Raw genomic sequence first — 141,669 nt, 5'->3', positions numbered from 1 at the left:
TGTGGGATCATGTGAGGCTGCACAACTTAGAAACAGAGTGTGCCTGGTATAGGACTATTTCACGGGTCTCTTGTGCAGGCTGGAGGATTCGTCCGCACCCCTGCAGGGCTTGAGGCTCCCACTGTCAGTCATTTTAAGAAGAGGTTGGTCCAGGAAATGAAGACTCAGGAGAGGAGGCTTAGACACAGCTGAAAAAGGGAAGTGAAAACCAACTTTTCATCTCCATCAATCCAGGGAATGTCTGGAGCTTCCAGGTGGCTGGGAGCCTGGGTATGCCCTGCAGAGGCAGGCTGGGTGACTAGTTATTCTCTGTGCTATATTTCTCTTTCATTTTCCCCCAACCTTCAGTGATGTCACTTGCCTGGTTGAACTGAGGAGTTTAGCTGTGAGGGAGAACAGGAAACAGTTTTTCACAGGAACAAAGTAGGAGAAGTATAGAAAAGAATAAATACAGAGTATAATTATCACCATAGTAATGACTATTATATTGATTTTCATATTTTTCTGACTGTGTAGATAAAAGTTTTAATTCAGTCTAGCAATTTGAAAGGTTAGACAGTACACATCGGTGATGGATAGGAAAGAGTGCAGGTACATAAGGTCATTTAACTACTAAAGATTGTTTAATTTCAAGACATCTATTGTTTAGAGTGGAATAATTGCTTTGCTCTCCCTTCTTTGTCTTTTCATCTCAATTCTCATGATAAGCGCTTCAGTGAGCGTCATCGAACTCTGTCAGCAGATCCTCTGAGATGCTGCAAGACGATGGTGTTTGTTCAGAGATAGCAGCAAACAGTTATAATCTCATTTCATTCAAATGATGTTATTATTGCAAGACGTAGCACCAGCAACCCAAACTGTCTCTGACAGTCTCATATTTCTACTGTTTAAGAAACAGCTGTCAAAAAGATCTGGGTGAGCTGAGCAACTGCCAAATTATGGGGAGATTATATTTTTAATCAATCACTTGCCTAAATTCGTGAAAGCTAATATTTGGTATTATTAGCTTATGTCTGGATAATAATGGTATTATTATCCAGACATAATACCATTTAGAAACCCTTCTTTCTTCACAAGTCATCTAGTAATTTTTATGATTTTTCTTCCTATGCTATGGCAAAACAAATGTATTAAAAAAAAAAGATGCACTTTAAATATAAAGATTCAGATAGGCCAAAAGATGGAGGATGGAAAAAGACATATCATGCAAAACATGAGCACAGAAAAGCTGGTGTGGCTATATTAAGACCAGTCAAAATAAATTTCAAGGCAAGGACCATGAGCAGAGATAAAGAGGAGCATTTCATAGTGATAAGAGGGTCAACTCATCAGGACACATGATATATATGGAAATATCTAGATATCTAGGTATCTAGAAAATCTTCCAATACCTGGAAATTAAACAACATACCTCTATATGGTGTATAGGTAAAGAAGAAATCATAAGCAATAAGAAAATATTTGCACTGAAAGCTGATAATAAAAACACGACATATCAAAAATTCAACGATTCCAGTGAAGCACTGACTTAAAAGAATGTATAGTTTTAAATCTCAGATGATTGATTTAAAATCTTCTTCTTTTTGAACATAAGTTTCCACATTATGGGACTAGAAAAATGTGAGTGAATTAAACTCAAATACATAGAAAGGAGGAAAGAAATAAAGATAAGAGCAGCAATTGAAGAAATAGAAAATAGATCAATAAGAGAGAATATTAACAAGGACAATAGTCAATTCTTTGAAGAAATTGGTAACATTGATTATCCCTTAGCAACACTGATTTTCTCAGTTGGGGGTTGATCGGAGAATCTGAGCCAATATGAGCCATATAGAATGCGGGATGTAGGAATTTGACCTTATGTAACTGGGGGAGTTGGTTAAACAGTCCATGTGAAGTAATGCTTCAGTGACTGAAGCCTACAGGGGCCTCGGTCAGGAATGAAAAGGGGACATTAAGTGGGAGAAACCAGGACAAGCAAGGAGGACCAGCTGGAATGCAGGAGCGCAAACTAGAACCTGCATTCATCTTCACCATTGCTAAGCATCCACCTTCAATGTCTCAAGTGACCGACCCGCTGGTGCACTTGGACCAGGATTTGAAGAAGCTGAAGGAGGAGATCCAGCAGGATCTGGAGGACCTGCAGGCTTGTCTGCTGTCCCCACCCATCAGGTGAGCCTACAGAGAAGCAACAACGAGCAGGAGCTGAACCGTGCCTGCCTGCCCACGAGCTGGGTGCCGCTTCCTTCTGCCTTCCAAATCTCATGTTAATTTCTCCTGGGCCCAACCGTGACCCGGAAAAAAAGCAGAGAAGGAAATCCTGGGAAACGTAGTTTTGCTTGGGCAGTTTGACACAGTCCATACCCTCAATGACTGAGAAAACAAAGAGAGAAAATACAGATTACCAATATCAAGATTGAAAGAGGGGACATCACTACAGAATTTATAGACACTTAAAAAAACAAGCTCAGCCTATTTGTTGCTCACCCTCGATGTTTCCTAATTGTGTGTGCTCTCTGGAGAAAGGTTTACATTAAAAAAGAAAAAGACATCAAATTATCTATCCTACTCACTTCCTTGCTGAGTAAAATATTTCAGTGTATTAAAGCAAAAACAGATACAACAGATCAATTAGAGCATCAGGATTTACTTTGCAAAAGAATTCTTCAGGTTGCAGAACTTGGACATGTTTCGTGGAAGATCATTATTTCATTGACAAGCTCAAGGGCAAGAACAATGAAAGTTAAAATCATTAGCCACTGCACATTAAAGATCGGTGAGAAAGAGGATAACATTTCTGAAATGAAAATTGATATGCCCCTAATACTTTCAAGAAGAATTGCATACAACCTTAAGACCCGTTTATTGCCCCAAATGGGCATCTCTGTATGCACTCCAGCTCCTTTGTTTCCTTATAGTATCGGTTCTTTGCCCTTCCTAGTCAGGAATGTATGACTCGACATTTTTCACTATGCAGAGCTTTCTGTGAACAGTGATCTTGAGAAAGGGGCCCATGAATTAGGTTTCTGCTTTCTCTGCCTTTCCAGAGAGAAGAGAGGCTGCAGAGAATGGCTTTCCCAGAAATATAGCAGAGATTATAATATTATAATATACCATTATAATATTATTTGTTGTACAACTTAGCACATGCTGGAAGGTCATAATGAGAAGGGTAAACAAAGGCTTGGTCAATGAGCTACCACTCAAAACTCAATGACCTACCCATTTGCCTGTATCTCTACAGCCAGAGAGGAAATGCATCTGATCAACTAATTCACACTGGGAAATAGAGATGCCTTCTCAGAGTCTTTACCTTTTTCAAAAGATAACTGGCGAAATCAACCACAGTACGAATTTGTGATGAGGAGATTTCAGGCACTGGGGAGCCTAGGTTGAGAGAGATTTGGGGGCTGTGGGGAGAATTTTCAGACTCTGTTTGAATCCTTACTGTCTCCTTCCAGATTTCCTTCACTGTTTAGTGAGTCTATCGAGTGTCAACTATCTCATAGGTGGGTGGGTTAAAGCCTGTCCTGACTGGAAGCTTGATATCCTTAGCACCCTGACTGACTGTGTTTTAGTCATTTCCAACAAAACCATTGTTTCTGACCTCAGATAGACCTGGGATGCTAGTTAGTAGCGTGACTGTGTCGGCTGCCACATTTCACGTCTTTGGGCAGAACTTAAGATGTGGCCTTGTTCAAACAGAAAGTGCCCAAAACCTCTCCAGAGGAAAGAGCTTCCCTGTAAGTCAATGAGTTGTAAAGTCATCACCCGGAGAAGAATATTTAACACGGATCAGAAGATGCCCGAGAGAGGACCTTGAAGGAGGGGAGAGTTAAATGAGAAAGGAGGTTGTGCAAACACTCTACCGAAGATGCAGCCAGCGTGATTTGATGAGCCTTCTCTTCCTCCTAGAGTTAATTACAACTTTAAAGCCTGGCAGCTGGATTTTATATTGCAACTTTCCTCAATTAAATCTACATTTTTTTGGTCTTACTTCACATCATCCCACTAATTGGTTTCAGCATCTACTTGTGCCAATTGCCGCCACGATCGCGTTTTAAAAAATAAAAAGGCTATTCTCCTAAAAGAAAATTAAAAATGTAAATGTATCTTATCTCATATTTTGTCTTCATTTTCTCAGGAGATGGGAGCCAGAAGAGAGGGGGAAATAATTAGTCAGCAAAATCCAGCAATTCTCACGCTGGAATTAAACGTTAGCAGTGTGATAGAGAGCATGATCCAGCCGGGACACTTCCAGGGCCCTGCCCTCCTTCCTATTCAGCCAGTGCCTGTTGAGCACCTACCATGTGCCAGACCCTGTTCTAGACACTTCGGAATCTAAGCAAGTTCAGCAGAGTGTCCAGGAGAGCAGCCCCCAACTTCCACTTCCCAAAGATGGAAGAACCATCATTCACACTCAAGACTCTGTACTTCTGGCAACATTTTCCCAGACACTTGAAATCATGGCAACATCGAGTGAACAGGTGTTTGCTGCTGTGCTTTTTCAGTAAATGCTGGTGTAGCTACTGTACTACCTACTGACGTTAGAAAGGCCTGTAAGCCCACTGTGCGCAAAGGAGTGCAGCCAAAGGCTCTTAAGAAAGGGATTTGAAATGGCCGAGACCGCCGGTTTTCGACCGGGATTGCAGGAGCCCTAGAGGCTCAAGGGGATGCCTCCAGGCCACTAGGGGGAGCCGTGCAGCAGGAGGTGGACAGACTGCAAAGCTCCAGTTCCCACCCCTCCCTCAGCCAGAGGGCGTCCGTTTCGTTTGTCTTACAGGTCAGTCTCCTCTGGGAGGTTCGATGTATGGAGACGGGCCCGTATCTTTGAAAGTAATTGAAAACCACTAGCCTGCACCCTGCTCCAGCACTCAAGAGCCTTGCTGATGAAGTATTCTCTTTGGAACCAAAAGAGTTTGAAATAGTAAACGTTTTGATGAATGACAAAGTAAGACCTAGATTGTGGTCGACACAGGTATGTTGGTTTCTTTTGTTCCGGGCCTGGTGGCCCTTCTCAGGTCCGGAGGGCTGTGCAGACGGAAAGCTTTCCAGCAATAGGAGAAGGGCATTCTCTCCTTGCCTGTGGTTCTTCACCCCCCTGCCCCCTCACCCCGCCCCCCCACCCGAGCATCTCATGCCAGGAAGCCGGGCCAGCGTAACCTACCCCAAGACGCTTCCAGACACTGAAGTCCACATTTCCATGCAGGTCTGCATAGTGTAAGCTAAGCTTAACTTACTTAAAAATAGACGCTATGGTTGGATAACGCACTGTTTTTATTGCTGCCATAAACCAGGATTCAGTGAATGGAGCACTTAACCATTATTCTTCTTGCTCGTTCTTTTTCTCAACCCATGAAACAGTCAAGGATACTTTCAGGGAAAAGTTAACAACAATATGCATCTAATGGGTACTGCAAAATGTTTGCTTTATGGTGATGGATAAAGCCATTTTGGAGCAGTTCCTGCGTAGCCACGATTCCTGGGTGTCTGTCAGGGTAGAGTCTAGAGGTGAAGCCACCCAACCCTCCAGCAGAAGCATGGGCCTATACAGAAATTAGAAACAAAGCTGCCCTTTATTGAATATCTAGCCTAAGTCAGGACTTCTGTAAATGGCATCTCTCATTCTCAAAACAACCTTTTATGTTAGGTAGTCTCATTTTACAGATAGGAAACTGAGGCTCAGTGAAGTTATAGCCAAGCCACTGAGCTTTCAAATCAAGATCCGCCTGACCTAATCTCTTCCCATTTCCTATGCTACAACTCAGTTTGCACACCTCCAGTGACAGGGAACTCACTGCCTTACCTGCAACACAGCCCTGTGCTGGACGGCACTGACAAATAAGAAGCACTTTGCGTTGAAATGAATTGCTTTATTCTCCCTTTCCTATTTATGCCTCTTTACCCAGAGCCTTACCTCCTTTTTTTTTTTTTTAAAGGATATTTATTTTACTTTTTTTTTTTTTAAAGGAATTCCTTTATTTTTATTATTTATTTATTTATTTATTTATTTATTTATTTATTTTTGGCTGTGTTGGGTCTTCGTTTCTGTGCGAGGGCTTTCTCTAGTTGCGGCAAGCGGGGGCCACTCTTCATCGCGGTGCGCGGGCCTCTCATTATCGCGGCCTCTCTTGTTGCGGCGCACAGGCTCCAGACGCGCAGGCTCAGTAGTTGTGGCTCACGGGCCTAGTTGCTCCGCGGCACGTGGGGTCTTCCCAGACCAGGGCTCGAACCCGTGTCCCCTGCATTGGCAGACAGACTCTCAACCACTGCGCCACCAGGGAAGCCCCCCTTACCTCCTTTTTTCCCAATCATAAATGATTGTTGTGTTTCCAATTATAAAGGAAAATTGGTAGAGTGATCAAATTTGCAGAGTAATCAGATTGATGTTTGTCAAACACATTTATTTATTATGCAACCAAAGATGCCATCCCTGGCTTGTTTTCTCCATCCTTAGTCCTAAGATCTCTAACAGGAACATCACTAGAAGAAAACATGGTCTATAGCTAAGATGGATGAAACTGCAATTGGTATTGATTTTGGTAAGACAACCAGTTAATTACATCTTTAATTACCTGGTCCCAGGGGTTATGTTTGTATTAACTGGATTTTTGTTTTTCTTTCTTCTGGGACACTTTCTCAACTGATTTCTATTGATTATACAAGGATCAGTAGATAAATGTGCTTCTAACTAACTTTCATTGCGTATATCATTGACAGCAGTGGTTCTCAACCAAGGATGACTTTGTCCCAGGGGATATTTGGCAATGCCTAGGGACATTTTTGGTTGTCACAACTGGGGAGGGGGGGAGGGTACACTGTTAGTGTCTAGTGGGTAGAGACCAGGGATGCTGCTAAATATCCTACAGTGCTCAGGAAAGCCTTCCCCTCCCGCCACAGAGAAAGATTTCCCTCCATGTCAGTAGTGCTGAGGTTGAGAAACCCCAATCTACAGCAATACCAAAAGAATACAAATAGTAAAGGGGAAAAAAGGGTTATTGATTTCACAGTAGAGAAAATAATTTAGAATTATGACTTAACGTTGGTGCCCACCATAATATCAAGAATCAGTTGGAATGAATAATAATGCGTCATGACTTAGTTAAAGACCACAACTTGAAACAGAGTTATCAATATCCAATGGAAACATTCCTAGCCCTCCTCCTTCAATTTTAGAAATGTTGAACAAAAACCAGTCATACCATGTTTCTGGGAGGCAGATAGCTTAATCCTCGGATGTCTTGAAGACAAGTGGAACAACAAATTCAAGGATAAGATGGAGTCCTGGAATTCACAGGACAACAATGGAAGGAGACTTGACTTTTAAACCTGAAGACAAGTGAAGGAGCCACCCACCACCAATGAGCTTTGGCAGGTCATTTAAGCCTCAGGCTTCTTCCCCAAACTTAAAATGAAAATAATGGAAGAACATCTGAGGTGAGACATTAAAGTGATTATATCCAATAAAACAGGCCAGCCCCCTGTTAAGTATAAAATGCTATCTGTGGAAAGTTTTCCAAGGAGATCTATTATTATAAGTGAAAATAGACACTTCAAACAGCCCAAAGAAATTGACCAATAATGTTTAAATTCTTAATAACAAGCCCTGAAATAGTTATGCCCCAGTCAATTCAATCCAAGATTTAGTCATTTTTTCCAAGTCAAACACAATTATGTGAATTAAATGCTTTTAATAATATCCTGAAATTAGGTTACAGCATTGCACCTGGAGCTTTCTCTATTACCAACAGAATAGCATTGCTTTGAGAAGCAGAAATGGCTGAATGAGTTCTGAAATGAGACTAGAAAGAATGAAAATAGATATGAGGGAAAAAGAAAAATGTATGAAACAGTCTTTCAATTAAGTAAAGCCAAACAGAAGAAAAGAATCATATAGGTCAAAATCTAGGGTAGAGAGTACTCTTCATTTATGGTCTGACAGTAGACAACTTTTTCATGTTTCAAAAGGACAGCAACGTGCCTTTACTAGATTGAAGCCTGTATTGAATAATTAGAGTAGACATAGAAGGACAATTAAAAAAAAAAAAGATAAGCACAATGTCCTAAAGAATAGGTTTGATAAATAATTTGATTTATTTTTCTGATTTACATGGAAACAAGATCACCTAGAACTGCATCCCTCTGTAAAACTATGTTAAAAACATATATATATATATATATATATATATATATATATGTTTTAGGAGCAAAGGACCTCTTTGCATTTGTAAGGAGATGCACTTGAAGAATTGAATACAGTGCTGGTCCAAGACTGATTTTCTATATTGAGTAAAATGAAATTCAGGGGGAAATTACACCAAAGTAATCTCAAAAGCACAAATCTGATTTACTCACTTCCTGCATCACAACACACGCAAAAGCACAGCTTCCCCCCAAAGCAAAAGTCCACCCCCTGCCCCATTCTGGCCTAACCCCGCTCCCCACCTGCTTTCTGCTGGTCTATAGGTGCTCTTATACAAAACTCTTTCACTGAACTGAGCTTGTTGTGGTTCTGTGCTTTCCTCTCTCTTGACGGCTGCCCTTGCATCTTTCCTCTAGATGCCCAGCAAGGCCAGTTGCTTTAAGCATCCCTGAAACACCACTTGAAGCCACTGGCTGAACCCCAGGCTGGACAACAGCCACTGCTCCAGCCCCCAACCCGCCTGAGTCCCCTCTCAGAAATGGACTTGCTCAAACTGAACACAGGTCCTGGGCCACCCACGTGCTGCCACGCGGTGTCTTCCACCAAAACTAAACAGATAACGTTTTGCCATGTATGTTTGGCCTCCAAACTCTCTCAGAAATAAAACATTGCAAACACAGCTAAATCCTAACTGCACCTCTCATTCCCCCCCCACATTATTCCTTAAAGGTATCCACCATTCTAAAGCTGATATGAATTATTGCCATTAATGTATTTTACCATCCATGCAATAGCATATACACTACTAGATTGCATATTTTTAAACATTTAGACAAATAGTATAACACTGTTCCTTTAGTTTGCTGTTTGCTTTTTTTCATTCAACATCATGTCTTAGAAATGTACTCACTTTGATTCCATGTAGATCTAGCTCAAACTTCCATTTAACTAACAGACCTCAGATTATTTATCAGTTCCTATACTGTTGGGTGGTTTCCACTTATATCCTATGAAACAACAGAGCTGCAGTGACCAAAGTGTGCATATCAGTTGTGTGCAAATGTGAGTTTCTCTGGAGGAGAACGTACTAGAGGTGCCATATTGCTCTCTGGAGTGGTCACTTCACCGATCAGCACACCCACCACCTTTGGGACAGAGCACCCATTTCTATACATCTTTGACAACACTTGGTTTGAACGGGCTTATTAATTGTCCTAAACTGATGCACGTCATGGTATCTCATTGCTGTTTCATGTTTAAATTTGATTATTTATGTGAGAGGGTGAGAATATTTTCATATATTTATTGACCATGAAGGTTTTCTCCTCTGGGAAAACTTGCCTTTTCATTTTATTTTCCCTGTCTTTCTATTGGGTTTGCCTTTTAAATTATTTATTTATTTATTTTTAAATAAACGTATTTATTTATTTATTATTTATATATTTATTTATTTTTGGCTGCGTTGGGTCTTTGTTGCTGTGCGTGGGCTTTCTCTAGTTGCGGCAAGCAGGGGCTACTCTTCGTTGTAGTGTGCGGGCTTCTCATTGCTGTGGTTTCTCTTGTTGCAGAGCATGGGCTCTAGGTGCTTGGGCTCCAGTAGGTGTGGCTTGCGGGCTCAGTAGTTGTGGCTCACGGGCTCTAGAGCGCAGGCTCAGCAGTTGTGGTGCACAGGCTTAGTTGCTCCGCGGCATGTGGGATCTTCCTGGACCAGGGATTGAACCCGGGTCCCCTGCATTGGCAGGTGGATTCTTAACCACTGCACCACCAGGGAAATCCCTGGGTTTGTCTTTTTTAAATAAGAATTCCTTATATATTCTAATAACTGACATTTTGTCAATTACTTGGATTACAAAATCTGTTCTTATCTTTACATGCTTTTTCCTGCTTCTTGTCATGAAAGTTTATTGTCTTAATTAAACGGCTTGATGAAATTTTTTATTTGTGACTCATGCATTTTTTCTGTCATTAAAAAAAATCTGTCCCTTCTCCACTGTCATAATGATATTTGCTTGTGTTTTCTCCCAAAAGTTTTATAGTTTTGTTTTTGACATGTGTGTCTTTTACACAATGGAAATTAATTTTTAATATGGTAGGAAATGACCTAATGTTATCTTTTTCCAAAATAAAGACATCTCATTATCCCAGGATCACTATGTATGGCTGTTAGCATAACCAGTGCCTTCTCGGGCTGTCGCAGTTTCTCCTCTTTCTGCTGACCCTACCCAGGACTTCATGGTGCGTTAAACCACTTCTCTGTCGTCAAGGGCTTTGTAGTTAATAGATATTGTTTAATAATCATTAGGACCAGGTGGCCTTTATGCTCTGTTGGTCCCCAAACAATGATGGAAACCTTTGCTGATGTACTCCTGGCACCCATGAGACTAGTTACCATTTATAAATCTTGACTTAGGAATGCACTTCATGTTTCCAAGCACCTACCCCCATACCCTAGGATAACAGTAAAATTGTCCCAGTAGCCGCTCGGCAGTGCAGAGTGCAGGTGTTAATGCTTCCAGACAGCTGAACGCCCTATCCCACCCTGTAATTTACCCTCTAATGAACTGATCCATTGATTATATGGAGCCACCTGTCTCATTTTTCAGTCTCAAGACGCCTTCTCAGTTCGGTGGGCACTTTTGGTTCCCTCCAATCTCCAACACACTAGTTGTTTGAACTACTCTTGCCCTACCGATTTTAAAGCCACCTGTCATGTACCAGCTCAAACACATATATGTGGTTCTGTTTCCAGGCTGCCTGACACGGTTCTTTGGACTCCCTGTCCAATGCTGAACCCATTTATTTACAGTGCCTGCTTTACTAGCAGATAAGTTATATTCCCCCAACTTTCTCCGTTTCCACACACATGGCCACATTCTTCAAATTTGTCTTAGCATTTTGTCAAATTCTGTGAGAAACAATGTTAAGACTTGTATTAGATAGGCAGTGAAATAATAAAGGTAATATGTCTTCTTTATAATATCAAATCTTCCCACCTACAAACTGGTATTTAGATCTTCTACATCTTCCAATAAAGTTTTTCTGTTTACCTTTTTTCTTTTATCTGCAAAGGCCTGTTACAAATATGAAGTTTAGGTTTCTTTTAAAATTGCGCGTTCTATGTAATAGTTTCTGGGATATAGGGATGATATTGATTTTTTATATTACACTTCTGTCCAGCAACTATATAGAACTGTCTTATTTGTTCTTGTAGCTTCTCTGTAGATCCACTTAAAAATTTTGTGTCAACAGAAATTTTGTCTGCAAATAATGGCAATTTTGTTTCTGCCTTTGTAATTCTCATACATTTTGTTTCTTTTTCTTATTTTATTATACTGACTTAAAACTAATGCAAAGTTGAATAGAAGCAGTGGTTGAAGCAGTGCAGGTTTTATTGAATTCAAAAGGAATATGTATAGTGTTCTACTCTTTAGGTATGATATCTCCATATATTTTAGGCAAACTCTTTATCAAGTAATGATGTTCCCTCCTATTCCTTAATTTCTATTTTTTTCTTTACAAATGGATGTTAAATTTTGATTTTTTTTTTTTTTTTTTTAACATTTGAGAAGCAAGGCAGTCACATATGTAGAGAACGGACTCTGGAGTCAATATCTGGAATATAATAAACATTGGGTGACACGTTCTTTTCACGGGCACATGGTTCTCAATCTTGTTGGCGTCAGCATCTCTTTGCACTCTCTTTTTTTTAAATTTAGAGACATATTTTGGTTATTTTTTATTTTATTTTATATTTTGGCCGTGCTGCACAGCTTGTGGAATATTAGTTCCCCAACCAGGGATCAAACCCCGGGCCCACGGCAGTGAAAGCGCTGAGTCTTAACCACTGGACTGCCAGGGAATTCCCTCTTTGTACTCTTAAAAAGATTGAAGACCGAAAAGAGCTTTTGTTTTTGTGGGTTATGTATCAATACTTATCATGTTAGAAATTAAAACTGAGAGGTTTTTAAAATATTGATTGATTCATTTTAAAATGATAAGCCCAAACAACAAAAATAAGCCCAATGCATATTAAGTAACATAATTTTTTATTTAAAACAACATATTCTCCAAAACAGAACCAAGGGGGATAGGGGTATATACTATACCTATTAAATTTACTCCAGTCTATTTTCAAGTATTATTACAGCTCTGCACGATTACATATAGCATCGCCCAGCCTTTGTGCTATTGTAGTCATACATTTTCTTTCTACCTATGTTATAATCTACATAATATCTTGTGATTATTTTTGCTGTAAACAGTTCATTTTATTTGAAGAAAAATTGAAAATAACAACCACAGAAAAGGCTTTTAAACTGACTCACGTGTACACAACCCTGGGATCTGATGGCAAGCTTTGATTTCCAAAGCAGTGTTTTCAGCTGCATGTGTATTAGTTGTGACAGCTGCATCATGCAAGAACCTGCACAAAAACAACGTGCTAAGTGGTGAAAGGCTTAGGAGGGCTTCTCTTGCTGGACCATATGCACTCTTCATGTCTTAGTTATTCTGATTTAGAGGAAGCAAAGAAGAAAGCCTTACTCTGCAGTGTTTTCTTAATTTTCTTCCAGTTGCTTCCTTGACCTACCCTTCGAAATGTAGGTAAACAGGGGAAAGAGTTGCCCTGCTCCAACAGTGGGTCACAGCCACCACTTCCACAATGGCCACGGGACCCCTAGCTCCTCGTGACTTATTGCTATTATCCAAATTCTCTCCCTGCCCCGTGTCCTGCACCCCAAGCCTGGCCTAACCTAAAAGGAGTTTGATGAGAGGAGAGATGAGATGGTCAAAAGAATCACAGAGGCGCCCTGCCACCACCCTCCCCAACATGTCCCTCCCTGGGACCGGGGGCTCTTCCAAATAGCCTGCCTTTCCCGGAGCCCTCTCCTCAATCATCAGAAAAATCAGTGGATCAGAGAGTCTCGGAGGGAAACACTATGCTTTGTCTTCATCTTTTCTTCTTTCTCCTCTCTTACCTTCCTTCCTTCTTTCCTTTATCTCTCTCATGAACATACATTGAGTACCACGGAAGACGGAATAGTGGTCCCCCGACGTGTCCATGTCCTAATACCTGGAACTGTGACTAGGTTACCTTCCATGGCAAAAGTGATTAAGGGGGAGCACAGCAAGAGTCAGAGTCAGAGAAGGAAGCGATGTGACAACAAAGCAGAGAGAGATTTGAAGATGCTGCCCTGCAGGCTTTGAAGATAGAGAGAAAGGGGCCAGGAGCCAAAGGATGTGAGGGACACAGCTCTAGAAACTGGAGGAAGCGAGGAACTGATTCTCCCCTAGAGCCTCTGGAGGGAGTGCAGCCTTGTCAATACCTTTCAGTCCAATGACACGAGTCTGAACTTCTGACTTCCCAGAACATTAAGAGAATAAATTCGTGTTTTTAGACCACTAAGTTTGTGGTCATTTGTTACAGCAGCAATAGGAAATTAATTCAAACACCCAGCCGTGTATCTGGTAAAAATCAAAGCTCAGAAGGAGGGCCTGGGCTCGGATGGACCGGTGATGCAGCCACTGCTACAAGGGATGGTCAAAGCCACAGGAGTGGACAGAGTGGATGACAGGGAGGGAGGGAGCTCCACACACCGCACCCCGATGCCCCGAACAGGGCTGAACCCTGGACAGCACCGTGGAATGTAGGCATTGGATGCAAAAGAAAGACATGACTTGCAGCTAGAGAAGAGAGAGTGGGGTGCTGCTACTTTTCAGAAGTCAAGAAGTGTCATGAAAATGGTTTTCCATCTTTTATCCTGGGCCTTAAGTTTTCCTTTTCTTGGCTGTTAATGGGTAGGTCTTTAACTGCAAAATGTCCAAATCCATGGAGACAGAAAGTAAGTTAATGGCTGCCAGGGACTGGGGAGGGTAGCGCAGAGTGACTGCTAATGGGCACGGAGTTTCCTTTTTGGGTGATTAAAATGTACTGGAATTAGTGGGAGTAGTTGCACAGAACCCAAGAGGAACCTGATGCCTCCACGTTGTATGTGTTCCTTCTCACACGGAGGCTCTTGGCCGTCCCTGCTCCTGGCTTTTCTCAGGGTTCCCTCTGTGACCCTCTCCCGCATGGAGGAGAGACAAGTGAAGGGTAGGCAGGGTGAGGTGTGTCACCTGGAGAACTCTTAGCACGGGGGAGGTGTTTCTTTCAGGCAAGGTGACAGATTGCCATGGGACACCAGCCAGATCCTTTGGGTTGACTTCCAACAGCAGGTGGTGGTTGCTAATCAGAAAGGAAAGCGTGCTGCAGTGATTCCAAAACTAAAGAACAGATGGCACATGGTGAACCCCTCTAAAACCCAGGACCCACGGAAATTGTCCAATCAGACACCCCTTCCAACATGTGGAGTGGCATGTGGAGTCCCCAGAACTCTGAAGATCGGTTCAGAGATGACTCTGCTTCTGGCTGGTTCTCTAAGGCACAAAGTACCTCAGTGTTTCCATCTGTAAAATAGGTTCGGGGTTGCCATGGAGCAATTCTGAAGATGTTTTCATTAAAACCAGGGAGATGCCGACTTCTAGGACTGGGTCATTAACAATATGGACAGTGGCAAAAATTTCATAAATTTCTGGTAGTGGAGGGAAACCCTATTCTGGGCAAAATATTTGGAATCCCTAAAAATTTTGCTCTATACCTAATAGTTGCTCAATAATAGTATTATTGATAGACTATAAACAAGAAAATATGTTTCTCTAATTAACTGTGCCTCACTTGAGCTGTGACTTATTTCTGGTCTTATGAAAAGAGAATGATTATTTAACAAGAGCAGTTGCTGATTTGTCAAAATCACACCTTTTTCTGAAATTATTTGCCTGCCCAGGACACCTTTATAAATCCATAGTAGTGGCTTTCACAAAAGGGAGTTTATTTTGATTTCTCTATCAGCTGGATCAGTAATCAGAAAAATTATTTTGAGGGGATTATTTCAAGATCATGTCAAATAACACAGGGATCCTTCGGGAGGCATTTGCATAAGTTTCCTGAAACCTAACTTGTAAACAGCAGCAACAGCTGACCACAGTGGGGACAGGGGAACCCTTCTCTTACCACCCAGCTTCCGCCCTCCTAAAATGGGTTTCCTCCTCAACATTTAATTCTCCCTGTCCTCACTGTAATCAATCCTGGATGGAGACTTGCAAAACACACGTGTTCTAAGCATGATTAGAACCTTCTAAGAGGTGACCTTCATCATCTTCAATTTATGGGAGAATTAAAGGGTTGTTTGTTCCCTCTCTCTGCAGTGGTAGCAACAAGAAAACATGGCAGAGATTAGAATCACTGGATGCTGGGCTTCCTCTGCATGATGATGGCTCACTCTCAACAGGTGAGGCAGGGGGCTCAGGTGTAACGCCCCACAGGCCCTCCTCTCTGCACCCCAGCATCTCAGACAGACACCTCACCTACGCAGGCTCTTCCTTCCCAAGAGTAATCTCTCCACCATACTCCAGTGCCCAACCCCTCCTTCCTCCCCTCACATTTGGCCCTTAGCCCAACCCTCTCCGCATCTCTCCTTCACATTTCATCAACACTTAGTGACTCTCTGCTACGTGTCAACAGTTAAAGAAGTGACAGTCACCCAAGGAATCTGGGAATACCCAAATTTATCTGCCCCTAGCCAGTCTTTTTTTGAGGTTCCCAGGAAATAGATATGGCGGGAAATGACCAAGTATTGGACACTTTTTGTTACTTCTTCGGGATTGTCTTCAAATAAGGTGACCAGCTGTTCTGGTTTGCCTGGGACTGAGGAAGTTTCCAGGACATGGAACTTTAAAACCAGGACAACCTCAGGAAAAACTGAGGCAAATTGCTCACTGTTATGGATTCAATGTGTCTCCCCCAAAATTCATATATCAAAGCTTTAACTCCTGGTACCTCAGAATGTGACCTTTTTTGGAAATAGGGTCATTGCAGTTGTAATTAATTAGTAATTAGATGAGGTGATCTTTGAGTAGGTTGGGCCCCCTAGTCCAATATGGCTAGTGTCCTTATAAAAAGGGGATATTGGGAGACAGGAATGCACGCAGGGAGAGCGCCATGTGAAGGTGAAAGCCAAGACCGGGTGATTCAGCAGATGCCAAGAAAGCCAAAGCTAGCTAGCTACCCACCAGAAGCTGGGAGAGAGTCCTGGAGCAGATTCTCCATCCCAGCCCTCAGAAGAAACCAACCCTGTCAACAGCTCGGTCTTTGACAGAAGTCTGGGCTCATTTTGCAAATATGGTGGATGGTTGCAGACAAAGGGAAGTGGTAAGGCAGACTTTGAGGAGTCAGGATGGTGAAGACACAGACAGGGAGCAAGGTAACTTAGAGCTTCCTTAGGCTCTGAGAGGGGCTGGAGCTTTTGAGGATTGACTGGGTAGTAGGAACCCGAGGCCTGTTCCCATGTGGCACACTGGGACTGGGGCTGTGGGTGGGGCTTAGGCAGGACTTCCCATGGGAATGAGTCAGGAGTGAGCCTCCCGGTCCCAGCAAAGATCTCCTGACAAGGAAGCTCTGGAGCCACCTGCCCTCAAGGGCACCTCGATGCATTCCTTAAATAAGGAATGTGACCCAAAGGCCAGAGGAGCCTTCGATGAATGTTCCGGACTCTGCCATACCTTCCAAGCCTGGGTACAATCCAGAGGAGGGGAAGGAGGACCCCTGTTCCATGAGCAAGGCTGAATTTCCTGCCAGTCAGGTTGGTGGGAGCGCAGAGCCAATTGAAGTTGATTTAGGAGAATAAGAGCACTGTGACATTTCTTATGTGCACAGATGTAGGGTAACATTCAAATCCACTGCGTTCAGTGATTGAAACAAGATGTATCAATACTTTCAACTCTTGCACTCTTAAGGTCCAACAGGCCGATGTCCCCAGGCCCATTCTTCTCCCAGCTACCTTGCCTCAGCTGACCCCACAGGTCCTATGGAGAGAGACACTTCTTCCCATAAACCCCAAACAGAAGTTAGTTTAGGGGATTCCTGCAGTGCTACAGCTGTGCTCTGAATCACAGGGAGAGTGTAGCCTGGGGAGGTGGGGATGGGAGATGAAAAAAAGATGGAGAAGCCCCAAAGAATGGGAGACAAGAAGGAGAAAGCTGATTTGTAAAGCCGCCCTCCAGAGCTCTCCAGGGCCTCTCTAGTACTCCAGGAGGCCACCTCAACTCCATGGCTTGCCTTTCTGCCTACTATTTCTGGCTTCCACTCACAGGCCAGGGTGCCTATCAGGCTGGATTATAGCCCATAGCTCACTGCACTGTCACATTTGCCATCTGCAAACAGAAGGGAGTGTATTTCAGCTGGGGACAGGGAGAACTCAGGATCCATGACAAGGAAAAATGGAATGCAGCAGAGGAGAAAACTCCAATGCAAACTCTCGGAGGAGCTGGGGGCATCCATCTTCCTCTTCTGGTTGTCAGTGAGCAACCTGACAGCTTCTGCCTACAGCTTCCACCATCTCTCTAAAGGAGAAAGAAACACGGCACACTTATTTCCCTCTTTTAATTGCAGAATTAAAAGGATGTGTGATAAAGCCTTACATGAACCTCACAACCTAATATTTTACCTTATCAGCATCACGTCCTCCAGATTGGGTCGGGGGAGCTCATTTCTTTTCACAAGACCTCACCCCTAATTATAGCCTACTTACCTTTCATGACTATTTTCTAGCCACCAGCCCATTTTTCCATGATTAGTCTTAACACAGCCAGACACTTTGTGCCTCAAAATATCTACTGGTATCTTCCCAAAACCCACAAGCTTTAACCAGGGGATTTGATCTTGAGTTCAAAAGAGAAATCAAGAACAAAACAATTCTAAGATAAGAACTAAACTAATGACAGTGTTTTATTGCTTGCTACTTGTGTTCGTTTCCCCAGAGACAGAGCACGGTGGAGGGGAGCCCCACGCTGGAGCACGGTGCCCAAAGCACCGGTGAGTCATGGCCAACAGCAAGATGGGTCACAGGCAATTACTGCTACACATTAAAGCTTGTGACTAAATCTTTTTTCTAATAAAACAGAATGCAGCCAAGGTTATCCTTACAAGGAAATAACTTTCACTCACATTCTGATATGCCCTCCTGAGTGGAAGAAAAAAGGGTCAAGTGCAGACAGCACATCCCGAACCCTTCGACCACCTCGGCTCTTCCTTGGCTCAGGACACACCTTTACTGATGCCTGTTAACAATGATGGTAGTTAGATATGGTTGTAGTAAAAAAAAATTTTCAGGTTTTTCTTGAAGTCTAGATATACCCCTGGGGGTGTATTTATGTGACGCCATCTGTCTCCTGTCTTATGACAGAGTCATTGGGCTTGGACTCGCTTTGCTCCCCAGAGGCACCAGCCTCTCTGTGTCTCACTTTACACTTCTTAAAAGTGACCATATCACATGGCCTCCCTCACAGGGTGCTTGCCAAGATGAAATGAACTGTAGAAGATCCTCGATTGCCAAAGTTCAAGTGACGGGCTTTCAAAACCGGCTGCAGAGCAAAAGCTTTTCAGCTGTGTCTGAAAACCAACAGATGGTGCTAGATGTCACTTGTGTGGATGACGGAGGGACCCAGAACAGCCTCTGGGAATCTAAAGTGTTCGGGAGTTCTTGGAAAAAAATGCACCTTTAAGTTGGGAGGGTTTGAAGTCATTGCCAAGACACACGAGGCAGCATTTCATCTTTACTGCTGCACTGGCCTCTGCCACGAGCATGCTTTAACAGTGAACTCAATAGTAGGGGGCCATTTGTCCACGTATATGCCCGGTGTCGTGAAGTAATTGTAAATAGCATCTCCTTTCAGAGTCAGTGTCCTAATTTGCAGGATAACATATCTAGTCACCCTACCGAGTAGGACCCTTGAGAAGCCATTCATTTCAGAGCCAGTATTTTATGGCTGCTTCCAAAGCTGTACTTTGCATCCTTGACAAATGACACACTGCATCAAGAGGGGCAAGATAGGATGATTTTTCTATTTTGACTTAGAATCCAAGTGCTAGTTTATGTAGTACAGGAGTTCTCAACCTCAGCACTGTTGACATTTGAGGCTGGATAAAATTCTTTGCTGTGGGCGCTGTCTCGTGAGCTGTAAAGTGTTTAGGGGCATCCCTGGCCTCTTCCTGCTAGATGCCAGTAGCACCCTCTGCCCCTGCCCTGTTTGTGACAGCCAAAAATATCTCCAGACATTGTCAAGTGTCATTTGGGAGGTAAAATCATCCCTGTTGGAAAACCATGGACGTGAAACTTCTGACAATAGGATTTAGTGTGCAAATCTGAGTAGCTTCAGCCTCAGACAGTCATGGTTCCTGAAATAGCACTTGACTTCAGAGGATGAGAAACACTTACGTTTAAGGTTTGGAAGAATATACTGGTGGTCATGAGCTCCAGATTTAGAATCAGACAGATTTGGATTTGACGTGGCTCTACCACTTACTATGTAGCCTTGTACAAGTTACTCAACCTTTCTGAGCCTCAGTTTTCTCATCTGTAAAATAGATTTAGGGACTTCCCTGATGGTCCAGTGGCTAAGACTCCGTGCTCCCAAGGCAGGGGGCTCAGGTTCAATCCCTGGTCAGGGGACAAGATCCCACGTGCCGCAACGAAGATCCCGTGGGACACAACTAAGACCCGGCACAGCCAAATAAATAAATAAATATTTTTTTAAAAATAGATTTAAAAAAATTTTCTATCTCCCAAGGTAGTTAGGAGGATTAAAAGAGACATGACATATAAAGTATTTTAAGTGTTTCAGGAACACAATAAGCACCCAATAATATTGTAACCACGATGATGGTTGCTATTAGCTGTTATTGTTATTAGACACTGGGCAGACTCACATGACGGTTGAATGGGCTGCTATGTTCTGAAAGGTACTATGGGCAAGGCAAGTTTCTTAGGAACAGGCCCTTTAAAAGAAAAATAATTGTACATTAAATAATTGGACCTGTCATATCCTTCTACTAGAAACCTGCTTCCCAGGTGTCTGATTTGGTAAACAAGTGGGTACGTGTTTATTGTACTAAAGGATTCTTGAGACCCATGGTGTATGAGTCTCAATATCGCCTGGTCTCTACGGCACAACCCCACCTCTCCCAAAGTCTAACCTAAGCCCCAGCTGAGGAGGTAGTCACTGAGCCCCTGAGCCCAGGACTAAACTGTCAACCCTTTGTCACACACAGTGGCCCATGCTTCAGGTGACAGTCCTTTTGTGTCAAAGTCTACGCCAGACTGTGCTATGCCAAGAGGGCACGAGTCATTTGTGGTCCTAGGATAGTCCCTGAAACTCAGCTTATAGTAATGGCCAATCCTGCACTTTGCCTCTATCCCTGGCTGTGTTCATAAATCTTTACTTAACCCTCTCTGAACATCGACATCTTCACCTGTAAAATAAAGACAAATAATACCTACTTCTCAGGTGACTATGAATATTAAATAAGCTCATTAGAATGTTCGGCATGGCACCTGGACATAGTAAAGGCCTTACGCGTACTTGTTGTCTGACCGCCTCTCAGATGTTCATGGATATGAAACGAAGCAGTGCTGGCACAGTGCCCGCCGTGGCCCAATAGCTCATGGGTCCCCTTCCGCCCCTTCCCTCACCCCTTGGTCCTTGGTCTTTTAACACCCTCGGTGAGGAATTTGCTGGGGAACCCAAGGTGCCTGGACTGAGCTTCCTCGTCATCTCCCCGGTGAGTGCAGGGGAGCAAAGAGAAAAGGGGGCGCAGAGTGAGATTCGCCACGGCCTCAGCCTGACCACCAAGAAGCCCACTCTGTGAGGGAGGCCTCAGAGGTAGAAGACTCTCTCTCCACTGCCCGAAAATCCCACCTCACTCCGATAGAAAGCAGGACGGAGAATGTATTATCTTAACAGCAGGGCCAACTTAGCCAATAGGAATGGTAGGCTGGTGTCCAGGGCCCACGGAACTTTTAAGGACCCATGAGCAAGTTTTAATTTCTCTTAAAATCAGAATTAAAAAAAAATACAATCCAGCTAAAATTACATTTTTCTTATACCAACACAGTCATGAATATGATTTTATATATATATAAATATATAATATATAAATAAATATTGATAGATAGATAGATGAAAGAAGTGGCCCATGAAGGCAAAAATTCTTTAGGCCCACTAAAGTTGTAACGTGTCCCTGCCTCACAGCTAAGTGTTCAATTGGTCTTAGGAAGACCTTGATGTTTGGCTTGAAGGCTGGATATTAATTTGGGATTTGTGGGGCTCCAAAATCACCTTCCTTATCTCCCCCTCAACTTATCATAAAGTAAATTTTGTGCAAGTGGAGTTTAAGTGAAAAAGAAATCGAACAGAAGCCAAGTTCCAAATTGACACAAGTGACGCAGAGTCAGCAGCACCGGGGCGGCAGCCTGGGGACCCTGCTCCATCAGTGATTTGCAGTAATGGTGGGAAAGGCTTTGAATCTGGGGTTTCAATGACAATCTTATCCAGAACGCAAGGGGCGGCAGGTTCCTACCCACCATCAGAGTCACGTGCTACAACCACCCCATCACCTTACACTTCTTACTGTCACTTTCACAGTTGATTCTCTAATTCCTAATTTGTACATGTATGTTTAGATACAACAGAGAAGGCACCCCTGATGTGAATTATCCTCAGTGGATGTCCTCAACGATCCTCATGAGGACCAGCGCTCTCCCAGGGCAGGGATGGAAGCCAGGGAGAGGAAGACCTGAACCCTGAGTGAGCAATGCTTCTACCTGAAACCTGTGGGGACTGGAGCACTGGTTTGTGGTTGCAAACGGCTAGTAGGAGCGGGGGATGGGGAGTGACTGCTAATGAGTTTCTTTTGGGAGTGATGAAACTTTCTGGAGTTAGATAGTAGTGATGGTTGCACAATCTTGCAAATATTAAAGGAAAGAAAAGAAAAGAAAAGAAAAAGGAAAACAGCTGAATAAAAAAAAAAAGTAAAAGTGGGGCAAGACCAGTGCAGACTTTGGGAACAGCTGGATGTGTGGCCTCCACAATATCCTCAGGCCCCATCTCTTTCCATCTGCAGCTCTGCTCTGCTTTGGGTGGCTCCGCTCTCAGACTGACCGCTGTCTCCACTCGGGGGCTCCTGCACCTCTAGGCTTACATCCTCCCGTCTCTGAGTGGAGCCCAGAGAGGAGTTCTCTTAACATTGCAGAAATTGTTGTTTTCAGCTTGATTGTGCCCATGGCCTTGTCCCTGAGTCAGACATCGTGGAGGTGGAATTTGCTGATTGGCTTAAGCCTGAGTCACATACCCACCCATCTCAGTCGCAGGGGGTGGGTTGGGGAGGGAGTTGACAACCTCAAGCAAACCACAGACAGTGAGAGTGGGGGAAGGGTGAGTGGCTCCCAAAGGGTAAATGGAGTGTTGTTACCAAAAGCAGGAATGGAGATTAACTAGGCAAAAACAACGGAGATGGAGTAAGTAGCTGGGTGACCTTGAATTAGTCTCTATGCCTTAGTTTCCCCACCTGTAAAATGAGAATAATAGTAATACCTGCCTCCCCAGGTAGTGATAAGGATTACATGAGTTAAATGATATATACCACTTAGATAGAACATAGCAAGCACAGTGCAGTGTTAACTAACATTATTTTTATCTGTAATATCATCTGTTCGTAAATTTCTATAATGAGCTCCAGTTATTTACTTCCTCACCAGAGTGGCTCTTTCTTTAGTTGTCAGCAATTTTTGAATGCTCTTTAGCAAGAGTCCCTCAGCTCTTGATTTTTGGTATAAAATGACTAGAAAGCAGTTTGTCAATTTCTACAGAAGACTGAAGTAATCGTAACAGCCCCGGTAATTGCTATAAGATTACTAGGATGGTGCGATAATCCTGGCCAGCCTTTCTCCTAAGTCTAAATTCCAGGCATTCTTGGTTTTAAAGGGTTCCTACAATGAGAATCCAGAACCACACAGAAGGGAATGTTCTAGATCAGGAATCTACATGCCTTGACAATGAGAATGCATAGTCTGACTATTCTTGCAGTTCCTTGGAGATTCACAGTATCTCCAAGAGAAAAGCAGCCTTTTGTGATTTTCATTGCTACCAGAGCCTTTCTTTCCCCCACTGGCTGCTCAAGCCAGAGAAAAATGGCAGGACTCTGGGTCTATACGTGTCACACTGCATTAGTGCTTATTTCTAGAGACAAATGGCTCCATTAAACCCTGGGAAAGCCTTCTTATACCTGGACAACCAGCTGAAAATATTTAAATTGAATTTCACTCTCATAGCAGAAATCCATCTTTATAATACAGTCCCCAAAACTACTTCAAATGATTTTGTGTGAATAGTTTCTGAGATGTGATAAGAAATGACTGCTTTGAGGGAGGGGGGCAATGGATGATTATTTCATTAGCTTTGTTAGCCTTGGCACACCATGACATTATGAAAGGAATTAGCAGCCCTGTGGACTACTCAGGGTACAAATAAATATTTTAATATAATTTGGAAGGTACTGCAATAAGGTCCAGCCTGGAAAATCCACTGCTTTCATTATGATGTGCTTATGGTTGAAAGTCAAATATCTGAAAATCAAAAATTAGTCCTACTCATTTTAGAGAGAAAATACAGTATATGACAACTTTCCAAACAAGGGTTTATACAGGTGCTGCTGACCTCAAGGCCCAGGCAACATGGGGGGGCTTGGCTAGAGCCCTCTCAGGCAGATTCTGGGGGCTGGGGCTGAAGGCGGCTTCCAGCTACCTGGGCAACAAAGGGGGAAGCACAAGTATTTATCCTGCGTCTAGACCTGCTGTATTACCTAGTGGGCCAGGGAGGATAGGGGGCAAGTAATTCCTAATCTGTAAATATCCCCCAGAGATTCATTAAGAATCCTTCACAAGGGTGGCAGAAAGAAGTATGTTTTCGCCGTATCAGGGCTGAGCAGATTCTCAGCCAGCTGCCGACATCCCCACCCCTCCTACACACGGTGGGTCCATGGAGAGGGTCTTTAACCGGCTGCCTGCCAGCAAGCTCCAACCCTTATTTACTGGGAGAACTTAGGCAAGTTATGTTGTTACACTGAGCCTCAGTTTTCTCATCTGTAAAATGCGTATGCTTACTCGGGATGTGCTGTGAGGATTAAATGAAATGAGGAACGTGAAACACTGAGCACAGCGTCTGCCCCATGAGGGTTGTCCCCCACCCCTTTCCTCTTTTCTAACATAGAGGAAGGAAGGGATTCTCAATTCCTCTTTAAAAAGCAGCAACAAACTATCATAGGCTACACATTCCTGTTTGTTGTGAGTTTATAAGAAGCTGAGAAGTACAATTCTTTTCAAGAGAATGACACTCAGTTTTTCTGACCTCAAATTTTCTGTGTGACCTTTGATTGAGCCCCCTGGTCAGTCTGATTCCTGGTTACCTGGACCAGTTGGTCCCCATAGTGACTCCCAGCCCTGTCATTTGCTGCCTTGATTCTCCCACATAGCTGAGGCTCTGCAGAGTGAACCTCTCAGGGACTGTTTGCAAGAACCTCTTTTTTTTCCAGAAGCATCTCCGCCATGCACACAACTATATGGGGGTCCTTTACGTTATTACAGAGCCTGGCTTCCTCTGGCCAGAGGGGGTTCTTCCAGGCACCCAGCCTGAACAGGTGAATCAAAATTCATCTCCATGAGTTGTTCCGGAATTGGGAAAGAGCTACGGGAAGCAGTGAAATCTAGCTCAAAGCTGCTGACAGCCACGTTGCCAGCAATTTGGTGGAAAACAGGCTGCAATGAGAGAGAAAAAAGCCAACACAGAGAGAGAAGCAGAGAGCAAAGGTGTAGAGAGGGTCCAGACTCTAGTCAGTACTTGACTTTCTAATTTTAATTCCTCCAGATGCCTGCTGCACCCCTCTCCTTCCTGAAGTTTAGATGTTTCCTTCCTTAGTTTCCACGAGCCAAATTATTCTCTTTTTGCCAAAGCTAGTTTGAGTTGGATTTCTGTCCCTTGCAACCAAAATTCCTGACTTGGAGCACCATTTTTATTTGATGCAAATGTTCCTCATGTTTATTTGGGATGTCATGGTTGTTTGTTTGTTTGTTTGTGTGGGGTTTTTTTACACTTTATTTTATTATGGTGAGGACACTTAACATAATATCTAACTCTTAACAAATGTCTAAGTATACAATAGTGTTATTAACTACAGGTACATTTTTTAAAAAAATAAATTTATTTATTTTTGGCTGCATTGGGTCTTTGTCGCTGTGTGTGGGCTTTCTCTAGTTGTGGCGAGCGGGGGCTACTCTTCGTTGCGGTGCGCGGGCTTCTCATTGCGGTGGCTTCTCTTGTTGCCAAGCATGGGCTCTAGGCACGCGGGCTTCAGTAGTTGTGGCAAACGGGCTCAGTAGTTGTGGCTCGTGGGCTCTAGAGCGCAGACTCAGTAGTTGTGACGCACGGGCTTAGTTGCTCCGCGGCATGTGGGATCTTCCCGGACCAGGGATCAAACCCGTGTTCCCTGTGTTGGCAGGCGGATTCTTAACCACTGCGCCACCAGGGAAGCCCCAGGTACATTTTTGTACAACAGATCTCTAGAACTCTTTCATCTTTCATAACTGAAACTTTATGCCCAATGATTGACAACTCTACAGTTTTCCCAACTTCTGGCAATCACTATTTCATTCTTTGATGCTATGAATTTGACTATTTTAGATACCTCATATAAGTGGAATGATGCAGTATTTGTCCTTCTGTGAATTCAGTAAAGTTGCAGGATACAAAATCAACATACAAAAATCAGTTGTGTTTTTATACACTAACAACAAACTATCTGAAAAGAAAATTAGGAAAACAATCCAATTTACAATAGCACCAAAAGAATAAAATATTCAGGAATAAACTTAACTAAGGAAGTGAAAGACATGTACACCACAAATGACAAAACACTGCTGAAAGAAATTAAAGAAGACACAAACAAATGGAAAGACATCTGTATTCATGGATTGGAAGAAATATTGTTTGAATGTCCATACTAGCCAAAGTGATCTACAGATACAATGCAATTCCTATCAAAATCCCGATGGTGCTTTTTACAGAAACAAAAAAAATTTCTAAAATTCATATGGAATCACAAAGGACCCTGAATAGTCCAATCAATCTGGAAAAAGAAAAACAAAGCTGGAGGCATCACACTTCCTTATTTCAAAATGTATTACAAAGCTAGTAATCAAAACAGTATAGTACTGACAAAAAGACAGACATATATACCAGGGGAACAGAATAGAGAGGCCAGAAATAAGTCCAAAAATATACGGTCAACTGATATTTGACAGGGGTGCCAAGAATACACAAGGGAGAAAGGATAGTCTCTTCAATAAATGATATTGGGAAAACTGTATATCTCTTTGCAAAAGAATGAAATTGAGCCCTTATCTTATACCATACATAAAATGGAATTCAAAATGAATTAAAGAGTTAAACGTAAGACCCAAAATTGTAAAACTCCTAGAAGAAAACATAGGGGAAAACTCCTTGAAATTGATCTGGACAATGATTTCTTGGATATAACACCAAAAACACAGATTTAAAAAAAGCAAAAATAAAGTGAGACTACATCAAACTAAAAAGATTCTACACAGCAAAGGAAACAATCAATAGAGTGGAAAAGGCCACCTATGGAATGGGATAAAATAGTTGCAAACCAAATAAGGGCTTAATTTCTAAAATATATAAGGAACTCCTATAACTCAAGGAAAAAAAGCCCTAATAACTCTTTTTTAAAATGGACAAAAGACTTGAATAGATATTTCTCCAAAGAAGACATACAAATGGCCAAGTATATGAAAAGATGCTCAAGATCACTATAATCATCATCAGGGAAGTGCAAATCGAAACCACAGTGAGATATCATCTCACACCTATTAGGATGGCTATTGTTAAAAAAAAAAAGTAAATGTTGGCAAGGGTGTGGAGAAAGTGGAACACTTGTACACCTTGGTGGGATGGCATGGCTTTTAATATTTTATTAAACCTGCTAGCATGCTACCCTTGAAATTCAGCTTCTGTTGCAACGTGCTATTACTTCAAGGGAAAACTGGGAGTTCCTCAGTGGTGTACAATCCTCCATCTCCAGGCCCAAAAGATATCTTTTCCATGAGGGTCTGATAAAGAAGAACATGCTACCACCAAGCCCAGCAGGTAGAAGACAGAACAGTCTGGAGTCCCTCAGAATTTGTTATCTTCAGTTATGCCTATAAGTGTGGAGTTTATTACAGAGTAGATTTAACTTTCTGAGTAGGAAATACAAAGTGTTCCTCTAGCAGTTTGGACACACTCAGGCAGAGTAAAAAAGTCAACCATGACTTCAGGCTCTGGAGTTCTGCATTCTAGAACAGTTGGGCAGGGTTACCTTGGTGGTTCAGTTCTTAGATGGAGTGTTTTGTGAAGCATCAAAGACCCCACATTTTTCAAAAAGTTCCAGGAAGAATCTTGTTTCCCAGGCAACAGCTTTTCTATTGCTGCCTCTCAGCTGACTCCCCACAAATTAATCATGAATATAAATGAAAGTGCTTCTCAAGGTAAGTGACAGCTGCCCTCCTTGGCCTGTTAGGATAGCAGTGGAGAAATCGAGAGTTGATTAAGGTCTTAAGAAAATCAATGGCACAACTCAAGGCTAAGCGTCCAGACTATAGCTGAGTGGCTGAAATGCTGGTCAGAATAGGGTCTGCCAAAGTCAAATGCTACAGGAGCAGGAATTGCCTTCATGGGAGCCTGATGCTTCCTGATAGGAGGCAGTGTGTACCTTCTGCATTTAATGACATCCCTGATGGGGAGTGTGGACTGCTCATTGGTTCTTATCAAAGACTGTCTTCAGACACTGCTGGCACCAATATTTCATGCTATGATTTAACTTTTGGAGTGTGTATTATTTCCCGTGTCAAAAGATGCCAATCTGGGTACCTTAGGCTGCAGTAACAGAAAACCAACTCAAACTGGATTAAACTGAAAATCCACTTACATAAGAGGAAGTCCAAAGATAGGGTGGGCTTTGGGGTAGTTGATATCAGGCTCATGATGTAATTGAGACCCAGGCTCTTTGCATGACTCTGCTCTGATGTCCAGAGTCAACGGCATCCTAAATCTGGTTTTCCTCCTGGTCATAGGGTGGCTTTAGCAGCAACCAGGACTACATTCCCCCTTGTTCATATCCAACAGGACAAAGGGAGAATCGTTTCTGAAAGCCTTTCAGAGGAGCAAGGAAGAAGGTTCACAGAAATTTCCAACAAAACACTTCTCATATTTCATTAGCCAGAATATTTCATGCCAATTCCTGAACGAACCCCTGATAAAGAGGAAGGGAACTCACTTGAACCAATCAGGCCCAAGCCTAGAGCCAAGGGTAGTGAAGTCAGCTTCTCCTGAGGTTTATGGATTATTTGGGAAGGGGTACAGAGCTGAATCAAGTCTGAGTTCTATTAGATAAGACACAAGGGAAATGCATGATATTTAGCCAATGTTAACTAGCTAAAAGTTTAGCTAATGGTATTTAGCCAATGTTAACTAGCTAAAAGTTTGTACAGCTCACTTTCCTTTCCAGGTTGCACTGTCAACACAGATACTCTTTTTAGTTTAATTCTTAAACTCCTACCTCTATATTTGTTATGGATGGAATGTTTGTGTCCACTCAAAATTCATATGTGGGAATCCTAATTCCCAATGTGATGGGGCCTTTGGGAGGTAATTAGGTCATAAGGGTGGCACCCTCATGAATGGGATTAGCGTCCTTAAAAGAAGAGACAGGAGAGTTTGCAGTCTCTCCCTTTGCTCTCATCTTTGTGAGTATATGGTGAGAAGGTGGCTGTTCTACAAGCCAGAAAGCAGACTTCACCAAACACTGGATCTATCAGTACCTTGATCTTGTACTTCCCAGCCTCAGAACTGTGAGAAATAAATGTTTGCTGTTTAAGCCACCCAATTTATGATATTTTTGGCATAGCAATGCAAACTGACTAAGATAACATCCTTCACTCCACAATAAGCAGTAGGAACTCTCATCAGGAGAGGCAGGATGGGCAAATTGCTCATAGTGTCCTGAGAGCTCTTGCTGGGTTTGCCCTGTGGACCCCTGGTGTGGGATGGCAAAGTCCCAACTGGACAAAGGCATTGGCAACATCCCAGCACAATATACTGACCAGAGCAATGCTGCTCACACTCCAGTGTGCAAAAGAATCGAGGTGGGGGAATGACCTGCTTCAAAATGCAGATCTCTGAGCCTTGAACCATGGGGCATCGCAATAGGAGCGAGTTGCAAGGGGGCTTCTTATAGGATTTGGGCTTGTGCTGGATGGTTCTGAAGAGAGCACAAGGAAGCAGAGGCTAGTTCTGGATTGGATGTTGCCAAGAAGCCGGGTCAGTTCACCCATCCAGTATGTCAGCAAGCTTTGTTCTGGAGGCAGGAGGAATGAAGGTAGGGGGGACAGCACTGATGAGAAAGCAGCCATCCCCTGGAAGGGATCCTTAGTCATTTCGGCTGCCGAGGTTCGGCCTCATATAGAAGCATTGTTTGCCTGGCCTTGTCCCTGTTGCGTTGGAAACAGTGTTTATGTTCTGTTAAAAACATGACTATCTGATGACCAGAAGGGCTATTTTCACTTTCTCAAGGGTCATTATGTGCCAAGCACTGTCAGAAAAACATCCAATCCCTATGACAACACTGTTAGTAGGTATTTTTCTCACCATAACAGATTAATAAATTCAGGTTCGAAAAGATGATGTGATTTCCTCAAGGCCACATAATTAGTGGTCGAGCAGAACATCAAACATAGGTCTACTTGGCTCCAAAACCCACATTCTCAATCACTCCACCTTAATCCTGCTTATAGCAAAGTGTAGAGCAGATTGTGGTATCAATTTCTATTTTTCATAAAAATCAAGTATGATACTATAAAAAATTTTTTAATGTTTCCATTCCTATAACTCCTTCATGGTTCTAATATTATTTCTGGGTTTTTTTCTTGCTTTTTTTTTTAAGGATTGAAAGAGGGTTATCCATTTATTGTTCTTGTTTTCAAAAGAAGACTGCTTTGATTTATTAATCCCACTCTCTTTTACTACTCTATTTCTTTTTTGCCTTCATTCTATACCTCTATTTGGCAGGAGGAATTTATGTCTCTTTTCTAACACCCTAAATAAAATGCTTAATTTGGTCATTTTTTTTTGTATCAATAAAAGCATTTAAGTGAATTAATCTGGTTGAGTTCAACAAATATGTATTGAAGGTCTACTCTGTGACAGGCATAGAACTAGGCAGAGGAAGGCACAGGATGACTGAGACATGAATATATGTCCCCAAGAGGCCTAGAGAAGGGAACAGGCATATTAAAAGATACCTTTTAAAATATATAAATGTCATGGTTATCTTCAGAGGGGATTAATACTGACTTTTTCTCTTTTGTACATTTTTTAAAAATCTCATTTCTTGTAGTTTCTTTTATTTTGCCTTGTTTTATTTATGTATTTATTTTTGGCCGCACTGCATGGCTTGTGGGATCTTAGTTCCCTGACCAGGGAGCGAATGTGCGCCGCCTGCATTGGAAGCGTGGAGTCTTAACCACTGGACTGCCAGGGAAGTCCCCTCTTTTGTACATTTTTGTATTTACCAATATTTCTGTGATCATTTCTTTAATTTAGCAATATTTCATTCATGAACATATGCTACTTACATAATCAGAAGAATACAGGAAACATATTTTTTTTAAAGAAAAGCTATTTTGGCATAAAAGCAATGATATTTAGCCTTGAATCTGGAGAGTCTATAAAGACCTGGCAGAGAAGAGGACACCAGATCTGAGTTTTAAAAGAGGAGGAAGAAACAATCAAAGAAAGACAAAGGTTATTTCATGAAGAGGAATCGGCATAAACAAAGGCCCAGAAGCAGGAGAAAAGAGGCATTACCCCAGGTGATGGTGAGGTCCCCAAAGCCTGCCTTGGGGTCTGCCTGTTTCACTGCTGTGTCCCCCGCAATCGAGGATGGACAGATGGACTCCAGCTGGGCCTGCAGCACTAGCTCTAACAGGCGCTCCGTGAACATGTGTGACGTGGAAGGAGGATGGGTGAGTAGCAGCAGGAGGGGTAGGGCAGTAGTCAGGGAAGAACATGGTTTTCCAGGAGGATAGATTTGATCCCGAGGGCTATTGGGAACCCCTGTGCAGTTTTCAGAGAATAAAGGAAATTTTTACTGCACTTGGCACACTCCATTTTAGGAATAGCTACTGTTCAGGGATGGACAATTTCGCCACAATTTAAAAATTGATGTGTTATTATCACTTCCTTGAATCACTAAAGTTCATATTAAGGAACCTCCTACCTCCTGCTGTAGATTAATTAGCCCTAATGCAAAGCCTGCAATACCAATGTAGCCCTGACATGAATATATTACCATGTAAAGACTGTTCTTATGGGCTGAATAAAGCAGAGAGCCAATGGATTCCTCAATCATAGACACCATAAATGTCTTCGATAATGGCTGCTCTATTGGCCCTTTCTGTTCCGGCCTCAGCAGTAACTCACATCCTCTACCTCCTGAGCCCCCAGAGAGCACTCAGCTAGGAAAGGCAAGCCTCAGAAGGAGAGCATTTTAATATCACTGCCGCTTTACCAGATGGCAAGTTACGGTAGGAAAGAAAACATTTCTCATATATGTGTGTGTGTGTGTGTGTGTATATATATAGTATTCGTATTTGTAATTATGCACATATACATAATCAGAAATACAAATTTTCTTTTAGTGTACTGCTTCTCAATAAGTAGCACTGTTATTCAGTTCATCAGGATTTATAAAATGCCCCTTTATATAATTATGCAAGAATCCTAGTGGTTTTCCCTTTAAAATATATTAAGTGAAATTTAAGCCTGTATCCTACAGAGAATTAACTTTTACAACCACTACATTCTGCCACAAGGAAGATTAATGACTTTTCCTTGTCTACTTTCTATTGAAACCCTTCATGCAAATGAGACAGATGTGAGAGACTTGGCACATAGCAAAGTCAGATATGACTTTCCTAATGAATTTGGCTGGAAACCCCTAGGCATTAACTTCACCCTCAAAACAGCATCCTTCAGAGGTAGGAGCTGAATTCTCAGTAATCGATTTGTTTGGCGACCACCTACTAGGTCTGTCTTGAGGCAGACGAGTGGGTCTGGACCAGCCTCCCAGGTGTTGAGCTCAATGACACACAAAGGACCAGGAAAGGCAAGGTGAGACTGGGAATCCCAGGCTCCCCACAGGGGTCATGTAGACAGTGAGTACAGATTTTGGGAGACAGTTCCTGCTGTACCCAATGTCCCCTTGGGAACAACATCAGGCCAGTGAGAGGAGCAGGATAAGCAGGAAGGAGGGATGACACCTCCCAGTCCTGGCACCTGGCCCAGCTCCAGATTTGGAATCACCTGGGGACTTCAGACAGGGCTCCTTTTCTTTGGCTTCTGACATCAGGCCTAGAGTCAGGTGTGTTATGACAAATACAGAACATCGTGTTGTCAAATGGTAATCTGGCAGTCAAGCAATGAAAGACATGCTTTCATTGTATGAAAAGGGCATACGATGGGCAGTGCATTTTATTCCATTAGAAAATGTTAAATTTCTGTATTTCCAAAAAATTCACAAAATAAAGGGCAGATTACATTAGGGAAATATTTGCAAATGATTACATCTGATTATTGAGTGGAAAAGAGGAGAGTAAAAATAGTTCTTATAGTATGACCTCAATTTTATACAAAATAAAACATATATGCATTTTTTAAAGGAAGAAATATTTAGTCACTTAAAAGAAGCCAATATTACCAGGGATCATATATTTTTTGTATTTATGCTCTTCTGAAGCTTCCATATTTTCTACAATAAGTACTATTTATTTTGTAATTTAGAAAAAATTTAATAGTAAAAAAGAGACAGTTATACTCACTCCTGTGAATTATTTTAGGGAAATAACATAAAATTAAAACCAACTATAAGCATGAAGATATTTACTGTAGCTTTATCTTTGTTATTAAAAATGGAAATAACTTAAATATCAGGCAATAGTGGAACAGCTAAATAAGTTATTGTATATATATTCTGTGAAATATTGTGAAATCATTCAAATGATAATTATGAGACTATATAAGTATTACAATTATGATAGAAGTTTCAAAGAAAAAGATTAAGGGCTTCTCTGGTGGCGCAGTGGTTAGGAGTCCGCCTACCAATGCAGGGGACACGGGTTTGAGCCCTGGTCCAGGAAGATCCCACATGCCGCAGAGCAACTAAGCCCGTGCGCCACAACTACTGAGCCTGCGCTCTAGAGCCCGCGTGTCATAACTATGGAGCCCACGTGCCACAACTACTGAAGCCCACGCACCTAGAGCCCGTGATCCACGACAAAGAGAAGCCACCACAATGAGAAGCCGCGCACCGCAATGAAGAGTAGCCCCCACTCGCCGCAACTACAGAAAGCCTGCGAGCAGCAACGAGGACCCAACGCAGCCAAAAATAAATAAATAAATTAATTAATTAAAAAAAAAAGAAAAGAAAAAGATTAATAAAATGTATGTGTATTATGAAATTGTGTAAAATATGTCTTCATTTGGACAGGATTGGGAGAAAAACATGTGAATATAAAAAATTACATTAGCAAATAAAGATTGTGGATACATTTTTCTCTTTTAAAAAAATTGTGATATTGTTCTTTATATTTCAAAGGAGTAAAACTAGATGCTCTTAGATAAACACTTTCAGTATATGTCAGGGGGCTACGAGTGCCCTGCTTTGTCTTATGCTGGCTTCTAGGCCTCTTGATTTAGTCTGTCCACACCCAAGGCTTATTACAGGGCAGACTTTGAATTACAAATCAGTCATCTACCCTGAGTAGAAATACAAGTATGACACTTAGAGATTCGACGTATCAGTGGCAAGTTGGCATTTGTTTTTAATTGCAACAATCGGAGGATTCTGTGAAAGACCAGACAATGTTGTGAAAGCCTGTTAGAGTGTCTCACAATCTATTTCCACCAAGGTCCAAGCTCGTTAAGAATGTGAAAATCAATAGAATCATTTCTTCCCAGGAAATCATAATTGCCTACCACATACAACCTCGTGGGCTTAATCTAATTTATGAAATGCTATTCCATGAGCACAATATTAAGACATTGTTTATTTGGACTAACAAAATTCTGATGAATAAACCAAATAAGGAAGTCCTCTAGTTTATTCTTCCCTTAAAAACAGCCAATAACTGGATAAACACACACTGACAGAACCTAAGTGGCCCCAGGAATGAGATTTGCTGGCAGGTCCATTATGTGGACCCTCCCTGGAAAGAGGGAAAGGGTGAGAACAGGTGCTGACCTGGCTTCTCGTCCTTAATACCCAGGACAACTGTCACACTGGAGAATCTTACACGCAATATTTTTAACCCCTAAATTTGTCCAAAGTCACAGAGCTAGGAGGCGGCGGGACCAGAGCAGGACTCCTGTCTGCCTGTCTGGCTGTCTGTCTAACCGCAAAGCCCTCGCGGTCTCCAGCAACTCCTAACTGCCTCTCCTTGTGTGCAGGATGTAAGAGAAACACATCCCTCACACAGCTTCCTCGGGAGAAATCCATTTCATCATGACTGCTTTTCTCAGAAACATCCTTTAGTCTAATAAACCTCAATTACCATGTCAGAAGGTGCGGTGACTGATCCATTATACTGTAATAATTATCTATAATATGTAGAGACATAAAAAGAGATCAATAACGAGAGTAACCAGATAATAAATCAGACTGATGATTATCCATGAGGAAGTAAGGAGTGGGCGGAAGGTGTTTAAGGAAAAACTCAAGGAAAGATAGGCAGATGCCAAGTCTAGGCTGTCAATCTAGTACCCCTCCCCTTCAGCCAATCCCCCGCTCAGTTGCCAACTGTGCCTCCCACGTTACTGGGTGCCTTTCCTTTAAAATGTACTGCCTGCACAAAGTGCGCACTCCTGGTCCCCATTTCATCCCCTTTGACAATGTCACAACCACTCCTAAACCTCACATGAAAGCAGCTCTGTATCCTGGACTGAGTCCTAACCAGGTAGAGGTTCGCCTCTGTCACTGGCCAGAAATGTGATCTTGGGTAAGTCCCTTCCCCTTTCTGAGGTTGAGTTTCTTTATCTAGAACAGGGGGTTGGCAATAGCTACCACTGACGAAACAAGGTTGGTTTGGAATTCAAATGCTTTCGTTTAAATAAGACAGGATTGACCAATTTAAAATACCAATGTTATAAGGAAAATACTCTAACAGATGCAGTAAATGTCTTGGCACAAAGTGATGCTAGAGTTAGCGGGAGGCTGAGTGACCAAGGGTCAAGAGAAGGGTCTCAGTAAAGACACAGCCTGAGAAGGGAGGCTCAGGGGACCCAAGCCTGGAAGAGAATGAGGCATTGTCATGCTGAAAGATACACAAGCTGCAGCCCCTCTCCTTTAAAAGCTAACCCCTGAGGCCACCGGCCCTGAGCTTCAAACAGCATTGTAAGCACGATGTGATTGCAGGGCGGTCAGCAGAGCACTGGTTGGGGCTTGCTCGGCAGCTCAAACAGCCTGTGTCTTTGGCTATGTGTGAGGACAGCCTGGTCTTTTAGAAAGAGCTGAGTTAGCCCCTTCAGGCCAAGGTCATCATGGTCCATCCAGAACTTCGATTCCCCAAACCCTGTCTGATGTGTTCCCTTAAAACCCTGTTCTTAAAGCTGGTCACTGTGGTTTTGGTATCCTGGTGACTGACACAGCAAATTCAGCTCCACTTTTACCCAAATCCTCATTACTTCTTCTTTTTGCAGGATGCATCTTAGAGAGGGAAGATCTTTCTTCAAATTCAAGGTGATAAAGCTTAGAGGGGCCAGTGCTATCAAAAAAAAAAAAAAAAAAAGGCCTAGATTTTTATCCCAGCTCTGTCAGGAAATTACAAGGTACTTAGGAACCCAAATGCTGTGTTAGGCTCTTTTAATGTATTATCTAATGTAATGCTTTTAATCATCCAAGGATAATTACCAACCCCCTCTAAAAAATAGAAGAAAAGGAGGCTTAATCAACTCAAGTAATTTGCCCAGAGTCACAATAAATGCCCTTCTATTACTGATGCTAACTATCCATGACTCCCTGGGACCAGAAGAAGGAAATCCAGTCTAAGGATCAAAGAAAAGGCTTAGCTCACATGGAAAGTCCTTAGCTCACTGCCTGACACATGGTTAATTCCCAGCAAATGACACCTGGTATTAGTAATAGAAGTGAATTAAAAGAACCTTTAAAGGACCACATACAGTGCGTGGATTCCATGGACTTGCGCACATAGAAGCACTTGGTGTGAGAAGACATTTGGACAAGTGTGAAGGCCAGGAACCGAGGAGGACTACCAACAGTGTGACTGAAGTTGCTCATTACGTGCCATCCTAAGTGAGAGAACACAAAAACACAATTAAAAGCCACATAAATAGTAAAATATGCAAATAAAAAGACAAATTTTTAATTCCTAAATTTTCTCTTTGACTAATTTCATTATTCCTAGGCGTGTACCCTGTCCTTACACACCATGTTTCAGCATCAGAATTATGTTCCTGTCCCTTTCCACAATCAGGCCACAACCAGGCCACCGCTGTCTTTCTTAGTTTTGGAAATAAGACCATGACTTCAGTCCTTGACCTTATTGGGTATATGTGCTCAGCCAAGCGGCTCCACATTCATGTTGCTACCTATAGAATGGGAGAATTTTTTGGTAAATCTGATAAGGGATTTGTGTCTAAAGTATGTAAGGAATTTTTATAACTCAATAGTGAAGAGACAAATAACCCAATTGAAAAATGAGCCAAAAATCTGAATAACATTTATCCAAAGAAGATATATAAATGGCCAGTAAACACATGGAAAGATGCTCAACATCGTTAGCCATTAGAGAAATGCAAACCAAAACCACAATGAGAACCACTTCACACTCACTAGGATGGCTACAAAAAGACAGAGAATAAAAAGTGTTGGGGAGAGTGTGGAGAAAGTGCCATCCTCATACACTGCTGATGGGACTGTAAAACGGTGCAGCAGCCTCTTTGGAAAACAATCTTGTAGTTCCTTAAAAAGTTAAACATTAGAATTACCGTATGAGCCGGCAGTTCCAGCCCTAGGTATATACCCAAGAGAAATGAAAACATATGTTCACATAAAAACCTGCACAGGAATGTTCATAGTAGCATTATTTGTCATAGCTGGAAGGTAAAAACAACACAAATGTGCATTAACAGATGAATGGATAAATAAAAGGTGCTACATCCATACAATGAAATATTATTCAGAAATAAAAATAATAAAGTACTGCTATATACTACAAAATAGAAAAATTTGAAAACATTACACTAAGGGAAGAAGACAGGTACAAAGAGCCAAATGTTGTATGATTCCATTTCTATGAAATGTCCAGAATAGGCAAATCTATGGAGATAGTAGATTAGTGGTTGCCTAGGGATGAGGAGGGGGTCATGAGGTCAGGGGGAAATGATGACTGACTGTTAACGGGTATAGGATTTCTTTTCAAAGTGACGAAATAGTCTAAAATTGATTGTGGTGATGGTTGCAAAGCTCTGTGAATATACTAAAACCAACCAAATTGTGTGATTAAGTAGGTGAATTATATGAATTATATCTCAGTAAAAGTATGATTTTTAAAAAATCCTATGCTTCCCAGGCAGCTGGCATTCATTGCAACTGGACTGTGGTGTGGATTGTGCCATGGAGGGCAATGTGGTATTGTCACTAGTTAAAAGTATCAGTTCTGGAATCAGATTCACCTGGGTTCCAACACTGGCTCTGCCTTTTATTGACTGTATAACTTCAGGCAACTCTGTGAGCCTTAATTTTGTCATCCATAGGATACTTGTTATAATACAGCCTTATGACTTTGAGTAGATTCAGTGGGATGATGCAGGTGAAGGGCTTATCATAGTACCTGGCATTTTATGAGTGCTCCATAGTAAGCAACTGACTTCATCACCTTCATCCTCAACATCTCCATCCATGGTCAAACCAATTTACCAGCGCTCTCTCTGATGTGACCTTGGAAATTTCACTCACAAAGTGATTTATTCAGTAATGTATTATTTCTGTCTTCATCCCTTTCCTCTGCTTTGTCCCACCCAAGCAGAGTAGTAATCAGAAATATCACCATTATATTCTTATCTCCACCAACTTTAAAAGAGGAAAAAAAGTTGTCCTAGTTTAGGGAAGCAAATGAGACAGCAGTGGAAGGATGCTCTGAGCCCACTTTACCTGGCTTTGGAGTTGACGTCATTGGACATGGAGTGAAATGGTAGTTTTTCAGGCATAGAAGAGGAGCTTAGGTTCTTTCCCATGGAAAGAGCAATTGTCCAATGTGTTTATTCTGTCTTCCACACTGGCCAAGACAGACGCTTCAGAGAAAGCCATAAAAACCCATTAACATACTTAATTCACACTCTCGTACCATGGGAGACATACTACTGTCCCAACCCCAGCTGTTCATCCATCCTTGCCCTGAATATTCAACATTCATGTCCTCAAGGTAGCTTACAGATTCAAACTAATTAATTCCTCTTACTATAAGCGGGTTCCCTGCTCCCCTTCTCCACTTGTGAGCTTCTGCGCTGACTCCTTACTGTCACCTCATGCCTGGTTGACCTTATGCTTAAGGCCATTTAAAACTCTTGCACCATCAGTCATTTATTGAGGACCAGGAAGAGTGTTGGGCATTGGGAAGAAAGGAATATTGAGATTTGGTTCCTTTCTGAGAGAAGTTCTAAGTCTACTAGAGTGTATTTATTCTGCTATAACACAGTTGCCTAAAAATGTATTAGTCTCCCTTGCTAGACAAACATATCTGCAGATAACAATAATGTAGGGTATAAATATTGAAATAGCACAGAAGAACAGCACAGAAGAGTGGTTTCTCAGAGGTCACTACACACTTCCATTTACATCTCACTGGCCAGAATTTAGCCCTATGACTTGATCTAGTTGTAAGGGAAGATGGGGTATGTATTAATTTAATGGAGTGATAATGTGCCTGGAAACAAATTGTGGTTACGTTCCTAAGAAAGAAGGGGGGAATAAATTCTGGGAGCCAATTAGCAATCTCTGTCACAGGAGGCACCAATGATTTTTAATAAGGGAGTGGTATATTTAGATCTGTGGTTATGGGTATCTCTGCTAGCCCCAAAGTATCATCAGTAGGGAGGGTTGTGGGGCAGGGAAGGCAGGACAGCAAGGGAAGGGAAGGGAAGGGAAGGGAAGCAGCAACAATTGCCAGAGAACAACTAAAAGCCAAAATGTATTCATTAACTTTCACAACTAAGAGGACGTTGTCGGTAATCTTTGAGAAAGCTGTTTTATAAGAGTGATAAGGTGGACACAACGACCCATGATGACAAAATTACCATTACTTTTGTTCCTTTTGTTGATCAAGGAACTAGCAATGTATTGGGAGAGAGACAGAAAACTGCAAAAATTGTAAAGAAATCATTGTGTCGAGTGTTAAAGGATAAAAAAAGTGTGGAGTACAGAGGAGGGAGGCATTGAGTCTGACTTGAAGGAGAGCAGCAGAGGAGAAACTGGCAAACGAAAGCTACCCCAACAAACAGACAAACAGGCAAAGGGCACTTGGCCTCAGGAGAAACGCTATTTTGTGGTGGTTGTTTTTTAAGTATTTCCAAGGCCAGATATGGAGTATTCTCCATATTTGCAAATTTTTTATGTTCCGGCCATTCTTCTCATTCACTCTCTCCATTCATCCAATTAACTTCACACATGCATTTATTCTATAAACTCCATGAGGGCGGAGACTTTGTGTCTTCTTCATCACCACATCTTCGATGCCTACAACAGTGCCTGTCGTTGGTAGTTGCCCTAAGTGAACTAATCCAAGGCAGAAAGGCTAATTGGGGCTTTTAGCTCCTGCTTTTCACCATTTCCAGCAGGGCACATAGGTCTACGCAGTCCCAGTCTGAACAAACCGGACGTAACCAGAGTCAGCACCTCTTTCTTCCAGGAACCACCGGCTCCTACGCAGAGCTGCAGAACCGCTACAGCGGCGGCATCCTGAAGCAGCCGGAACATAGGCGTGGCGGAACCTGAAGGAAGCCGTATCTGGGGGCGGTGGAACCTTGGATTCGGCGGAACCAAACTGCGGCGCCCACGGAGCCACCCGGACTCTGTTTGGAGCGGAAGCGCAGTGGTCGCCGCTTCCTGGTTGCGGCTCGGCGTCGAGGGCCGGGCTTAGCCGCAGCGATGTTGCCCTATACGGTGAATTTTAAGGTGTCGGCGCGCACCCTCACCGGGGCCCTCAGTGCCCACAACAAGGCGGCGGTGGACTGGTGAGGGCGCGGGGCTCCGAGGCCGCCGGGCTCGGCCAGGAGTTTGTGAGGGGAAGGGGACAAAACAAGAGGTTTCACCCCCCCCCCCCCCCGCTTAGTTTGGCCTCGCAAAGACTGGGTGCCGCCTTCACACTTGGAGATTTTCATTTAAATGCTGGATTTTTGTTGTTGTAAAAGCCGTAAATGCCCCATGTGGGAACTTTCCCTGTGTGGATATATTTGCCCTCGTTCTCCCATCTCTGTTTCTCTTTGCTCTTTTCCCCACACCTTCCTCACCCTCCCAGTCCCGTCTCTTAACCTCTCTCCAGTCTCCAGCCTTCTCTCCCCAATGTCAATTCCCCGACCACGTTCTCGTCCCCATTCTGTCTTCTTTCTCTTTCATCCCTGTTTCTTACCTTTATTCGTTCAACAGTGTGCCGGACCCTGTGCCAGGCACCTGTGCTCTCGCCGGCACTTGATTTCACCTTTATCGGTTTACTGTAAAATGACACTGCAAATTAACAACTAGACAGATATAAAGCAAACTGCGGTCGCTGTGGCTACTGGGAATGTTGGCAAGAGTACCGAAACCTCCTGTTCACTGTTTGTCTTTTTATCTGGTGGGAAGGACCGGGGCTAATCACAGATACCGGGGAGCGTGGTCCCACGCACTTTGTGGATGCTCAGTATTCAAAGTTGAATAAGACAAGGCATATGCCCTCAAAGACAAATAGACGATGGGAGTTGCTTTATACGTCTTCACGGCTCTACGTGCATATCTCTCAGAACCTTCTTTTTTCATCTGAAAGAAAAACTAAACAAGCTTTTTTAAAGCTAAACTAGACATTTTATTTAAATGGTATAATGTAAAATACTAGCCTTTGGGCTTAAATAATTTTATTAATGGTGGTGCATGTTAGTTAGATTTCTCACTTATTTAGGCTGCCTCTTGGCAAGAGAGAAGTTGCTTTGCTTTGCTTTTTACTTAAATTTTAACACTTTTTGTTAGGGGCTGGCAAGGTTTAATTGCTTATGGATGTCATTCGCTGGTGGTAGTGATTGATTCCAATACTGCTCAAACGCTTCAAGTTTTAGAAAAACATAAAGCTGATGTTGTCAAGGTAAGTCAGATCCCACTTTGACCCTATAACATATTGTCTATTCTAAAGTTTTAAATATCGCTAGAATCTCAGTAAGTCATATGTACACATGTTGAATAGGTTTTAAGTATGATAATCTGTTTGGGGTAGCCTAGTATTTCCATATATAATGTCACATCAGGATGAGCTAGTATGGCTCAGATGAGCTAAGATGAGCTAAAATGCTAGTTCTTAGGTCATTTCAAAGCTGGTGGAAAACACTAATTCTACCATGTACTGGACCACTCATTCACTCATTAATTTTGAGCACCTAACATGTGCTAAGGATATAGAGATGAAAGCCTTCAAGCAATTCATTGTCTAGGGAGGAAGAATGAAAAGAAAACACACAAATACAGTGTGGGAAGTGAGACCTGCCTAATATGCTGTGGAAAGACAAAGGAGCTCCAGGTCACCTCATTTTAGGGATCAGAGGAGGGTCTCAGAAGTCTTTTCATTTTAGGAACTGGTAAACAGTAGTTGGCCAAGTGAAAATTGGGAGAGGTGCACTGCAGGAAAAAGGGAGGATATACACAAAGGGAAGTAATATGTGTGAGGATGGCTAAAAGATGGGATACACATGTAGGAGTGATGAAAGAAGGCAGCTGGAGAAATTCACCTGCCCCGAAAGGTTTGTAAGATTATGAAGGAATCTGGATTTTTAAGTAGGAGATTGATATGATCGTATTTGCATTTTAGAAAAACTCATTCTGGAATCAGTGGAGGATCTGTTGGAAAAAGGCAAGACAAGGCAGTGGGATCATTTAGGAGAATTGCAGTAATTTGGGCAGGAAATTCTTAGGGCCTAAAATAAAGCGGAGGCGTGAAGGAGTTACATTTAGGAGCTAAGAGGTAAACTTGATAGCCTTTATAGTAAACAATCTTAAGGGAGAGTCAGAATAGAATGACTCCAACGTTTCTGTTTGAGTAGTTGAATGGCAGTGTTGCTTTGATGAGGTGAGTGTGTGAGAAGTCGGTGAGTTTAAGTGTTTAACGTGCAAAGTCTGAGACACCTGGCACAATTGAATTATACTGATCTGAAATTTTAGGAGAGATGTTACAATTGGAGATAGAGATTTGGGGTCTTTTTCATTGTTAACAGCTTTACTGAGATATTCATACCATTTAAATTCACCCGTTTAAAGCATACAATTCCCTGGCCTTCAGTATATCCACAGAGCTGTGTAGCTGTCACCACAGTCAGTTTCATAACCCACAAAAGAAACCCTGTACCCATTAGCAGTTGCCACCCATGCCTTTTCCCCGTCCCCTTCATCCCTAGGCAGCCACTAATCTACTTTCTGTCCTGTAGATTTGTCTGTTCTAGGCATTTCAAATAAATGAGACGATACGATATGTGCCTGGCTTCTTTCACCTAGCATAATGTTTTCAAGGTTCATCCGTGCCATAGCATATGTCAATACTCTGTTCCTTTTTATTGCTGAATAATATTCCATTGTATGAAATACAATATTTATTTATTGATGGACATTTGGGTATTTCCCACTTTTTAAGTATTATGAATAATACTGCTGTGAACATTTGTGCACAGTCTGTTTGCGTGAACCTATGTTTTCATTTCTCTTGGGTATATGCCTAGGATTAGAATTGCTGACTCGTGGTAACTCTATGTTTAACTTTTTGAGGAACTGCCAGACCATTTTCCAAAGAGGCTGCACTATTTTACATTCCTATAGCAGCGTATGAGGGCTCCAATTTCTCCTCATCCTGAACAACACTTGTTATTACATGTCCTTTTGATTATAGCCATCCTAGCAGATATGAAGTGGTTCTCATTGTGGTTTTGGTTTGCATTTCCCTGATGGCTAATGATGTTTAGCATCTTTTCATGTGTTTTTTGGCCATTTGTAGATCTTCTTTGAGAAGTGTCTGTTCATTCCTTTGCCCATTTTAAAATTGTATTTTTAAAAATTTTGGAGTTGTAAGAGTTCTTTATGTATTCTAGATACAAGTCCCTTATCAGATGTATGGTTGGCAAATATTTTCCCTCATTCTGTGAGTTATCTTTCACTTTTTTGATAGTGCCCTATGAAGCACAAAAGTTTTAAATTTTGATGTAGGTATAATTTTTTTTCTTTTGTTGCTGTATCCAAGAACCATTGCTCTTCCCAATGTCAAGAAGATTTACACCTTTGTTTTCATCTAAGAATGTATGGTTTTAGCTCTTATATTTAAATTTAAGATCCATTTTGAGTTAATTTTTGTATGTAATGTGAAGTAGAGAAAAATACAGGTTTTTTTTTTTTTTTTTTAATACTAACATGTATCTTGTGATCTTGCTAAACTTGTTAGATCTAGTAATTTGGGTGTTTTTTTTTTTTTTTTTTTACATAGACAATCATGTTATCTGCAGATAACGACAAGTTTGGGTTTTTCACTGATAATCTGGTGTCTTTTATTTCTTTTCCTTTGTCCTATTGTGTTGACTAGGACCTCTACTACAATGAATAGAAGTGGAGGGAGGATACTCTTGTCTTATTCCTGAGCCTAGGAGGAAAGCATTCAGTCCTTCACCATCAATTCTGATGTTAGGTATAGGGGGTTTTTTTGGTTTTTTTTTTTGAGAAAAAATATATTCTCTCTCCCCACCCCACCCCCCATTTCTATCTTTTTGGCATTTCTGGAGTTTTCATTTCTTAGTGTAGATCTGTGTTTCAGTCTGGCGTCATATTCCTTTTGCCTGAAGAATTTCCTTTAAGTCCTTGAGGTATCTGATCCTCTCAGCTGGTTGATCCTCTCAGCTTTTATTTGGCTGAGAAACTATTTCACCAGTTTTTGTTTGTTTGTTTGTTTGTTTCTTTTTTTCTCGTGCTTTAAAGATATCACTCCCAGCTTGGGTAATTTTTAATGAGAAATTTTTGTCTTTGTTTCTCTGTATGCATTGTATCTTTTCTCATCTCATCTCCTTATCTTGATTTTCAGCAGTTTGATTATGCTGTGTTTAGGTGATTTTTTTTTTAAACATTTTTATTGTAGTATAATTGCTTTACAATGGTGTGTTAGTTTCTGCTTTATAACAAAGTGAATCAGTTATACATATGCATATATCCCCATATCTCTTCCCTCTGGCGGCTCCCTCCCTCCCACCCTCCCTATCCCACCCCTCTAGGTGGTCACAAAGCACAGAGCTGATCTCCCTGCGCTATGCGACTGCTTCCCACTAGCTATCTATTTTACGTTTGGTAGTGTATATATGTCCATGCCACTCTCTCACTTTGTCCCAGCTTACCCTTCCCCCTCCCCGTGTCCTCAAGTCCATTCCCTAGTAGGTCTGATTTTTTTTTTTAATATGTACACTGCTTGACATTTACAAAGATGGAATTCAAGTACTACACACACACACACACACACACACACACAACAATAATTCTTATCCGTGGTAGTTTTATTCTGTAAAGTTGTTGCAAACGCTGAGTTAGCATATACTGAAACATTGATGGCTCCTCGGGGAAATACACGGTGTGGTTCCGAGTGAGCCTTTAGTCACAATATTTTCATCAACTGATTGATACATAACCTTGTTTTATATGTGTTTCTGTTAAAAGACATTTATTATATATTGTTGATTTATTATCAGTGAGCTCATGACCGACAGCACTATAATTCATGCCAGGATAAAGGTTATTTCACGTGTTTTTTTTCTGTGAGGCACATCACAACTTCTTGTGCTTAGGAGCACTAGACAGCACTTCAACGCTGCGCTTGAGGACCATTTTAAACAGTGAAATCATCAACAAGAAGCACAAAAATGCAAAAAACATGGTACTTAATAGACCTCAGAAAAGACATTTGTTTACATTATGAGAACTGGAACAAGAGTGCCTCATTCAACCACAGCTGGGATGCAGATTTTTCACTACCCTGCACATGTCCATGAATGACTGCAAAAGCACTGCAAATACTGATTTCGCAAATAAAATCACAAATACATTTTAGCGAGTAGGCAAATTCACAAATACAGAATCTGCAAATAATGAGGAGGGAGAGTATACATACATTCACACATGTGAATATACGTATATATACATTCAAACATATATGCATATATATATATGCCTACGCACACATTTTATTAAAAAAATTCTTGCCTGAGGAAAAGATGTGTTGGAGTAGAAACCTAAGGCTTATTAACACTGGAGTTCAGAAAACTTTTTGCTTCCATCTTTTTCATGAAGGCTGTTGGAATTGGTTAGCATGCTTCCCTAACCTAGCATTTTCTATGAGTGCTTACTTATAAGTACACACATATGTGTGTCTGTGTACATATGTCTACGTAGGTATATATTTGAAGCGTCTGTGGTGTTAAGTTCGTTTACTGAACACATACTCGAACGTCAGCTGCAGGCACTGTGTTATAGGCTGGGGGATAGAAATGTGAGCGAGGCCTTGGTGATCCTGCCCTATGGAGTGGGATTGGTGATAGGGTTGGTGATAGGTCAAAAGAAAGTAAACAGAGTAATTACAAAGTGTTGTGTGGGAAATGTTCTGAAGTAAGCAAGTAGGATGCTGAGCTAGAGGGGAGGGGAGGTTGTGTCCAGGGAAGGCCTTAGCTCAGAGTAAGGACTCTGTGTTTTATTCCTTACTCTGCCATTATTCGACGCCCAGTTAATTCCTTGATTTTGTGCCGGGATTCTTGTGTTTTTTATTTTTTAAAAAAACTATTCTTAATGATATTACTAAAACTATGATGCACAAATTTGTTTTTTAGAGAAAAAACTGTTAACGTTATTTTCCAATTTTATGAGAGGGATAGCCAGAGTTTTTGTTTGCTTTTGTTTTTTTCCTTTGCAAGGCTTTTGTAGCTGTAAGTTGTCTCCTTTTAATTAGAAGAATAGAATGGAGGAAAAGATTCTGCTTAGCAATTTAGGATTTTACATGTTATGTCAGAATTAGATTTTATGGTTATTACTATGATCAAACGATATACCAATGATCATACCATTTTAAGATATGGTATTCTGGAGTTTTTTTTACCTGAATTCCCCAGATTATTAAGGCTGTGCATCATTTTTCATATTTTAAAGGCAGGAACATTGTGATGTTTTCAAAAATATTTTAATTGCAACTTTTAAAAAATATCATAAATAATAAAAATGTCTGACTTTCAAGATGGAAGCTAGTTTCCTTTTTTAAAAATTTTTATTGGAGTATAGTTGATTTACAATGTTGTGTTAGTTTCTGCTGTACAGCAAAGTGAATCAGTTATACATACACACATATCCACTTTTTTTTTTAGATTCTTTTCCCATATAGCCCATTACAGAGTATTAAGTAGAGTTCCCTGTGCTATACAGCAGGTTCTCATTAGTTATCTATTTTATATATAGCAGTGTGTAAATGTCAATCCCAATCTCCCAATTTATCCCTCCCCCTGCCCTTATCCCTTGGTAATCATAAATTTGTTTACTATATTTGTGACTCTACTTCTGTTTTGTAAATAAGTTCATTTGTACCCTTTTTTTTAGATTCCACATATAAGCAATATCATATGATATTTGTCTTTCTGTACCTGACTTAACTTCACTCAGTATAACAATGTCTGGGTCCATTCATATTGCTATAAATGGCATTATTTTGTTCTTTTTTATGGATGCGTAATATTCCATTGTATGTATGTACCACATTTTTATCCATTCCTCCATTGAGGGACATTTAGTTTGCTTCCATGTCCTGCCTCTTGTAAATAGTGCTGCAATGAACATTGGGGTGCATGTATCTTTTTGAATTATGGTTTTCTCCGGGTATATGCCCAGGAGTGGGATTGCTGGGTCATATGGTAGTTCTATTTTTAGTTTTTTAAGGAACCTCCATACTGTTCTCCATAGTGGCTGTACCAATTTACATTCCCAACAACAGTGTAGGAGGGTCCCCTAGTTTCCTATTTTTATAATATAAGTGTAGAACGTAGTTTGGGTTCCAGTTGGTGTTTTATGAAAATTATGTGTAGTTTCATCCAGTGCAAGTATTTACTTGATTTGATTTCTTCTTGATACTAGGTTAAATGGGCCAGGGAAAATTATCACCATAACATTGGCTCGCCATATTCCTTGCGCTTAGCTTCTGCTGATGTCAATGGAAAGATCATCGTTTGGGATGTAGCAGCAGGAGTAGCTCAGTGTGAGATCCAGGAGCATGCCAAGCCTATTCAGGGTGAGGAAAGTCTGTACTCCGCCAAGCATCTGTATTAATACACTTACTCTTAGAGTGGTTGGTTTTTCCCATTCGTTTAATTTCATCACTTCTCAGTTAACTCTTGATTGTGTTTAGCCTGTTCTGCTGATCCGAATCTAGCTTTCTTTTCCTTATCAATACGCTTCTGGGCTTATTTCCTCAAATCTCAGTTGATTTGTGCTTTGGTAAAATGCATTAATTTCAATCTTGCCCTCAGTTGATTGAGCATGATGAGAAAAATGAAGCTGCTGTAAACAGTCTTGTAAATGTAAGCTATAATATAAGTAAGCTTGCCCGAACTGCTCTTTTGAATTAGCCCTCAGTGCTTACTTTCTCTTAATAGAGATAAAATTTTTTTCTCATTTTCATATAGATCATTCGTTTGCTTGCTTATGTTACTGACCTATAATCAATACAGTATTCCTGGGCTCTTCAGGCTTTGACTGAGTGGCTCTCTTGACTGAGTGAATCTTTTAAATGACTATTTAAAAAATACTTGTCAAGTACTTAACTGTACTATTGAACTAGATCCTTATCCTCTTTATTGTTATGAAAAAACATGAAATTCTGTAAAGTCCCATTAAGTAATTCCACAAAAACATTAGGAGAGTCTGACATTGATCATGGCTAGGACAGTCTTTGACATAAAGTTTTAAATAATGAATAGTGTAAATTGCTTTGTATTTTCTTTGAAGTAATATTTCAGATTACTTGGAAATTTTGACCTCTAGATTCTAATGTCCAGACAGCTCATTTTTATATAAAATTAGCTTTTCCTATCAGTCCTGACACATATATGCAACATTGAGGGGGGGGTAGTTAAGATTTTAAGGATTATGTAAACACACACACACATACACACACACACAACTAGATATCAAGGACACATTAGACAAATAATTTGAAGTGGGTGATTTCTGAATTTTGCCTTTATTTTTCTGGTCTGTACAGATGTTCAGTGGTTATGGAATCAAGATGCTTCCCGAGATTTATTGCTTGCTATCCATCCGCCAAATTATATTGTGCTCTGGAATGCAGATACTGGCACCAAACTCTGGAAGAAGAGCTATGCAGATAACATTCTTTCTTGTTCTTTTGATCCTTTTGATCCCTCACATTTAACTTGTGAGTACTAGTTTCTTGTGGAAAATGAGTTGAGGTGTTTGTAACATATATGGTTAATGCTATGTACATAAGATACACACGCACACCCTTCATACATTTATAATGTTAAAATGAGAAACACATTTAGTTCATATATTTTCAGCTCCTATTACAGATACTAAATCATAACCCATAGCATTTGCAAGTATTCTGATGGTTAGAAATTTAAATCAGCAAGCTAGACCTTCACTGTGTGGAATTTGTGAACAGAATTAGATTAGTCAGAGAAAGAGAGAGTTGCTGTGTTACTCTAATTCAGACTTAATTAAATTTTTTTCTAGAAACATCGAAAGAACCTGAGTCAAGGGTTTCATTTAGTCTGTGGCCAAATTCATTTCTTCCTTTTTAAAAAATTGTTTTAATTCATGCCGTGTATTTTGAGTGCCATAAACAGATGCATGTCAGGAACAGACCAAGCCCAAGGGATTTTTTTCTCGTGGAGGCTGTTTTTCCCAATGTGCTTTTGATATTTTACTGAGCTACTGATCTAAAAATTAGATTCTAGACAGATATTTTTGTGACTAAATTATGTAGAAAATATTTTTTATTCAGTTATCCAACAGATATTTCTTGAGCTATTGTTATATGCCAGGAGTGTTCTGGGAACCTGGAATATATCAGTGAACCAAGGCAAGAATTCCTTCCTTCATAAAGTTTGCATTCTAGTGAGGGAGAGTCAGATTGTAAACTATGAACATAATGAATTAATAAATTACAATATATTAAGAGGTTATAAGTGGTATAAAAAAGTAAAACAAGGTAAAGGGAGTGGGGGAATGGGAGTGGGCAAGTTGTTGTATTAGATAAAGTGGTCAAAGTAGGCTTCATTTTGATATTTGATCAACGACTTGAAAGAGGTAAGGGGATTAACTATGGTAAAGAATATTTTCCCTGGATTTGAATGACTCAGAATTCTAACATGTATCCACCAACATTTATCGAGGGGTGTGTGTATGTGTGAGTTGATGCAGGGAGAGTAGGACAGACAAGTAGAAATTAAAATGGGAAACACAGCTGTATAAATAATTGCAATACAATGTGTTTAGGCTTCGTATGTATAAATGTGTGTATATGAACATATGTGTACACTCACTCACTCATTCACTCACTAGTTTGCTGTGAAATGCAGTGCTGTGGGAGCACAGGGGAGGGCTGGCCTAGCTGGCAGAGTCAGGGAGTGAGGGCATCACAAAAGAAGGAGAATGACTGGGACCTTGAAGGGTGACTTCTGTAATCTGAAAGGAGACAAGGCTTCAGGCTAATTTACTGCATCTCTGTAATTTGGTTGATGAAAGCACTATTTATTTCAAAGCATCAGTTGACCTAACATCTTTAATTTGCTTATTGAATGTGCTGGGTTTGTCATGATTCTTGAATGCTGCTTTGTTCCCTGTGTTTAAAGCAGCCTTGCTGATTGCCAGGATAGATAAGACTTTTATAATCAGATATGTATTAGTATTAGCCAGCCCGTTTTGAGGGGGATTATTTTTTCAGTCATAAAAAGGCATAATTTGTATTGTTAAATGTGGTGCTGCCTCCTTGAATATTTCTGTTTCCTCTACACTTAGTAAACCGCTGTTGGCACTTTACTTTTACTCTAGATGTAAAGAGAAAAAGAACACTCTTTACACATCCCGAGGTTCAATTTGATACGCAAGAAGAAAAAGGAAATAAATATATTTAGACTGAGTAGCTCATGATAATGATGAAAAATTAGTATCATGAAGTCAAATATTTGAATTTACCAAGTGTGGTATGCAGAGCCTCTTACATATGGGATTTTTTTTTTTCTTCTGTGAATTTTATATTCTGAAAGTCTTTGGATTTTGAAGTTATGAGATATAATGAGGAAAGGTTTTTAATGAAAGTCCATGCACTGACTATATTTGGAAGAACAAACATTTGTTCTTTCTGCCAGTAACCTTCTGGTGTCTTTTTAATATAAAACATTAATTTGGAATGCTGAGCTTGGAGGCCTCTGATGAATTGTAATGGACCACCAGTTTCACTGTAACTTGGAGAACATTCCCGTTATGTTATGACTGCATAACACTGCCAGTTCTATATTATTAAAATTATCATTACTTTGCTCTCAAAATTGTATTGGAATAAAACGCTATGCTAAACTTGATTAAACTTTAATCAGAGTTTTGCTTCTCTCAATACAGTACTCACCAGTGAGGGCATTGTATTCATCTTAGACTTCTCTCCGTCCAAGCCACCCTCAGGCCCTGGGAAAAAAGTGTACATATCCAGCCCACACTCCAGCCCAGCTCACAGCAAGCTGGCTGCAGCCACAGGGGCCAAGAAGGCTCTTAATAAAGTGAAAATCTTAATCACTCAAGAGAAACCTAGGTAAGTTACAAGTGTAAAACTAACAGCAACATTCATTTATTTATTCAACATTTATCTAGATATTATCTATTCATGAAAACATCATTTTTGGAGATGTACTAAGATTAATTTTCTTCATGTTACCCTTTCTTGTTTGTAATTTTGAATTTATAAGAGGAAAAATGTTTTTTGTTTCTTCCCCTAAGAAGAGATTTAGCATTAACGTGGCTCCTTTGTTTCCAGTAATGTGGTAAACAACCCCCACTGATTTTTACACATGAAAAGTTTTGACTTCTGAAAATAGGAGATAAAGATTCTAAGATTATGGCCACTGAACACATTAAAAATTGGGGGACAAAAGCTTGATTTTCATTTTAAATACATTTTCCTGACTTAAATGCTGTGTAATCTCATTAGCCGATAAAATATAGGTGTTTTTCTCATGCATGTGAAGATGTTTCCCATACTGGTTAAGGGCCAAGATTCTAAGGAAAGCTGTAGCTCTGTGACTCAAAATATAATTTAATCTTGCTCAAATTTCACTCTCCCAATCTCTAAAGTAGTGTTTTAAAGGATTTCTTAGGGTTGTAAGGATTAATAGGTGCAATAGCTTAAGTACTGAACATAGTGTCTGATACTCAATAAGCATTCTTTTGGTAAAGGCTAGCTATTATTGTTTATTTCAGAAATTTCAACTGAATACAATTTTATTTTAAAGAACTAATTTTATGCATTAAAAATAGATTTCTGTCTTTTTCCTAGTGCTATGGTAGTTCTTATATTTTTATTGCTTTGGTAGTTTTTTTGGCATTCATTTTTTAAAAGCTTTTATTTTTAATATGCTAAGATTATTCTATCTAGACTTTGTGGGTAATTACCTAAAAAATGTAAAATACAAATTGCTCTACAAATACATTCTGAATTTGTATGTAAATATCATTTTTATATAGTAAACCATAGGCTGATTAAATTCACTAATTTATCCCCCACCCTGTGCTGAAATAATTTAAGATTGCTCCTTAAATATCTTGAGAACTTTTTATTTACTTTGCATTGATTCTGTATCATAATTATTTTTTGCCTGCATAGTTTTATAAGTTACGATTTATATACGTTATATTTTCTGTCATGTGAATCATATGTTCATCTTGAGTACTGGGGAAATGCATTATTTATCCCTTCAAATAGAACTACTCTGGGTGCTTTCACATACATTATTACATATAATCTTGCTACAATCCTGGGCAGTAGTACTGTGCCCACATTATAAATGAGGAAGCTGAGTCTCACATTGTTTTAAATATGTTACTTAAGCTCACCCAGCTAGGAAATGCAGAGCCAGGATTTTAATGCAATCCACATCCCTGTCTCTAGTTCTCTAATCTAACTTTATTTTAAGTTTCAAAACCTTTGAATAAAATTGTTATGTAAGAAAAGAGGTACATAATTGTATGCCCATTCCTACTGAAATATATTAAATATAAATTTATTATAAAATAAAGTTGTGATTAAATATATACCACAATCACAACTTACTAAAATGAGTTTTGAGACTCTTTAACAGTCTTTATAATCCTCATATCATTTCATCTCTTTTATTTACACAGAAGAAAATGCTGTGGTAAGTGAATAAAGTACCAAGCTTTGTTTCAAGAAAGCTTTAAGATAGCTGAAAAGTGAATGAAGGCCTTGCCCAAGCCGTCAGATAGTGCAGTGACTCCTGATCCAGTTGCCTAGCCCTAACTGCCCTACGTGCTTTATATTTTAGTCCTGAGGCTTCATTTCAGCAGTCTGTCTAGTACTTCTAACTACAAAATAAAAATAAAACTACTATCTTGTGAATGCCATATAGTATTGTCACTGACCGTCTCATACCACAGACTTAGACTACTTTACATTTTCAAATATTCAGAAACATGTCTCTATCTGACCTATGCAGTATCATTGTCGTAATTTGCATTTTGGCACAAAGGAGAGATCTAATTTTTAGATACTAGCCCATGTTGGTCATTTCAGGAAACAGTTGTACATTCTCATTGACAGTTATTATGTGGAAAGTACAAAATTCAATCCTGTTTTAGCTTTTTCTGATACGAATAAAGTCTGACTCTTTTTTTTTTTATTGAATTGTGGTTAATTTACAATGCTATGTTAGTTTCTGGTGTACAGCAAAGTGATTCAGTTATACGTATTATATTACGTGTTCTTTTTCAGATTCTTTTCCATTATAGTTTATTACAGGATATTGAATCTAGTTCCCTGTGCTACACAGTAGGACCTTGTTGTTTTATCTGTTTTATATATAGTAGTTTGTGTCTGCTGATCCCAAACGCTTAATTTATCCCTCCTCTACCTCCTTCCCCCTTTGGTAACCATAAATTTGTTTTCTGCTTCTCTGAGTCTGTTTCTGTTTCATGAATAAGTTCATTTGTGAGTCTGACTCATTTCTTGGTGCCTGAAGTAAATGTTTACTTTTTTCAGTGCAGAATTCATAACTCTCAATGATTGCCTTCAGTTGGCATACCTGCCTTCCAAAAGGAATCACATGTTGCTACTCTATCCTCGAGAGATTTTAATCCTTGACCTTGAGGTGAATCAGACAGTGGGTGTGATTGCAATAGAACGAACAGGAGTTCCATTTCTGCAGGTATCTACAACTTATAAATTATATTACCGAAAGTTGATTATGAATTATATAGAGAAAAACCGTAATCTTGCAAAAGTCCTTAGTCTCACTTTCTCTTTTTCTATTTATTTAAATATTAACAATGTTATTGTACATTCCTTACTTTTCTGCACTTTAGATTGGTTTGATTTAACCCTAGAAATTCTTCTGACTGATCTGGAGATATGTGCTGAACTATTTAAGTTACATGGATAAAGACAGATTTTTTTAGGATTATTGATGGATTTTTTAAAATGTTCATTTAGTTTTAAAACTAAGGGATTATATGTGTATTTTTGTGTTTTGCGGTTTTTTTCTCCCATATTCTCTAAATATGAGTTTATGAATCTCACTGTATGTACTTTTAAAATCTATTGTTTTTAAAAACAAATACATCATCTATTTAAAGGTAATACCCTGCTTTCAACGTGATGGTTTATTTTGCCTACATGAAAATGGTTGTATAACCTTACGTGTTCGAAGATCTTACAATAGTATTTTCACCACTTCAAGTGAGGAACCAGGTGAGTTTATATCTCACAATAATGTTAATTATATTTTTCTTCAGAATTATTTTATAAAGCTTCATGTGGCAAATACTTACCAAAGCATGGAGTTAATAATAATCCTTGCCTTAAGAAAGTAGAATATGGTTATAACATGAGGCGTAAAAAAGCCCAAGCCCAAGATAATCTCTGAGTGTTATAACAGTGCACCTCTTGTATGCTGCAAAGATAGTAATATTTTGTAATCCCTTCTTGATTATATCCATGAGCTAAGTGGATGTTATCTTTTGTGATTATTTCTTTAGCACAAGTCCAACCTTGTATATACCTTTATTATTACACCCCTTTGACTTCTCTGCTTTAGGATTTCCATGGTAAAGTTAACAGGTTAATAAGTCTCCAGGGCATTCAGTTGTCAGTTTCAATCTTATCCTGGAGAACAAAACTAATGTTTTTATGGAATGATGTACTATGTAAAGGTGAAAGTGACTTTCACATCTTTTATAAAGTATAATTATTTTCAGGCTTATTGTAGACCACAGTAAACTCTGTTGGGCTACAAGTGCACTGTTCATTATTTAATCATATATTACTGTTGATCCTTTTTCAAAGATTTTTCTTTATTTTAAAAATATTAAATAGACTATTTTGATAATAATTATTTTGGAAATTAAACTTGGTGTAGACAGTCATTAAGTAAATTATCTTTATATCCTGAAGAAATTAGTAATTGTAAACAGGGAAGCCATTTTTGACAAACTTTGCATTAGTGAAGGGATGATATCCTTTTTGGTTGAGGTATTATTTAAATTAAAACAAGTAGCAGTGACATTGATATGGTTGCTCTGTAATATATAAAAGAAAACTATACTCTGTTAAGATCCAGATCCTGTCCAGGAGCTTACCTATGATTTACGAAGCCAGTGTGATGCAATCAGGGTGACAAAAACTGTCCGTCCCTTCAGTATGGTGTGTTGTCCTGTCAATGAGAATGCAGCTGCCCTCATAGTGAGTGATGGCAGGGTTATGATATGGGAACTGAAGTCTGCCGTTTGTAATCGAAATTCACGGAACAGGTAAATGAACCAATAGGATCTCTTTTTTGTTTTGCTTTGTTTCCCCCTTTCTTTAGATTACCAGAATCATATAAAAATAGCAGGACCTTTTTTCTGAAAAAAATATTTTTAAATTGATAATTAAGACTTTAGATTATTAGGGGATTATGTAAACCTGCTAGAGATATTTCACCTATGGGTTAGATTAATGAATACTGTAAAAATTGATAGAATACTATGATCTAAAATTAGTATTTTGAGTTACTAACATGTGATGCAGGTTTTAAATATGTAAGAACCAGGTTTTAAATATGTTTTAAATATGTAAGAACCATCTAATTATTATGTCTTTGCAGTAGTTCTGGCGTGTCACCTTTATATTCACCCGTGTCTTTCTGTGGAATTCCTGTAGGAGTGCTACAGAATAAACTCCCAGACCTCTCCTTAGATAACATGATTGGTAAACTGCTTTTTTTTTTTTCCTCTCACTTTCATGTTAGGTATACTTTTTGAAGGGCAAAATTAATAGTCAGTGGTTGCAGTTATTATAAAGTCAAAGTTAATACTTCAGGAAACTAAAATGTAGACTTATTCTTTCCTAAATAAATCAGAGGGGTATAAAATATTTAAGCATAACAGTACCTGAAGTAGTATAGACTGTTATTGTAGTGCTGGAATTAGAAAATGTTCATTCGTGAGGGACTCTGATCTAAATGAAAGAGACGGCATGAGGCATCTGGATGCTGCATGTATAGCCCTTGCTGGGCAATACCATACCCCCTCCTCCATGCTCGCTGCTCCCTCAGCTCAGAATTGAAGACACTCTTCCTCTCTCTCTCCCTTTCTGCTACTCCTTATTCAAAATTCAGCTCAGGTGTTGCTTTCTTTAATCTCCCAAGCCTGATGTATGTGGTCCCTAATAGTCATCAGCTGATTGTAGTTGTGATTTTACTTGTCTGTTTCCCTACAGTAAATTATAAGCTCCACAAGGGTGGGACAGTGCTTGATTCAGCTTTGCATCCCCAGCGCTCAGCCCAGGGCCTTGCACATTCTAGATGTGTGATAAATATTTATTGAAGGAATAAAGTAACTGAGCAGTATTAGAAAAAATCGTCTTAACTTTTTGACTTAAATTTTCTTATTTTCACATTGGGAATTCTTACTTTCAACAAATATTTATTTGCAGATAATATATTGCTTCAAAGTTATTTAATTATTATAGGACCACTATATATTCAAGGAAGAATGAGGATTGGTGGTTTCAAATACATACAACTAGAAATTGTAAATATGCCAAGCAGTGCTGACGTCTAATTCTTTTAAAATTGTGGCTAGTGGTTTATAAAGGATTTTCTTTATCATTATTTGTTCTCCCACAGTGTAATTGAAAATGGATATTATTTACTAGGTTCTTTTGTTTAAATGCTGTAAAGATCCATGATATACTAGAAAGAGCATTAACTTACTAATCTTCTTAATCAGAGATGACATTTATTGAGTGCTTAATACTATGTTAAATACTGTGCCAAATTCTCTTAAGTATTAGCTCAACAACCCTACAAAGTAGGTACTATTATTATTATTATCTCCATTTTATGTATGTGGGAACTGAGACCCAGGGGGATTAAAAAACTTGCCCCAGACTACACGGCCAATAGGTGGAAGTGTGAACCTAGTCATCCCAGTCTGGAGTCTGCTCCTTGGCCACGGCATCTAGTCCCGGCTGCTTCACCGTGATCTAAGCAAGACCTGACCTCTCCAGACCCTGGGATTCTCACAATTCCTGCCAGCTGTGGAATCCTTGTGCACAGTGACACTAACTTTTATACTTAAAATTCTTTTCACCTTCTAGACCTAAATCCATATGAGGAAGTTTAGACACATAATTGTTTTGCAAAATTTATTTTATTAGTTACACAATTTTCCAAGTTAATTGACCTTGTCTGCACTTAATATAAAATATTAAAGTGAAAAGAATTATAAACACACATGCACAGAACTAATCAGTAATACAAAGCCTGTAGGAGTTTGAAATTTTATGCTGTTTAGTTATCTAAGTGATATATGAATTACATTTTTTAGGAGACAAAATGATACAGATTGTATAGCAGTTATATAAATTACATTTTTTAGGAGACAAAATGATACAGATTGTATAGTGGTTCTTGACAGTGTTGTTGATTTAAAAGTATTAAATAAATCTTTGTTACTTGAAAACATTTTAATTAAAACTTTTAATTTGAAATTCACTATGTACTTAGTGGTAATTGAAAGCAATTCAGTTAAATACAGAGGCCTGATTTATATTCATTGGGTAAAGGCTGCTGCTTAGTAAGGCCTAATCTGCCCTACTTTGTGAATCACCTCACATGAAAGATGCTTGAAGAGAAATATGGCAGTTTCCTGAAGTGAACTCCAAGCTGCCAAGAGTTGGTAAACATGGTACCTACCTGTTGAACTTGCCATTCCTTTAGACCCCATCTTTGTTACTAAAGATTGATACCAATTGTATGGCTTATCCTAAGGGATCATTTGTTTGGATTCAATTGATGGCCTTTTATTCTGTATATCTTACCGATTTTAGAATAACGTTATTACTAAAACAACTTTACAGCTTTAAAAGGTTTAGTTAGAATCCCGTCACCCACTCCTAGTAATTATTTCATTCTTCCCTTTCACAGTGTGTGTGTGTGTGTGTGTGTGTGTGTGTGTGTGTACATATATATACACTCACGTATTCCTGATATGTACTTTTGACAACTTTATCCCAGTATTTAGTAGTGCTTTAAAGGAAGAAAATTTTTATACCCTTATTAGTGAATAGTTTTGATTTTGTTGCACACTTTGTATTCACATTTTGTGAATGGTTTTTATTTGAATCATCTTTTTAGTTTGAAATTTGATAACTTAAGTACGAACGCTGTATCTAAAAATAATGCCATTTAAGACTTAACTGTCACTAGTGACGGTTTATATATTATATATTAGTAATTATAAGTATGTATTTAAATTTTATTTTACTTATTTATATAAAAATATGTAATTATAAAGCTTAAATGTTGTAATTACATTGACACATTAAGATTTCTTATTAGAAATCTAAATGAGTTCTTTGAACCTGCTATTTGTTTTTTTTTTTTGGATGAGTTTTTATAGAACAGAAATAAAATTCTTTTTATTTCAACAGAAACATACGATTTAAATGAGCAAAAAACAGCTCTGTAAGGATACACATCAAATGCATATTAGAGTGCCTTTGGGGAGGAGACCAGGATTAGGAGAGGTACTTGAAGAGAACTTGAATTTCATCTGTATTGTTTACTTTTTTTATACGATGAGAAGCAGTAACATCAATTTTTCATTTAAAGATACTTTTAATCAAGAGAAAGGGGAAAAAATAGGTACTGACTAAAGCAATGAGAAGAAATAGTAATGGGGTGGAGAGAGAGGGAAGAGAACATTGCCTTTCTTAAAGGTCGTATTTGGCCAGCAATCTGAATGAGAAGGAGTGAGCAATATGAATATTTGAAGAACGAACAAGCAAAAGTGAGACTCTTAAGTAGGAAAAAGCATAACAACATCAGGGAACTGCAAGAAAACTAGTGTGGAACATAGTGGAAAAGGGGGGCAGAGTCTGCTAGTAGGGAGGACCCCACATTAGGAACAATTTTAAACCTGCTATTTGTGATTACCAATTTTATGTGCACTTTAAAGAGCATCAGATTGAAAAGTAATCCTTTAGAAAGGCAGTAAGATAGGAATGTAACATCTCATGCTACAGAAACTGTTCTCTAACCCTAGTCCTCTTGATTTGCCTTCGGTGCCCTAATACCAGGAACTTTGGCTAAAATGGTGTTTCTTAGAAGACAAAGGTCCCTGAATTCTGGATAGCAATACTCTGGAGTAATCTATCCTTTGAGGTATTAGATGATGCAGTTTAAGTCCCATAGCCAAGTAAGACTCATTGTATAGCTACAGGCACTAGAGTACTACATTACACCTTCTAGACCTGTAGAGTATACTTCCACTGTAAAGTTCCTTTAGATTTTTAAGAACAGCGTATGTTATAAATAACATATTTGTATTTTTTATTACAAATCAGGGCAAAGTGCAATTGCTGGGGAAGAACATCCCAAAGGCTCCATTCTGCAGGAAGTGCAACTCAAATTCCTGCTAACAGGTCTGCTTTCAGGACTGCCCTCACCACAGTTTGCTATCCGTATGTGCCCACCATTGACCACGAAAAATATCAAGATGTATCAGCCATTGCTTGCTGTTGGTGAGTATTGGACCACTTCTTTTTTTAATTCTTAATGTCTATTTTACATTTTTAAGATATTTAAGTTTCCTGGGTACTAGAAAATCCTTTATTCTCCTTTAAAATGCTTTAAGAGGAGGAAGAGGCTAAATGAAATTGTATAAATACTCATCTTGAAATACTTTTTTTTTCTGTTCTATTAATCTTTTTTAATCACAATGATAACTCATTCACCTGACACCAGATGACAGAGACCCTGACACCATGGGTACATCTCTAAAATGTCAGGAGGAAAGTCCCTGTGTAATGCTGAAACCAGACTACTTGTCTTTTCTTGGACCATCTCAAGCTCTTCCTGTGCATGTCATTTTGTTGTGAGTTTTTGTTAACTAATAATATGGTTACACTTAATAGTTTAATAATAGCAAGGTTCTTCATGTGCTAAGAATTGTATGTTAAACCTGGTTTTATTGTGTTTAAAGTGGCTATTGTCTTTATAAACTAAAGATTTGCCTTTTGGGTTGAAATTGCATATTTTTATGTTGTAGATAAAAAAAATTGGTCTGGGTTTCAACTTGCTGTCACAGTAATTTCATGGTAATGGGATTAACCTGATTTCTTTTACAGAGAGGACCAAATTTCTATTTGCTACTAGTATATAAGGTTAAAATTCATTTCTCTAAAATTTTGAACAATAATATATTTGTTTGAAATTGTCAACATTTTTCTTAAGATGCTATTGGTTTGACTTCTGGCTTTTTCCCAGAAGGTTGGTAAACATGTGATTTGTGATTCTTTTTTTTCCTAAAATGAAAACCTGACCTTATGGCCAGTGTGTCTCAACTTAATGGCTGACTTGTGAGCCCTAATGGCTCGTTTGAGTATTACTGTTTGGCACTACTCTTATTTTCCCATTTTTTCCATTATTATCTTTTGAAAGTGATTTGAATTTTAAGGTTCAGTGGTCTGTGTTTACAGGTGTCCAGATTTATATAAATGCAGATAGATGTTTAATTTTTGTTTTAGAAACTATTGATTCATATTAAACTTCTCATTGAGGTTTCAATTGGGATTTGTCAGTGTACATAGTGTGTACTTCTCTGTACAATGTCAGTATACCTTCTTTTTCAATTAGGATTTTATTAATTTCTTGGAGAAAATTACTTCTTGGGATAGCTAGATAACAAGAGCTGAGTCAGGCTCTGAGATTTCCATTGTAGAATAAGCTGTATTGTGCTGGTGTATAGTGAATAGCAAGTCATTTATTGAATTTAGTATAATAACAAAGTAAAAGCAAAAAATGTAAGTGCCTCAAGTCTTGCAGAGTCATTAGGAAAGAGAAGCAGAGTTCAACCAGAATTACTTCTTCTTCTTGGGCCCCTTAAATATTAAATCATAGTTTCAACATCATCAAAATGTGCAGACTGTAGAAATCATATGATTATTATGAACATCTGATAATTGAAAAGTTTTGGTAATTCTTTAGATATTTTCTCAGTACTAGAAGATACTGTAGAATAGGTGATAAATGTAACCAAGTGTAATACTGTATTTCTCTAGAATAGTTTTGCAAGAAATTTCTGAAGCTTTAATTCAGCAAGTTAGCTAAAATTGGAAATTGCCTAGCATTTTTACATTTATTATTATTATATTATTATTATTTCTACATTCTATTGCTTTGTATGAATCCATTAATTCTTTTAAGTCATGTGCAGTGAGAAGGTGATTGTGCAACTGCTTACATTGTTCACTTTTATTGCTTGACTTATAAAAACATGTTGAGGGCTGAAACATTACTTTCTCAAGAAAGTATTACTTTCTCAAGTGGCCATGTCCCTTCTAATTAAAATTTAGACATATTACCTGAGACCACGAAAAGCTTTAGGCATAATAATAACTACAAATCATAATTACAGTGATAACAGAAATAGTAATAATCATGTACTTACTTTGTGCCGAGTGTTATACTAAGTGTTTTACGTATGTTTCTCATTTAATCTCCAACAAATAGATTTTCCATTATTCCCATGTTAAAGGGATACTAACACAAATTTAGTGAGTATGTGGGCAAGTAATTTGCAAGAGTATAGGGCAGAGCCAGGGCTTAAACTCAGGCTTCTTTAACTGTAAAATCCACAGTGAGCCACTGTACTTTGCTTTACTTTATGATGTATTTAATGTTAAAGACAGAACAAAACCAAAATCTTTGTAAAGAAAACTAGAAAAATCTGGTTAATTAGTTCTGCTACGTTGCCTTTTTTTTAAATTGGGGTTTTTTTTTTTAAACTTTTGGGTTTTATTTATTTATTTATTTATTTATTTATGGCTGTGTTGGGTCTTCGTTTCTGTGCGAGGGCTTTCTCTAGTTGTGGCAAGTGGGGGCCACTCTTCATCGCAGTGCGCGGGCCTCTCACTATCGCGGCCTCTCTTGTTGCGGAGCACAGGCTCCAGAAGCGCAGGCTCAGTAATTGTGGCTCATGGGCCCGGTTGCTCCGCGGCATGTGGGATCTTCCCAGACCAGGGCTCGAACCCGTGTCCCCCGCATTGGCAGGCAGATTCTCAACCACTGCGCCACCAGGGAAGCCCTAGGTTGCCTTTTTGAGGATCAGTTATAATAAACATTCAAAAAGCTTAAGAAGGTGCATCTTCAGATTTTGTGTGTATTGAATTAGGTTGTGAAGTCTTTGAAAATCTGTCCCTGGATTTAGGTAGGATTACAGAGCACATGAGATTTAGCCCATTTTTGATGAGAGGGAAGACAGAGAAATTTACTCTTTCTTCACACCTAGCTTGGGTTCCTTTTATAAAATATAGATATTGTAAAATAATTGAAATCTTGAGAAAAGACTTTTGTTAGATTTGGAACTTCCACTAGATTAATTCTCCTCTATTATGTCATTTTAATAGGTACAAGTAACGGTTCTGTCCTGGTGTACCATCTCACCAGTGGGCTGCTGCACAAGGAGTTAAGCATCCACTCGTGTGAAGTCAAGTGAGTCTGTCATTGGGATATTGAGATCATAAACATATGTAATACCAGAAAAAAGTTCTTGTGGACTTTTCTACACTGAATACTCTGCAGTGGTGATTATTGGCTGAAAACTTTGAGTAATGCATATTCATGTCCAACTAATGGCTATGTTCATCAAGGATGAGTACTAGTTGTTTACTTTGTAGAGAACATTATGCAGTGGAGAATTTTTTTCTCACTTTATTTCTGCATCTTATTTATTTCTCCTAAGGTCTAGGCTATTTTCTCACTGGATATCACTCTGTTCCCTTGTTCCGGTTTATATAGTTTGTTTCCCTTTTCTGTAAAGATCCCTCAGTAGGACTGCTCATGAAAAATTTAAATAAGGACATTTTAATTGTTAATTAATCTCATTTATTCTTTCATTTTGAGATGTGATCTGTTTTATGAGTTCTCTGTATGCAGAGGTATCTGAGGGAAGGCTAACAGGACAGAAGGATGACTCTTGCTTTCTGTTTTAAAGTACATACATGCCATTCCAATAAAAATTTTTTAAAAATAAATAAAGTACATACATACCTGCTCCATAGCATTATCTTGCTGATCACATGACTATATTCCTTTCTTTGCCCTGGCAATGACGGATTGTAAAGTTACACATATATAATATAAATTTATTAATCTTCCAGTATTTTTTGATGATGTTGGAACAGATGTATCCGAAAGGCCATTTCTCACTTCTGTACGTTGTATTATAGTTATAGTTCTCATGTGTGCGTTAAAATTCTTAGTGAACCCTTAGTGTGCACATTATTTGGAATAAATGCATTTTCTAAATGGGGAAGGGTCAACCCTTGAAGTATCTCAACTTCTGATTGTGATGGAAGTTTCTGAAGAGTTTATGTTGCCTTATTCTTTCAAGTGCATGATTTTTTGGTACAGCCTGAGTGACTGTTTATCGCCATCTTATGCTATGCCCCTACAGTATCTCCCTAAATACATCTACATGGAGGAGTAATGTCTTCAAAAGTGTTAGGCTTTTGGGGTGCAGAGACACAGGTCTCTGCTTGGATCCTTCCAGGTTGTTGTTCATCTTTTCTCTCTCCTTCCAGTAGTCCCTGCTGCCACTGATACCTTCTCTCTCCCTTTCTTTCCTGTTTGCGTTTCTTCTCTTGACACTTCCTTTCACCCCTGGCTTTTGTGTGCAGTGTTCCCTTTTATGGCAAACACCAATCAATCAAAACTCACCATTTAATCAGTATTTGTTCTAAGGATTATGTTAAGTGTTAATACTTTACAGGCATTGTTTCATTGAATCCTCCCTACAACTCTATGCAGTAGGCACTATTATTATTCCCAATTTACAGGAGAAGAAACTGAGTATTGTGGAGTCATGAAAAGGTACATGGAATTCAGTCCAGGCGTTTCAGGCTTTAGAACTGAGCTCTTAGGATACATGTGCTAAATCTCCAACTAAAAAATTCACATAGATTAGTTGGAAACATTTTGGCAATAAGATAAAAATGTTGACTAAACCAGATTAATGCCAGGAATTTGGTACATGCTTCTGGAAAATCAAGCACATTGTCATTTTTTTCAGAACACTGAAATCTTATTTATTTATTTATTTGTTTGTTTATTTATTTATATTGAGGTACAATTGAGATATAACATATTAGTTTCAGATGTACAATGTAATAATTCAATACTTGTATATATTGTGAAATGATCACCACAGTACGTAATCTTTAATAAAGACACAATAGCTAGTTAATCAGTGAGCTATTTGCTGTAAGTAAGATTGTTATCCTGGATTGTTCAGGTCGTAGATGTCACTAAGTACATGACTTACACATGTTATGATAATATTTGTTATTGACACCAAAATTATTTATAATGTGTTACTTGGGGTACCAAATAGCTCTAAGGGGTATGCTACTCAGTCAGGCTAGTGTTGTGAACAGTCACGCAAATATGCTCCATTTTTTTAAATATAAATTTTCCCTCTTAATTGCCATTTTGAAGATAATTCACATTTTACATCCAGAGATGGTGCCCAAGAGGATGCTAAAATACTGCTGTCTTTGTGTTTCAATTAATGCAATTATAGTATTACAATTAAAAGCCATTATGAAAATTTCACAGATGTGTTATAAAAATTGCTGAACTTATTAGCAATAAACCCAATACGTTCTAGATACTCATATGCAAATTAAAGGCCAACTTTAGAAAGTTGTTTTTCTACTTAGTACTAAAAGTGTTTTTAAAAACCACTTCATCTTAAGTACTTCAGTCTTTAGCATACATATGGCCTGGTACTGCCTAACTACAGATAGTTGCATCTATGCATTTTTTGAAAGCTATGATGTTTTAACCAGTTATGCTTTACAAATATGAAGCATGTATTGAGCCTCTTCTGTATGCCTGTAAACAGACAAAACCTGGGAGGCTTATAATCCAGTGGAAGATACCTAGAAGTAAATAATGTAGAGTGGTACATATAGGTTTTCTTAGATTATTAGAGTTCTTATATTATTAGTTGGTGTCTTTGTCCAATAGGCTAAAATTACAATAATATAGCCCAATACTATTTTCAGTGTTAAAAATGGTTAAAACAGTAGTTTATATGGGTATCAAAACACTGATTGACTCAGTATTGCTTTGAGTACATTGAGTGATTTGTGGAAAGTAAAATGATCTCTATTTTGTCTGTCTGTAAATTTGCAGAAGTCAGTTTCATATAACGGTAGAACTTCAAGACCTTTCAGAAAGTGTTTGCTCCCCACAGCCACCCAGTGTTGAGAAGTAGCTAACGTAGCATCCCCAATGCGGGTGAACAGGCCCAACTTGGGAATCTGTAGGAGTCAGAACACTGAATACCTGTTGGTAGATTCTAAGGTTACAATTGTTCAGTAGTAAGGAATGCTACAAAACAAATTTAGACTGAGTCAGAAAATGAGCTGCTGTTCTTAAGAGTTTTTGTAGAGCTCAGTGTGTGGTTAAACCTAGACAATGGTTTTCTAACCCTGGGAGCAGTGTTGTGCTCAGCTGTGTTTGACAAGAGTTTTCATTCTTTTCTTTTGAGAAATAATCCCCTCCTTATCTAATACACTTTGAAGTCCAACGTGATTTTTATTTTCTTTAGTTGATCAGTAGCAGTCAGATATACAGGCTGCTGCTGGAATCTGCTCGAAGGCAACACACTCGTGGTGCTCGATTATAAATAAGCAGCCACCCATGTTCTGTTATATCCTGAACACTGGGACATCCTGTAAACAGTGGGGAAAGCACTTCTCTGAATATGTACGGCACTTAGAAACATAAGGAGGCATGGTAGGCTTTTTTGGGACATCGTTCTTTTAATCTAACAGAATTTGCTGAGTGCCTGTCATGTGCTTAGAGAGACAGGGCATGGTACCTCCCTTCTAAGAGAGTACAGTCTACTGCAGTGCTTCTCCATCAGTCACACTGTTGTTTCCACTGAAAGCTGTTGAGGCTTCCCGGCAAAACCGTATTTGCCCTTTGAGTCTCAGCTTTAATGTTTCCCCAGGAAGCCCAGCCTGGCCCCTGAGACCAGATTCCATGTGACTCTTACAAGCTCCTGTTGAACTCAGCACTGTTCTCTTTTGAGATAGATAATACCAGATGCACTTGTATAATGTCTCTTTTCTGCTAGATTGTAGGCTCCTGAAGGACAACAGTTACCTCCATCTCATTCACATCTGTATTCCCTAGCCTAGCAAAGTCGCTGGCATGTACTGGGTACTTAATAGCACAGGCACCGGCATATATGGGGTACCTAACAGATGTATTTTTAAAAATAATAAATGAAAAGTGGGAGGACTGAAATTTTTACTGTCCAGAGGTAGTGGCATTACTATACTGGAGTATAAGTAGTTCAGATTGCCAGCAGCAAGACTTGGAAAGTATATCTTAAGGTTTCTGTGGGTAAACAGATCTGATTGAAGCTACCAGAGTTATTTAGAGAACAGAAGTTCAAAATGATTCTTGTCTCCTTTTGTTCACTCTCAGTAGAAAAATTAATGAGTACTATGTGTTAGGGGAAAGAAAGAGAAACAAGACAAAGGGACTTTTCCAGTGAATAATTAACCAACTTATATAGTAGTCGCTATAGGTGCAGTTTGAGTATAGTAAATGAGGAGGCCTAATGAAGAAAATAGGGCTTGAGTTAGATCTTGAAATAAGAGTAATCATTGATGGTGATTATGAATACATACAGCGCTTACTCTGTGCCAGGCCTTCTTTATGCACTCAGTGTTATTACTCCTGCACAGCAGATGAGGAAACTGAGAGGTAGAGGAGCACAGAGCTGGTAAGTGCTGGAGCCGGGACTTGATACTAGATAGTATTTGAAGAGGGAAGGAGAGGGGTCATTCCAGGCATGGAAATTCTCAAGAGTTCTCTGTTTTTAGCAGCCTAATCTGAGTGTTTCAACACAACTTTACATTTGAAGAGTTATAAATTGATAACTACAGTAATTCCCTGCTGTTGCAAATATTATTTTCAGTTCTCTTGGGATAATCTTTGCTCCTCTGAGAAAAGACAAGTAGGTGGGTACACAGGGGTCAGTGAGAAAAAGCTACTCTCGTTAAAATAGCAAGGTTTTTAACATCTGAACCTTTTTAACACAAGGTTCAGATGATTGAGAGGTAAGTTTGATGCCGAATGGCTTTGAAAGTCACAGAGAAGAGTTTGGATTTGATGCAGGAGCCATTGTATTGATACCTTTTCTTGGGCAGGTGAGAGACATGTTCAGAGCAGTATTAATGCTAAATCTAGCAATAGCATTCAAATTGGAGTAGAAGTGGAAAAACTAGATCAGAGGTCAGCAAACATTTTCCATAAAGGACAGATGGCAAATACTTTAAGCTTTGTAGGCCATAAAATTTCTGTCACAATTACTCAGCCCTGCCATTGTATTGTGAAAGCAGCCATAGACATTATGTCATTGTTAAAAATGGTTGTCCTGTAAATGCTGAATGAGCAATTGCGTTTAGAACAGAGGTTTAGACTTGCCTCCCAGCCAGCTACCTTGTAAGCAATGCAGGGTAATAGTAGTGTTTCTCACTTCTTTTTGTGACTCTGATGAATTTGCTTGTCCTGGGTCCCCCCATTTTCCATTGATGGTGAAGCCAGTTATGTTAGTGGGAAAAAAACATGGACTCACCTACTACCAGTCCCCAAAAAAGGGGATTCCCAGGACATTAGGTTGCTAGGTTACTGTCTTGTCATACGTGTCTGATTTTTCTTTTATGCTTTTCTCTAATTGACATACTGTTTGGAACGTTCATCCACTTCCAAATCTAGTAGCTCAGTTTGTATTTTTTGCTTCAGGAATGTCTGCTTCCTAACCAACTAGGAATTTTGATAAAATTTGATAAAGTTCCTACGTGTACTCAACATTAAGCAGTCTGCTCAGAATATTTCTGTACCACTTGTTTTTAAACAGTGGAATTCTTGGCAAATACTGTGATGTGACTCTCTCCTTTGCCAGATTTTAATAGCTATTTTAGTGCTATGAATTCTGATAACTAACCTGTCTTTTTATTGGATTTGGAGATGAAGTTTTAATTAGAAATAATTTTATATATGTTGGAAATGTATGATAATATAGTCTCAAATAAATGTCATATTAATATAATTCCTTAATTAACTTGTATAATAAAATTTAGGTCATAGAAAAAACTTATTTTTCAAATAAATTTTTCAAACAAAAAAAGAATATTAGATTAATCTTTGTTTAATTTCTCATTATAGGGGTATTGAATGGACGAGTTTAACTGGTTTTCTTTCTTTTTCTACCTCAACACCAAACAACATGGGATTAGTGAGGAACGAACTTCAGCTGGTTGATCTTCCAACAGGTTTGTGTATTTAGACTATTAAGATATTTAAAATGGTACCATCATATTGATCAAAGATGTTGCTATTTATAAAACATGTTCCAAAGTACTTTCTTTCACCTTGGAGTTTTTTCTTATTTATATATTCATTTTTATATATTCTATGTTTATGTGTTCATCTTTTGGTTGTTCTATAATAATTGCCTTAGAAAAGACTCATCATTGTTTGTATGCAAATTGTGTTAACACAAGTGCATGGTAAATGGAGTACCATTAGCCTGAATGGACAGATCCATAAATATGGTATCAGTTGTACTTTCAAGTACATTGTTGTAGATAACCAGAAGTACAGTTTTAAAATAAATCTTTGTAGTTACACTTTATTAGATTCTCTTTTAAAAATTTTGGCCTTTGCAGGAAACCCTTAAAAATCTTATAAATAAGGATTCTTTTTAAATGTTTAAATTTAAAACTTTTGATAATCTCTGGCTGGCTAAATAGGAAAACTTAATTTCGGAGTTTAAAGACTTTACAATAGGAAATATTCCAGTAAAGTAACTCGTTCACAGTTGTTAGAAACCTACAGCCCAGTGAGTTTCAAAATAAGAACTTGAAAATAGAGTAAGGTGAAGGTTTTATATTATTTTATATATAGCACATGGAATGATTTCAAATAGTTTTTTTTTTTTACAAAATTGTGGGGAGTTTTTTTTAAATGGCTTAGCAATATGAATATATGTAGATAGTTTTAACCAATAAGTTACATGTGTGTATAATAAATCATATATATGGTTGCTTCCTTGTATTCTCAATATATATTTCTAATTTATCGTTGTTCTTACTTGTCAGAGTATGTTACTAAACCTCAAAGAATTAGCCCCACTTTAGTCCAGTGTTGCTCTAGTCTAATTGGAAATGACCTGCCCGGTGACCCCTATCCCTACATTCCTGATTTGCCAATAAACTGGCACTGGTCACTGTAGTTACATGGTGGCCCAGGGATGAAATGCTGTTCTGTAGTATCATTCACTAAAAAAATGCCTGTTCATTTTTTCCAATCAGTTCAGGTCTAGGACTGTTAGATAACTTAAAATCTGTCTTTCACAGATTTATTTCTGAGGAACAAATTTCTAAGTAATAGTTACTGACTTTTTAGGTGGGACATTTAAATTCATAGATTATAGACTTTTACAGCCTTGTCTTCTAAGGAGGGCAGCCGACTAGCAGAGCCAGGAAAGGATATAGGGTGTTTGGCAAATAATAATAGTGAGATTCTGTTTGATGGCATTGAAGAGCAGGGAGACATATAGGCATCCATTTGTCTTTGAATTGAGTATGTTCTCTCTTTTGTTTAATGTAATAGAAATCTAGGAAAAGATATTAAAATATATTTGTTCAGGGACTTCCCTGGTGGCACAGTGGTTAAGAATCCACCTGCTAATGCAGGGGAAACGGGTTCGATCCCTGGTCCGGGAAGATCTCACACGCCGTGGAGCAACTAAGCCCTTGAGCCACAACTACTGAGCCTGCACGCCACAACTACTGAGACCACGCGCTGCAACTACTGAAGCCTGCATGCTCTAGGGCCTGTGTGCCACAGCTACTGAGCCTGTGCGCCTAGAGCCCATGCTCTGCAACAAGAGAAGCCACCGCAATGAGAGCCCACACACCACAATGAAGAGTAGACCCCGCCCGTTAACAACTAGAGAAAGCCCACGCGCGGCAACGAAGACCCAACGCAGCCAAAAAAAATGTATATTTGTTCAAACATAAAGTAGAACTTGCATTTTTTAAGTTACAGAAAACCATTTAGCTTCTTTGGCTATTAACTAATTCTTAATATTCCCCAGTTTCAGTTTATAGGGACCTTTTGATAGGAACATGTCAAAATATTGTAGTTGAGTATTTTGCACATGGGACAAGAAATCTTAAATACCTGTTCAAAGAGTGTTTTCTCCACTAGTTAGTATTTGTAAACATGAAAATATTTATATTACTTTGAATGTACCAGTAGTTTTTATAGTAAGTAGTTGCTTTACCATAGATGCATTAAAACTTTAGAAATTGGTATTTCTAAATTTCTAAGATTAAATTATTTGAAAGAAACCACAGAAGGACTTCAAGAAATTCTATAAAAAATGAAAATATATTTTTATAAAGTAGATATTTGAATGTAAGTAATATACTGTTGGTCTTTAACTTGTAATACTTTTGAATTTAGATTATTAGAAACAGCTTAGAAGCAAATGGAAGAGTGAACAGGAATAGAGGGTAGCACTGATCAAATTACACTGGTACAGCTTTTAGTTTCTTACATGTTTTATGTGCTTTTTTACCTTTTCTTTAATATTTGCAATTAAAGGTAGGAGCATTGCTTTTCGTGGTGAACGAGGTAATGATGAATCGCCCATCGAAATGATTAAAGTATCTCATTTGAAGTAAGTGTCATCGTAAAAAAAAATTCTCTGGTCTTATCACAAGGTAACCTCAAGGATTTTTTTATCTTTAAGAAAGTGAGAGTATGCATGCATGCGTATAGAATTTCTTAGTGATAGCAAACTGTGATGTGCAGCCATATCAAAGAAAATATTTTAATTGCAAAATTAAGTTGCTATTGCTTTTAATTCTCTACTTCTAAAAAGTCAAGGTAACTTATCTGAACCTTAACATTTCATTAGATTGGTAAAACCAGTAACCCCATTGTGTTCCACTATAGCTATGTTGATATAAATGCCTGTCACTCACTAAGAAATGTTATTTGTTGTCTGGTGAAATTCTTATTTCAACTTCCACCTCAGTTTGGGTTTACTGAGTAAAAGAATTCGTTTTCCTTATTTGTAATTTAGATCTAATTCCAGTAAGTTTCTGAGTTTTTTGTTCCAAGGAAAAATAAATGTAAAGCAGGATTATTGACAACAGAGACTGAATGAAAACAAATCAAAAGAATAAAGAAAGAAGGAGTAAGCACTCTGAAATTGTTTTTAAAATTGCTTTAGCTTTTCGAGGATCTTTGCATTTCCATATAAATTTTAGACTCAACTTATCAGTTTTACCATAAAAGCTTCCTAGGATTTTGATTTTCATTGCATTGCATCCGTGGATCAACATGGGGAAGAATTGACGTCTACCGAGTTTTGTGATTCATGAACGTGGTGTATCTCTCCACTTATTTAGTTCTTCTTTAAATTCTTTCAATAATATTGTGTAGTTTCCAGCATATAGGTCTTACGCATCATTTGTGAATTATTTTTTGCTTTTTCTTTGATGATATTATATATGGTGTTTTTTCTTTTATTTCAATTTTCAATTATTTATATACTGAAATAGTTAATTTTTTACTGAGGTAATATTTATTTATAACATTATGTAAGTTTCATGTGGACAGCACTGTATTGATACTTCTGTGTACCCTACAGTATGCTCACCACCAAAAATTTATTTGCCATCTGTCACCATACATTTGATCTCCTTTACCCATTTTGCCCTCTTTCCTACCTCTTTCCCTCTGGTAACCACTACTCTGTTCTCTGTATCTACATGTTTATTTTTATTTGGTTTGGTTTGTTTATTTTGTTTTTTTAATTTGTTTATGTTTTTTATATTCCACATATGAGTAAAATCACATGGTATTTGTCTTCCTCTGACTTATTTCACTTAGCATAATACCCTTATGGTCCATTCACATTGTTGCAAATGGCAGGATATTCTTTTTATGGCTGAATAATATTCCATTGTGTATATATATATATATATATATATATATATATATATATATACATACCACATCTTTATCCATTCCTCTGTTGATGGGCACTTAAGTTGATTCTGTATCTTGGCTATTGTAATTAATGTGACGATGAACATGGGAGATGCAGGTATCTTTTCGGATTTTTTTTTTTTTATTCTTTGGATAAATACCCAGAAGTGGGATAACTGGATCATATGGTAGTTCTATTCTTAATTTTTTTAGGAATCTTCATACTGTCGTCCATAGTGGCTGCACCAATTTACATTTCCACCAACTGAGGGTTCCCTTTTCTCCACGTCCTCACCAATACTTATTTCTTATCTTTTTGATAATAGCCATTCTGACAGGTGTGAAGTGATATCTCATTATGGGTTTTTTTTTGTTTTTTTTTTAATTGTTTATTTTATTTTTATTTATTTATTTATTTTTGGCTGTGTTGGGTCTTCGTTTCTGCACGAGGGCTTTCTCTAGTTGTGGCAAGTGGGGGCCACTCTTCATTGCGGTGCGTGGGCCTCTCACTATCGCAGCCTCTCTTGTTGCGGAGCACAGGCTCCAGACGCGCAGGCTCAGTAATCGTGGCTCACGGGCCCAGTTGCTCCGCAGCATGTGGGATCGTCCCAGACCAGGGCTCGAACCCGTGTCCCCTGCATTGGCAGGCAGATTCTCAACCACTGTGCCACTGGGGAAGCCCCCTCATTATGGTTTTGATTTGCATTTCCAAGTAATTAGTGATGTTGAACATCTTTTCACGTGCCATCTGTGTGTCCTTGGAAAAAAGTCTATTCACCTCCTCTGGCCAGTTTTTAATCAGGTTGTTTGTCTTTTTGTTGTGGAGTTGTATGAGTTCTTTATATATTTTGGCTATTAACCCCTTATTGGATATATCATTTGCAAATATCTTCTCCCATTCGGTAAGTTGTCTTTTTTGTTTTATTTATTGTTTCCTTTGCTGTGCAGAAGCTTTTTATTTTGATGTAATCCCATTTGTTTATTTTTGCTTTTGTTTCCCTTGCCTGAGGAGACATATCTAGAAAGATATTGCTGTAGGTATATGTAGATACCCTTTATCAGGTTGAGGAAGTTTTTTGTTCCTAGTTTGCTGAAACTTTGTATCATTGAGTAAGTGTTGAATTTTGTCATATGCTTTTTCTGCATTTATGGACATCATCATTTGGTGTGTTTTTGTTTTGTTCTTTAAGTTGGCTTAATATGGTGAATTATATTGCTTGATTTCTCAGATGTTAAACTTGACATTCCTGGGATAAACTCCACTTGGTCATGATGTATTAGTGGATTTGATTTGCTAATATTTTGATATATTGTTGGGTTTGATTTACTGATATTTTTTTAGGGATTTTTGCATCTGAGTTCATGAAGGATATTGGTCTAGTTTTTGTGTAATATCCTTGACTGGTTTTGGAATCAGGGTAATGACCTTGTAAAATGCGTTGTGAAATATTTCCTCCTCTTCTTTTTTCTAGGTGAGTTTGTGTAGAATTGATATTATTTCTTCCTTAAATAGGGCGAATTCACTGAGGAACCCATCTGGGTCTAGAATTTTTTTTGCAGTGAAGTTTTTAAATATAAATTCATCTTCTTTCATAGATGCCAAGCTATTCAGGTTATATATATATTTCTTTCAGTACGCTTTGGTAGTTGGTGTCTTTCAAGTAATCTGTCCATTCATTTCATTGAAGTTGTTGAATTTATTGATATAAGCTTGTTCATAATAATTCCCTTATTCTTTTAATGGCTGTGTGATCTGAGTAATGTCTCTTTCATTTCTGATAATCAGTAAATTATGTCAATTTTATTAATTTTTTCAAAGAAACGTCTGTGGTTTCTTTGATTTTTCTCCCTGGTTTTCTGTTTTCTGTTTCATTGACTGCCATGCTTATCATATCCTTTTGATTCATTGACTTCTTTATCATTGTGAAATAATCCTGTTTGTCTTTGGTAATATTCTTTGTTCAGAAGTTTGTCTGATTTGTCTGATTAGTATAGCCACTCTAGCTTTCTTTTGATTAGTGTTTGTATGGTATATCTTTTTCCTTCCTCCTATTTGTAACTTATCTCTGTCTTTAAAGTTGATTTCTTATAGAGAGCATATAATAGGGACTTGTTTTACTGTTTGATCTGATAATCTTTGCTTCTAATTGCATTGTTTAAATTATTCATATTTAATGTAATTATCAATATGGCATATGTCTTCATCTACCATCTTGGTAGTTATTTTCTCTTTTTTTCATTTTGAATGAATTAATATAGTTTATAATTATATTAGGTTTAATTTCTCATATGCAAAATATCAGTTAGTATAACCCACATAAGAACAAAAGTTCTTTGGAGGAGAGCCTCAATAATTTTTTTAAATGTAAGGGGGTCCTGGGACTAAGGAGTTTGAGAATTGCTCAAACTGTTTGGACTCCAGTCTCTTCTATTTCCAGTCAGTCTTGACTCTACACAAGCTTACTAAATTAGTACGTCTTAAACAACTGATCACATTATCACCACTGCTTCAGAACTCAGTGATCTGCTGTTCTCTGCAGGATGAATCTCTACACATGCTAGCACTGCATTTTAGGGTGTCTTAGGGATTTTATAATGTGAATCCAAAATTCACATTTTAGCCTTCTCTCTCATGACGATTGCTGTCGCATACTCTGCATTTCAAACAGCATGTTCCCCCAAACACCCTGTGTCCTTTCCTGTCTTTTGCCATTTATCACACTTGTAACTCTGCCTAGAATGCCATTTTCCTATTGTCAAAATTAATCTCAACTTTCATAGTGAATCTTTATAGCATTTACCAGATTCTCTTTTATATTAGTTATTTACATACATGCCTTTACTTGTTTTTATATTAGATATAATAAAAAAATGTAACATATTGCATTTGTATAATCCATCACGGTTTATAAAATTCTTTCATGTGTGCTGGTCCTTTTTTTTTTTTTTTTTTAATCCTTACAGTATTTAGTGAGGTATGTAAGACAGGTGTTGCCATTTTAAAGATAAGCAGAATAAAACTCAAAAGGTCACATGGTTTGTCTGAGGTCACATAATTATCAAGTGGGAGTCCTTTGATAACACTGAGCTACAGGGATCTTCCTACTCTGTCACATTTCCTCACTGTCGGCATGATAGAAACTTTACTTACTTTTTCATTTAATTTTTACGTAACCTGCATACCAATCAATCCATTGATGTGAGTAGTGGTATTTTCATGTGTTGATGAGAAAATTGAGCCGCAGGAGGGTTATTGTAAGATGTGGCACCAGGATGTGAACTCATGCCTTTTCTCATCACTCTGAGCTGGGCTCCTTGCCTAATTATGGCTATGTGGCTCTCACAGGTCATTTTAGAGCTTTACCTTCTTAGGACTATATTAATCATGAGGGCTAAAGGTTAGTTTAAATTCTCTTTGTTTAGAATGTGTCATCTGAGCTTTCTGATTCACTGAACTTTTTATTTGCACTGCTTGTGAAAATTTTGCAAAAAGAGGTTTATTTAGTAATTTTGTTTATTTTAGGCAGTATTTGGCAGTTGTATTCAAAGATAAACCCCTGGAGTTATGGGATGTTAGGACCTGTACCATTCTTAGAGAAATGTCCAAAAACTTCCCTGCAATAACTGCTTTGGTAAGTTACAATTTAGGAAGAAAACATTTTATTTAGGTATGTATATATGTGGTGAATATTTTTCTTTAGCTTGAATTGAAATCATTACTCCTGTGTATTTTCTTGTCAAAAATGTGTATTCAGAGAAGATGATCTAAACAAACGGAGATAACTCTTATTTTCTTGGATGGGTTAAGCTAATATTATATTAAATTCCAATTAAAATTTAATTTAGATATTTTGAGGAACATGATAAACATATTCTAAAATATTTATGGAAAAATAAAGGTCATAGTCAACCTTGAAAAAAGAGGAGTAATGTAGGCAGTATGGGTGGGGGTCGGACCCATCCTACCCCATACAGTACATATTATTAAACCATAGACATAAAAGCAGTGTCATATTGGCCCAAGAAAGAGAAATGGATCAGTATAATAAAGAGCTCATTAACAGACCCATGAATGTTTGGGAACTGATTGTACAGTAAAGTAGCTCACAAACCCAAGAGGAGGGACAGACTGTTTAGTAGACAGTATTGGGGAAACTGTCTCACTTTATGGAGAAAAATACTGGATCTCTGCATAATACCATATTCAGAGGTGGGCTCCACAGGATTAATGACCTAAATGTAAAAAAAAGTAAAGCTATAAAATTAATACAAATACAGAAGAATATTTTTCTATTCTGGGGGCAAAAGAGGATATCCGAAGCTCAAACCAAAAGGCAAAAAAATTGAATGAATTTGATTATATCAAGATTGGTGCTTTCTATTCAATGAATCAGACCATTGTCAAGGTTAAATATAGAAGACAAATTGAAAAAAGAAATTTTCCAGTGTCTAAGATGGACAAAGGGCTAACTAATCCCTCTAAGGGATTAGTATTGTGGGAACTCCTGCAGTGAAGCGACAGGAGCCCCAGTGGAAGGATGAACAAGCATGTGAGCAGTTAATGAATGGCAGAGAAACCTAAAAGGCCAACAAGCATGTGAAGAAATGTTCAAACTCATCGGTTTTGAGATGTGCAAAGTAAAATAACCATGATATACCTTTTAGACTAACAAAAATTGGAAAGCCAGGTAGCATCCCATGTGGGTGTAATATGGGCTGTAGGAATTCCTTGGCACTGCTGATAGGTATGTAGACCAGTGAAGCCATTCTGCAGAGCAAACTGGCAGCACTTAGGCAAACACAGACATCCTCTGTGTCCCAGCTGATCAGCTTCTGGTCATACAGGAACTTCTGTGAGGATATTGACTGCAGTGTAATTTGCCGTGAGGAGAGTATAGAGACAATCTGGGTGTCTTTTGCTGGGAAACTAAACTAAACTAAAAACTAGGCTAAAAATTAGCAGATGTACCTATGGAGTGTTATATAACATGCAGAAACAACAGAGGTGGGACTTGAATACATTGCACTGAGTAAAAAGAGTTAGAAACAGGATGAGATATATAACACACTACTGTTAATGCAGATCACAAATATGTGCATGTAAAATAACTACATGTTAAGAATTTATACATATGAGAGGATATTAGATTAAATGCATTAGAATAAGCAGGAATAAATAAATAAAAGGAGAGGTTTGGGGTGGACCTACAGATGATAATGGGCCATGATTGGAGGAGTGTGATCATCTCACCTTGCATACCTAAGGGGGAGGTGGGGAGGTAAGGAGTGGGAGATACCATAATTAAACGTATTATTTTCATTCTGTAAAAAATGAAAGCATCAAAAGTTTAAAACCTGTTGGAGTTGGCCATTAAGCTCTTTTCCCTTAAGCTGTAATTGAAGATTAGAGGTAGAAGGAAATAGAGGTAGATAATTAAAATCTTTTATCATAAGCTGTAATGAAGATGCATTCATTCAACCTTTCTAAAAAAAGTAAAACCTAAGAACAAATTGTGAATTCATGTGTAGTAATAATAAGTGACGCTGGGCAATGGCGGGTATGCCCAGCTCTTCTGGAAGGGTTCTTTGACAGAGAAACTGATCACTTGTGGGCATGTCTATCTTTGCTTCACAGGAGTGGTCACCTTCTCACAACTTGAAGAGCCTAAGAAAGAAACAGCTGGCTACCCGAGAGGCCATGGCCCGCCAGACCGTGGTCTCAGATACAGAGCTGAGTGTTGTTGAGTCATCTGTGATCAGGTACCCTGTTTCCGCCCCTGTCGTTTGTAATAGCCAAGTCATGGTTGGGAAATTGACAAGTGTCATCCCAAGGCACCGCTAGTCTGCTTTTGAACATACGTTGGTGTTTCAGTACGTGCTCATATTACTATAGAGTTAGTTTTAGTATTGCACTGCTTGGTGCAGTTTGCAGCAGTAACCTGTGCGGTAGCATCTGCACGTCAGCACCCGTTAGTGAACATGATCATTCTCAGTGCCCTTCTGCTCCATAAACTTCAGCTTCTGAAATTCAGATGAATGTAGCATGAGTATCCAGATGGATCATATTGTCATTTATGTTCACCAAAGGAAAGGTATTAGGAGTTCTAACTTATGTACCACCCCGTCCCCATCCCCACTAAATTTACAAATAAAAAACTTCAGAGAGAATGATGAGTCGAGGTAAGGCCTCTGTTCTGCAGCAGAAACAGCAAAAAGGCTTTTTTTCTTGTGTGAGGTCTAGATCACCACATTTTTCTGTGCAGGGTAAACGTTCACTCGTGGCATTAGGAGTAATTTGTGTTTTCCTATTATTGCTAGGCAAAGATTAGTTTCAGCCTTTCTTTTTTTAAAAATGGTTTTGACCTCCTGTTAATGCATCTGTATTTGGGGCGAGTTAATTAATTATGTCACTCTAGGGAAAAGAAATATCTTTATCTTATTTTCCTCTATCCCAAAGCTTGTTGCAGGAGGCTGAGAGTAAATCTGAACTCAGTCAGAACATCTCTGCCCGGGAGCATTTTGTGTTTACCGATAATGATGGCCAAGTTTATCATCTCACTGTTGAAGGAAACTCAGTGAAAGATAGCGCTCGGATTCCACCAGACGTGAGTCCAACCTGTGATTAAATCTTCATTAAGATTTCTTATCAAAGTCCTTATTGGTTCTATATCCAGTGAAGCCATAGTTGAGTTTGAAAACTATCTCAGAAAAGTGTAATGTAACTAAACTTTACTAAGGAGCTATTATCACTGATTAAACTTGTTCCATACTGCTAGAGAATAGTATTATAACTGTTTCGATTAAGTACTTAACCATGTGCTACTCATTTTTATCACTATAATAATCCATGAGGAATTATTTACATTTTATCTATGACAAGACTGAGGGAGAGTGAGTAACTTTCCCCAGGTTGCCCAGCCTAGTGACATGGCAGAGCAGCATTTTAAACCCAGGTCTGTCTGTCTGACTCTAGTTTCTCTTCTTTCCATTTCAAGCATTACCCTGAAGGATTTGACTAAAATCTAGTATTATTTTTGGGTAATAGTAATCAGGTTGTAGGTATAAAAATATTCATTAATATTTACTAACATATATATCCTCCTGTGGGCTTGTGGAGTTCTCTAACCAAGGTTTTGTAGTTAATGATTTGTGTCAACGTGTATCTCACAGGTTGTTTTTAATGGATGGATGAAGAAAATGTTTTTGTTAACGTATAATACTATAACCGTTAAGTGGAGGATGAGATGGTTTTTTAAATATATATATATTTATTTAAAATTGCCATCTAAAAATGGAATGTTGTAGTCGAATGCCAGCCCCCATATTTTACAGATGGTTCAGAGTCTCATGAGGTTGCAGTGAGGATGTTGGCTGGGGCAGGGGATCCCCTTCCCACATGGCTCACTCACATGGCTATTAATGCTGGCCGTGGTGAGAGGCCTTGGTTCTTCCTCACATGAACCTCTCCATAGGGCTGCCTGAGTGTCCTCAGACATGGCAGCTAGCTTCCTCCAGAGCGAGTGATCAAAGAGAGAGCAAAAGAAAGCTGCAGTGTCTTTTAGGACCTCGTTTTCAGAAGTCACATTTTCACAGTATGCTGTTGGGTCACTGTTCATTGTGGGAGGTGACTACCAAAGGACGTGAATACCAAAGGCAGAATCAGGTAGGGGGGTGGGCCTCTTAGGGGCTGGCTACCACATCTTCCTTATTAACAACTTTAGAAGAATTGAGGGCATCCAAAAAACCTTCATTAATAAAAATTGCAACTAGCATGTGAAAGTGCTTTTCAAACTGTAATTACATTTTTACTGTTATATAGAACAAGTCATATCTGAGACTTAGTAATGTCTATTTGAAACTCTCTAATATTGCCAAAAGTTTTCACTAGTGTGAAAATAATGCAAATGTGAAAAATTGATATTTGGTAGTTATAAGTAGGAGCAGTAACTTTAAGTGTGTAGCAAGAAAAGCTACAGTTAAAGGGTGTGGACATAAGAGTTGCAGTGTAATGAGCTGTCCTCTGGAAAATCAGTTTGCTTTCTTAGTAATATTCAGAGCTCCTCCTCTAGACTCCAGAGAAGGACCCATCTGAACTCCGATAGTGGCACTTGCAAATAGCCCAGTCTCTCTGTTTTCTAATCACGTCGCATTTGAGATTAGAATAGAAATAATCCAATAATTTTTGAGATTCTAGTTCCTCCCCACCCTAAAAAAAAGTTTAAAATTTTTTAACATTAGACACATGAATTTTCCTTTTTGTAACTGCTTCTTTCAGGATTATTGCACCACACAGCTTTTAAGATTCTACACTGTTTTATGGAGATCTGAAGTCAGGATATAGCAAGTCTCTATTCTGCCTGCCAGATTATTTTATTCCACAGCTAGAAGCAGCTTCCTCAAGGAATGACCATCCTAATAAGGATCCAGCCTTATTAGTGAAATTAGTGCATATTTTAGAGCAGATTATTTTTAGGGAAAGAGAATTAAGCATCTAGTATATAAAACATGAGAAATTTGTTTTGGTTCATTATTTTTATTTGCAGTAATCAAAATATTTTTCAGTGACTAATATGTAGAATTTAGGCAGAGGTTTTGTTTGTTTATTTTAATCCAATATTTATCTTACCCTCCTCCCAAATGTAAAGTATTAAACATTTGTTTTGAGTTGAAACTTCCCCTGAGTTTTGGCCCCAGAACTATACAGTATATAAAAATGGAAAAGAAGAAGAAAGCTTGACATATTTTAAATTATGTTCTCATGGCGAGTTTATAGTTGACTGACTGCCTTTATTCAGAAAATCAGAACAGCAGGAGAGAATGAATATCTTTGCTTTGCTGCCAGCCTTACTTCTGATCTTCTGAACATCATATTTTACATGTAGGCAACATATCAATGTCAACTAATAATACTCTATCATAGAGTTTTAAATCTTACACTGGTTCTCTTGGGATTATTTGGAGCCACAAAGCGAGTTTGTGCCACATCCTCTGAAAGCACCTTAGACTTTCCATATGGCTTATATCCCATCAACAAGCTCTTAGGTAGAAAGGTCTGGGTTGTTTAATTGTGCAGTTGTATTAATACATCACTTGTAATTCTAAGCTGGTAACACTGATTTCTGGGCAAATTTAAACTTTAATATTCTAATTTTTAGAAGTTAGAAAATAAGATTATAAAATGGAAAAAAAAATTTAAGACTGAAAAAGTAAATTTAAAGGCAAATTCTTAAACATTCTGTTAATATGGTCAGGAGAATAGAAATAAGATCTTTATACTATACAGAGTTCTATTTAACATAGCTTTCTAAGTTTTTTATTAATTGAATTCATTAAAATACCCACTTTTAATCCAATTTTTTCTTTTGTTTCTTGACTAACACTACGATTTATGCAGTATTTGGTGTGTGTGCAAGTCTATTAATAGCCAATTTGGCAAACCCTTGGAACTCTCCTACTTCTTACTATTGATGCCATGAGAACTAAACACGTGAATTTTTATATTGTTCTATAAATTAAGAAACAAGATTTCTTTTAATGTAAGTAGAGAATAAGTAGAAAAGTAATTGAGCAATAATATTATTTAATAGCTAACATGTATTGACTGTTTACTCTGTGGCAGGCATTGTCATAAAATCTTTACCTGTAGAAATTTATTAACACTAATAGGAACTCCTCAAGTTCTGTGTGCTTACCTTACTTTATTGATGATAAATTCTAGACACAGAAAGATTAAGTAAACATGCCCCAAATCACACAGCAAATTACATGATAAAGCTTGGATTCAAGCCCAGGCAGCTGACCCCAGAGCCCAGGCTCCTCAGCTCGCCATCACATTACCTCTGTGCATGTGTTAGATCTTGAAGCTCCTTTCTCCTCACTTTGATTTATTACAGTAGTGTTTCATTCTTTTATTTGTGTTTCCCTATGTAACTTCTCTGCAGAGCCTTCTGTGAATTCAAATTGTGCAGATGCCTTTAATACACAGTATCTCTTCACCTTCCTTATTCCAGAAGGCATCAGTGAAGCTCTGGATCCCCTTTTTCTTTCTTTTTTTTTAATTGAAATATAGTTGGCATACAATATTATGTTAGTTTCAGGTGTACTACATAGTGATGGATCCTCTCTTTCAGTAGAAAAATTGCTGAACAATTAGCTGTGAAACAGCTTTAAGTTTCCCCCAGAATAGATTTATTTATCCTTTTGCAGTGAGGGATAACTTGGAGACAAGAGCTCTCTTGAAAGGGTGTCCTTTCCTTCTCTTTTTTTCTTTCTTTAATTTTCTTTTCTCTGAAGTAGTTCTTCCTCAAAAGACATCCCTTTTCTATAAATCTAGTTCAGATAACAGTGTCTATCGAATTGAAATCTCCTGTTTCTTCTTAGTTGAAATCGAAATGCTAGGTAGCTCTTGTAGTGTCTGAACTCTGTTAGTGTTTGATGACGTTCTTACTAAAGCAAAACCATTTATAATTAGGTTTTATTAAAATATTATTTTATTATTTTATCACAGTTATTAAATAAAAATATTTCTCTGTTATGACTGCTTATAAGTGGTGAAATTGATGTGTATTTGTTGCTGTTGTTTTCTAGGGAAGTATGGGTAGTATTACCTGCATCGCTTGGAAAGGTGATACATTAGTTCTTGGAGATATGGATGGAAATTTAAATTTTTGGGATTTGAAAGGCAGAGTATCCAGGTATGAATCAAAAATGCAATCGTGTTATTTGGTTTAAAAAAAAAAAAAATCTCTTGGTATGGTTCCGTTGGAGGCTTGTGACTTGGTAATAAGCAGGGTCACCAAATATGGTCATGTGGAGCTTGGACCCTTGGGTCTCTTGTCACTGAACTTGGGAGGAAGGGCCTTGAGCCAAACTCTGGAGCATTCATAGAAGACCCTTATCTGCAGGTGGCTCATGCAGAAGTCCTGGGACACTATTCCAGCCATTGTTAAAGAGCAGACACTTTGTTATACGTGGCCCCTGTCCCAGAAAGCAGAGATTCTCCTGTCACATCACTAGACCTTGTCAAAAACAGAAATAGAAAGAGACATTGGACATATCTCTTGATGATGAGATATTACTCTACTTCATATTGGTGTTTTGGTTTTTGTTTGTTTGTCCTCAGAGGAATACCTACACACCGAAGTTGGGTGAGGAAGATTCGTTTTGCCCCTGGTAAAGGAAACCAAAAATTAATAGCAATGTACAATGATGGAGCTGAAGTATGGGATGCTAAAGAGGTAGGCCCAGCTCCACGTGGGTACGCTGCAAATGAAGCTGCTGGCCGCAGGAACTATGTATTTTTTTCTTCCTTCTGATTTAGAAATGAAAACTATGTAATGGGTTTGTCAAGCTGATTAAAAGTTTTCTTCCTTTAAAATTTTTCTTTCACAGTATTTCTGTTTTAAAGGTGATAGCCCAACAGATTTTTAATGTTAGCACTATCTTTGGGACCTTTAAAATGCAGTCTGCATGTGGAAGGTAGACTGCCAAAGACTGTTCAGTTTTGAACTGTAAACTGGACCTTTGCCACAGGCGCTGTCTTTCCTTGACTGTTTAATCCGGAATGATAAACATCTTCCTTTTCTTTGTGAAAGTGACAATCAGATTCACTCTTGAAGGTTCAGATGGTGAGCAGTTTAAGAAGTGGAAGAAATGTAACCTTTCGGATACTGGACGTGGACTGGTGTACATCAGATAAAGTGATCCTGGCTTCAGATGATGGGTGTATCAGGGTCCTGGAGATGTCCATGAAGTCCACGTGTTTTAGGATGGATGAACAGGAGTTAACCGGTATGGAGTTCTAGGGAAAGGATGCTTGGAAACCTGTCTTTATTTTGTACCAGCTGCTCTCTTCGGGGGAGAGAGATGCTTCTGTTTCATCTCAGTCTTGCTTTCTAGGAATCTGAGTTTAAGAAAATATTATATATTAACTTAAAGCTTGAGTGTTTTTATTGCTGAGATGCTAGACTCTTTGTAACTGCAGACGTCAGTCATTCCCCGACTCTGGTTTACCAAGCGCCCCTTCCTTGACCCTTTTCTGAGTGCTCTGTCAAAAGATCAAAGATGTTTACATTTATAAAAATGACTTCCACAGACTTTAGGAGAACTCATCAGAGGACATAAATCTAGTGATAAGGTGCTGCTGGCTTTTTAATAGTGAGCCTTATATCTTTCTCAACCATGCATCATGGAGAAATCACTTTGGAAAGTGTGCTGAGTATCATGAATTTTGATGCCCATCTTATGACTTGTTAAAGGGCCAGTCAAAACAAAATTAGATGATTGCACTACCTTACCCTTTTTTGTATGGTTTTGTATGGTTTATGCTTTGAGATTTTTTTTTTCCAGAATGAAAAATATTTTAGCAAAAATAACTGTGACTGTAAAAAAAGGATGAGAAGTTTGTGAATGCGCCCATCAATCTACTTGAAAATCAGACATCCTTCATTAAGTTTTCTCCAAGCATATATTTGGTGTACACTCTAAGCTATCTGATCTGTAAAAAATTTCATTAGAGAATTGTTTAGTCATTTACTGAGTTTCATCTTAGAAACTGTCAGCTCTGGGAATTGTCTATACCTTTGTAGAGTCGGTCTTTGGCGCATTCAGAGGCAATAGTGTTTTGAAAACCTGCCCCTTCATGTTATGTTTGTGCTTGAGGCACTACCAAGTTGTTGTTTATGTTGGCTGGGCTACCTTATCTAGGTGTGCTTTTGTTTTTGTCACTGCCCCACCCTGCCACTGTATTTGGGAACCACCACTTCTTATTCTGTAACCGTGTCTGCCATCTGCTGAGGCAGAAATTGAGCATTGCATTCCCATATCTGTCCTTGAGACACTTGCCAGCTCTGCAGAAGTAACAGGACTTCCTCCTAGGGAAGGACAAGCATAGATAATATTTTAAACATAAAGTTATTAAGGAAATGGAGGGAATTTCAAGGATGATTTTTCTTTTAATTTAGTTACTAATTCTAGGTAAAGAAGTGTGCAAATATAATCTAAATGTTTGAGAAGCTTTTCTTTGACCTTTAACTTAAAACTTGTATCTAAAAATCTCCGTAGCCAGGGTACTTATTTTTAAATTAAACTGACTACAGAATTAGAGCCCATCATTAGCACATGTTTAATACCATACCCGAACAGCTGACCGGCAGCCAGATTTTAGATTACATTTTTCTTTTAAAGTTTTCCTAATACTAAAAAAAAAAAAAAAAAATTATTCCTGTCCAATCTCTATGGGTGTGACCTCAGCCAGAAAGGGAAAAATGTTTAAATAATAATGGGGAAAGGTCAATAAAATTGTGCATATTTCCACATATTGAACTTTAAACTCAGAACAACACTCAATAAATGTTAAAGAATAAAAACTGGTGAGAGTGTAAATATGGAGTTAGGAAAAAGATGTCTGTGTTTGCTGCCAGATATGTGCTGATTTGAGCTCGGAAAAATATCAATCTGTTTGATATAATACATTCCTATTCTGAGGAATTAGAAATGTATTTTGGACTTACTGATGTCGGATAAAAATAAAATCATTTGAGGTCATAGGCAGTGATATAATATTTAATATATTTTCTTCAATTCTCCTTGATGACAAGTAGAAATATCATAATATATTGATTCAAATATGTTTTCCTAGAATAGCTTAGATAGTCTTCTTCTTCCACCTGGCCTTATTTACATTTGTCTGATACCTCCCCCCGCCCCCCATAAAGGGGGAGGTCAGACAAATGTAGCAAATTGGAATCCCTGTTTTTGAGTTGGAGAATCCTTCTTGCCCACTGCCAATTATCAGGGGCATAAAATGGCATAAAACAATCTTAATATTCTTTTTAGCAGCATCTAAAAGGAATTCAAGAGTATGAGACTTTAATAACATTTAGTATGATGCTGTTTCCAAGCACTTTAAATAGTATCACTATGGTGTCAGAGACTCTTCAGTCTCACTTTCTGCCCAACTCTTAGCCCCTGTGTCGTAAGTGGTGATTACATTGAATATACTCTCTGAGTTGCCACCAGACTTACACACCGTTCTCTGCTGACTTCTCTGTAAACTGTCTATAGCTGAAGCTTTATAGTAGTATGAAATTTTACTTATTAAAAGCAAAAACTTTTTTTGTCTAGAACCTGTGTGGTGCCCATATCTCCTTGTTCCAAGGGCCGCCCTCGCCTTGAAAGCTTTCTTATTACATCAGCCTTGGAATGGACGGTATTCTTTAGACATTTCTCATGTGTAAGTTTTTTGCATTTTTGTTTTCCTTTCCTAATTGATTTAAGATTGAAGGACACCCATGAAAATCAGCAGTGGCCTGTCTCCAGGGCTTATAGGGATTGGAACCTTAAAACCGAGCTGAGGCAGTCATGGCAGACACAATAAAAGAATCACTGATCTGCCTCTTGTCTTCACCCCTCTGGGGACTTTGGGGAAGCGTGAGCCTGTGGACAGCTGTGAGTACACATGCTGCTCTCAGGTGGCTTTGTGGTAGTCTTACTGTCTGAACATGGGGCATGGCATACTGAGTGTGAAGAGGGCCAGTTGAGGCCAAGAGGAATTTGGGGACAAGATTAATTCTTTTTAGAAACAGCATGAAGGGGCCTACTTCAGAGGTATTTTATGTTTTATAGTCTGCCTCATTGCAAAAAAATAGTCACATTATTAGTGGTTATTAGTTAAAGTACCACAGGTGTTACAGGACTTATGCCATGTGGAATGCACAGATAGGCATGGGTTAGGGGAATTAAAAAGATAATAATATGATGAGGTGTCTTTTCTCCAAGAAGTATCTACTTAAAGAAAAGAAGGGTCATTTTGCAGAGCAGAACAAGCAGATTCCTTTAGTCATTGCTAAGTTCCTTATTAACATGAATCTAAATCTGATAGTTTTTAGAGCTCACTGATAAATTTTCTGGTTTCTTGAAAGCCAAGGAGACTTTCTGTACTCATTTCTTGGTTTTGACTAAATAACATAAAAGCAGACATTAAAGATGATTGAGTAGTTCCTGAGTAGACTGTTGGCTATTTTGGTCTACAACCAGGTTTTTAACCAAGGACTACAAAGAAGTTATTTCTGTATTAATACAACTTTTTTTCTGGTGAAGAAATAAATCGTTGTAAGTGAAGAGAAAATGAACTCATTTAAAATCTTTTCTTGGTACAGTGATTATCCAGAAAATGAAGAAATAAAGAACCTCCTTCAAGAGCAGTTGAACTCATTGTCGACGTAAGCGCGCCAGCCGTGTTTTATTAGCAGATAAGAATGTGAAAAAGAAAAACGCAATGACTTAGGCTTTTTACAATTAAAATAAGCTTTGTTTTAGAAAATATTTAGTGGCCCACGGAGAGACCATTCTGTTCACAGAGGTGTGTTTCCCTTTAGAATCTTTGTCTTGTGGAAGTAAGGATCAGATTGCTGTGCGGTGGATGTCTTGTAGCTCAGCCTACCTCCAGCACAAGTCCCCCGCGAAGCCTCATGTTAGAGGGTGTACACAGGGTGATTCTTGTGTGTCCGTTTCCCTCTCCTAAAATGAGCTCTCTGTGTCAGGAGCTGTGTGTGCACTATTCTGGCTAAGAAATTAATATGCTCCCTAGAGCCAAGAGCATTTAAAAATATGTACTGGGAATAATATTGGAAAGGAAGTAGAAAAATATGGGTCCACAAGGAGTTCTTGGTAAAACATAGCATGTTTTTGCAATCTAGACTCTGCCACATGTATTTTAATATTTAATAAATTAACGATAATAGAATATTTTATTGATGTCAGATTCGAAATAATTACTTTATTGTTTTCTCTCTTCCAAGGTTAGCCTTTATGTTTAAATGGAAAAGAATAGATTTAAAGACTATCTTCTCTTCTTCCTGATTTATAAATATTCTATATTTGGCTATTTTAGAAATAGCAATTTATAAAAGCACTAGCCTTTCTTCCTAAATATTTTAATTTTTGAATACGTTCAAGAATAAATTCTGAATGCATCGTCTCTAAAGTATATACTGTTCCTGATGATTATCAGCAAAATCATTTTATCAACAATGACATTCTTGTTCCTATAGTTAGACAGCTGTTCATATTTTTAAAAACATGAGTTGAACTGCTTCAAGAAGCAAGAAGGTAAATCACAATTAGAGCCTTAAGCTGTGGTGGTTGATGGGTACTGCTTCTCCAAACCTAGATACACTCTAAGCCCTGTAAGCTTTTGCAATTTCAGGGTCACAGCAAAGTGACTTCTTTTGGAAGTTCTAAACATACCCTTTGGGTAGGATTTTTCATTTTAAGAGTATACTGATTTATCTCCTTTATTGTTGGATTCAAAAATGTTGTCTTGCCTTTGTCTGGATTCCTGTCCGCAGTGACATAAAGAAACTCTTGCTCGATCCGGAATTTACTCTATTGCAGAGATGCCTGCTTGTTTCAAGGTAACTCTGTTTGAAGTGTTTTGTGTAAGACACAGGGAATTTCAGGTTAACTCATTTCTTTTATTAAGGTTGTTAGTTAAGACCAAACTCTTTTGGATTTTAGAAAATATATCAGTTCATCCTTTATAGTTGGCTTACAATTAATTTTGAAAGTAGTACTACAAATAGGAAAAAAAAAAACCCACATTTTAAACATGAGATCTAGGCCTTCTCTATTGAAAAGACTCCCTCCTACAGACAGCTTTTTAAAATATCAGCTACAAAGTGCATAAATATACCTATATATATTGGTATGCCAATATTGGTATTAAATATACCAATAAGTTATACTGAGAAGTAATAACCTATACATTCTTACTGTACAGTAGAGTTGTCCCTTATAAAAAAAGACATTTCCCTCCACTCCCCAGAGAATAAATAGCATGTTATTTCCACACCTTATCTAGTCAGTTATTCCAGAGGAACTTCTTCCTTAGTTGGTCCAGATTGAAAGGTATGCTAATGGAAAACCAGGTAAATAATGGCCCAGGCTTCAGAACCATGGTGTTCCTCTGAACACACAACAAGGGGGGATTTGGGTCTGAAGGGGCCTCATGCAGTCAGGGCCCTGTGCTGTTCGAGACCCAGTAACAGGGCTGGAGGACTTGCAGCTTCACCTCTTCCGCCCAGCCCGGCACGTGGTCTTTCACGTGCCAGCACCATGCTCCCAGCACTTGAAGCTACTGTGGGAAGCCCCCATCCAGGCCCCGCTCTGCTGTGTGAGTTCACTGGAAACTTTGGTTTCACCCTTGCCAGGCTTTACGGCGATGAATCGGAGCTGCACTTCTGGACTGTCGCTGCCCACTACCTGCACAGCTTGTCCCAGGAAAAGGCAGCAAGCACACCAGCTGCTAAAGAAACTGCTCCTCAGGACAAAGTGAACAACCCACTAGATATATGTTATGATGTGCTCTGTGAAAATGCCTATTTTCAGGTATTATGTTTCATATATTAAAAACCTTTAAAGCTCTGTCTTTGTAAGTATCTTAACCTTGGGAAACTTTCGCACTAAGTAAAGGTCCATGTAATAGAAATGAGTCCCTTGGCACATTCACATAAAAAAGGATTGACTCAGTACTTGAAAAGCTCATAAATGCTTACAGAGTTTTTTAATAGACATTAAAATTTTATTATTAACAGTCTTCTAATTTTTTTTGGTCTTAAAATTTTTAACTTGGTTCATTTTAATTTTTTATAAATAACAAATAATAAATTTACTTGGTTTGAATTTGCTGTTCTGTATATATAAAGGTAGTTTAATAATTTTTTTAACCTCCAGTAGAGTACTAAATTACACATAGGGATTTTTCTTCCAGCGCTACTGAAGTGCCAGTTTCTGTAAGCAGGCAAACTTGCATACAGATTATAATACATTTCAACATTTTTTCTTCTTAGATTCTTATTAAATTGTTAGATTTCTATGAAGCTGATTAATAACCTCAGAAGTCAAAGTAATGTTTACTAAAATGACTTTAAGTATAATTTAAATAATTCAAAAGTTTTAAAATCCAGCCTCAATTTTCTCTCTCTTTTTTTTTTGAAAATTTCTGAAATTTCTAGAAATTTCAGCTGGAAAGGGTTAATCTCCAGGAGGTGAAACGGTCAACTTATGATCATACCAGGAAATGTACAGACCAGCTACTTCTCTTGGGTCAAGTATGTCAATTTTTATAACTCTTTTCATGTTTCAGGGAGTTCCTAGTTGATTAGTAATTTACAGCATTACTTACACCACACACACACACACACACACATACACTATAGTGTTTCCCTAAAAGTATAAAAGTATAAGTATAAATTTATGCTTTCTTTCAAAATAAGACCAACAAACATTCTGAGAAAACAAAGATATATGGTTAACCAGCTTGTAATTTTGGCTTCCATACTGTCACATGAGGCCTAACTAGTTTTGTTTTGTTTTGGTTTTGTCTTTGAATTGACTGGCACAAAGCTTACATAAGCACCTGTATAAACCAGAATGTGGTTTTACATTTGTCCTAAAGAAGCAGTGTTGTACTTTTGTTCAACTTGTATATACATAAACAGAGTGTTCACGAACATTTTTGAGAAAAGTCCTCTTTAAGCTGAAAACTTCAGTGTTCCAAATTATGAATTTTAAAAGGTTATGTTGGAGGAAAATGGCCTCGTAATTAGAAGAACTGTTTCTCTTATTAGACAGACAGAGCTGTGCAGTTGCTATTGGAAACAAGTGCAGATAACCAGCATTATTACTGTGATTCACTGAAAGCCTGCTTGGTCACAACTGTCACCTCGTCAGGCCCCTCCCAGAGCACCATTAAGCTCGTGGCAACTAATATGATTGCCAATGGGAAATTGGCAGGTAAGTCATGTTTTTGGGTATATTCGTCAATACTCTGGAAAATCAGACCCACTCCTGGAAAGTAATTGGTTATTAGGGATATTTCTTTCTTTTTTATATACACTGGAGAAAAGTAGAAAGATTATTGCTAGCAGTTTATAAGATGACCATATAATTTAATCATCTAGACCAGAGTGCTTTTTAAAGAGTAAATGGGGCACTATTAATAATTGCCAAGACAATAGGCATAAATTGGATAAACCTGGGCACCCTAAATGCTGAAAACCAGTGAGTGAGGTAGGCTTTACTTGTTTGTTTTCTGGACTGTGTTTGTACTTCCAACCCTGGTCATTTGAGTGGTAACATTGTAAAGCCCTATTTTAATATTTTAAAATTTAAGTCAGTAATGTCTCCAATAGGTGGGTATAAAATGTCCAAGAGCAGATGAAGTCAAATGGTGATTTTACCCTTTAGTGACTCGTCAGAGAGACAGCTCCAGTGTCACTTACGGGGCTGCTGTTTTGTCTTCCAGAGGGTGTTCAGTTGCTCTGCCTGATAGACAAAGCTGCAGATGCCTGCCGCTACCTGCAGACCTACGGCGAGTGGAGCCGGGCAGCGTGGCTTGCCAAAGTAGGTGATTCTAGTAGGTGCCTTGAACATTTGGGATAGAAAGTTCAGTCTTGAACGTTTGACTCAAGATTTAGAAGCATTTTTGTGGCTGCAAAGCGGCTTTGCGAATATTTTCTTGCAACTTTCATGCTCTTATTCTTTGAGTATAAATTACATCTCTTATTGCAAATTGGAGGTTGCATTTGTAGCAATTAAGTGAAAGCAGCTGCCTCCTCTCCCTACTGGGGTGTGAGCCCAGACTACAGCCCAGAGGTGTTGCCAGGCCTGTTGGTCCCGAAGGTGTGGGTCCCCGTCACTGCTGGTCATGATGCTGCAGCATCAGGGGGTGTGTAATAAAGCAGAGCCGAGCTTTGTTTCATAGGTACAGATCCCATTTCGATTAAATTCTTTTTTCCTTCTATAGTGCAGGATGTCTTTGTTTTTAACGTGGGCATCTCTCCCAGGTCCGTTTAAATTCAGAAGAGTGCGCTGATGTTTTAAAGCGGTGGGTTGACCACCTTTGCTCCCCTCAAGTGAACCAGAAGTCAAAGGCCCTCCTGGTCCTCCTCTCCCTGGGCTGCTTTTCCAGCGTGGCTGAGACGCTTCACAGGTACACCCAGTGTCCACGGCTGGTCAGGACCACCCGGGATTAACCACCTTACGCTGTCGTGAGGCTCTGCCGGGTCGATGGTAGTCCTCGGTGTCGGGAGTGAAGGGAGAAGCATACATTTTAGGTTTATTTAAAAAAGAAACCTAAAGGGATGGAACAGTCTATGTTTATTAATTCTTCATTTGGTCTAGGAACTGTGTTATTTTCCTACCAATATGCTAGTCACACCTAACAGGTACCTGTTTAAAAAGAATATTAAAAAAGTCTTCAGAGAATTGGGGACAATTCATCTTTGAGTAGAACAACTGAGATGAAGGCTAGAAAGCAGTAGGAAGGGTGAAGAAAGTGTGGCGAGTTGGAGGTGTCCCTTCTGAGAACCTTGAAGGGTAATTAATACTCATCACTTGTTATAGGACATTTTATTTATTTAAAAACTAAGGGAGGTAGGTTGAGGCAGATACTGCAAAAGCTTACTTGTTAAATCTGGGCAATGGGTACGTGGATCCTTGTCCTATCTCTGTAGATTTCTGTGGAATTCAACGATTTCACACATTTTTTTTAAGTATTAATAAAAAAGAGCGGGGGGTTGGGGCGTGAGAATTCTCCCTTCCTGTCCTCTAAGCCGGGGCTGAGAACGGTGCTGGTGCGACTTACGCAGCACTCGGGCTCCCGGGGAGAGTGTGTACAAGTCTTTACGTAGAAACGCGCCCTGGGATGGTTCTCCTCTCAGATGCCGTAAGTTACAGCACCTAACTCGTGTTCTGTTGAGCAGCATGAGGTACTTCGACAGAGCGGCCTTGTTTGTGGAAGCTTGTCTCAAGTACGGTGCGGTTGAAGTCAGCGAGGACACGGATATCCTTTGCCGGGACATGTGTGCTGAGGAGGAGCGGATGCCGTGAGCGGGTTTTAGAATCTCTCTCAGTTGTGCTGCCGGGGAAGAACTAGTCTATCGAGAAAGATCTGTATTCTGACCCTCCAGAGCCAGGAAAGAGGGAGAAACGAGAGAGACAGAATCAGAAAGAAGGTTGTTGCACCACCGGCATCAGCTGTGAGATAGACGGAGGGTCAGGAAGGGCTGTAAAGGGGAGGGAGCCCGAATTTTGTAATGTTTTGTTTGAACTTAAAAAGAAGATAGAGGAAGACTAGTTTAGGAAAGGTATAGGAGGCTGCTACTGGAATAAATGCATACTGGAATAGAATAAAAAGAAAGACTTGCTGTTATCCATAGGGACAGTCTAACATGGAACAAGACACAACAGCACTTCAGAGAGACGTGTCATGCAGGCAGGTCACTGTGGTCCACGTATGACCAGGAGCATTTCAGTTCTTCTACACGTCACTTGAGTCACATGTGTTTCTTTGAAAAGAATGAGCTTGAGAATCCAACTCCCAGGTCCTTGTGTTTGCAGAGGCCTTGTTGTTATATCATGGCACTTTTTCTTGAATTGTTACATTGTGGCCTCATTGCTACATGTCATGGTTTTGATTTTCTGTATATTTTTTCTAGAAAATTAAACTGAACTCAGTGTCATATATCTAGGCACTGCAGAAGTTGGCTCTAGTTTGAAGGAGCCATTTTGGATATTAGAACACAGTGGAACAGGGCTGTCTAAAATCCCAATACCCAGCTATCTGGAGCTCTTGCCTTGGGGCAGGCTTTGTAAATAGAACCTCTCAGTGAAGCTCATCTGCCCCTTAAACCACAGCCTCTCCGACTTTCAGACGGCACGAGGGTGTGCACGTGAGTTTCACTTCTGTCATCCTTCTTTCTCCAGTCGTTAAGTGCATTTAGACCTTGGAGAATCCGGGAGGATGTTAGTTGGGTCTTGTAGAAGGACAAGCTCTGGGCTCAGCTGGTGCAAGTGCAGGGACATTACACATTGAAACATCGCCTCCCCCGCCGGGAGTTGCCCTCCCCCAGGGAAGAGGTACCTGTGCTTCTCCCGTGCTGCCCTCCCGTGGACACTCCGGCAGAGCTGGTCATTGTTTCCAGCCTGTGGGAAGCTGGTGGAGCCCTTTTTGCCCTTCTTTTCCTTAACTGTGGTTTACAGAAACTCATCTCTGCTATATATGCGGATTATGCCCGAAGTTTGAAGAACCTCGGTTTTAAACAGGGAGCGTTTTTTTTTGCTTCAAAAGCTGGAGCAGCTGGCAAAGATTTATTGAATGAGCTGGAGTTCCCCAAGCAAGAAGTGACTGAAGAGTGACAGGTCAGCATGTACCGGGGCACCCGGCCTCGCGAGCAGTGGGCCGGGGCGTTGGTCTGGCTGTGGACGGTCACAGCCCAGGCTCATGCGGACGCCGTCCCTGCCGGGGTCCTCGTGGGCCGTTTCACTACCTGTGCACAGCAGCGTGTGAACATTCACACTGTCAGGAGCAGGTTCTAGAACCTGTGTTTCTCTCAGAGGAAGGTGGGAGCGCTTCAGATTTTGAAAGTATAACATTTTATGCTTTTGGAGACAGTTTTAAGAGTCCCTGGAAACACTTTTAATTTTTTTTTAACTTAAGATCCAAGCAACTGAATTGCTTTTCTCATTGACTAGATTTAAATCTATAGTAAAAGGAGTTTGTGAGACCTATTCTGAAATCTGTGCTTTGCCTGTGTTTATATACAGTCATTCCAGGTACAAACAGAGCAGAAACATTTAAACAGTAAAGGTGACTTACCATAGCATTCCTGGTTTTCTTACCTTGAAAACAGAACTGTTGATTTCCTGATTTAGGCAGTTGCTAAGTTTTGTAATTGCAGGTTCATAGGCGCATAGAGAAATTGTCCGCTTTATGTTTTGTCCAGTGTGTGGAGTCTTGTGTATTTGGATTTTAACTCCTGGGATGCGTTATAGTAACCCCCCCTCTGAAGGCGCTGTTCTTTAATAGTCTTTGTTTTCCTCCAGTGACTGAACTATATGAGATGTGACTGTTATAAATTATTGCTAAAAATTTAAATGTGTATAATTTACAGAAATCATAAATAAAAAGGGACTTCATCCCAGCCAGGCCTTTGTGTTCTCTGAGCTGCTGTGCACCAGGCTGGGTGCTGGGCTGGCGCCTCAGGAGTCGGTCGAGCTGCCGGCCCTCCAGCATCCAAGCCGCTTTGCTGAATCCGGAGAACCTGGGCTGCGGGAACTCAGGCCCGCAGCATAGAGCTGCCTCTGAGTTCCTGGGTGGGCAGGGCTCGGCTTGTGGCTCTCAGAGGTGAGGAAATGGCCTTCCTGTCTTCTCCTCCTGGACGTCCACGGTGGCACGTATCGTAACACCCACCAGGAGGTGTTTTTAGATAAAATCGTAGTCTCTACCCTTAGATATCAACCAGTGTGCCCCATCGGACAAGGAACTGAGATCCATGGAGAGGAAGAGCCTGTCCCGGGAATGCTTGTTCCCAGGCCAGTGTTTTGGCTAAATGTCCTAGAAGAAACCCAGGACCCATTCATTGGTCCTGTGATTGGCTAACCTTCTTGCCCTTTCTTTGCCTAGGTAGGTTACATAGAATTTTTGAAGGCCATGGGCAAACCCAGCTCTCTTTATATTGTTTATTAGTTAAATGATTGTCAGGATAGGCTTTATTAATTCAACCGTCAACTAGCTAAAGGAGAAAAGAATGCTGGCCTTAGTAAGCAGAGAGAAAAAAGAAGAAATTCCAGCATAGGGCATCTTGAAAATTAAATGTGCTTTGGATTGGAGGCCGGCAAATAGGCAGTGAGCTGTTGCCTGATTGTGGGAATGGAGGAGAGGACCAGGCGCAGCTCGGCAGCAGCCGCTGAGCAGAGAGGCCCGAGAGCCTGGAACATGTCACAGACCGGCTGGTCAGGATGGCAGCCAGTCTGTGTCAAGATGCAACTCAAAGTCCCGTTCTGAACAGAACCCGGACTTCCCTTTCCCCGTGACCTGGTGGGCTCAAAGCTGAAACTGTGCTCCACGCCCCTCTGGTGAGCATTCAAATTCAAGGGTAGCTGAATCACATTCACAGTCAGTCTTTCTGAACCTCAGCTTGCCTTTTCACGGAAGGTCTTTAAGCACATTGTGTTATCAATGCATTAGCAAAGGAGGCTTCCCAGGGTGACACAAGCAGCGGGAATTGGGAAGGAGGGTGACCGTGACTTCAGGTCAGCAGGTGTCTCCCTGTGCAAATCCCCACAGGTGTGCTTGTCAGGCCCTTGGCCCTTCCCTTGGCAATGAAGGAAGCCTGGGTGGAGGGGAGAAACCTGGTCTGGCGGGCAGGGGCTTCTGCGCAAGGGAAGCCCCGTGTGAGACCACTCCTCTGGCTGCTCTCGCAGAGCCATTTCCTGTCGCTCACTGTTACCTTTTTCCTGTTCGGTTACTAATTGTTGTGCGGGTGGTGGCATGCTCTCGGCCTGCCCGCACTCTTGCTTTAGTTATTTCCATCGCTTTGAAGGTGGGAGCAGAACCTTTTGTTCTTCTAAAATAGATATCAGAGCAGCATCAGTACAAGCTTCATGTCCCTCCCAGATGCAACTAATCAGAAATTCTCTACGGAATAGACCTCACCTCGATACGAAAACAGGTCCTCTCTCGACTATTTATTGCCTGGAGATTTCATCTTGCGTGAAGACAGTATTAGGTTTCAGTGAATCCTCAGCTCGGGATCACCCACAGTATTTCATTCTCCTTGGCAGCACTTCATGATTGAAGTAAAGTGTTCAGGTACAAACTTGTAGTCATGCTAGAATAAAAGAATTCTGCAAGGCAGAAATGACAGACAAGTTAGAATATTCTCTGAGCCAGTAGGGCTCTATTTCTTTGGGATCTATTTTAGAAGAACAAAAGCTTCTGCTCCCATCTTGTAATTGATTTGACTGACTCAAAGCAACTTGTGAATGAAAGAAGTCTCTCAATTAAAATGTAAAGGGATTTTTAATTGGTTATACTTGAAGGTGCTGGTGTTTTAAAAGAAGAAAAGCGAAGGAGCTGGGCTTTAGGAATGCAGTTCTCCTGAGAACTGCTGGAATCCAATTAGCTGGGCAGGCCCAAAGGGCACTCAGATGGGCAGATTGCCCCGCTTGCCTTTCTTGTCCTTAAAGGCTCCTTGCATGTGTTTGCTCCGTCAGCCATGCCAGGCCCACGCAGAATAATGCCATGAAGGCCCCACTTCTCTCCCACTCAGATTTTCAGTGACTGCGGCTCTCAGATGAGTCCCTGCAGGCATTTTGCCTCAGCATTTGGCTCTCAAACCTAAAAAGGCCAACTAAACACCACCGACCCTCCTTATTTTTTTCAGTGACATTGAGAAATATGACTTAGTCAAGGTGAAAGTAACTGTCCTAAGTACAAGAGAAGGAAAGACATTCTAGGTTCCGTAGGTGATTTGGGTTGATATTTAGCTTTTCCATCTTGCATATTTATTTTTAGCAAAGCCAAGTGCAGTTAGGCAAGAAGGCTGTTAAAAACCCTGTGATGTACTGCTTCAGAAAGATTGAACAAATTAGTTAAGACTTTAAGATCAGATAAAAAGATATTCCTCAGTCACTGCCTTAAAAACGTCGCTTGGGTCAGTTTTCTCTCGCATTGACTGTCTTCTTGAAACTGAAGTCGGGTGGGCTGGTGTGGGGCAGCAGTGTGGGCTGGCGGGGAGCGGGGGTGGGTGGGTAGGCTGCACGGGAAGGGGCCCCCGTTCCGTGACTTCCTCGAGATGAAGGGCTGCAGAGTGCGGCCAGCAGACCTGCCTGTTTTGTAAACAAAGTTTTACTGGAACAACCATGACCATTTGTTCAGTGTCCGTAGCATTCAACAGATTTGAGTATTTGCAACAGATACTCTATGTCCTAAAAAACCTAAAATATTTACTGTCTGGCCCTTCACAGGAAAAAGTTTACCCACTCCTACTCTAGGTCCATAATGCCAACTTGAGATGAAATTTCAGATGTCCAGTTGTCTTTCTGGGTACAGATCAGTGATCCTTCTCTGACTAGGTACACTAGAGCTTACCTCTTTTTAGAAAGATGTTGTTATAAGTGTTATCGCGTCCGGCTCCTTTATGGGCCCCAATTCCCATGGCAGTGGGTCTAGGAAACTACGTACAACATGTATCACCCGGGCTGACCTTAGTCTTATTTCTGACAGTTCTGAGATAAATAGATGGTATATATACGTCATCAGTCGATGATAGATGACATCAGCAGATGATAGAAAATTTATATCCAAGAGCTGTTTCATTACCAGCAATTTTAAGCAAATCTCAGTCTTACTCCAGACACCTCCTAACGTGTTCTGCTATAATAAGACCTCATTTTATTCCAATATTTTGACATTCTACCGTCTAGAGCTTTCATGCTTCAGGCAGGGTGGAAGATGAAAAATCGTTACACCCTAAGCCCGTGGTAGGCGTTAACTGTTGCTGACGTGAGTTCACAGGGTACAGATGTTTCTGGACAGAAACCCTGGGTGGGGGAAGTCTCAGCAACTGATGACTCGGGCTTTGTGTAATCCCATATGGATGAGCCAGGAAGTGGAACGGTTATCAAAAGGGGAGGATGGATAAGCCTGCAGCATAATCAAATGGAAAAGCTGAACTGAGGAGGAAACTGGCAAACTGTTAAGTTGGCACAGATACATTGTGGGAGGGAGGGAGGGAAGGAGGAAGGCCTGAGAAACGAGATTTCTTAAAGGCTGATTTGGGGGGAAATGATTCGGATCGTTTTCTTAAGAACCATCTGTCCGACAACAAAATTTAGTTCTGTGGATTAAGTTCACTTCCCAGTGGTCTCGAGTGCGCATCGGGAATGTAATTGAACGATAGGCCCTTGCATGTCTGAAGTTGCTAATATCTGTCAAGAGTAGGACAAGAAGAATAGACCGTGTCCCGTGAAGCAGCTGGAAAGCTGTCCTAGAGGATAGTGTTCTAGCAAGAGTCTAGCATTGGTTAATTCAAGGGATCTTAAGAATCTGATTTAAGTTTGTGCTCTTGGCAATGCCACTGCACGTTGCAGAGGGTCTGCGGGAGCCACACTGGCTAGCTTGGTAACTGTCAGCCAAGCCTTGGGTTTTGCTTTTTGCTTTTGCAAACCTGCTCAGCAGTGGTTCTGAACACCAGTGCCCAAGGTGTGGAACAGAGAGGAAAGCGTGGCCTCGGGATGGCATGTCCCTGCCATCTAGCTGCCTGACCTTGGGCAAGCTGTCACCTGAGCCTCCTTTGTAAGAGGGGGATAATATTGCCTGCCTCCCAGGGTGGTTGAGAGAAAGATGACAGATGACAGATGGGAGGGCTCATCAGTCTAGAGGATGCCCAAGTCCTTAGAAGTTATTCAGGAACGTGTGTGTTCTGTCTGCGTCGCTGCTCATGGGAAGATGGGTGAGATTGTCAGCTTTCGTTGAGGACGGGGAGTCTTGCTTGTGAGACACAGACCAGCAGGAGCTGGGATTAGAACAAGGCCGGGAGGAAGGGAGAGAAAAGGAAGACGGAAAGTGACTCTCGGCATCCCTAACGTCCGTCGCCCACTCTGGCATCGTGGAAAAACTTGTTCTGAGCAGAAAGAACTTGGTCTGGTGCCAGGGTGGACCACCTTCTCTCCATGAGGCATCTCCAGACACCTGCTCCGTCCACTTCCAGCAGTTCCTCCCTGACCGTCTCCCCCATACGCAGCAGGTCTCCTGCTGCCTGAGACTCACATCACCTTCCCCCACCCCAGCCCTCTGCTGCCTCCCCACCCCCTGCCCTGTCCTTACCTGTGGGAACCACCAAGCTCCGAGCGTGGACTGAGCCACCACCTTCTGTGGGAGGCACTTCCCTACAACTGGGTGAGGCTGGGATGGAGTAGAGAAGTGAAGAGCAGCCCTGGGCACGAGGGGACGTTCACCCCCGACAGGGGAAGGACTGAACAGAATCTACCGGGAGTGGCCGTGAAAGGACACACGGCGAACAGTGGAAGACAGACCAGGAAAGGCACACAGCAGGTGCAGTGGGGTTCAGAAAGGCCAGGGAGCAGGCGACTCACTGGGGCCTCCTGGGGAGGCGGTGTCAGTGTGGCCCTGAAGGATGGGCAGGAATGAGCCCAGCCAGTCCAGGCAGATGAAAAGCGCAAAGAAAGGTGTGGCCATGAAAACAGACCTAGAACCAACACCAGCAAATGGTCCCATTTTTCAGCAATGTTGGATACGTCCCCTGGGGCTGGGTGGCAGGAGCGTGTGGACCAGCTGCTCGGGTGCCCATGGAGGCCCCCGTGGGGCCCGGTCCTGCACTCTCTGCTCGCCAGAGAACCGGCCCGCGGCTCCCATCAGCGGCTCCAGGTAGCGGGGCAGCTGCGTTCCCAGAGCCGCATCGCTGACGATGGGTGAGAAGGAAGAGGCAGGAGCTTCTGACCTGCTGGGCAGTGAGGCTGCGGGTCTGTCGGACCACTGTGGTGGGCCCAGCCCACTGCCCCTGAAAGGGAGGTCCAGGCCTGGCGGTGGGAAGAGCAGCTTAGCCGTCCCCCCACTTCCACTGTTAGTCCTGCTGTCCATTCACAGAGCAGCCAGAGTGATGCTTTAGATACAAGATTCTCATCACATGCTGCCCTGGCCACCTCTCTCCAGCGGCTCCCATCACACTTGGAGTAGAAGCCAACCCTTTACCACGCCTGTCTATAAGGAAGGCCCTGCATGATCTAGCCCTGCCCACTTGCCTCTGTCCACGTCTCTGACCTTGAACATGCCAATCCGTCCGCTTCAGCACCTTTGCACTTGCCGTGCCCTTTGCCCGGAGCTGTCTTCCCCTGCTGTTCACAGGCCTCGCTCTTCCCTCCCTGAGACCTCTGCTCAAATGTCACCTCACCATCAGAAGGGCCACCCTGATCCACTCTTACAGGCGGGGCCTCTGGAGGGCTCTGGCAGCCTTCTGAGACCAGCCTGGCACCAGGCCTGCACCTTAGGCCTTCCCACCTGACTGCGCCCTCGGGCAGCCCCTACATTCTCCACAGTGTTGTAGAAAGGTTACCGACAAGTGTTGGGTAATCAAGTTCCACGAGGTTCCATTTTTCCCTGGCACGTGTGGCAGGACAAGCCTCCTCACGCATCTTTTTCTCATCATATCTCATTTCCTTTAGCAAATGCACATGATGTCTTACTTAAATGCAATTCTCTGAAAACTTAACTAACTGGAGTGTCAGTCTAACAACATCCTCTGCTGTAGTTGATGAATACAGAAAGAAGCACTTCTGAGAGAGGAAAATGATGCTCATTGTTTTTTCTTTTCTAAAATCTGTAGATACTAAGAGGCAACCTGTCAGAAAAGCCAGTATCCACTCTCTACTGGAGGGGGTGGAGGAAGCTGGGGGGCAGGGTAGACGGGGTGACCCCTGAGTGCTGTCGCCTGCCACCTTGGTGTGCTGGCTCTGCCCCCGGTCCCTCTCAGCAGCCCTTTGAGCCCCTGCAGCTGCTCCTCCCTGGGACAGCGATTCACTCGGCCCCGCCGCCCCTGGCTCTGACTCCCTCTTGGCTCTGCATTTGCTAGTTGCTTGATCCCTGACCAGCTAATCTAGCATCGCCATGCTTCAGTTTCCTCATCTGTACAATGGGCTCAATGACAGTGCTTCCCTTGTTGAGCTGAAAAGTTCTTGGGACAGAGCTTGGCACGAGGAACATTGTCGAATATTGGCTCTCATTTCTGGCCTGGCGCCGTCTGCGAGGAGACAGCTGTCGGCAGGAGTCTGGGGGCCTCTCTGCCCCAGAGGGAAGCTGCATGCGTGGCTGGGGGTTCCGAGAAGACTCACCTCCCCCTTTCTGCGTTCTCCCCCAAAGAGCCAAGTGAGGATCAGAACATCCTTAACGTTCTGATTAATGAGCCTCCAAGCGTCCCTGGGAAAGCCTCCTCTTCCCCTCCGTTAATGGAAGCCAGGGAAGGCAGGACAAGGACCGGGTGCCTGGTCTCTTGTTTTTTGTGAGCAGTAGTAACTCTGCCAGTGTGCCCCGGGAATGACAGGTTCTCACCAGCCTCACGAGTCAGCAGGAAGGAGCTCGGAGAGGAAGCAAGATGCTCGTTCCACTGCCCCCAACGAGGGGCAGGGAGTAAGGGTTCCCCCATAACATGCACTTGTCTGTGATGAGAGCCACGGTCCCAGCCTTCAGATCCGGTTCCGCCCTCAGCGCCTTCTCGCCTCCCCGCAGCCCTGCAGCCCCTCCCCCGCTTCACTGGGGCAGTTATTGCTGGGCCACGTCCACAGCCAGAGAGATGTCTCATCACTCGGTCAGGCTTGCAGCGCCCCTCAGCCCTGACACCTGCAACAGCTTCCTACCAGAACGTGTTGGAGCGGCCTTGGAGTCCGAGAAGCAGGCGAGGGAGGAGGGAGGGGGACTTCAAATGGCCCTCCTTCGCTGGGTCTGGCCCGGAGCTGCACAATTGGCCCCTGGGGAAGGAGGGAAGGGGTGCTGTGCCCCATCCTTGAGCAAAGACCCATGAAAAGCCCAGCTCTGGGTTCTGAATTGAACTCGGTAAACCGCGGGAGAGATGAGTCCTTTGCTGAGATCTCCCCAGAGCCTCTACCTGGTGTCCTTACCGTAAGGACTCCATAAATATTTGTGGAAAGAAAAGGTTCTAATACAGAGATGATGGTTTAAGATTATTTCTTCCGAAAGAAAATGCCAAGGAAGCTTGCTAGTCCCACGGGTTATTCCTCAGGAAAAAAAGCAGCTGAGGTGGGGAGCTCCAAAAAATAAAGTCTATTAAAAAGGGCGGGGGATCAAATAATTTGGGAAAACAAGACATTCTAAAGTCACCTTGTGGAGATTCACAATGCACACTGACACTTTAAAGGCTCTGAAAAGTCCTGTAATAAAGAATCCTGTGTAACTGTGTTTCAACCAACAATAGCTAAACATGCTTGAAGAGGAGCACCCGTCTTCCCTCTTTGCTCTCCCTCTCCCCTCCCTCCCTCCCTTATCCCCCTGCTGTCTCTGAGCATCCCATGGAGGGCTAGAGTCAGCAGTCACCTGACATGCACAGGGACCTGCTGGGTATAGGGTGTCACTCCAAGAGGACAAAGCAATGACTCCACACTCTCAACAGGATTTCTGGGACACTTGGCGCCAAGGGACCATGGGTGACCCAGGGGTCTGAGCCTTGCAGTAAGCTAGCCCCTGAACCACGGAGATGACTCCTTCCCAGAACAAGCCTCAGGGCTCTCCCTGAACAGATCTGCTCTGCTCTGATCTGACCTCAGTTGAAGCAAAAGGATTTAACGTCTTTTCCCAGAGAGAAACTAACTCTTTTATATACGTGAAGCTGGGATTTAGATCATCAAACAATTTCCTCCAGGTCTAGAAGTTTCATGGGGAGGAAAAAAACAAAAACACTTAAACCAAAAAACAAACCGAAGAAAAATGACCCCGAGAACACAGCACCTTTAATGCGATTTCTTAGCCCTTTCAAGTTTCTGAATAATTCATGCCGCCACAGCTTTCTTTCCGTTTCGTTTCTCAGGTCCCCAGGGTGGGAAGCCAGCCTTGCCACAGTCCCTTCCAAGCTGCATCCTGCCTCTGCTTGCACACCTCCCGTGACAGGGCACTCACTACTTTCCAGGCTGTCCCTTGTATTACTCTTAGGTCCCACCACCAGAATGGGCTTTAGGTGACAGCAAGATGACTCCAGAGGCCCCTCACATGGCAGCAGCAGTGCAGTGTAGTGGGCGAGAACCTGGACCCTGAACCAAACCGCCTGGTCAGAATCCCAGCTCCATCGCTCACGAGCTGTATGCAACAGGCATCAAGCTATGCCTCTCTGAGCCTCAGTTTAGTCTCCTGCCAAATGGGGATCACACATTATACTTAACGACTCAGGGTTGTTGAGGGGATAAAATAAGTGATGTAAAGCTCATACAACACGGTTTGGCACCTGGGATGAATCTTTGACGTGATTTTTTTCTAAACTGTGATGACTTGGGGCACCTACCTGCCCTGTCTCTTCCTGGGATTCTCTGTCCAGCACGTACAGGTCTGTGAATCCAGCCTGGGCACCAGGCACCTGGTCTCCTGACTCAGACTCACACCTAGGCGGCCAGCTCCCCAAGGCGTAGGCAGGGCACCAGGAGCACCAGACCAGGAAAGAGCTGGACAACGGATGCTGCCCTGCCCACAGTCAGTTCTTATGTCCAAAGCCCAGGTCCCCAATCCAAACAACCCCCTTCTGATTCATGGCTTCTCAGGCGCCCTGTTCTCATTTCCTGCCCACATTTAGGCTCTTCTAGCTCTGAACCCCAGTGAGAGGGTTGTGATCGTATTGCCTTCTCCTCTCCGGGGACCCTGTGTAAATTTGTAGCTGCCAATGGTGGGGACCCTCTCCCCTTATCTGCTTCCAATCCTCAGGGCCTGGTGAAGGAACAGTATCCTTGCAATGCTCTCCAGGACCCCTGGACCCACTTTGTCCAGCAACAAAGAGAGTCCATCCCCAAGGTGAATTATGGAGTCTCCAACCACTTATAGAAAAGAGCAGATTAAAAGAGCAGATTAAAGAGCAGATTAAAAGAGCAAAAAGACAAAGGAAAACATTCAAGTTCCATTGCTACTGGACCCTGCCCACTCAAGTTTTTGGGCCAAACTCGATTCCCCCAAGATTCCAGCCATTCATGCCTCAGCCTGCTGGGCTAGGAATATGCATGGGATTGCTTTCTGAAGGGTGAGGGGCTCTGGCTTTTCACAGAGTAACAGTGACGCCTGGTGAGTTTCAGGGCTGCAGCCCAGCCCCTAAGCTCCCAGACCTTCAGGCCATGATCAAACCCAAATACACCCAGAAAGAGCCCCATGGACACACACGTCAGCCTCTGCCAAGGGTGAGGGCCCTGGAACACCTGCTGGAGGCTGCTGGGAGTTGCTGGCCTCCCTGTAGGGGCTTGAATGTTGTCCCCCCCGAAATTCACGTCTACCTGGAACCTCCGAATGTGACCTTATTTGAAAATAGGGTCTTTGCAGATATAATTAGTCAAGACCTTGAGATGAAATCATCAAACAATGACGGTGTCTTTCTAGGAAGAGGAGAGGACACACAGAGGGAAGAGGGCCATGTGAAGACAGAGGCGGGGATCGGAGTGACGTAGCTGCCAGCCATGGACGCTGAGGCTCTCTGGAAGCACAGAAGCTGGGAAGCAGAAGGGAGGATTCTTCCCTGGAACCTGAAGAAAAAGCATGGCCTTACCAACACTGATTTCAGACATCTGGCTTCCAGAACCTCAAGAGAACAAATTTCTGTTGTTTCAAGCCACCAAGTTTGTGTTCATTTGTTACGATAGTCCTGGCAAACTAAGACACCTGCACTGAGCAAAAAGGAGGACACGGAATTCCTCAGGGACTTCAAGTTGTAGGGCTGACGTCCCCTTCTTCACCCAGAACCATAAGAATTCTGACTCCATTCCCCCATTCTTTTCTGGCTGGGCTGGAGGAGGCCTTCAGCCTGCATTTGTTTTACTGAATCTGCTTTGTCAGGGAAGAACCCACTTTTCCAAAAAGAAAGGAATGGTTTTCAGTTGCACTTCTGGACCTAGAAATTTCATTGTCAACCAGACTGACATAACCAGGCTCCCTGCTTTCTGTTCCCAACTGCCTCTTTTCAGCAGCCCTCATGATGCTTTGCTGGCATTTCTTTCCACTGCCCTCTGCTGATCAGAGAGAACCATGGACAACAGCAATTCCAGAACCCACAGCCCAGGGAAGTCCCACTTGGTAGTCAAAGCCATCCAGACCCATGATTCTGGCTTGGGGAAGATTCCAGAGTCGGGGATTCTCTGTGGTTTTAACTTTCCAGGCTTCTGGAACCAAGAATACCTTGAGTCAGTTTATCCCAATATGTGTTCCTCAGAACTGTAATGTTCTGCAAAATATTAGTAAATATTTTTTAAACATCATAGTCAAATAAGTTTGGGAACTGCCAAAATAAATATAGTTAAACAAATTTCTGTACTGCAGACCTTCTCAGGGCTTTTAATATGTCAGATACAAGTTGTGTCCCTCCAAGCAAAGGACGTGGTATTCAAGGTTCCCAAACCTGTTTGATCACAGGTTCTCCCTGTATTCTGCTTGCTTTCAGCTGATTGTGGTTTGTTGAGCTACAACAATGAAGATGTCCCTCCCTTCTCTGCTACCGGAGCTTTCTCTTTCAAAAAGAGAAAGTGGTTTTAAAAAACCACTTTGCCCCTCCAGTTTTCCCCATAAATCAGTGTAACTGTCACTGATCCCCCTAGGCTCAAGTTCACTTCTAAATGGCGTGAAAGGCTCTCCATTACCCAGGCCCAGGCCACCCTTCTCTCTCAGCATCTGCTCTTTGCACCCCACGATGCAATCAACCCGAAACGCTTGTGGTTTCTGATCACGTGACATCGTTACAGCTTTGCCCTTGCTGTCTGGGACACCTTTCCTGTCTCATCTGCCTGGAGAGCATCTACACGTCCTCAAGGCTGAGCATTCTCTCCCATCTGAGGCCTCCCTTCCCCACAACCCAGAGCAGGGGCTCCATCTCTGAGGCCCACACATCCTATCACTCTACATAGTAAAGTACCCTTCATTGGCCAGCCTCCCACGCTGGGCTGGCCCTGGGAAAGCAGGACCAGCCTCCCTCCCACCCCACCCCAGCCCTACCCCGCCAGCATCTCTGGCTTTTCTACAGTGTCAGGCACCTCCAAGTTTCCATGAACCTGCGTCTTCATGGTGAATCAGGGGCCAGGACCTTCACAGGCCATGTCTTTACTAGAAGGTGAGGTTACTGTGATGACAACGCCATCAGGTCCACATACCACTGGTTCGTGTGCTCTTTGCTTCTTGTCTCACTGTCTAGTGTTTGATATTAGCACAACTGCATTGTTCTTCTTTTCCCTTGTGCTTGTATTGTGTTATGTTTAGCCTTCTGTGTCTTTATATAGAAAGGCTATCCCTTCTAAGTACCATATAGTTGGGTTTTGTTTTTTTTTTTTTTTTTTTTAGGAACTCCATTATTTATTTATTTATTTATGGCTGTGTTGGGTCTTCGTTTCTGTGCGAGGGCTTTCTCTAGTTGTGGCAAGCGGGGGCCACTCTTCATCGCGGTGCGTGGGCCTCTCACTATCGCGGCCTCTCTTGTTGCGGAGCACAGGCTCCAGACGCGCAGGCTCAGTAGTTGTGGCTCACGGGCCCAGTTGCTCCACGGCATGTGGGATCTTCCCAGACCGGGGCTCGAACCCGTGTCCCCTGCATTGGCAGGCAGATTCTCAACCACTGCGCCACCAGGGAAGCCCACGGGTTTTGTTTTTTATTCACTCTGCCTTTCATTTGGAGTCTTAGACCATTTACATATAATGGTGTTACTGAATGTGCTTCTGTTTAAATCTGCTATCTTTATTATTTGCTTTCAAATTTTCCTATCTATTTTATGTCTTTCCCCCTCTTTCCTGGTCTTCTTTTAGATTAGGATTTTTAAATATTCCATTTCCCCACTGTTATCTTGTTGCTTATATAGTCTTTTCTATTTATTTCATAATTATCTAGGGGATTACAACATTCATCTTTATTATTAAAGTCTAACATAAATGGGGACTTTTACCAGTTTCCACATACTGAAAAGGACCTTAGAACGTTCTCATTTCGTTTATCCCTCTTCTGTCTTATGTGCTACTGTTATGATGTATTTTAATTCCACGTGTATCTCAACTGCCCTCCAGACATAATGATTATTATTTTATGCAGTCAATCTCCACTTAGACTTGCCCACATTATTATCCATTTCCAATGCTCCTCTGTCTTTCCTGCATCACCAAGCTGCCATCTGGGGTCATTTTCCCTCTGCCTGAAGAACACTGTTCAGTATTTTCCTTGGTACATGTCTACTAGTAATGACTTCTCTCAGCTTTTGCTCATCTTAACTCTATTTTGTTTTCATTTCTTTTATGAAATTTTAAACATATAAAAGTAGAGAAAATAATGTAATTAACCCCTATGTACCCATTACCAGCTTAAACGGTCATCTCTGATCTCCATGTTTTAAGGTTATTTTCAGTGGATAGTCTAGGTTGGCAATTATTTAAGCACTTTGAAGATATTCCATTGTCTCCCAGCCTCTGCTATTTCTATGGAGAAGCCAGTTTTCAGACTTATTGACACACCTTTGAATATGCCTGATACTTTTGATTGTCAGATATTCTATATTAAAAAATTTAGATATAATTTGAAGCTCTGGATGGGGCTGCTTCCTCGAGAGAGGACTTAGTTAGGTTTCGCAGGCAGCTAAGCTCGGGGCGCTAGCAATCTCAGGTTACCTTAATCCAGTTGGGAAATGACATGATTCAAACTGGGTTTTGACCCTTGTGAGGGCTGGTCTATCTCTGGTTTACTCTTATTTTTAGAGTATACCAAGCCTTTCAGGGTCCCTCAATCCTCCCTGTCTACTGAAAGCTTCACTTTGGTTCTCAGCCTCTCTGTCACCATGTGTAAACCCAGGAAAAAACATTTTGGCCACTTCTTGAAGAAAAAGGTAAGACTCAGCAGCCCTGGTTTCTCACCTGCATGGTCTAAGGGCTGCGCTGTGCACTGTAAATGCCACAGAAGGCACTCTCCCCCCAGTTCAGCCAGAGAAAGCAAGTCACTGTCAAATCTTCCATTGCTTTTGATAATGCTTGCCTTGCACCAGTGACCAAAGGAACAAACACAGTGTACAACAGGGAACTTGGAAATGACCCATAACGTCCAGGTCAACAGCTTTTTTTCTCTAGATGTGTTTGTGGTTATGATATTTTAAAAATGAAAACATACAGTGTTGCTGTATTTTTGACTAGTTGGTTAGTATTGTTTGGCTGCTTCCTGGGACAGAATGAAATGTACCCATATTTCTGGTGTTGCACAAAGGGCTGTGAGCAACTCTATTTGTGTTGCTTGATTTTAGTAGAGATTAGGTTCAGATGGACCAGAACTTTTTCTTTTACAGATGACTGGGATCCACAGGCTCCAGAACAAATCAGAAAGTCAGTCATAAGTGCCAGTAAGACTGTTGGGGTGCAGTGCTGAAGCCCACCCTGCGCAAGGGGGTCCCATGGCTACAGGCTCAGGAAAGAAAGCAGTAGCCACTACTCAGCACCGGCTGCCTGTTGGCACAGAAACAGTGCCATTGGGGCACCAAGTGTCAGATCTTTTGATCTTTCAAAAGGAGCTGCAAGTCGACATAACTACATGAAATATCCAGATGTTTAAATCTTGGCTCAAATTTTTAAAAAGCCAGTTCATGCCAAAGAAAATACATCTCTGGGCCAAAATCAGCTCTTGTGCCAATAGTTTGTGACTTCCATGATCATAAAAATAAGAAAGCATCAGCATCACACTTCACTTATTAGCTTCACTATGTTAATAGGCAAAGAAAGCTAAAAGATATCCAACTCTTTGGAGCACCATGGTCTCCCTGAACTACCGAGGGCCCCTCCTGGATGCCCTTGGGCTCTGAGAGTAGAGTCCCAGACAGTTCTGCCTCACTCCAGGTCACCTGATTAGTGTGTGTGAACTTTTAAAATAAATTCATATAACCACACAGCCTTGTTCAGTTGGAGTCTCAAGAGTTGGGGTCTGAGCATCGAGGTTTGCATAGCGCCCTGAGTGATTTTAATGTGCAGTCAGGACTGAATTTACTTGCTTATCCCTCTGCTATTCTCTTATCAGAGTGATGGCAACTAAGAGCTGATGTGCCCTCGATGGCTACTCCTTTCATCAAAGACCCCGACGGCTTAGAAGGAACCGTCTTCTCAGCATAGGGGTGCGTCCACCTCTTCACAGACATCTTGGCCCACTCTCTGGACCCTTCAGAGACAGGGGAAAGCCCCAGGGTGGGTCTTTCCTCTGTCACTTGCTGGAGCGCTTTGCTATGTGATCTGAATTTCCCTACTCTTAACACAGTCATCATGCTGATACTGATGCAAAATTCTGCGAGCAGCTAATAGGTTGTGAAGTGCAGTGCACGTGCATATGTTGCTTTTCTGAGCTTTCTCCTGTCCCCAGACGTCTCTTTGTGTCCTAGTTCTTCACCTGCCCTCTGCACCCCCAGCGGATACCCCCATGCTGCTTCAAGCAGACCCTCGCACTGGGAGCTATTTTCCTCCCTCGCTCCTGCCTTGCTGTCACCAGAACCTCGGTGGAAGGCTCTGTCACCCTCAGAGGCTGAGTCCCAGGGCCATGTCTGGTCTAGGGCACAGAGTGGACACATGGCTCTGCTGCTGATTGGCAGCCTGTGGGAAGAAGCCTTTGGTCCTTGTTACTGACGTTGACCCCTGAAGTGTCTGTTCAGAGAGGTGAGTGGGCAGTGAGCGCTTCAGCCCCCAGCTCTCTGCTCCCCTTCCAATCAGGCTCTGCCTTTCCCAGTGCGGTTCCCCACACACTGCTGTCTCCCTGCCCCTACCCTCCCAGTCTCTGCCCGTGCAGAGCCCACACTATTCTCCCCGCTCTTGCCTGGAGCTCCCAGATCCATATTTTGTGCTCCCCTGCCCTTGGGGGATCATTATCTCTGTAACTGTGTAATGATTTTCCCATAGTAAGCCGTACAACACTGCCACTGTTTCTTAACGTTACCGCATCTTTAATAAGAAAATCCCTCCCAGTGGTTTGACCTGTTCGGGGTACACTTGGGGGCGGGGAGACAACCTGATGGGTATCAGAATGAAAGAAGCATTGGATGCACCTGAAACAGCCAAGTACTAGCAGAGTGGTATTCACACACAAACAGCGGGCAGGAAGAAAGAATGCCCCGGTAAATTGTTCATTTAAAAAGCAAATCACCAAACAATATAGTATGGTGGCTAGTATAGTATAGTATAATATATATATCACGTAGATTGACATAAAAATATTCAGAAGGCTCTAGAGCAAACTCTTGTCAGTGGTTACATCTACATGATGGGATTGTCGGTGGTTTAAGATGTTCACTGTATTATCTATATTTTAAAAATGTTTAACAATAAAAAATCGTCCCATAATAAAAGTCATGTTTAAATTCTAATGGTAAAAAGAATCAGCCCACCAATCCTCAACCTCTGTGATGTCTTTTCTCTGGGTTTCCCTTGTGCCCCACCTGGGAAGGTTTGTTTTGAGGCATCCTTCCCTCTCCCATAGCACTCGGGACCACCTCCTTCATAAGACGTGTCTTCACACTGTTTTATAATCCTCTCTTTCCCTGGGCTGTGACCTCCTGCCTATCAGAGCACCCAGAATATCCTCTTCATAGAGCTTATTATCATTGTGACTAATTAATTTCAGCAAATTCATTCTCTGTGCAATTTGTGTTCTCCTATCTGTCTTTCCCACTGGACTGTATCAATAAGGGTAGGTAGGGACCAAATGCCAAACAGCCAGCATAGTCTGTAGAATACATAGTTGGTGCTCGACAAACAGTTGCTAAATAAGTGAATGCGTGAAAGTATGGATGAATGAATTCGAATCAGGACTGTCTCAGAAAATCCAAAGCCCGATGCTGCCAATCATCAGATGGGTGTCACCAAAATGCAGAGATCCTACTCAACAGCGGAAGCTCTCTGTCACTCACTGGAGTGGCACACGTGTCACCCAGATCAGAGGAGACTTTCTATCTGTCCCCGAGGAGTCTTGTTCTCTGCAAAAGCTCGAACGGAGCCCACCTGTGCGCTGTGGGAATCCAACATTCTCACAGCACCAAACTTCCCAAATACGAAATAAAAACCAAGTAGTCGAACTTCTGCATTTCCATGTCTTATTTTAATTTTAAAGATGCACAATATGATTTTCTTTTTAAAAAGGTCTATTCCTCCTCCAGACTTCTATGTCCAAAGAGATAGCAAAGGTTCTCATCTAGAGTGTGCATGAGAATCACCTGGAGGGTTTATTAAAATGCTGAGCACTGATCCCCACCCACCATTTCTGAGTCAGAAGGTCTGGGGTGAGGCCCGGGAAGCTGCCTTTCTAGAGGCTGTTCCAGGCACCAGGAGGGTCCGTGGGTCAGAGGACCCTCTGCCTGGTTGACGGGGAGGCAGCAGCCCTGCTGTGTGGCCTAGAAGAAATTGCTGCCCATTCTGAGCCTCAGGTCCCCTGCCAGTAAAAACAAAGTGGTTCTGGGCTGCCGCACCTGCGGGTTGCATTGGCCTGTCCCAGCCCATGTTGGGCAGCAGAGGGCAGCAGAGATCAGAAAACGGAGCAGAATTGGGAGCCCGATCACCCCACTGAACACCATGTGGACGGACTGAATTGTCTTCCGTTTCAACAACAGCAGTCTGGCGACTGAGTGCTCCAAAAACCACTAGCCAAAGGAACAACAAACTTCCTAATCCATTTGCTCTCTCTTTTGTGACGGGGAGAGGTGAACTGATGCCTTGCACAGAAGTTTTTTTCTGAATCACCTTTACAGCTCTGGGAAACTGAGGCCTGGAGAGGGAAGAAAAGGCACTCTCCCACCAGGGCAGCCAGAGAAAGCAAGTCACTGTCAAATCTTCCATTGCTTTGGATATCGCTTACCTTGCACTAGCGAGCAAAGGAACAAACACACGTACACCAGGGAACTTGGAAATGACCAGCAATGTCGAGGTCAACAGCTTTTTTTTCTCTAGATGTGTTTGTGGTTATGACATTTTAAAAATGAAAACATACAGTGTTGCTGTATTTTTGACTAGTTCGTTAGTATTGTTTGGCTGGTTCCTGGGACAGAATGAAATGTACCCATATTTCTGGTGTTGCACAAAGAGCTGTAAGCAACTGGATTTGTGTTGCTTGATTTTAGTAGATTAGGTTCAGATGGACCCAAACTTTTTCTTTTACGAATGATTGGGATCCACAGGCTCCAGAACAAATCAGAAAGTCAGTCATTAGTGCCAGTAAGACTGGGGGTGCAGTGCTGAAGCCCACCCTGCACAAGGGGGTCCATGGTCACATGTTGGTGGCAGGTCAGGATAATGCACAGGCCTTTCACTCCATCCTGTTCTAACTTTTACATTCCCTCCTGGAAGAGAATCAGGCCAGGTGGGGCGCTGGGGGCCTCCGGACGGGGTATGCGACGGACACGGGTAGTTTCTGAGTTGGGCCCCATGAGTTTGGAGAACCCTCCATGTGCAGCTGGAAAAGGGAGTTCCCTACAAAGATTTGACTCCAGGGCCCCCAAACATCTGTTCAGAGACAGCAGATAATTCCTAGTCTGCACCTCTTCAACCAGGCTTTAAACAGAGAACTCCCGTCCCCTTTTCCACGCATGGATCTTGTGCCACGAAGGGCTCACACTTCTGAGTGCGTTTGAGTCACCTGACTGGGAGCGGGCGAGGGCAAAAGACACAGCTTCCCGAGACCTTCACCCGGGACCCCGTTCATCAGGTCTGGGGGCGGCCCTAGGATCTCACTGTTAAACCCAGGCTGGTCTTCTCCATCCATACTTGGAGGATCATGGAGTTGAGGTTCAGTCAGGGAGGATGCAAGAAAGGGGGCACGGACTCACCCACCCCCACGAGGATGCTTCCTACGTTCTGGTAAATTCCTCCAAGTGTCTCCTAGTTCCCTGACGTTTTGGAGGCCAGGACAAGAGCAAAAGTGGAGGCCCCATAGCATGTGTTGAGTACTATCATTAATCAAGATAATAAGCTGTTAGAGAAAATGTGTTATTTTTCTACCTTGATAAACATCTTCCTCGTCATCTGGAAGGTGAGGTTTGAAATTAAGAATTGCAGGAGTGGCCCGTCAGAACGCGGCGGCACAGGGAGCCGGGCTGGGACCCCCCCCCCCCGGAGGTCCACCCCCAGCTCTCTCCGGGGCCACGAGGGGCCTTGCTGCACATGTGTGTGTTCCCACCAGCCCCACGTGTCCAAGTCCCGTCCACGACCCCACCTCCACTGGGCTCATCCAGCCGTGCTGTCGCCCACAGGGAAAGGGACGGAGCGGGAGAGGCCGGCACCACACAGACCCGGAGCCGGTTCAGGGCTCTGCAGACTCAAGATGACCTCTGCAAGGACAGGACCCAGGGAAGTACCGCCTGGGCCCGGAGAATCCCGCCCACAGACGGGGCATGGCCCCAAGGGCAGAGCAGGTCCCCATTCCTGCCTGGGTCTCAGACAGGACAGCCTCAGGGCAGCAAAGCCTGTTCCTCCTGGCCTGGAAGGCCCAGGGCTCTGCACTGACCACGGTGCTTCGCTCCTCAAAGGGCCGGGCTCCCAGGACCCCACTCAGTGCAGGCGCCCATCAGACCCTGGGCTCCAATCAGCCACCAAAGTAGAATGTGGACCTTCAGCTGATTCCTGCAGGCGGGAATAGAGGAAATAGATGCGGGGTCCAGGAGGCTACTGGGGACCCGTGGGGCTCTAGGGAGTCTAGGAGGTTGACAAAGCCATTGAGTGCCACCACCCCTGCGCAACCCTAGGAGGCTTTCAGAGGCCCCGGAAAGAGAAGGCCAGCTCCACCCACCACTGCCAAGGAGACGTCTGGGCCTAGGAGTCTCTGTGCGCTCAGGTGCCTCCACCACGCCAAGCATGGGACCCGGGCCTCCCCCAAGGCTGGCCTGGGCTATGACAAGCTACGAGGCGACTGGCCTGCTGAGCTACACGGGCTTTGGGTGCCCACTGCCTGACCGCGAGGGCTTTCCAGGACCTCAGGGAGACCTGACAGGACTGAACAGGCTGCTTGGAGACAGGGCTACAATTCCCCCAGAAGATTCTAATTCACATTAAAGTGTGAAAAACACAACTTAGAAAATTTTTTATTCATTCAGTCAATGGATATTTACAGAGAGTCCCTTCCCTTGGCACCATCGGACTCCTGTCCCCTGTGGCCGAGAGAAAGCCAGCTCTCCCTCCCATTTTCCCTCCCTCCTCAGGCCTCAACTGCAATTTCACCTCCTTGGGGTGCCCTTTCCAAAATGGCTGCCACCTCCAGGCCCTCTCCACCACATCCCCTCACTTAGCTCCTTCTGGACCTTTACCACAGACACGTTTGTGCATTTATTTTACTCATTGCTGTGTCTCTCCTTCTAGAATATAAGCCTCCGCTCCCGCCCTCAAAAGGCAAGGGCCTGATGTATCAAGATCACCCCTGTATCCCCAGTATTGCTGGCATCCGAGGCTCAGTGAATAGTTATCAAATGATGAATAAGGCCACGATGACTTACTGATTCATTGTCTCTTCCAATAATGGCACAATGGGACAGGAGCCTATAGGAGAAAGAGGGCATTGGAAAGGAGGGAAGGTGTAGGTGGTGGAAGGCCCCAAGCTCTGAGGACCCGGCATGGCTGGCTGCCAGCCCCTCTCCAGGGACGCTCTCCCATGAAAGGCAGAGAGGAAGCAAGATCAATAGAGCTCACGAACGGGGCGTCCTCCCTCGTGAAGAAAGGATTCAGGGCTCAACATGCTTCCTGGGGCCGGGTCTGTACAGGTAGAAGGAAGAGGCCGGTCGCTCCCAGGAGGGGCCAGCCCGAGGCCTGGCGGTTTGCAGGAACCCTTCCTTCAGAACCTGCCTGTAGGTACTTGCTCACTGGCACGCCATGAATTGTTTTCTGGCTGCCTTGTTAGGAAGTTAGGCTTTCTTTCAAAAAGATGAACAAAAATGTCTCTAGCAAAAGGCTTGACTAGAGCTGACCCCAAGGAGGGGTGGCAGTAACTGATGGGCACTACATTTGTCTAATTATCTTCTTGTCAACAAAGTTGTTCTTCACCGGTGCCAGCCCTGACATCACCCCGCAAGCTTGCCACACTGGTTCATACCCGACCGCAAAGGCCACCTCTGACCCTGCCGTAAGTCACCAACCACCTTCCAAAACGCTGCCCCGTGCTGCTGCTGGACTGGGAATCCGAGGATGAGAACAGAGGTGCCCCACACCCACTCGCTTAGGAGGGACCCCGGGGCATCACAGCTAGAATGAAACATGGTAGAGACCTGGAAGCTTCGGGGGTTCTCCAAGCCTTAAGGAGGCTGGTTCCCAAATAGGACTCAGAGATCCTGAGCTTTTTCTTTAGATTAAACTTTGAGGGGTTTAATTCTGCTGGGCAGATCTCTCCTGTTTGGCTGGGTTGCCCCCAAGCAGCAAAGGCGCAAAATCAAATGCCTTTAGGGTCTAGACAGGATGTAAATGAGTCAGGGCTTTAGAAACTGGGGGAGCATGGTGGTCAGAGGGTAAAAACTGGTCCTGCACAGGAGAGTCAGATTTTTTCAGACTGTGCAGGTTTTAGGCTAAATTGGGCCCCCTGGTGGCCATTTCCTACCTCTGTATAAGACTTGGTAACACCAAATTTCACATCTTCCAGGCCTTCCCTGACAGTCCCACCTGATTCAGGCCCTCTCTTCTCATTGTATTGTCAGAATCACCCTGTTGATTTCCTTCAAAGCATTCAGCACCGTCTGTACTCACCCTGTTTACTTATTTATTGTCTGCTCACCTACCAGGCTTCTTAACCAAGGGTTCTGTGCATAAAATCCAGAAGGTCCCTGAACTTGCCTAGGGAAGCATTTACATCATTAGTCTCACTAACCCCGAAGTGAAATGTAACATTTTTTTCAATTATGAATATAGGCAACATGTCACAGTGTATTAGCGGTGGCTGTGACTTTGTCACCAACAGAGATCACAGCTATTTTCATATTATATTGCAATTGATACCGTTTTTTTGGTTTTGTTTTTTTAAATTAATTAATTAATTAATTAATTTATGGCTGTGTTGGGTCTTCGTTTCTGTGCGAGGGCTTTCTCTGGTTGCGGCAAGTGGGGGCCACTCTTCATCGCGGTGCGCGGGCCTCTCACTGTCGTGGCCTCTCTTGTTGCGGAGCACAGGCTCCAGACGCGCAGGCTCAGTAGTTGTGGCTCACGGGCCCAGTCGCTCCGCGGCATGTGGGATCCTCCCAGAGCAGGGCTCGAACCCGTGTCCCCTGCATTGGCAGGCGGATTCTCAACCACTGTGCCACCAGGGAAGCCCGATACCATTTTCTTGATATCATTTGTGCTCATCACTATTTTGAAAAAATGGTAGTTAACATACTGGTCTGTAGCTCTTGTTACATCATGTATTAACAAAGAGCATGACTATTTCACAATTAAAAGGAGCCCAGGGGCTTCATCTGACTGGCAAAGGCACCTAGCGTGCTCTAAGCCTTCACTTTTATTCTTTTCTGTATCATCTGGAGCCACCTCAGGTCCTGGCAATAGCAGGTGTTCATTACATTTTTGCGAACTGACTTACTGAATGAACCATAAAACGAATGAATACTAGCAGGAGCCTTAATATAACCTTGCCCGGGTTCAGGGACCCATGCATCCCCGAAGGAGCAGGTTTCCGGGAGCCTTTATCACCGGCGCTCTTCTCTGTGACAAACCTGCGGCTCCACCAGGGCAGGCTGGGTGCCTTGCTCCCCACACTATTTCAGGGCGGACCAAAGAGTCCTCCCCAAGTAGGACCCCATCGGGCCATTCCCTTTGCTGCTGCAGCCACACAGGCCGCCCGCGCCCAGAGCTGGAGCCCAGGGGATGTCCCCAAAGGGTGTGGCCGTCCTTCCCCAACCACCGTGATCGCCCAACTCACTCTGGTCCTGGAGAAGGTGGGAGCCGACGGCCCCAGCCGCACTGCCCACTCTGGCCACACGATGGCGCTGTGGGCCCGGCCGCGGAGCCTCCGCGCATCCAGCCCCCGCGCGCGCTCACGCCGGACCCCCCGGATGGGAAATCAGGATTCGGTTCCCAGCTCCGAGCGACCGCGGGGCTCCAACCCTGGGAAGGGCGCTCGCGGGTCGCCTCCGGCGTCTCAGCAGCCCCGCAAAGGTTAATCAGTTACGCATCAGTTGCCCATCAGTTACCCATCAGTTCCATGGGGCTGGAAATCATCCCCAAGGCGGGAGGCGTGGGAACTCAGGGCGTCCGGGGGCCGGGCAGGGCAAGAGGGGCCAGAGGGGCCAGAGGGGCAGGGTTCTCGCTGCCCTCGGGGTGAAACCCCAGGAACCAGGCTTTGAGAGCCTCTAGTTCGCTGTATACACCCTGTGTCCACAGAGGGACCAGAGCGTATAGGTCAATTGCCCTGTTATGAGAGCCCAATGGACTTGAGTTCCAAATACCATCCCTGCCTTTCTGCCTCCCTTTTCTCTTTTGCAATATGGTGATAATAATAGACCCGACCAGTTAGTAGGATTGAAGGAGAGGATGCTGGAAAAGGCTTACTCAGAACAGCGCCCTGCGCTCAAGCACACGGGGAAGTCGACTGATCCTCGTCATCCTTTAATTCAGGCCAGGCGAGTCTCGGGTCGTCATCCGCAGAAGAGGTCTAGTGTCCTCTCTAGCTTGTTGTTTATTTGAATGAAAGGCGTGCAGAGCTCACACCTCGCCTGGCACACCCCGAATAGCCAAAGACTGTTAACCTTTCCATTGTTCTGGAGAGTGTACTGTGTGCGGGGACTCTGACCAAGACATCCTGCTGCCTCTCTAATTATGGTCACCCCCAGGTCCTAGAGGTGTGTGCCGGGAAGCTGGGGCCTCACTGTGCCAGGGTCTCCTGTGATCTCAAGAGAACTTGGGTGGTAGGGGTTAGGACTCTCAGGAGGAAGGTGATGAACGTTCTTCCCAGATCCTTTTTTTTTTTTTAATTTCTTTGGAGTATAGTTGCTTTACAACGTTGTGTTAGTTTCTGCTGTACAGCAAAGTGAATCAGCTATATGTATACACATATCCCCTCTTTTTTGGATTTCCTTCCCATTTAGGTCACCAGAGCATTGAGTAGAGTTCCCTGTGCTATACAGTAGGTTCTCATTAGTTATCTATTTTATACATAGTAGTGTATATATGTCAGTCCCAATCTCCTAATTCATCCCACCCGCTCTTGGCCCCCTTGGTGTCCATACGTTTGTTCTCTACATCTGTGTCTCTGTTTCTGCTTTGCAAATAAGTTCATCTGTACCATTTTTCTAGATTCCACATATAGATCCAAATCCTTTTTAATCAGGAAGATTCACTCTTGGAAAACCAGCTTCTGGTCAGAAGGAGGGTGTTTAGGAGAGCCAAGGGGCTCAGCTGAAACCCAGCCAAGGTGTTTCTGGAAAGCTGTGAGACAGCCTTGTTCCTGCCGCTGTCCGGGATCTGTCCCTGTGCCGCGTCCTGGCGACAACCCCTCGGACCTGTCCCTGTGTGCCCAGTAACTGGGGCATGCAGGCCCGGGCCTGGCCCTCTCTGACTCAGCCAGGGACCAGGGTATCCATAATTAAGAGACACACATCAAGAATGTAAATTCCTGTGGTTGGCAGCCTAGGGAGGGTTCATTCGTTGCCTCTGGACAATTGCAGGCTGAGGGAGTCTGAAAGAGGCAGTGTTTCTGTTTAAAGTGTTATCAGTTTAATGAACTGCTTATGAAGTGTTAAATGCATGCAAGTGTGAAGGCAGCATCTGGGCTTGTATTTTATTTGTAGACTTCAAATTGGGTGCTGGTTGTTTTGAAAATGCCAATTAATGGTGTAAAATCAGAATTTATAATGGGGAGGAAGGTGATCATTTTGTGATATCTCCCTGAACTATCTGGAAAGGCATCTAAAACACCGCCCCCAAACTCCACCCCCCACCCAGACACATTCGCATACAAACAAAGCAAAACAAAGACTTAAAAGATTTTTTTTTAAATTAAAGACGCAGGAATTTGCTTTGTCCTGCATTGTTGCCCGATTTGGTGTGTTTTTGCTGGAGGAAAGAGAAGAGTTTAAAATCAGAGGTGCCATCAACACAAATTTCCCAGAAGTGGTTCTAGGAAATTTGTCATCTCTACCCACCTCTTCCAGGCCAGAAAATAGACAGTCTACAGGAATATTTACTGTGCTTTCAGGAGAAACATTTCCAAGCTACCCCCTGAAGCAATGAAGTTGGATATGGAGCAAATGGAAACATTGTGAAATTGCTTATTTTCTTCCAAAATTTGTATTTTTCTTCCTTATTTCCTGTTAAATCAGTGCCACTCATTAGCAACCATATTTTTGCATTATATCCTCAGCAGAATTTTCTCTCTGTGACTGGATTCCAAATTAAACTTTGAAGTTTCCAGGAAAAATGTAACAAATGTTTAAATCGATCAGAAATTAAACTAATGAGAGGAAGGGGGGAAAACCCACATCTTTTTTCTTCTCTTGTACTGCTGTTGCTTTTTATCTGCTTCACACTTTGGGCATGCTTTTATTCCTGGGATCTTGAAAGGACCATTCACAAAGCAAGAAGGCTCAGGAAAAACAGGAAGATGTCTGAATTTAGAGCTATTGAAAAGTTCTGACAAATGCTGGTTTCAGGAAAATAAAGACAGTTGGAGGATTTCATTGCAAGATTTGGATGGGGCTGTCTAGAACCAGTGGTGCTGCGTTAGAGCTGGGAGGGTGTCCAGTCTGGAAGCCTCATTTTACAGATGGTGCGGCAGAATTCCCGAGAGACTGCAGCACACCCAAAAGAATTTAGTGATAAAGTTACAAGTAGAGACCTTCCCCCTTGCCAGTGTTCTTTAATGAGGAGCTACTGGTTTCCTTTGTGGGTGTCTCTCTGCTAAGGTTCAGTGAAGACATAGCTAAATCCAAGTTGTTGCTTTCTAGCAACAATAGGCAAAGGACACTCTTAAAAAAAAACAACTTTTTATTTTATATTGGCGTATATAGTTGGTTAACAATGTTGTGTTAGTTTCAAGTGTACAGCAAAGGGATTCAGTTATACATATACATGTATCTATTCTTTTTCAAGTTCTTTTCCCATTTAGGTTGTTACATAATATTGAGAAGAGTTCCATGTGCTATACAGTAGGCTCTTAATAGGAAAAAGGTGACTACACATATTAGTTTCCTATCAAGGTGGCCCAGCAAGGCCCAAGCTCCGTCTTCGTTCTGCCCTTGTTTGCTTTTCCATTCTACAGCAAAAGGTCCGGATGAGCAGGAAAAAATCAAAAGAGTAGGTTCCTGGGTGAAAGTTATAAAGCTGACTATTATCGTAAGACAACGGTGGCTACTCAGGTCAATAGGAGTCATATTCAGACGAGGCCTGCAGTAGCCAGGAATGCTCCTTCTCAGGAAATTTTGGTAGCTTGATCCAGCCCAGAATATTTTGAGAAAGAAATACATTGAAAGTATTACACCATTGAGGGAAAAGAAGAAAAACAAAGATATTATAAAACTTCAATAGCCAAATCAAACCATCAACATATGGATGGGTATAACAGAATGTCTCAAACACAGACCCTAATAGAGATAAAAAATTAGTACGTGGTAAAGATCCGTGAGGAAAGGGAGATTAGTCAATAAAGGATGTTAGGACCCAACCATGTGGAAAATATTAAAGATAATCCCTAGCTCTCCCCATATACCAAAATAAATTCCACATGCACTTAACAGTTATATGCAAAAATAACATAAAAATAGAAGACATGGGGAAATTTCAGATCTTGAGAGAGGAATTTTATAGCTATAAAAGCTTAGACATAGGTTAAAAAGTAAAAGATTATTGGGTTTGACCACAGAAACATTAAAACTTCTAGGCATCAGTAACACTGGAAAGGTGTTTGTGATAAGTATCACAAAGAATCTTATTTTTATGTGAAAGGCTATTGCAAAACAATGAGAAAAGTGCTAACATAACCATATTAAAATGGACCAAGAACACGAGTAAAGAACAGAAATACAAATGTTCAACAAACATGTAAAATACTCATATACATTAATCAAAAATGTAAATCAAACCAATAATGAAAATCCATTTTGCTCATTAATTTGCTGTAGGACAGACACTCTTTCACATTTCTGGTCAGAGTTCACACTGATAGAAACTTTCTTAAAACAATAATATTAATCAAGAGTCTTAAAAATGGCCATATCCTTTCATTATGTTTTCCTACTTCTGTTAATGTTCTACTGTCAGATAAGAACACAAAGACTTACTCACAAGGTTTTCCATTTTTGGAGTAGCTCGAAAGTTTTGGGAGACGGGCTCTACATCTGTTACAGTTGTTAGCATCCAAATGATGGAGTATTATGTAGCCATTCTTATCATTACTTTTTTAGGGAAATGCCCATGATGTAACGCTAAGGGAACAACTTTGGATGCAAAACCTGTACATACTGTATATTTTAAAAGACTGAAAACAAAAACCTAAAGTTTTCAGATGGGATAGTGGGGATCGGTCGGGTGTGGTTTATTTTCTCCTTTTATCTGTGTGGTTTCTTTCCCCACAGTAAAATATATTAATTTATGATAGAAAACAAGTTGTTGAAAATAGCATGACCTTCTTTGTCTGAACCCCTCATGCAGACTCAGATGGGCGGAGATGGATGTTTTTCCCAAGTGGTGCTGGCCAGGGTTGGGGGCAGTGTGATGGGCGGGGGGAGGCACATTCCATCCCTGCAAGTGTGGCCATCTCTCACAAAGTAGACCTAGCATTCCCAAAGCTTCTTGTATATAAGTTTCTTCTGCACTTGGCAAATCCCTCAGGACAGGCTTTCCCAGCCTAGTTGGGGAAGAAGAGTCTTCAGAACCCCAAAGAGCTATGGCCTCACTTGCCCACCACCATCGGCATATCTATCCCTTAGAAGGGGAAGATACTGTCAAATTAGGGGTCCTTTAGGGTTGGTTAGAGGTTTCAGTTCTCTGTCTACCATGAAGCCAAAAGGGCTTTATTCTCTATCTTGGCCAAAGGCCGGCACAGATAAGCTCCACAAATCCCAATACCATCTGGCTCTGGGCTCCATCACATAAACTGGGGAAGGAACTTTAAAACACACCCAGCAGCTTCAGTTGGGGCTGCAGAGCTGCCCTCTTTTAGGGTCTGCTCTAGCACTGGATAGGGGCTGGCTGGAGCCAGCTCGTGCCGCTGGCTGAGCCCCTTGTTTGCATCTCTTCCCAACTCAATAGTCACCACATTGGTAGCTTAAGGTTGGTCATTGTAGGAGTATTTATACCATGGAAATAGACAGACAGTACAAATTAGGATTTTTTTTCTTTTTTTCTGGAGAGCCCAGAATTACCACTGGCTCTGCTTAATTCAACAATGATTTTATTATCTCTCACAGTTTGTGTGTGACAGGAGATGAGGAAGGGCTTGACTGGATGGTTTTGGGTCTCTCGCGCACAGAGAACAGCCGGAGGCTGGCTGGAGATCTCCCGCTGCTCACAGGCATGTGCTTTCTCCATGTCGGGGGTTTGGGCTTCCTCACAGCATGGAAGCTTCAGAGCCATCAGAATGCTTACATGATGGGTCAGGGTTCCGGGGAGACTGTTCAACTCACTGACTTTTATGACCTCACCCTGAAGTCAGACAGCATCACTTCCGTGCATTCTATTGCTTACTAGTGAGTCAGAAGCTCACCTAGTTTCAAGGGGAGGGGAATTAGACTCTACCTCTTGGTAGGTGGGTGTTAAGTTTCTCAAAAAGCATATAGAATGAGAAATATCATTAGAAATATTGTTTTTGGAAAATATAATCTGTCATAACGTTTTAAAATACACGTTGGGGTTTGCCTTCAGAGGCTACAGAGCGTTTTTCTAGATATTCACTGGGCATTGCTATTCTTCCTCTGTTGAGTGTATATTTAATTTCTGAGGATACACAAAAGGTATTGAAAGCCAACTCTAGTAAACAAGGCAGACAACTCTGCTGGCTAATAATAACAGAAAAGGAGAAGTCACAGTAGAAATGGACTCAGCTTTCATATGAGTCCTTACCTGGGGCCTGAAAACATTTGCAAAAGAGGATGCCACAGCCCTTCTCATCTCCATCTCAGAAATGAGTATACAACCTTCTAAAGGGACTACTTTGAAGGGCAAATTCTTCCAGGCTAAATATTACAAAAAGTGGCATTTTTTACTACAAAACCTGTCTCATTGCTGTATAGCACACTGTACTTTTCTTTTCATCAAAGTATTTAACGTTGCACCAGACACATGATAGGGACAAAGTAAATACCTGGGTGATCGATTTATGTTCCAGAGCAAAAATAAGCCAGCCCCTGGTTCCACAAGGTCCTTAGGTGCTAGTTATAATTGGCCAACTGTAAAAAAGAGAAGCTGACTCTTTCTCTTCAAACCCTCTTAAGTAAAATCTAATGTGTTTAGACTGGAGGACTTGGATATAAATAAAAATGTACATTTCTCTAGATATATACTCTTGAGTTATCTCTTTAGAAAGTCCACAAATCTGTGTATCTATTTCCTCTCATCCTTGTCGGGGGTGATCAGAGGGGCTGGAGGAGTAGATGGCGCCCCAGGTACTGGTCCAGGTGTCTTCATGCCTGGAAGGCAGTCTCAGCTGGGACAGTTGGCTTATTTGTCCTCAGGCCACTAAGTTTCCTCTTTTAGTTCTCAGACCCCACTTGACTGATTGCTCCTTAGCCATCAAATACTTATTAAGGTCCTCACCTGTTCTGTCACCAGGACAGGATACCCATGAAAGTCCTTATGCATCTGTGCTTTCCATTAATAGGAGCTTAGAATTTCCCATGCATCCCCACCAAAGACTAAGGAAAGGACTCAGAATGTTTTTCAGTAGGACCTGATTGTAGACATGTGGGTGCTTACATGCGATGGCAGAGACATTTCTTCTCAGCACATATCACGTGCCCTGCCATGTTTCCCAGTCCCCTTGCAGGTAGGTGGGTCCATGTGACTAGTTCTAGCCCATGGTTACTGGGGTTCCAACCATGAGACCCTCACTGAAGACATTTTCTCTATACTGGGAAGCCATGTGCCTAGCTTAAAACCATGAATTCAAGAAAAGGGAAACAGCAGATATCAGGGTATACAATTTGCAGTCTGTGTCCCAAGTACTTGAAAAAGTGCCTGGTACTTAGTGAGCAGACAATAAAAGTAGAGTAATATTCTTATCAGTAGTCTGCCCTGCGGGATGGAGCTACTCATGCTTCAAGCACATCAAAGACCTCACCTTCATGCTCAGAATAGTTTACTTTTGTTCTCAGGTTGTGTTCAGTATACAGACTGTCCTTCTGTTTCTACAGATTAGCAACAACAATTTCAAAATAAAAAGAGCAAAAGCAGGTGTGGGAATAGACTGAATCTTATGTTCCCTGGGAGAGAAAATAGCTGCACCCAAATGATACCAAAAGCATTGGTGCAGCAAGGTGGCCGGGGGAGCCCTCAGGGGAAATGGCTCCTCCAGGGAAAGGGAGGGTTTTGGATAGCCATACCCACGTGAAATGAAAACGAGAATTCTTTGGTCGTTCCCTATGACATACTGGGCACAGGGAGGCATGTCACCTGGTTTCTTTTCCCCCAGCTTATGGGTGAGGGCGGAGGGAAGGAGAAGAAATAGGAAAGCAGACAGACAAGGCTGGTCGAAAGCCTGGGACCCAGGGGAGGAGGAACTGCTACTCCTGAGCTGCTCCAGCTACTCCCAAGGCTTTGGTTGCCATGGTTGCAAGTGAGCAGCTGCCCCTCCCCCACCCCAGGTTTGCATGACAAGTGAGGGGGTGGCCAGTGTTGTCTTAACCTTTTCCATCTCCGACACTCTGGTTACCTTGCTGGAGTGGGAGGCAGTAGAGGGGCTCTTTGCTGCAGCTCAGTCAGCTTCTCATAGAGGCTTCACCCTGCAAAGGTTGCCATATGTGTGTCCCTTGTGTTCTAAACTTGCAGTTCTCAAAGTGTGGCCCCGGGACCCCTGGGGTTCTGCAAGAAACCTTCAGAAGATCCACTAGGTTAAAACTACTTTCATAATAATTCTAAGATGTTATTTGTGTTTTTTGCCCTTGTTCCCTCATAGGTATATAGTGGAGTTTTCCAGAGGTTGTGTGATGTGTAATGTTGCACTGGAGTGAATACAGAAGCAATGGTGAGAATCTACCTGTCTTCTCTTAACCCAGCTCTTAAAGAGATTTGCAAAACTGTAAAACAATGCCACTCTCCTAGGCTGAAATTTTTGTTTTGGAAAATATCATTTTCCTAAAAATGTGTTATGTGTGACTACGTAGTGGGATTATTACATTATTTTAAATGAATTAATAAATATTTAAAGTGTTTCATAGTTTTAATTTCAAATATGGCAAATGTCAATAGATACAACTCAAAGTCAACAAAAGCTCTTCGGGGTCTTCAGTGATTTTCAAGGTTAAAGAGGTTTCCGAGGCCAAGGAGTTTGAGAATCATAGCTTTCAACAGTAGGACGTTCACACTCCTAGCGTGTGCATAAACACACATGTGCACTTAAAAGTCTATTGTGTCCATTACGCTCCAATATAAAATAAAAATTAAAAAAAAAAAGCTTAAAATAAATAAATAAACAACCATGAAATAAAAAAAAAAAAATGTCCGTTGTGACTAAATATCCTCTCCTACCTCCAGGTCAGAAGTTGGCAAACTTTTCTGTAAAGCATCAGAGAGAGTAAATATTTTAGGCTTTGTGGGCTGTACAGTCTCTGTAGCAACTACTCCACTCGGTCGCAGAGTCACAAAATCAGCCAACGATGGTCAGAAACGAATGGGAGTGGCTATGTTCCAGTGACATTATTTATGGACACTGAAATTTGAGCTCTGTATAAAATATTATTCTTCTGCAAATATTTTTCTTCTTCCCCGTAAATAGATTTATAAATCAGATTACATCCTCGTTTCTGACTTTTTCATTCGGGAAATGGGATGATGTGGACAGCCTCCCCACTGTGCTCAGTGCCATCGATGGCCTTCAAATTCAGTGTGTGATGAAGGGTCAAGGGTGTGACCTGGAGCTTGCTTCTGAGAGGGTATGTGTAAGCTGGGTGCTTGTGCCTCAGATAAACTCCTGTAAAGAGCCAGCCAGGGGCTTCCCTGGTGGCGCAGTGGTTAGGAATCCGCCTGCCAATGCAGGGGACACGGATTCGTGCCCCGGTCCGGGAAGATCCCACATGCCGCAGAGCAACTGGGCCCGTGAGCCACAACTACTGAGCCTGTGCTCCGCAACGGGAGAGGCCGCGACAGTGAGAGGCCCACGCACCGCGATGAAGAGTGGCCACCGCTCTCCGCAACTGGAGAAAGCCCTTGCACAGAAACGAAGACCCAACACAGCCAAAAATAAATAAATAAAATAAATAAATTAAAAAAAAAAAAAAAGAGCCAGCCAAAAGCGGGGGTGGGGGAACATACAGGTTAAAGAAAGAGGAAGCAGAAAAGTTCATTATGCTGAACTGGGGTCCAAATTGTATAACCACCTCTGTCTTTTTTCCCCACTCATTCAACACACACTGTATTTAATGAGTGCTTACTATGAACCAGGGACAGTAAGAGTTAAAAGATCCAAAATTTGAATCCTATTTTTCCATAGAGATTTCTGGAACACTTTGGGGAATGTTTTTTGTGAATTTGCAAACAGGGAATCCATGAATAAGGAGGATAGACTCATGTCAATGTATTGTTAGTACCTGAAAAGATCTCAGGATAAAACTGGTCCACTCATTCTGGAGGGGAGCTGGGCCATGTGTCTCTAAAAGCTTTAACTCTGAGAGTTCGACTTCTGAGAATCATCCAGAGAAAATCATCAGGCAAGCGATGAATCTTTATGTGCAAGGATGTTCACTGAAGAGTTGTTTATAATATAAGGGAGTACTATGTGGTCATGAAAATAATGAATTAGATGAATATTTGTTAATATGAAAAGAAGTTCATGAAATGCTGTCAAGTGAAAATGTAGTCAAACAATATGTATAACCATGTACAAATAAAAATTTTGTGTGAATAAATATATTCCATTTATGACGTGTGATATAGACATATCCAGTTTATTATATAGATATATTGAGTTTATGGTTAGAAAAAACTCTGGAAGGATATATATAAGGACCTTATATATAAGGTCCCACGTCTGAGAGTTTGGACTGTAGATGAATTTAATTTTGTTCCTTGTACTTCTCAGTGTTTTCCAAATTTGTTTACCATGAGACAGCTACCTTTATCACTAGAAATGTATTATTTCTATAATGATCATTTTGGGGGTGCTTACTCTCTGCCCGGCACTGGGCTAAGTTCCTTAACTCTTGACTCTTTATTAAAATTCTATGAAACAAGAGTTGTTTACATTTTATAATTTGTAATAAAAATAGAAAAAGTCTCAAGATCCCTTAGCTTCATTCCACAGATTTGGAAGGCTCTGGAAGGCCGGCTCCCTCTGACACGCCTTTGCTGCTACTCTGGGAACTAAAATCAGAGTCTCTGGCCCAAGTCCCCACCGCTCAGAAAAGTGCTGAGGCCTGAGTCTTCCCAGCCAGGACAGAATTCCTGGGGCTTGGCCACAGGGACAGGGCAAACAGATTCAGGCAGGAATTTTGTCTGTCTCCTTCTTTGTTTTTAAAAGAAATAGCCACTGCCTAAGCTAGGTTGAGCCCAGTATTATTTGGTTTTCTTCAAAGGCGCGTAAAGATGAGCGGCTGCCTTTTGGTTCTGTGGGGCTGTCTAGGTAGCAGCAAGGTCTGGGAGAGCCTGTGCTCGGGGCCCAGACCTGAGTCAGTTGTCAGCAGGGCCCATTACTACACGGGATGAGGTTAACAGATGCAAGCGCATCGGCCTGAGAGCTTCTGCCGGCAACTTATCCTTTGGAGCGTGGCTGTATTCTCAACCTGGGTTTTTCTAACAGTTAACAAATCAAAAATGACCAAAGATGATAACGGGGACCAAGTTCAGGCTGCAACCCTTTCTGCAGGCACCCTTCCCTACCCAGTACCAGCCTCCATAGTGTTGCTTGACCAATCCTTAGCTTTCTAGCTTTTTCTTTATACTCTACTTCTTATGAACTGCAGAGTCTTCTGGATTGGAGGCCAGAGGACTTGGATGCAAGTCCTGCTCTGCCACATGCTGCCTGCATGACACTGAATTAAGTCACTAACACTTTCTGGTCCTCAGTTTACCCATTTGAAAAATTAGGTCTAAAAATTAGGTCATGTCTTGATTTGCTGATGGTTTAAAAAAAAATACAGGTTGGAGGATACAGCAATTAGGTCACGTCATCGTAGAGACTGGATCCGCCTCCTGCCCACTGAGGTGTGGCGTCTGTGAAAGCAAACATAGCGTTTGGATTTCTGTGATGCCATAGCAGTAGAATGAAAGCACAGCTTGCTTGCCAGCATCAATGAGCTTAGCTGGGGTATTTCCGTGGGCAGGAGCAAGGGGGGGGGGCCTTCCAAAATTACACCACACAGGGGTCCCCTGACCTACATGAAACAAGTCAGCACCCCCCTGGGGCCGGCCGATTGGAGCGCCTCAGATCACATGGCAGAATTAGGCACGGTTTATGGTTCTTTTCAGGGAGCTGGGTTCTCTAAGAATGGTGTAAATGTCAGTTTCATGAAAATCCATTCTAAAAGGCCTGATCAACTTCTCAATCATCCGCTCCCCCTTTTCCTCCTTGCTCTCCCAGAGCACTGGGGGTGCTTCTGAGATCAGACAGCATAATTACAAATGAACTGGGGCTCTGGGGATGGCTTACAGCTTAATTAGCTCCTGTGCCTGCACTGTCTCTGCTTCTGGGCCTCACGCTTGGGGCAGGAATCCTGACTGGTGAAGAAGAATTCAGAGCGGGAGCGTCCTGGTTTGTTCACCTGCTCTCCTCGGTCCCGCCTGACACTCACATCCAGGCTTCACTGCAATTAGGCCCAGCCGAGGAGAGGGAAAGGCCTCTGTTTGTGCATCCCGAGCTGGGGAGGGGTGCTTGTCTGAGCCAGCCCGGAGGTGAGGCGCTCCAAGGAATGTGGAGTGCGCACCTGCCTGGCCCAGCCCAGGTCAGGAGGCTTCGGGCTGCAGGTGTGTTTCCGGGGGCGTCTGGAGGGGAGGGCAATGAAGACACCTGGGGTTAAAGGGACTCATACTTACATAAAGGGGCGGGGAGGGAAGGGATGGCCGGAGATAAGAGCTGCAATGGCCCCTGGGCAGCAGAGGTGCTTTATCAGCAGGAGTCAGGGCCCCTAGAAATGGCTCTGGGCCGTGCAACATCAAAAAGAAGCAACTCTACAATCACACCTGGGTGGCCCCTCTCAAAGAAGAACACAAACCCTAAGCTGATTTCTTGGTCCTGGAGGCTTTCTGCTGGCCTAAGGGTTGGGCTGTCACTGAGTTCCTAGCTCGAGGTAAATGACTCTACCCTACAGGGAGCTCACTCCCCTCGCTCCTGCAAAGGAGGGAACCTGGAGGAAGAATCCTGCTTGGAGGCAGAAAAGAGAACTGTTAGCTGGGCACTGATGCTTGTCCAAGATGATAATGGGAGAAGAGAAAAGTGATGCCTCCCTGCCTCTGACCACCCCCAACACCCGCACTCCCCAGCTAGGCGGGCCTGCAAGGGCCCTAGAGGCACTGGGCTTGCCAAGACCCAGACTCTACAGAAGAATTTAAGCCACATCCCCTCCCTCAAAGAGAGGGAGTGAAAAAACAAACCCAAAATGAATACGTGTTGAATTTAATGTCTACAAGACATAACATTACATCTAAAAGTCAACCACCACTCTGCTTTAATACCATACTCATATAAAAATGTGTTCGAATACTAGCCAGGGATGTATTTTGTTCTGTTTGATATAATAGGGAATAGGTTCCCCAAAAGCGAGTTCCCTGGGAGCCCCCAAAGCTCTTAACAAAGACCTACTCCACCCCCGAAAGAAGCAAGAGATGGAAAAACCGTGAGCCTACCTCATCACAAAAAGGCTGAGGCCTCAAAGACCACAGCCCCTTGGCCTTGGCGGGATGCCCTGGACCAGAGCCTGGCCGTCACCTCTGGGGATGAACTTCTTTGTCAAAGGGATCCTCAGCGTTCACACCGTGAGGTTTCCATACACCTGCTGGTTCCGAGGAGGCCTGCTGCAGACCTGGGGCTTTTTATTTAGGAAAGAAGATTAAGGGGGGCTGTCAGAGTGAGAAAGAGATAACTTTCCATCTCTCTCCTCTTATCTCAGAGCGGTCATCCTCTGCACCCCTGCACTACTGCCCTGGGAATGCCCTTTGTGCCTCCTTGGGCTCTGAACCAGGCTGCATTTTTGTTGTATTGTTAGGGAAAGATTGCTTCTGTGCACAGGGGAAGCCGGCTCGCCCTGTTTGTATTTTAAACAGCCATTGACTGCCTGCCGACCACAGGCCTGGCAGGTGCTATTTTTAAGGTGCTCAGAGGCCTGCAGGGGAGACAATTATAGCACAACTGAGAAAGCTCCAGAGCAGGGGAATGAACAAGGTGTTGCAAGGCCTGGGGAATGCAAGGATCATTCTAGCTAAAGGTGGGGAGACCACACACAGGAGGCGACTACTGGGCTCTGCCTCTGACCGTGATGGGGTGTCCCTGGGTCCTGGCCTGAGAGCGGGTGGGGGTCAGGGGTCAGGGACAAGGATGTGGGGCAGGGGACTCAGGCTGGAGAGGTGGGTTGAGACCCAAGGGAAGGACCCCACACGCTGCCCCAGCAATTAGAAGGGTATCGCCTAGTCTAGGGAGCTACAGAAGGAATCCAGCAAGGGAATATTTGGTTTCCCTGCTGGGAGGTACAGGCTGGAAGAGAGAGGAAAGGGAGGCCTCTTCCACTGGCTGCTTTTTAGCAACATTGCTGCTTGTCAGCCACAGCCAGAAATGGGTCACGCTGCTGTGCTGTCCTTCCACTGTCCCCCGTGGATCCCTTTGGAGCTTTTCTGCCTATTAGCAAGTGATGTTTCCTTTAAAGCTCCAGCTGGGTTTGGACCTAGATGCAGAGCGCATCAGAACCCCCCAGGCCTTTCTACTCTATGTGTGGTCCAGGTACCAGCATCATTGGCCTTCCCTGGGAGCTTGTGAGGAATGCAGAACCTCAGGCTCTGCCCCAGACCCACTGGATCTGATTTCTCCAGCTCACCAGAACAATGTGACTTCCCGAGAGTTCCTAGACCAAGAGTGGCCGCTGCCTGGGGCCACGTGACCTCAAGGATGGAGGCCAGGCCATGGAGGCCAGGGCAGGAGCAGGACCAGGATTTCCCTCCAGGTACTAAGCGAGCCTTCAGCTTCAGGTTTTCGGGTTTTCAATATTCCAGGCAGGAGGCCAGCCAGAAGGGGCTCAGTTGCTCCCAGGCACATGGCGTCGGGAGCACTGTCAAGAAACGAAACAACCCGGGGATGTAGGTGAGCTCATGCCAACGTGGAGCCCCAGGAACTCACGCTCGGGCACGTTGCATGTGTTTCAGTGAGTAGGCAGGCTGTACAGGTAGAGCCATGCGCCTGGACCTGTCAGCACTTACATTACCCACGATTATCTGGATTTTCTTTCCATCTGGCCCCAGAGAAGGAGCCGCCACACAAAGAGTTTAGCAGAGCGAAGGCACTGGCCTCGCACTTGGATAGAACAGTATCCACAGATGCAAAGAATAACCAGTTTAACGTGTGAGAGTGTGTGCGTGTATATACAGGGGCGTGGGGCTGCTGAAAGACTCCGCACCTTGTTGAAGGAGAACTTCCAGAAGAGCTCTCTGCTTTTCTGCAGGTCCCAGCGTGAGAAAAATTTCTCATCTCCTTTAGGGCCTTGAGCATTTGAAAATAATAAAAAGGAAAAGTTTTGAATTAAAATTTATGGTTGAGCCTGCCTGTCTGGGAGGAGCTGGCTTAGTGGGCAAAGCTGACGCCAGCCAGGCTGCAGGGGCTGGGAGAAATTGGACACCAGCATCCTTGTCAGTGAGGGGGGACGACTCTCCCGTAGACCAGCATGGTGGCCCCTCTTGGCCAGCCGTTCCCAGCTCCGGCTGCACACCGAACGCTTCTGCAGGAGTGTTTAAAAAATGCTGAGGCCTGGGCCACACTGTACAATGAGTCGATCTGATTCTCTGAAGGTGGGGACCACTCACAGGAATATTTTTAAATCTCTCCAGTTGATTTTAATGTGACACCACGGTTGAGAACCACCAAAGATTCCAAAATTGGTAGAAAGGGAAGGGGGGGCTCCTAGTTTCTGCTCGGGGTCAGTAGTACATGCCTCGGTGGGTACGGGAAGGATGATGTTAGCTTTCAGCTCTTTGGGAGTTTTATCTGCCTAGAGAGGGTCCAAAATCGATAGGGAAGATAAGGCTGACAAATTCACCTGCAGGGATGCGGTCAATCCAGCGGCCATCCCCACCCCTCCTTGCCTCTGGGCAACAAGAACACTTCTGATTTCCATGCGGAAGGCTTTTTCAAAGAACTTGAACATCCATGATCTTATTTTAACCTGTTACTAGTTTTCTATTGATGGCGTATTTTAACAAATCGGCACAAATGTAGTAAATGTGCCTGAAACAACCCAGACCTCTGACCTTACAGTTCTGGAGGTCAGACATCCAGTACAGGCTCACTGGGCTAAAACCAAGGTGTCACAGGGCTGTGCTCCTTCTGGAGGCTCTGTGGGGAAATCCATTCCTTCCTTTTTCCCGCTTCTAGAGGCTCCCACATTTCTTGGCTCGTGTTCTGTTCCTCAAATCACTCTGATCTCTGCTCGTGTCACATCTCCTTCTCTGACTCTTTCTCTCCTGTCTCCCTCATCTAAGAACCCTTGTGATTACGTTGGGCCCTCCAGGTGAATCTTCCCATCTGAAGATCCTTAACTTAATCATATCTGCAAAGTCTCTCTTGCCATGTAAGGTCACGTTCATGGGTTCTGGGGATTAGGATGTGAACATCTTCGGAGGGCCATTATTCCATCTCCCACACCTGACAGCAGCCACGTGAATCGGAAGTGCATTACTATACCCATAGACGAGAAAACTGACACCCGCACAGAGACAGGCAGCTCCTAGATTGTAAATGTGAAACTACATTCTTGTAACTCCCTGCCTGGTCACCACTGCATCTGGCACCTGCTTCTTAGGATAATCACCCATCTCGATCCTCCAGCCATGGGCTTCCTTCTTCTTTCCATAAAGTCCAAGGTCCCTCCTGTGGTGTTGGTTATTCTCACACCCTGTGTCAGCTTCATGGGTACCAGCAACCGATACAAAACAGTGTCACAGGGAAATCCATTGCTACAACTGGCTCAGCGTGTATCACAATAGGGCCCAGGAAGTCGGGATCTCTCTCTGAATTGGTGCACATGGCTCTGGGTTCTTGGATCCCCCTGACCAGGTCTGTATACACACACATGATAGCACATGCCTCTCCTCTATGACATTTGTCAGAATTCCACCATCATTTGTGTACTTCTATAATTAATCTTGGTCTTTCTCTCTCAACTATAAACTCCATGAGGACAGAAAACATACTTGCTTTTGCTCACCATGGCATTTACGGGATGTTTAATAAAAATCTGTTAAATGAAGGAATATTTGCCAGCAGTCTAAGGCTTACAGAACCACTTCTTTGCCTTTTGAAAGCTATGGTTGATGATATTAATGTTCCCATCTACTGCCTTCCCTGTAGGAGAGCCAAACATCCCCATTCATTGACATGTGACCACAGGGGATACTTCCTTGCCCGGCTTCCAGGCTTGGCTATGTGACTTGCTTTGGCCAATAGAATGTGAATGGATATGATAGAAGCCATGTCTGAGCAGCTTTAAGGGCAGTTACATGGCTTGGCTCTGCCTCTTGTTCTTTTCCCTTTGCCAAGAGAACACAATATCCCAACTATGGGCTGCTCCCTCTCAGGACATGTCCCAGAATGAGAAGGCACATGGAGAAGAACCAGAGTGGCCACCATGCAGCTCTCAACATGAGCGAGATTGAAGCTCTTGTTTCTGTAAGATTGGGGGATCTTTGTTACTGCAGCATAACTTAACAAACTCTGACAACCATAGACATCTTTATTGGAAGTCTCAGGACATATCCAGCTTTCCTTTCTCCCAAATGGAGACCACGGTCTGCCACCTACAGGTTGCGTGATCTTGAGAAAGTCACGTAACATATTTTGGCCTTAAATTTCTACACCAACATATAAAGCTTCTTCCCAACTTTACAATCAGCAATTCTAAAGAACTAGCCTATCATTTGACACTTGACCTCTGTCCTTTGTAAATTGTCTTTGCACATTTTAGTATGGTACCAGAGAGGTCACTCCAGATTTTGAGTCCAGTAGTTATGTGTTCTTGGGCAAATTGTTTTATCTCTCTTTTTCTTGTAAGTCTTCTTATCTATAAAAGGAAAATGTATCACACAGCATTGGGGTAGGTCATCCAGCTCATAATGTGTAGTCAATAAATGTAAGTATCCTACACTTTGTCTTATTTTTCTTGATCAAATTGATCTCTTTGAGGTTCACTTCTTTGCAGTTCATATGCCCTGAACCTGCATGCTTCCATAGGAGGAGGGTAACAAAATCCCTGGATAAAAACCCACAAAGCTGTATTCTGATGTTCATGTTCATAGCAGCATTATTCATAACAGTCCCAAGGGGGAAACATCCAAGTATCCATCAAGTGATGAATAGATAAACAAAATGTGGCATGTCCATACAATGAAATACTGGTTGGTGTTACAACATGGATGAACCTTGAAAACATTACGCTAAATGAAAGAAGAATGTCACAAATGTCCACATATTGTATGCTTCTATTTATATTAAATGCCCTTAATAAGCAAGTCCAAAGAGACAGAAAGTAGATTAGAGGTTATCTAATCTGGAGGCTGGAGAGGATGGAGGGGTTATGGGGGGAGGAGGGGGTGCTAATAGCTAATGTGTTGGGTTTTTAGGGGGTGTGTGAAAATGTTTTGAAGTTAGATAGAGGTGATGGTTGTACAACTTTGTATATATACTAAAAAACATTGAATTGTATACTTAAAAAGAGTTATATAGCGTGAATTACACCTTCATATTTTTTTAAAGAAGAACCCCCAGAGGGATGAAGAGGGATGAGTAGCCAGTGGTTGATGGCTCAGGTTGAAGGGCATTGCCACATCCATCCCTCTTCTCAGCCCTCTCAGTGTGACCGTGCTTTGGTCTCCTATTATCTCTCTTCTTTTCTGCTGATGTCATATGCCCAAGCAAGGGGAAAATTCTCTTGTTGCTTAGCTCAAAGGAAATGATTGAGATTTTTCAAAGATTACTTTATTAAAAATTTTAAAAGGAGCAGAGTGGGGAATAAAAATGTAAAAGACTTCCCTGGTGGCGCAGTGGTTAAGAATCTGCCTGCCAATGCAGGGGACACGGGTTTGATCCCTGGGTTGGGAAGATCCCCATGCCACGGAGCAACTAAGCCCGTGCGCCACAACTACTGAGCCTGCACTCTTCAGCCTGCGAGCCACAACTTCTGAGCCTGCGTGCCACAACTTCTGAAGCCCGCAAGCCTAGAGCCCGCAACAAGAGAAGCCACCACAACGAGAAGCCTGCACACTGCAATGAAGAGTAGTCCCCGCTCGCCGCAACTAGAAAAAGCCCACGTGCAGCAATGAAGACCCAACGCAGCCAAAAATAAATAAACAAATAAATACATTTATTAAAAAATTAAATTAAATAAAAGCTTAAAAAAATGTAAATACTTAAAGTATGAAGGAGTTAAAAGGTGGAAGTGTTCCGGAGTAGAGATTCCTTGCTGTATTATAGCCACAAGTACAAGCCAACTCATGGATGTTGAGTCTTTCCCACCCACTCAGCCCCTTCTAAAAAAACCAATCCTGAAGTCCCCTTTATTATTTTTTTTAAAATACCTTTTATTTTTTATTTTTGGCTGTGTTGGGTCTTCATTGCAGCACACGGGCTTCTCATTGCGGTGGCATCTCTTGTTGCGGAGCACGGGCTCTAGGCGTGCAGCCTTCAGTAGTTGTGGCGCGTGGGCTCAGTAGTTGTGGTTTGGGGGCTCAGTAGTTGTGGCTCACGGGCTCTAGAGCTCAGGCTCAGTAGTTGTGGTGCACGGGCTTAGTTGCTCTGTGACATGTGGGATCTTCCCGGACCAGGGCTCGAACCTGTGTCCCCTGCATTGCCAGGCGGATTCTTAACCACTGCGCCACCAGGGAAGTCCCCTAAGTCTCCTTTAGAAGCTCTGGACAGTTTCCTCCATCCCTCCTTCCCTTTCATGTTGGGCCTGAACACCGGCTGGTCACAGTGTGATGGGAATTTGGCAATTAGGTTGTTGGTTCTCTCAGTATAGATTGCCAACTTCTTCCCCTCCAAATCCAGGGACCAAGGCATGGGTGGGTGGGACAGAGCATGCATAGAGACCCCCAGCTCTCCCTCCAACACCACCCCCCCAGAAGGAGAGGGCTGTTTCCTCACCCTGCCCCACAAACACTTACGCTGGACTTATCACCCAGAACCCAGAAAATTATAACTTTTCTTTTCTTCCCAGGACAATGCAGGTCCCTCACCCCATCTTCAATCCACAGGTTCAAAGGCGACCAAGTCAATTGTTAGAGCATCCTAGCAAAATGAAGACAAATAAACAATTACTCTTCCCTGCTTTTGTTTGTGTATTTTCAGATTGTCAGATCAAATCATAGTGTGCCAAGCCTGATCGCTGGGTGTGTTTTAGATCTGTCTGAGCCCCGCTGGCCACTTCTACAGGCCACCTGGAACCGATTGACAGGAAGCAGCGCACACATGGAAGAGAGTGGGGTCTCCAGGGGCAATCACCCCATCACGGGTGCGGAGGGTGAGGTCCCTCTTTCCTTGCCAGTCTCCCTTACCTCTGAGGGGGTGCTGGCATTATCTAGAGAGAGTTTGGAATATGGGAACATGACTTGTCTCTTTCCTCAGAGCTTTAGAAGCTTATTTACCAAGCCCTCCAGTTCCTGGGTCGAAAGGGCTCACCACAAGACCTAAGATATCCCACAGACGAGTCAATATTTATCACCCGGGGCATCAGCTCAGGTGGCTTCCTGAGACTATTTGAGTTCCACTTAACTACTGTACATTGATCGTCTGCAGGAGACCTTTCACCTGCTGGCCCCTCTCTCTTTATTCTACTGCACAGTTGGGAATACACTTGACTTTCAAAGGCTCAACGTGTGCCATTCAAAGGAAACATGTTCACCTCATTTTTAAGCCCTATCTTGCTCCCCTGCAGTCTGAATAAACATTACTCAATAGCCAACGTTACTTAGGCATCAATCATTTCCACTTCAAGGAGGAGGTAAAGGGAACAAAGATGTAAGAGCACAAAAAGATTGAAATTAACCCCCACCGCTGGGTGCTTTCCAAACTTGTTCAGATTAGTTCTTCAAAAAGAAGCCCCAGAGAGCTGACATTACCTGAAGTTCACTGAAATTCTCTTTCTCTCAAGGATTACACTTGAACATGAAGCAAGTATCTCGAAAGCCCTAGGCAGGCGGTCAGCTCGGCCTGTGTGTGAGTATTTGCTCTCTCGCTCTCTCCTCTTTGGAGTAATTTCCACACACTTTTGACATTCCTTTCTTCTCTGGTGCACCCTCCCTCGGAGAGTTCTCCGCTCAGTGTCTCCTTACAATACCTCTCCTGGTCCGTGAGCTTCTATTTCCCTGTCTTTCTCCTTCCTTCCTTTCCCTCTACCCAGCCCCTGGAAAAAAAACCACCCTCTAGAAAAATTGGCCTCTGAAACCTCCCCTTTCTCTGATCTTATTGACCAATGGGAGCCATGTTTGGCTCTGAGATGCCAAAGTCCCACTGTTGAGCAGGGGACCTTGGTTTCTCAGACCACATGCTCTCGACTCACCTGGATCTTGTTAAGCACAAAGATTCCCCCAACCTCACTGCCTTTACTGAGTTGGACTCCGGGAAGGGGACCAGGGAATCTGTATGTTTAACAAGCTCATTAAGTGATCCTTCCACTTAGTGAAGTTGGGAATCCGCTAATACTAAGGAGGGGGATGGCTTTGGAGTCAGGAAAACACTAGCTGGATTCTGTGCTTTGCTCTTTACTAGTGGCATGATTTTTTAACAGCTCTATTGAAATATTACGTATCATGCAATTCGCCCATATAATTTGTACCTACAATTCAGTGGTTTCTAGTACATTCACAGAGTTGCGCATTCATCACTACAATCAATTTTAGAACATTGTTAGTACATCCAAAGAGAAACCCTATATCTATCAGCAGTCACTCTCCCTTTATTCTTAACCCTTCAGCCCTAAGCAATCTCTAATCTGCTTTCTGTCTCTATGGACTTGCTTATTCTATTACAGAATTTCATATCAATGGAATCATACAACAGGGGGCTGTTTGTGTCTGGGTTCTTTCATTTAGAATGTTTTCAAGGTTCATCCATGTTGTAGTATGTCAGTACTCCATTCTTTTTATGGCTGAGTAATATTCCATTGGGTGGATATACCATTTTATTTATTCATTCATCTGTTGGTGGGCATTTGGGTTGTGTCCATTTTGGGGGTTACTATGAATAAGGCCGCTAAGAACATTTGCATATAAGCTTTTGCATGGATGCATGCTTACATTTCTCTTGGATATATAACTGGGAGTGGAATTGTGAGGTCATATGATAACTCCATGCATACCATTTTGAGAAACTGCCAGATTGTTTTCCAAAATGGCAGCACCATTTTACATTCCCACCTGTAGTGTATGTAGGTTGCAATTTCTCCCCATCCATGCCAACACTTGTTTTGTCCATCTTTTTTTAAAAATTATTATTATAACCATCCTAGTGTTGTGAAGAGGCCTCTAATTGTGGGTTTGATTTGCATTTCTGTAATGGGTAATGACGTTGAGCATCTCCTCATGCCCTTACTGGCCATTAGTGTGTCTTCTTTGGAGTAGTTGCATGACTTGGGAAGGTACGTAATCCTTAGCTTTGGTTTCCTTGCCTGTAAAATGGAGGTAATCAGAAGGTGAGTAAATGAGGTAACGAAGCTGGAGTCCCTGATACATAGTAAGCCCTCAGCAAAGGTTTACCCTTCCACACCATTGACAGGAAACACAGTAGCCTAGCTAGGCTGGAACTGATTCCCAGAACTCCCTGTACAGTTCCTGTACAGTTCTGGGTTGAGATTGCTTTAGACTGAGCACAGAGACATCTCTGGGGAACTGGGAAAGCGCAAGTGGTGCAGTAGCCACTTCAGGCTCTGAAGGTCGGTATAAGGCACTGCGGCAGCTCACGTCTGTGGCCGCCGCTCCGCCGGCTCACTTTGCAGCGGGGGCAGCGCGTACACCAGCAGCTCCGGCAGCCCCAGCAGCCCCGCTGCATCTTCTTCTTCAACTGCTCCCAATCCTGGGCCGGGTGCCTGTGACTTCTGTGGCACAGGGCACGGTTTCTCTGCGGGTCGCCCATGTCGCCCAGGTTGCATGGGAGAGAGGTTTGGCTTCCAGTTCCCCAGCGGATCCCAGCTGATCCTTGCTCTCCTCTGCTTCACATCAACCTTCTTTCCTCACTGCTGCTCTGCTGACCTAATCAACTTCAGACTCAACACCAGAGGCAACAGCCTTGCAGAGAATTTTCCACCAGCTTCCAGTATTGCGTTAACACCCAGTTCTTATAATACATCCCCGATTCTCTGTCTCTCAGAGTGATTCTACTCCTCTGAGTTAATCCTGGGCAGTACAATCACCAAGGGCGATGATGATGCCTCCCCCTCTAGAGAAACCATGGACCGGGATTTCTGAAATGTGGTCTTCCCGGAGAAATCATATGCGGTTCTTCTCAGACCAGTAACCCCAGGGCTCCCCATGCAGAGGTAGAGGGACCTTCCACCTGTTCCTCCCGTGTTAATTTTCTAGTAGTGCTGTAATAAATTACTACAAACTTTGTGGCTTAAATCAACAATTTGAAAAATCAAAATTCGTTAAAAATCAGGTTTACTATCTTACAGTTCTTGAGGTCTTAAGTCCAAAGTGCGTCTCATTGGGTTAAAATTATGGAGTCCTCTGGGCTGGGTTCCTTCCAGAGGCTCTAGGGTACAGTCTGTTTCCTTGCCTCTTCCAGCTTCTAGAGGCTTCCTTCATTCTTTCGCTCATGGTCTCTTCCTCCATCTTCAAGGCAGTAGCCTCTTCGAATCTCTCTCTCTCTCTCTCTCAGACACACACACACAAAACGATCCTCTTATGAGAACTCTTGTAATTAGTAATATACGCCATCACAGATAACCCAGGATAATCTCCCCAACCTAAGATCCTTAACCACATTTGCAAAGTCCCTTTTGCCACATGAGGTAACATAGTCACAGGTTCTGAGGACCAGGACTTGCTTATCTTTGGGGGCTATCATTCTGCCAACCACACCTCCAAATCCACTCCCTTCACCTCCTCCAGGCTGCTTGGTGCCCCCAGAGTCTGACCCAAGTAGGAATTGCACCTCCTGGCTCCCTTGCCCTCTTGCTTCTGATAGGATGCAACCAATGGGAAGCACCTACAAAGATCAGAAAACAGAGTAGAGTCCCTGGTTCCCTCCCCTGGGGGATGTGGAGGATGCATCCTTCTACCAAAGGTTTCGGGATGGTAACATCACCCTTGCCTGCCCCAAGGTCTTGCTCCATTCCTTGTTTTTCTTGTAACTCTGCATATACCTCTTGAAAAAGTTCCTGGTCTGGCATAAATATAACTGTTAAAATTATAAAACTCTTAGGACATAACATAAGGGTAAGTCTTCATGACCTTGGATTTACCAGTGGATTCTCAGAAAGACAAAAAAAGCACAATCGACAAAAGAAAAGATAGGTAAATTGGATTTCATC

The 141,669-nt window shown here is 41.9% G+C and overlaps 1 protein-coding gene and 1 long non-coding RNA gene across 3 annotated transcripts; one reads left to right on the top strand and one right to left on the bottom strand.

Moving 5' to 3' along the window:
• Positions 1–35,914: 35,914 nt before the first annotated feature.
• On the bottom strand, positions 35,915–40,898 carry LOC133090814 (uncharacterized). Its single transcript, XR_009700816.1, has 3 exons — positions 40,822–40,898; positions 36,356–36,484; positions 35,915–35,940 (listed from the first exon to the last, which is right to left on the bottom strand). It is a non-coding gene; the product is annotated as an uncharacterized LOC133090814 (long non-coding RNA).
• WDR11 (WD repeat domain 11) lies at positions 40,289–95,280 on the top strand. 2 transcript variants are annotated; one of them, XM_061189189.1, is made up of 29 exons: positions 40,289–40,426; positions 41,415–41,526; positions 47,562–47,715; positions 48,688–48,861; positions 51,069–51,255; positions 53,716–53,881; positions 54,309–54,423; positions 55,286–55,481; positions 55,820–55,920; positions 59,563–59,739; positions 62,626–62,710; positions 68,468–68,574; positions 70,916–70,991; positions 75,834–75,942; positions 77,946–78,070; positions 78,768–78,915; positions 82,898–83,004; positions 83,433–83,547; positions 83,929–84,100; positions 86,435–86,543; positions 87,469–87,531; positions 88,660–88,725; positions 89,521–89,698; positions 90,325–90,420; positions 90,940–91,105; positions 91,617–91,714; positions 92,158–92,303; positions 93,076–93,156; positions 94,354–95,280. In XM_061189189.1, exons 1-29 carry the CDS (start codon positions 40,341–40,343, stop codon positions 94,508–94,510), a joined length of 3,672 nt encoding a protein of 1,223 aa, XP_061045172.1. In that variant the 5' UTR covers positions 40,289–40,340; the 3' UTR covers positions 94,511–95,280. The 2 variants fall into 2 exon arrangements, with proteins under 2 accessions (XP_061045172.1, XP_061045083.1); XM_061189100.1 differs by having other exon boundaries at positions 55,817–55,920.
• Positions 95,281–141,669: the final 46,389 nt, after the last annotated feature.

The sequence above is a fragment of the Eubalaena glacialis genome, chromosome 1 (assembly GCF_028564815.1).
Source record: "Eubalaena glacialis isolate mEubGla1 chromosome 1, mEubGla1.1.hap2.+ XY, whole genome shotgun sequence".
In the NCBI taxonomy this organism is placed as follows: Eukaryota; Metazoa; Chordata; class Mammalia; order Artiodactyla; family Balaenidae; genus Eubalaena; species Eubalaena glacialis.
The sequence above is the reverse complement of the archived record's forward strand: the minus strand, read 5'-3'. Positions and strand labels throughout refer to the sequence as shown.

Bases quoted from the DNA above. Each gene is read 5' to 3' on its own strand.
- WDR11 (XM_061189100.1), top strand. From the start codon at position 40,341: ATGTTGCCCTATACGGTGAATTTTAAGGTGTCGGCGCGCACCCTCACC. The intron at 54,424-55,285 runs GTGAGTTTATAT...TACTCTGTTAAG, and splicing joins CACTTCAAGTGAGGAACCAG to ATCCAGATCCTGTCCAGGAG. The intron at 91,715-92,157 runs GTAGGTGATTCT...CATCTCTCCCAG, and splicing joins GGGCAGCGTGGCTTGCCAAA to GTCCGTTTAAATTCAGAAGA.